The sequence below is a fragment of the Buteo buteo genome, chromosome 3, assembly GCF_964188355.1.
Source record: "Buteo buteo chromosome 3, bButBut1.hap1.1, whole genome shotgun sequence".
NCBI classification, from domain to species: Eukaryota; Metazoa; Chordata; class Aves; order Accipitriformes; family Accipitridae; genus Buteo; species Buteo buteo.
The window spans coordinates 67641444-67785622 of record NC_134173.1 but is presented as its reverse complement, the minus strand read 5'-3'; the positions used below and the strand labels follow the sequence as shown (position 1 = coordinate 67785622).

General features: G+C 48.7%; 1 long non-coding RNA gene across 1 annotated transcript; it reads right to left on the bottom strand.

Annotated features, from left to right (window-relative positions):
- Positions 1 to 32599: 32599 nt before the first annotated feature.
- On the bottom strand, positions 32600 to 138909 carry LOC142029544 (uncharacterized). Its single transcript, XR_012649952.1, has 4 exons — positions 138782 to 138909; positions 97392 to 97759; positions 72677 to 72757; positions 32600 to 33065 (listed from the first exon to the last, which is right to left on the bottom strand). It is a non-coding gene; the product is annotated as an uncharacterized LOC142029544 (long non-coding RNA).
- Between the last annotated feature and the right edge of the window lie 5270 nt (positions 138910 to 144179).

Genomic DNA, 144179 nt, shown 5'->3' with positions numbered 1-144179 from the left:
TGACAGCCAAGCCGTACTGGGGGTAAAGTTGCCCTCCTCACACTGCACATAACTACATTTCTTTTTGGAGATCAAAGCCTAAGGGATGCCAGCTCCCCACCAGAAGTCAGCCCTGACCAAATAACATCTTTTAAAAATGCAAACCTGCATCCCCATTAAGAAACCTGTCCAGCTTTGAAGATAGGCTCACCAACATGTTTTGAGATGTGGTCTATTCTCACAGAGCCTTAGAGGGCTCTAAGGGTTTATCCGCATGTGGTTTTTTTTGTACTTGGAAGTGAGACCAGTAAGCATTTTTATATCTACCTATTCATAGGGTTTTATTTTCAGTACAGAAGAGGGTATCAGATCACTCAGTTTCAACTTCTGCTGAAACTCCTGTGTGACCCAGGATGGCTAATTTCAAGCAGTTTCTGAGCCCCCATAGTGACTTGTGCTGGCCTAAATTTCTGTAACTGCACCCTTACCAAGGTCTGTACAAATCAGCAAGAGAAACCACAGCTTCAGTCAAAATTAGTACCTTGGTACAGAAATAAAGATTAAAAACCCATCCCCTCCTCCTCGTTGATAGGTGAGGTCTGGAAGCCAGATATGCCTTCAGAAACAGCCTCCCCCTCCTCTTTCTACCCTCCCATTCCTCCATCCTTTGAGCAAAGTCTCAGGGCAATACTTTGCAGCCTTGTTCGCTGGAGGAGAAGGATGCTTTCTGTCTGGGAAGCCGGGAAGACTGTGTCGGAGCAGAGCAGACCCTGGGCATGCAATTACCCAGGCAGCAGCAACAATATGTTAATTCACTGGATCCCTCTGAAACGAAGCACAGTGCAAGTCCCTGGAAAAAGTGAAAAGGAGCCTGTTAAGGAAACTGTGTGAAGGCCTTGTGCGCAGCAGCCCCTTGGAGTCCAGACAAGGACGGACTTTGCACAGACATCGTTTTTAGAGCCGAACTGGCAGCCAGCATGCCTCCTCTCCCCGCCGTGGTGCATCCAACAGGAGCGAGGGCAACCACCCTCAACGCCGACAGGTCGCTCCTGTCCGTGGGACAACATCCTTATTTTAAAGAGCTGCAGACACACGGAAAAGCCCCTGCAAGGGATGCCTCACCTGTGGAGAGTTCACCCTGGACAGATCACGGTCATAGGGCCATGATGCCGTGGACCCTCTCTCAGTGTCCAGAGCTTTCTCACACTCTCAGGAGCACAGGCTCCTCCTTGGTGTCCTCAGCTGCCAAGTTCATGTCCCGAGCTCTGCCCCTCTGTTCAGTTGCCCAGGGCTCCTTAGGTAACTCCGGTCCTCCAAGAACAAACAAAGGCAACATAGCAAGGAGAGGAGAAGAAAACTGAAACGGTCCTTTAGTGAGTTTATTGTGAGAAGTCAAGGCCCTCAGAAGGTCTGCACTAACCGACTATCTCCTGGTGCATCACCCTTCTGACTACTACTGACTAATTTCTCTAACGCCCAACTAGAAACTACGGCCCCATGCCAGCTTCATGACGGAGGTAGTCTTGCACTCCTAAACCAGAAGGGGTGCCTTGCTGAAGGTGGGAAAACCTGCCTCCCTCCTTGGGAAAAGGGGCAGAGGAAGGGTCAAGATGATCTCTGCTACCTCCATCTGTTGGACAGACTGCCCACCCGCATGCTTTTAGTGCAGCTTTCACATGACTACAAACCTTCCTGCGGAGCAAGCAATGATTTCCATCGAAGGCAAGCATGGCTTTAAGCCTGTGTAGCCTCTTGTAGGGAGCTTTCTGTTGTAATCCATACAAAGATTTAAGCTCTGCCAAGTGGAAGAGCTGCACACCAAAGCTCTTTCTGCATAAGGCTGTTGACCACTGAGCTGATATATTGAGGTCAGAGGCTCATCTGTGCCGACACACTTCTTCAGGGACCTAACCGTGGCTTTCATGCATACATACAACTGTTACCCTGAGGAGCAGGGGTCAACCAGTTTAACTACAAGAAGTTTAAATTCAGCCCTTAGGTTGCACCAAAACTCCTGGGTTCCTGCAGCAACAGGATCAACAGCAGTGAACATCTAGAGAAAATGTTTACCAGCTCCTGCCACGTGCTGGCTTTTTTGGACAGATTGTTTTTTGAGTGAAAGACTAGGAGAAATCACACTGTTGGCTCTTGTTTAAAAATGCATCTGTTTTTAAGAGACCAACTTTTGCTCTCCAAGGAGAAGATGGGGAAAGCAAAGCACAGCACTGAGCTGCAAAGACACCAGTGCCTAGCCATGAGCCCTGGCCTTCGCAGAGCTCCTGGTAGCTGTCCCTAATTTGGAGCACTTCATCGCCAGATGACGTGTCTCAGACAAGATGAGTTTCCTGAAAAGCACTGACAACACACGGTTAAAAGCTCGGTTCAGACAAGCAGCGACACAAGTCTGCTTCTGGTTTTTGAGCTGAATACTCAACGCTTTCCATGTTTGCTCACTCACAGGTTATCTGGGCTGCACAATCAGCAAAACTCCTGCAAAAACACTCGCCAGGGCTCGGCTACCAGGCAGTCTGTAATGGAGCTGTTCTAGAGAAAAACAGAAGTGTTATCACACATGCGGCTGTCCCAATACAATTAGTCATACCTGATGGAGAGATACGCGTCCTCGCAGGGCTCTTACCACCTTGTCAACAGATGAAGTCAAAATGAAAACATCCTAACTATCAACAACCAACTTGAAAGCTGAATCATGAATCCTGGTAGCAGCCTCAATGCTACAAAGAGACGTCTTCTCTGCAGAAGCAGACAGCTGGGTTCCTTCCATCTGTCCTCTGTTTCTTCTTCCCATGTAATTTCCTGAAGATGCTCAGTGAAATAACATCTCTTCTTTCATCTCCCCGCTCAAGCGACCCTTCTCTGCTCCGGCTGAGGGGTGCTGTGGGGTCAGAAGAAGAAACGACACTCAAGGCGGGAAAAGGAAAAAGCCAGAGCTTTGGTGGTGGGAAACAATGTCCCGGTCGTCTCCTCTGCGTGACCTCGGACAAGTTCCCCAATGTGCTTTGCCTCATTTCCCCACTGAAATAGAAAGTTCCCTACCACGCTGGGTGACTACCACTATCTGTGTGGTAGATTTGGTGCTGCCAACCGGGGGTTAACATAGATAATAATCAGGGGAGATTGATGGTGTGTCTAAGCTTCCCTCCCATGTCAGCATCTCGTTTAGTCACACCGCGATCTTCAACACAACCTAGACCATGGTTTCATGCAGCACTTCTACACTTGATCCTGTGGTCACTGTCTGCAGGGAGGACCCTGGCGCTCGGCAGGACCTACGCACGCGTGCACGATGGTGGGGCTGGGAGCAGACACCCAGCGGTTACTCCTGATAACCGTTATTAAATTCATTTGGAAACGAATTTCTTATTCAGAGGCCTCCTCCCTGGTGCTGACAATTCTTTCGAGATGCAATCTGTACTGCCAGGGCTCACAGCAAGGTGCAAGGGGAAGCATGCCCTGCTCCGAGGGGTGGCCGGCAAGGCCAGGAGCTGCTGGCTCCACATCCATGGCAGAGCTCATAATGAAAGCCAAATCTTCCAGATTTGGGTGATTCCCAGGCAAGTCTCAGCCCAAACCACACATCTGCGCTCACACCAAAGAGCAGAGACACATCAAGAGCGAAGAGCAATTGCTGTAGGTTGCCATGGCAGTGTGCATGGGTGATTTTATCACCCTTATCAGCTGCTACAGCATTTAGGTCCATTATCAGAGAATACTGGAGTATTTTTTAAGGGCGCGATAGGTGGGAGAAGCAGAAAATCAGTGTCAGCCAGAAGCCAGCAGTCAGCACACAAAGCAAGAGCCCTTGCTCCAAGCGAGCTGCCTCCCATGGGCACATGGCCATTTACCCAGCCCTGGGCTTGTGCTGGAGTCCACGGGTGATGCAGGACTCCCTGGCAGCCCCCCCAGCCCAGGAGGAGAGCTCTCCCCTGCACGGAGGGACACACAGCCCTCCAGGGAGCATGGAGACAGCAAGCGGAGGGCATTTGCCTGTGCTCCCCGCAGAGCCGATGGAAGTAGGTCAATCCTTCTGCTCTGCTGAACCTTTTGGCAGGTCAGTGCTGCGCTGCCGTCGCCGCTCGCAGCTTGTCATTTGTGCCGCGCGGCAGCCACGTCGTTCAGAAGTTAACGAATTCAATACATCTAATTAAATCAACCTTGGCATCCGTTCAAAACCCATCTCGCTGCCTTTTTTTTTTTTTTAATTTCCCTTTTTATTCCCTACTGTTGGTGGTGAAGAGACACATGAGAGGAGAGATGCAAGAGAGGGTTGCTAAGGGGTGAGCTTGTTTTCATCTCTCGGCTATTTCCCTGCTGCTCTCCTGTCATCGCAGAGATGCTTTGTTTTCCTCCAGGGAACGTGACGAACCCACGTGGCATCACTCCTTATGCCCCTTTCCTCCTCCCGCCCCTGAGACGAAATGACCTTTCCCGTCTTCTTGCAGGCTTTGCAAACAGAGTCCCACTCACACCGGCAATCCTTTGGCTCCGCTGCTGACACTTGCCACACTGAACGTGGGTTTGGCAAGGAAGCCAACCTGGCATGGCTGGCAAAGGTAAGGCACATCAAAGCGTGGCCTGCAGCACCTGGGTTGGGCTGGACACACTGCAAGGTGTGAGCACCACCTTCCACCATCAGACTGAGCAAAGCCAGAAAGCAACAGGGAGGCCACCAGACATGGCTCACCCCAAGCCAGGGGCTCCTCTGGCTGCTCTCCCATGCAGCTCCCAAGCTCCTCCATATGCCAGTGCTGCTTGATGGATGTGGTCGTGGACATGGGCTCATCTAAGATGAGAAGCCATCCAAGACGTGCTAGCGGATGCCCGTGGAGCTCTTGTAAAGCACCACAGGATGCAGAGCTGCCATTCGGACGACCTACTCGAAGAGACGGAGACACACCGGCGAGCTGCCCACGGCTGCCCTTTTCTGCAGCCCAACATGGACACTGGGACCACCCTGTCCAACCTCTCATGTCTCTTCACTGTGGCAGATCCTCCCTCTTCCACCAGCTCTTTCACTTCTGCCACATCCTCCCCTCCCTGAGATCACTGCCTGGAAGGCAGGACCATGGCACAGCCTGACGCCTTTCTGTGCCGTGACTCGCAGATGCCAGCAAAACTGCCATTCGTGGCTGGGGGAGTTTAATTGAAGACACTTGGATCATCCCAGAAGAACATACCTCTGATCCTTGGAGCAAATCTGTTGTCTTTTCCATATCCTTCAGGTCTTCCATAGCCTTGCTGGGCTGGGGAACCAGGACTAGGGAATATGCCAGGTGCCACCAGACCAAGGCTATGTTGTTTCTTCCAACCAAGTGTTGTTTCCTCCTTAGTGTGATATGAAAGATCTCTCTGGCAAAGAGAGAAGAGTGTTATATCTGGATGATGGCACTTTGCACTGCAAATTCATCTGCAGTTTGTTCCCTGCTATCACCTCAAAGCCATCCTTGGCCTCCCTGCTCAAAAACCACTTGTTTACCTTCCCATATCTGTAGTATTTCCTCTCATTTAAGCCACCCTCCCTCAAAATAATTCCTAAAATACTCAAAACAATCCTGGGCAGCTCTTCCTCCAGACTCCTAAAAGGACGCCATGCTGTGGCGTTGCTTTGCTCGCCAGCAGAAGTGGGTGCATTTGAAGAGCTCCAGCTCCCAGCGCCACAGCTGCAGCGGTAGGTGCCGCTCTCCTGGCAGGGAAGGACGTTTCACGCAAAACCTATTGCTCATCCCTTTCGCAGCACTATAAAAGTAGTCTAAGAAGCACTTTGAACTCCTGTGGGATGAAAGGCGTCAGGAGTGTAAAATATCCCTCTCCCCCATGGCAGTGGATATCACTTGAGTCTCTTTGTGAGCACGGAAAGTCATTTCTCTGCAAGCAAGCTCCCCCTCCTCGCACAGTAATGACAAAGTGTGATGCTCTGCCAGGCTTGGGGCCAACTGTCCCCTCTGCCCCCTTCCTTGCCTTTCACATGTGGGCCATGCATGCCCCAGGCTGCACACTGGTAGAGAAATACTCCTGCATCAGAGGAAAGAAATGGGAGTAGAGGATACCAGTTCAGGGCTATTACCTTGGCTGCTGTGAATCAGCACACCTTCCCTGACACCAGCACTGCCAGAGCCTCTCGCATGTGCGTAAAATGCATTTACATTTTTATTTACATTTCCTTAATACCGATCCGATATGAGCAGGGCATTCGCATGCCCTCCATCCTATAGAAGCCTGTCCCAGCCTTGCCAGTGGCGCTGGGTGCTGCACAAATGCAGAGGAAAAGGCAGTCTTGGAGGAGATGCTGGTGACCCCAAGAGCTGAGAGAGGCCAAAAAGATCAAATGCCACATGGCACTGAGTTTCAAGCAGTGGTCCCTCACACTGCCGAATTAAGCGGCAACTGTCCTTTGCACAGCAAAGGGTAGTGAGAGAATCTGGTGGGTTTAGCACCAGGGTTGACGGGACCTGCTGTGACTTTCAAACTCAGAAAGAAATAGGTGCTGGTTTGTTGAGGGGTACAAAAGTTCACACAAGCATTGTCACAAGAGATGGATGTCTTTCCTGCACCCCCTCAGGCAGGCCAGATCTGGAGGGGGACCGCAATTATGGAGGTGGGCTTGCAGATTTTGGCTTGCCTGCCTCTCCTCACCCTGCCAAAGGGCTGCAATAACCAGCTTCTGGTGTGTGCAGCAGCTTCTTGTGAGATGACCCAGCAGGGGACATGGCCAGGGTCCTCCTTGCTGGGCCACGTGCCTATGGTGGGACGGTAGCAAAAACCCCAGTTTCTCACTGTGAGCCCCTGCCACACCAGGTCAAGTGCTGCCTCTGCCAAGCCACATGGCTACAACCATGACGGGGAGGCATGGAGAGGGGAAGGAGCTACAGCTCCTACTGCAAAAATGGAGAAGGAGCCAATTCCAGGTGCTCTGCACCCAGACAACAACCTTCTCTCCGTTCTCATCCTTCCCTCTACTTGCCACCACCTCTGGCAGCAAGGGGCTTTTTCAGTTGCTCTTTTGCTGAGACATCAGATGGGTAACCACTAAGCACAGACCAAATGTCATGGCTGATGGAGTTCTGGCCTCTTTGTAGTGGGTTTTGCAATTGGCTTTCTCCAGAGGATGAGGTGATACAGGAAAGTCCCATCTCCGCGTTGCACATCATTGCTCCATTAGATATCAGAAAGGACACAGTTTACAATGATGTGATCTGCATGCGGCAACACATCAGGTTCAAACCTCTACAGCATGGACCTAGGAGCTGCTGGAGCACACACAGGAGAGCAGCGATTTGTACTTCCAGGGTGAGAAAGAAACCAGAAGCTGCCTTTGGCACTAACAAACACACACTGCATGTTAGTGAGTGTATGTGAAATAGGGTCCTCAGAGGAACAGCCATCAGCTCAACATCTCCTTTGCATTCAGCTGGTTTCTGCTTGCACAAACTTCTGGTGCAAGCAAGCCAAAAAAGACAAACTAATTCTAATGTATTTGCTTTTTTATGACATCTAGGTACACGAGGGGCCAAACAATAGGACAGGTGAACAACCCCGTGTACCCTTGGAACAAAACAGCACCAGCTAGGGAGCGTCACCGTCCCTTCAGCAGCAACTTCTCTCCCTTGCGTTTTCCTCTTGTCCAGTCCTAGACAGTGGGTCTAAAGCAATTTATTGGAAGAGATGGGAGAAAAAATCTGGAGGACCAATGTTCCCAGTGTCCCCAGATCCTGTGCACTCTTTCAGCTCTTGTAGATACTACAAAGCAACAAACACCAGCCTGCCCTGGGGCTGGCCTGGGTCTCACCACGTCTGCTTCCAACCCCAACTCAGCCAGGACCACCCTGCACGGGCTCCCTACCCTTCTCTCTTCCTAAAACAGGATCCTCATCTCCCAGGACCCAGCCTAGCATGCTCACCAACATCTACGAAGTACTCAGATAACTAAGCAGCACGGGACAGCCTGCGAGTGATTCAGCCAGCCCGAGGCCAATGGCTGGGACGTTTCACACCGCCGCTGTCAATGCCACCAACGTCTCCATCACTGGCGGGAGCCCTGCGGGGCCGCGACAGGAAATAGGGTCTTAATCACCGTCTCACTTTTCATTCCCCACTTCAGTTTTGCTATTTTAGCAGCTGCTGCGAGCTGGCTCCACACTTTCAGGTGAGCAACCGTTAGGGCACAGGGTTTAGCTCGAGTGTTTTCAGGCTGCAACTCCAAATGCAAAGAAAAATGTGAAGCTGGGGGAGGCTGGGGGGTAGAAATCAGGCAGCGATCAAGGCTTTAAGACACAACCAAGCAAGCACCAGCCTCGTGCCCAGGCTGACATTGCCTGCACTGCCTGGGACAGGCAGCCAGGCTGGCGAGTCCGCACAGGCAGGACACTGGCACCGTGCGGACCTACTGGCTGGGGTTGCTGCCCACTTGGGACAGTCGTGAGACATGGTCCGATGCAAATGTGTCTCCAGGTGCTTCCCCTTCTCCTTGTTCATGATACATCTATAGGTCTGTTGCAATACCAGGGCTGGGCTTTATCAGCTAACTGCTCAGCCTCTGCGGCAGCCAGGGAAAATTCCCCTTGCAGGGGGGAAGTCTGCTGCCACCATAACCCATGCAGATGGCAGTGCCAGCCCCTGTACACCTGCACCAGAGACCATCTAAAAAGGAGAGAGGGTGCTGGGACCCAGAAAGAGATGTGGCCAGAGCTCACTGGCACAACCATCCCCATGCACCGGCACAAGACTGCTTGACAAGTGCCCATCAGCCCATGCTCCCCATGCTCACAGGGCCCATGGACCTCCAGAGGCAGCAGCCGGCCCGGGAAAACCAGAGGTTGGATTTTGCACCTAACTTTAATTGCCTTCTCCTTTTGCAGCTCCTCAACCTAGGCACAACAGGAGGTAATGAGAAAGCAACCCCAAATCTCTCCAGTCCCGAGCATCCAGACTGGTGCAGGTGACTCCTGGAGGTAACAAGTGACCTGTGCAATTTCACAGGTGCTTACACATGTGCTAGAAGGACAGGTCCCCACCATATCCCGGGGAACGAGGGGCCACTTGTAGCCCACATGCCTAACAGCCTGCCTTATCCCTCTTGTGTCTCCCCCTGCCAAACACTGCCCACAGTTTGGTGTTCAGCCTGGCAGGTCCCGCTGCCCATCCTCATCAGTGTTCTTGGCACGAATCAGGCTCAACGGCACATTATGGGAGAGGCAAAAATAGCCCCTGCCCAACTCCCGAGGCGTCCTCACCCAAATAACACCATGCCACATGCTGTGACAGGCTACTGTGCGTGGGAGACAGAGATAACGCTGGCAAAAATGGGAGGAAAGAGGTGGCTTTTACAGCAGGACAGGGGTCCTAGCTGAGTGAGGTGCAGAATGAAACCTTCCCCACTTCTTCCATGACCGTGAACCTAAGGCAATGCTTTTGCTGCAGCGGGAGGACTTCATTTGCTTATTTTTCCCCCTTCTGACCCACCGATCCCAGTGGCTGCCTTACCCCGTGCCATCAGTCCTTCCAGTATGAAGAACTGGATATGGGCGAGCAGAGCCCAAGCAAAGGAGGCCTCTCCCTCTCATTTCAAGCTGGCACTGTTAAGTGGCATCCTGTGGGATCCCCCCAGTTTTGTCATGCCACAACCATTAGATACATAGAATTACCATCAGAATAAAATGACAGCGTTGGCCAAGCACTTCAAGGGTCCTGGCTTCGTAGGAAGGGATGACCGAAGTGGCAGGGCTTGCAGGGATGCTAACACAAAAGCGAGTCCTGCAGCCAGCACCGCTGCCTTCCCTCTCCCTCCTCCCTCCATCGTGAAACCACCCCACGGCAAAACGAAAATCATACAATCACAGAACGGTTTGGGTTGGAAGGGGCCTTCAAAGATCGCCCAGTCCAATCTACCTGCCATGGACAGGGACATCTTTCACTAGACCAGGTTGCTCAAACTCCCATCCAGCCTCACCTTGAACACTTCCAGTGATGGGGCATCCACAACTTCTCTGGGCAACCTGTTCCACTGTCTCACCATCCCCATCATAAAAAACTTCCTCCTCATGTCCAATCTAAACCTCTCCTCTTTCAGTTTAAAACTGCTGCACCCTAATCCTGTCACTAGAGGCCCTGGTAAAAAGTCTGTCCCCATCTTTCTTAAAAGCCCTCTTTTATATATTGAAAGGCCGCAATAAGCTCTCCCTGGAGCCTTCTCTTCTCCAGGCTGAACAACCCCAACTCTCTCAGCCTTTCTTCATAGCATCACAGCCCAGAAGGACCCAGAAACCTTTACAAACCTCCAGGCAAACAAAGCCACCAAACGTCCCTCTCCAGCACAGTGCCCGCAATCCTAACGGCCGACAAAACTCTTCCTTGTTCATTGTCGCTACCAAGATGGAGGTACTGCAGAGACTGATGTTTCTCCCATTCACACGTGGATGTTTCCAGCAGAGCCTGATGTTGCGATGTCTCGTTTGTCAAACCCAGCTCCTCCGGGAGGGAACGGGAAATGTGAGCAGAGGAGCTGGTGACCTTGCCCGTGGTGAAAATACACGGAATCGATCAGCCAAGATGAAACCTTGCAACACCCTCTCAACGTGCTCCTTCATTGCGGTGAGTGACCTGAAGTTCACAAGGCCCCTTCCATGGTTATTGATGGTAGGTAACAAGCATTTCTATGCCACGTTGCTAGCAGCACAGCAACACCCTGGAAAGACCATAAGGAGAGGGAGCAGAAATGACAACAGGGTTCTCGTGACTGGCCTAGTACCTAGAGGATGACCTGTGCTGGGGTGAGATGTCAGGGCAGACTTTGAGCCTGTCACTTTCCTTTGATTTAAGTGTCAAATATTCCCCTGTTGCCTTCCCATCAGTTGCAATGTTCTCCCGTAAAGCCATCACACAACGCTGATGCTGTTTAAAATACACTCCAGATGTCTGCTTCTTAGATGGCCACCGATTAGCCTATTCATGATAGACCGCTACGGTTTCATCAAAGCATCTTCTGACACTTGCCCAGCACAATTTGCCCAGACATGGTGAAACACCTGAGGACCTCTTCTATGTAACTTAGGTACCAGCATCAAAATGGCAAGTCTTAAAATTATGGAACATTTCAGCCAAGACCCAAAGCAACCTTTGCCACAAAACTAATTAAATCTTTGGGAAAGAGGATGGTATTTACCTCCTGCCTTACCCATACTGCCTCAAGCAACATTATTCTTGAAAAGTTCCCAAACGGTCCTTGTGCCATGCCCTGAAGTCCTGCCCTTGCCTGCCCATCACCTCCATGTGTCACAGCTGCAGCGGGTGTGGAGCCTGCGGGTGACGCAGTCACTGCCAAATTGCCGATGACCTATAGGAGTTTTCTCTTCTCCAAGCTGGCCTTGATCTGACCACCTTCTTCATCAGAAATGAATGGAAATTAAGTCTTGCTCCAAGAGGGGCTCACAAAACTTGCTTTAAAAATCCCCCCGAACAGCCCACTATAGCCTGGGGCACAAGAATTGCTACAGCAGGTGTAGGATTCATCTCACCTACCCTATAGCCATCTAAAATATATGTATCTAGTCTAAGCGAGATGGCTAGGGGCATGCCATATCTGATCAAAGAAAAGTGTTTGCAGCGTTGGCATCTGCATCTGAACAAGTCAGCATAGGCTGCTTTTGCAACTGGTGGAGAGTCTGCCACACAGACAGGGAAGATGAAAGTGCAATTCACCTCACTCCTCAGATCCATCACACCTTAAACCCCATGGACAGCGCTGACTAGATCTCCACCAACTACAGCAGAAACCAAACACGGCACTGCCAGCCTACCCGGGGGCGGGGGGGAGGTGGTGGTGGTGTGTGCCGTGCAATGACTCCCATCTCACCAACTAGTCAAATGGAAAGAAGCAGAGGGCAAAACTGCTCTCAAAGCCTAACTTCAGCATCTGAGACGTCACTGCCTCCACCCTGGTGTGCTTCCAGTGGTAAATCCCGCATTCCTCTAGCAAGGGGAGGCAGAACAGATATGCCACGGTTTGGCTTCCCCACCTTGTGCTCCAGGTCTCCCAGTAAGCGAAGCTGTTTTGTGCTCATACGAAACAATGGATAAGGTGCAGATGCACGCCTAGGCCGACCCATAGCCCTGTCTCCGCGGGTAGCAGCTTTTGGCACCAGGGCAGATAGGAACTGGGAGCAGCAACATCTCAAACAGCTCCATGGGATTCATTTCACCTGAGGATGGTTATCAGACCGTGCAGATTTGAGTGATACATTCAGCATAGCTGTATTAAGACAACTCAGTAAAACACCCTGAGACTCCGAGACAGAAAACACCACATGGGCAGCTAATATCCTCCTAATACACATTTACCTCTGGCAGAAGTTACGAGACTGAAAGTGCTTCATGAGCCATTTGCAGGAACATTGGTAGGCATTACTGAGTCACTCAGGAACTTAATTATCTCTTTTAAAATGACCTGTGTGATTTAAAAACCTATTTGGATTTTGGGTGCCCTGGGACCTGTAATCCCTGATCTAGTCGCTCAGCTGGCACAAAGTTACCATGCAGGTCACTCGCGTTGCTCTAAATCGTTCTACCTACCCGCCAAACCCACAAGCATGCCCCCAAATCCTCTCACCACCCAAAAAGAGAGAGAGAAGCAAAGCTGCAGCAATCACCTCCTTATTCTTATCTGCTACCTGCTCAAGCTTCCCAAATCAGAGCCAGAGTACACATCCCCTACTGGGCTCAGCAAACTTTCAGCACAAATGTATGCCTGAGCATCTTCAGACGTAAAATATACATATTTAGGGAAGTTATTACGCTTCTCGGAAACTTTTTGCAGTATTATTTACAAGGCTCAGAAGCAGCAGTTTAATTTAGAGTCCGCTGGCAGTTCACAGCTTGAACCAAAAGACACACCATGCGCGAACCCTCTTACTAATAATGGCCCGTGGGGCTGGAAAGCCCCCGTGCATCTCACAGCCCCATGCCGCAGCAGGGCGACATGCCTGGGTGCTCGATTTGAATACGTATGGCTGAGGCCGCCCATGGGGAAGCACCAGATCCTGCCTCTGAGCTGCAATCCTGACCCCAGAGATGCAAGGTGAGCAGGGCAGGGGCTGATGTTTTCATTTCTCCACCCCAAAAGTATTTCCACCAAGCAATGGTTAAGAGCATTCATCGGAGTTTGGGGGTTTTTAAGGCATGTCATTGTAGGAGGACATGCCCAAAGTGGAATAATATGCCAGTAAAATTCCTGATGCCCCTACCCTTGCGTTCACTGGCTGATGCTACATGATCCCCAAGAGCCAAACCCCCATCCCTTCCTCAAAGAGCAACGCTGGATTATCACTCAGAACAATTTAGTCCTGAGATCAGTTCATGGCACGCGAATATGTGATACAGAGTCTAAAGGGAGAAGGCCTTAAAGGCATTTTCTACTTTACTAGGCAGGGACCTAATTGAGCCTACATTATAAGCCATCACGCAGGGGCTTCTGCTACAATGGTTCCTGGAGCCAGCTGCAATGCAATTTATTTTTATAGCACGAGCAGGACACAGCTCTTTACTCCAGAGTGGCACAACATCCTGAAGAACAGAAGCTCCCATATAGACCTCAGCACAAAACACCTTGCAAAGTGGATCCCACATCAGTTCTTCCAATGAGCATAGCAAAGCATCAAAATAATAGAAGCACAGAATGGTTTGGGTTGGAAGGGGCCTTCAAAGATCACCTAGTCCAACCTCCCTGCCATGGACAGGGACACCTTTCACTAGATCAGGTTGCTCAAACTCCCATCCAGCCTCACCTTGAACACTTCCAATGATGGGGCATCCACAACTTCTCCGGGCCACTGTCTCACCACCCTCATAGTAAACGCAGAGACCCAAATCACGCGACTGGGACACAAGCACAGATCCTTAAGCCAGATTTCTCTTCTGTATTAATGCACTGGGGCTCTGGTTCATGTTTGCTGAGAAATTGAGCGCAGCACCTAACATACCTTCACTGCCCCGCTGGAAGCTCCTGCCTCAGGCTGGCACTGGCGAAAGGGACGTGCAGCTCATGCCGCAGCTATTCAGCATCACGGTCCAGCACCTTAGTGGAAACCAAACTTCTTCAGTAGTTTATGCCATGGCATGAAGCCCAAGTGTGTGGTCCAGGTGGGGCATCAGCTGTCCCCTGTGACCCCACATACAGGAACATCAGGCAGACCTATGCACACTGCCATCGCTGGCACATCCCTCACTGCAGTGCTCCCTCTCAAAATGTCTCCTTTTGACTCCATTTTCCCTCATTCCTGTATGGCCCTTTGCACCCTTCCAAGCTATCTACTCACCTCCAGCTAAAGCCACCCCAGCCCGCTGCCAACTCACTTGGGTTAACACCTCCCCAGCAGCTCCTGCCATCCTGTACGTATCCCCCACCTTCACAGCTCAGCTCCTTCTGCATCTCCCCCAAGGACAGGTTCCTCCCCCTTGCTCATCACTTCTTAAATCTCATCACTTACTGCTCGCACAACCTTAATGTCAGTGATTTTGGAAGCAGAGGGAAGTTTGTGTGCACGCTTTTGGGTAGCCTGCAAATTCATCCCCGAATGTAGTTATTCCAGTCAGTTTTATGGAGCCGAGCGCATTGGGTACAACTCTCACTGCCGTTGAGTCACCAGGGTGGTTTTTACTTTACTGCAGCCAGCATTTCGCCCTTAATGACTCAAAATTAACATGCTGCAACAGCAGTTGCCTTACCTGTTTCTGCACCTTCTGGTTTGTCATGCTGGAGAAGGGGGTAATGGCTCTGGAAAGAAAACAAAAACAAAAACCACAAAGAATCGAGGAAAGCCACTAACGGCATCTATTAAAAAGACAAAAACTGCATGTTGCTCTGGAGAATAGCTACAAAGCTGCAACCTTTCAACACTAGCTTTCATTTCAAGGTGAAACCTTGAAGTGTGGCTTGAAATCACAAGAGCTGCCCCATACCCTGTACCCCATTGAGGGAAGCAAAACCTCTCCGTGAACCATTTAGATGGACAAACCAAGGGGAAAAGGTGCCAGAGAACCAAAGCACTCACGGAAAAGCACGGATGGTGGAATTAAGGTTGCTGGCTCTTGGCATCATGCTACAGCTGTTACAAAACAACATACTCATCTCAGCCACACAGCTATCAATATGCTAGCATGAGTCATCTGTAATACTTATCTAATGGTGAGTAAGCTGCTCCCGACGGTCATACTTTCCAGATAAATCTGTAAACAAAACAAGAGGGGAAAAAAACCTATCAGAACATGTTGTCAAAGAAGTAAAAGGAAGGGGACGGTACCTGGGCAGCAAGACAGCACCCAAAGTGGCAGAGGGAACGTTGGCTTGGGGGTCATCGGATGAAACACGCACACCAGGAGAAGCAAGACAACTATAAGGGTCCATAGGGAGTATGAGTGATGTACCACTAAACAAACCATAACGTGACCCTTCCCGCTGGCAGATGCTGCAGCAAACACCTATGGCAGAGGCGGTACATGACACAGCTTTTGGGATTGGGACTCAAATTTACAGAAGATACGGCAGTTTGGGGGTTTGTGCTCACTATTTACTTGCCACAAGCAGTACCTGGCAGTGAGTGTGGGTCCAACTAAGGAGCCAGCCCCTGGGAAAGAGCTGCTTGGGGTCAGTGTCTATAAAATCCCAAACAGCAGGGAAGCCCCAACCCACCCACGCACCGGGTGAGAAACAATCCTGAACACGGGGGATGCTTCCTCATCTAACCCTGTTTTTACTAAAGCTCAGCAACTAAATTGCAAATAATTTAATGGTGCAATTAATGAAAGAAAAAGACAAAGCCAGCTTTTTTGAAATCTGTTTGATGAAGGCAACCCTGAATGACCACGTTTGCTCTTTCGCACCCAGCTGTACGTGACCTTTGCGTTCGCTGCCTGCCTGCGCCTCGGCGGGTTATGGTGAGCCACAAGAGCCGAGGCCAAGCCTTAAAGGACTTTCTCACCAGAGAAATCGCTGCTGGGGAGGTGGGGGAAATACCCCAAGGGTCTCCCAAGGGGGCTGAGTCATCACATGGGTGTCTCAGAGATTTCGGAGGGGTAGCTAGGGAGCGGGGGCGGAGAGGGGAGAAAACTCCAAACACCTCCCCAGCTTCACACGGCAGAAAGGAAGAGAAAACCCCGGGTGTGAATCACCCTGCCCCAACATCTCAAGAGTCACCAAAGCATTTCACGCAGGCTGCCACGAAGGCTCCCACCAGCAGAGAGGAGCCCATCCGCTGTCCTTGCAGTCCGGCTGCAAGGCTTTGTGGGCAAGGAGCTTCAAGGGTGGGCGCAACACTTTTGTAGGCTTGCCTGCAAGTCAAGGTGCGAGGGTACAGTCATGGGGACCAACCCAAATGCCCCAAGCCCTGACACCTCCACACCCAAGCGTGAAGTCTGACATGGCCACCTCCATCTTCTCCTACCTCCGAGGGACTGGAAAACAAAAGCTCTGTCACGGCTAGGACAGCATTTTGTAGAATCACAAAATGGTTGGGGTTGGAAGGGGCTTTTGAAGAACACCTCGCCCAAACCCACTGCCATGGGCAGGGACAACTTTTACTAGACCAGGTTGCTCAAAGCCCCATCCAACCTGGCCTTGAACACTTCCACGGATGGGGCACCCACAGCTCCTCTGGGCAACCTGTTCCAATGTTTCACCACTCTCATCATAAAAAACTTCCTCCTCACATCCAAATTAAACCTATCTTTCTTATAAGCTTCCTTTATATACTGAAAGGCCAGAAGGAGGTCTCCTCAGAGCCTTCTCTTCTCCAAGCTGAACAATCCAACTCTCTCAGCCTTTCCTCATAGGAGAGATGATCCGGCCCTCTCTGCATTTTCATGGCCCTTCTCTGGACCAGCTACAACAGGTCCATGTCCTTCATAAACTGGGGATCCCACTCTTGGGGCAGTTTCTTCTGGGTTAAATTTTGTTCAAGTCAGTGTTTTGACCTAGGTCGCTGCAGGGTCGTGTGAACCCTAGCACCAACACCAGGGATGGGCTGAAAACCAGTTTCAGAGAGGAAAGTCAGGAGGACCAGCCCATTTGGCATCGGCACACTCACGCCGGATGAAAAGGGCCATGTAACCACAGCCTCGGACAGTCACTCTCGGCACTAACCATCAACCTCGGAATAAAACTGATTCCTTCATTTGAGCACAGGCTTTGTATGGGGACAGCCATTTAGAAATAAAACCAGGCCAACTTATTCTCTCCTGAATCCTCAAACTCATTTTCATTATATACATTTTCTTCTCTCTTTTTTTTTTTTTTACATAGGATTGAGAAAGACCTCCCTGGAGCATGAATTCCATCTCAATCTACCTCAGGCAAACGCATAATCCTGCCCAGAAACCTACCAAACACCTCACTCCTACCACTCTTATGAAAAAGCTTCTCCAAAACCTCTCTTCTTATAAGATTAGAAACTTTCTCCTCGTTTCCAGCTTAAGCACAGTCATGCCAAGTGAGATCCATTTGCTCCTGAATGAACAGTGTCCTTCAGCTCCAACAGATCATCACCTCCCTGATAGACCCAGACTGGGCTGAGCAAGCTGTGCTGCTCCAGGCTCTCCCCTCCCAGCCCTTCCCATCCACCTCCCTCCATCTGAATTTATCTGGAGGACACAAGAACTGGACCCAGGTGGGGTCACCCTCCTGAAACAAACAGGCTCTTGACAGGGTCCAGTTCTTGTCTCCTTTGCTTTTCTAGGTGCACATCTGCTGCTCTGAGACCTTTCTAGTAGAGCGTTTCACTCTGGGTTTTGGGCGTGATTTGTTTTTTTTTTCCTTTCTTGAGCTGTACAATCAAAACTACATATGCCTTTTAAGTGTCTAAATATACATTTCATAGGAAATCAGTGTACAGGGGAAGAGGGGGAAAAAACACCACGTTACTGTCAAGATGCAAATAAAGCACTGGGTAGGAATTGAACCAGCCATACCTGTAATCTAGCCCTAGCAGTGCTTTTGCAGCACGTGTGATACAAAATTAGACACAGATTAGGAGATCCCTGCAAACGAAAATACCATTTTGCCAGCTATAAATAATTTTTGGTGAAAAAATTTTGGTGGAAAAAAAGAAGAGAATTGAAAACTTGGTCTAACACAGCATTTAGCCTAGCCAGTTTTGCGGGGGGGGGGGGGGGGGGGGGAAGAAATCAATAATTATCTATGTAACAACTTATCACAGCTCTACACATTTCTATCGGTAAATAAATGTAGCCATATTACAAGGATTGCCCATCTGTATTACGATACAAAGGCAAACAAATGCACACCGCCAGCTTTGGATGGAGGCTCTGGAATTTACAGAAGCAAGGAAAAATCAACAGGGGCTTTGGCTGAATAAAGACCACTGGTTTAAGCATACATGGCTTGCACCCATGTTCAGTGAACCAGCTTGGCTTGCATGTGTGTGTGCACCCTTAAAGATAACTATCTCAATATATTTATATCAAAGAGGGAGAGAAAAAAAAATCTCTCATGCAAAATGTGGTGACGTTCGCACAGATCTTGCAGATCTGGAGGAAGCTGAGCAGTGCTCTCACAACAAGTCACAGCTCTGGAGTTGATAACTCCTCTGACGTGGTCATTTTCTGAAGGGTGAGCTCATCTGGCTGCCCCTACGACTTCTGCTCTACACACCATTGGTGCAAAAGTCACATAGCGAGCACGCAATGAGGTGACACAGCACTGCGGTCGTCCAGCTCCTCGTTTTCTACAAGCTGGAGAACATTTTTTGGTGCCTTATTTTAGGTTTCAAAGTTTGGAGACTGGATTCTTAAGAAAAATGTGTGACAATAGTCTGTTCCTCTTAACCACTGATGTGTCCATTTGCCTAGATGGTACCTTTACCCTGGAATTGGTGAAGTGTTGTGGTTTTTATGGAGCAAAGTCGCAGCCACTGGTGGCATGTAAGAGAACTGCAGCTCAGCGTCACCTCCTCTACAGTCAATCTACTTCTGGGATTTGGTTCGGTCACTCAGTTTCATCCAGCTGCTCCAAGCACACCTCCCCATTCCTACAGTAACTACTAATTCTCGTTGTACACCGGAGTGTAAGTATAGCCGTCATCTAAGGTGTTTGCAGCCATTAATTAAATTTCCAGCTCTAGGTAATGAGCTATCTCTCTTCGAAAGCAGCAGCTTTGACTCAGCATACGGTGGAAAGGGAGAGACCGCGCTTCTTCACTTTCTTCAAAGGTCAGCAAGGTAACGCCCCGGAAACCCCGAGTAGTAACACCTCGTCCTTAACCAAGGTACAGGAGCTGTATTTAGGCAGCTGCCTGATCACAAGAGCTGCAAGGACACGTGTCTGCTCAACAACAACCAACTTGAAATACGGATACCTTTAGCCGCCCTGGTATTTAGCTTTGCTCGGAAGAGTGTGCTGCTCCGCTGGTGGGACCCGCAGCTTATGGAAGAGTAGTTATTAGCAAAGCTAATTGCAAACAACATGGCTACTTAAGAGGGCTAAAAATAGCATCTGTGTATTAATAGATAGAGTGCAAAACTGGGACACAGAAGATGAAGATTCTCATCTCGAGTGCCGCAACATCCTACACGATCTTGGGCAAATCTCTTCATCTGTGTGTTTCGTTTTCACGGTTTACAAAGCAGGCAGAAAAATCACTTCTCAGAAAAGCTGTGAGGCTGAATTCCTCAACGCCCGGGAGCACCGAGAGGTCCTCTTCTGTATCTCCATGCAAGTGGAAAACATTCCTGTGTCAGCTGGACTGGCTCCCTGACAATAATTTTACACTGTTTATGCGGCAACTCAGGTGACAGTTCCCAGAAAGCTGTAACATTTACCGTAAATAGCTGAGTTCACTAATCGGTGATCAAAGGAACGCAGGCTTTGGAAACGGTTTCCAGTTGACCTGGAGCTGCTGGAGCAGAGCAGCAAGCGAAGCCCTGAGCACACCAGCTCGCACCCAGCACTGATCTGCAGGCAGGAAGACCATGGCAAAGGGGGAAACGTCTGACTCATTTACTCCACGCAAACTTTAGCCAATTTCAAAATCTTACTATTTGCATCTAGCTAATGACCGGAGACACAAAGACTTGTAAAAAGACATTATACAACCCTCTGCCTCCCCACCAGACAAGCCCAGCGCCTGAAAGCAGACATGAGAAATCAAGCCCTTCCTTCCCCCCAATCTGCAACCTCTTAGTCAAACTAATTACGAAAGCAAACAAGCCCCTGACTACCCTTTCAGGCTGGACAAATGCCACCACTGCGCTGGAGGACATCTCCTGTACACTGGCCTGGCAGCAGGAGACCACAGCAGCCACCAGAAGAAGGAAAGGACATGAGGACTCACAGCTCCTTTCCCAAATCCCTCATGTCCCAGAGAAGCTCCAGTGCCCAAATCCTGACCAGCCTTGCAGGGGTACCAAGGTACCCTTGCACCGCTCAGGCTGCCACCTCCCCAGCTTCCAGGCTAGTTTTGAAACTTCACAGTGCTGATGGCTACGTGCAGGGTAGCCAGATGTGTGAAACCTCTGGTCCACCTGTGCAAGCTGCAGTTGTGTGGATGCAATCCTGGCATTGCCCCAGGATGCTGAATAAACCCTCTACATCTATCCCTCTGATGCAGCTGTTTGTACAGAAGAATTTAAAAAATTGTCTTTAATGACAATGCAACTTCTGCGCTATAGGAGACCTGCCTCCTAATAACTATAATGCAACATACCTTAACAAGTAAGAAAAGGGAATGGAAAATTAATGAGCTTCAGCTTTTGCAGAGGGCTTCATCTATTTATTTAGAAAAGAGAGCCTGAGTCTGAAAATGAGATGATGCAGTCCCATGGTAAATGACAGTAGTTATCCTATCTTTGCACTGATGTAGAAGAGATAAGACTCTGCCCTTCAGTGTTTTGTTACCTTCTGCTCAAGAGTTCAAGATGATAAAAAAAACAAACAGCAAAAAAACATAAAAGCCACAAACTGTACCGGTTTCAATACAAACAAACAAGATGTTTTCTTTAGCCATTTCTACCGTGGCAGAAGTGATATAAGCAGACCTTTCATATGTGTATTGTGAAAAAAGCTGCAGGAACATAACAAAAATTGAAATATGTCAGATGTAACTGTCAGCTACCGTCATCTCAGGCTGTAGCTGTTCCCACGCTTAATCTTTAAGATGAGCAAACCAAAACACCTAGCAGGGCTTCAAAAAGTCAGCATCCATCGGCTGCACAACTGGCTTCCTAAACCAGGAGGAGTGGTGGGACCCCCCGAAGTGGAGGCTGAGTCCTGGGGGCAGAGCGCTGAGCGGGAAGAGGAAGGATGGAGGGATGGAGGGGGACAGGAGGAGACACGGGAAGGAGGAGCAGTCTCCTTCCTCCTCCATGTCCCTCCCTGCCTGCTCTCATGGTACCAAATTACTTAAGGCTTCTGCCACCCGCCATGTCTTCTAGTGAACATAAAGTCCTTTACTACCTTCAGGAGCAGGCGCTCAGAGAAACCCAAAGTTGCTGGTGCAAGGCAGTCCAAGTTCCTCACTGAGCTCCAGTAGTCCCAGGAGTAGACCCAGCTCAAGACTGAGGTGCTGGGACATCCTCAGTCGGCGGTGCTTAAACCCTAGCTTTCCTGTGCAGTAATCCTCCCTGAGTTTGGCTGAGATGTTTCATGTCTCCTAAGACTCTGCAGTGGAAAGGGGGATGACCCCTCTCTTCTGTACTTTGCTCATCACAGTAACTCAGCTGTACGACCACTGCAGCCCAGGACCTTGGCAAATGCATGGGGACTGAGCAGCACAGCAGGTCTTTGCTGCTGAAGGGGACTCATGGGTGGTACTCTGCAAACCACCACCAAGAACGCAAAAAGAAAGCAGCACCAAGTTACGACCCTGGGAGGAAAGAATGGACATGCCTGGTGCACGCTTCTTTCTTCTTTTTCAAGCAGATGGAATATTTTCAAACCTATGACCTGCATTTTTCTAAAATACCTCTTTATTTTGGGATAAAGCAATTCGTTGAGATGGAGGTGCTCTCCAAAGCCGATACCCACTGCACTCCTGATGGACCAAAGGATTTTTATCTACTTAAAGGTAGAACAAGATGCTTTAAAGTGAAAAAAATGCATAAACTGTCAAGAAAAAGTGTGGTTTTTTTCTTTTTTTAAATAATCACCTAACTCATAAGCAAAGTGAAATTAAATTAAGAAAAGGGAAACTTTAGCAAAACACTGGGAGGCATTTAACAACTTCATGCATCTTCCTGTCGGGAAAAGCTTCCCATGGGAAGGTCGTCAGTGGGGGAGTGCAGTCACCACCGGCTTCCCAGCCCAGGGCTGCGCTGCCTAATCCGGCGCTGGCAGCATCGTGAGCAGCAGATGCGGCCGGTCCTTCCCAGCTCGCCCGCTGCAGGACAGAGTTCAGCTGACTTCATCGGAAGTGAAATCCCCCCCTTTCTCTCCTCCCCCTGCGTCCCCCCATTCATGTTGGGAAAGAGCCTGGCAAACCCTGGGGAGATTACAAGGCAGGGGAAGCAGGAGGTTGAAACGCTCTGAGGCCCCTTACAGTCTAAAAGACAAAGTAATCGTGAAGCTAAAACAGATGCTTTGCTGAAAATAAAGAGCGGTTTACACAAGTCTCAAAGAGAAGCCAAAAAACAAAAATACCGTAGCGTCCCAGGAAACCATGAGCATCCTGCTCTTACAAATTACTGTAATACTTGAGTCTACAATAATATTATTGCAATATTTTGAAATGGTGCTGAAAGATTACATGTGTTGTTTGAAGGGTAAATTTGAGATGGCACAAAAAGGAGACCATGCCGCCGCGTCTTATCTAATGAAAGCCCTGAGTTTAAAAAGATACGTATTTAAAATTTACTCCCATGAGTGACACCAGGAAGACTGACAAGACCAGCCACTTGGGCACAGGGACGAGCAATCACCCATTTAAATGATCTTTCAACAACCAGAGCAAGAAATGCCAAGAGAAAGCCCATGGAGAGAGAAGCCAGCAAATGCCACTTTTAAATGTAATTATGCTCAACTCCCATCCAATTTGGTGGGAAACCCTGTTTCCCCGGAGACCCAGAGAGGAGCGATATTCCAAAAGAATATTTCTGTAGGTTCACAGACATTTGCCCATGGTCTTTTATGGTGCTTTGACCCAGCTCACCTGTGCAGGTGAAAGGATGCTCAGGTTCTGGGCTCATCCACTCCTCCTCCTTTCTGCTGAACCTGCCACTTCCAAGTCACAGCAGCTGCCAGTGGTTTCTTGGCATGAGCATGTCTCTGCTGCTGAAGAGACAAACTGCCATGTTTCTTCCCTCTCAGTTAATGCAAACGGATCAATTGCAATAGGGCATCACAACTTGCAGGATTTGAAGGATCATAGTCACAGAATGGTTTGGGTTGGAAGGGACCTTAAAGATCATCTAGTCCAACCCCCCTGCCATGGGCAGGGACACCTTCCACTAGACCAGGTTGCTCAAAGCCCCATCCAACCTGGCCTTGAACACTTCCACAGATGGGGCATGCACAACCTCTCAGGGCAACCTGTTCCAGTGTCTCACCATCCTCATCATAAAAAGTTTCTTCCTCATGGCCAAACTAAACCTACCCCCTTTCAGTTTAAAACCATTGCCCCTTGCCCTGTCACTACAGGCCTCGGTAAAAAGTCTCTCTCAGTCTTTCTTATAAGCTTCCTTTATATGTTGAGAGGCTGCAAGAAGGTGTCCCCAAAGCCTTCTCTCCTCCAGGCTGAACAACCCCAACTCTCTCAGCCTTACCTCATAGGAGAGGTGTTCCAACGAGACACTGGGGTAGATAAAGGCATCTCTCCTGGAGGTGAGCCCACCCCTGGAGTTTGGGCTCTATTTCTATTATCTACGTGATGAACACCTCTGGTTGCTATGCTTCCTAACCCACCCTTTCGAATGGCAAAAGGACTCTGCATTGTCTTTCCCCAGTCTCTGGAGCTCCAAGTGAGGAGCAAGTCTGCCAAGCAAGGGAGCAGCACAACTAGCAAGATTTGGCTCTACTTTGCGCTGCTTTCCAGAAAGCTTGAAGCACCCGTGCAACTGTCCTGGGACCTGGCAGTTAAACTCTGCTGCAGCTGCATCACAGGTATTCAAGACCATGCCTCATGGGTTTTACATTCACTGGCTACTTATATACACTGAATTCAAAGATGGAGAAAAATCCTTCTACCTACTGCCACCTCAAGCCATCTCTCACCCCGCTGCCAGCGCAGCTTTCCGCAGACTTCCCTTCTGCACCGACAGGTGATTTTTGATCCCCAAGTTGAAGCCAGACCTGTACAGAAATGACAGCCCCTTTGTTTAGTTCTTATGTGGCCAAAATACCCACAGCCCAATTACAGGTGAAAACTCCTACTGCCCGGCAAAAAGAGCTGCCATTTTTTCACATGCAGAACCTAGTGGCAAAGAGTGGAGAAAAGGAAAAACAGAAGGAAAAAAAAAAGTGATAAAAAAAAGGAGAAGAAGGAAAATAAGGGGGAAAAGGATGGAAAGGACAAAAAGACCGGGTGGGGTGACTTTAGTAAGGCTCAGGCACTAATCCAGCACTTGTTCACCTGGCATACTGCCCATGAAGAACAGGCTCTGCATTAGGTACCAGGTCCCCTACATGCTGCCCAGCCCCAGGCTTTAGCCTTTCTCCTGCACAGACGGCCCCATGATCACGTTTCGATCCTTATAAATTATTTATATCAGATATGAGGAAGTGGAGACATTAGAGATGGAAAAGATGCACCAGCCCATCCCCTGGGGAAGAGAGCCGGATCCTTCCCTGTGTCACACGACCAGAGCAGTGATGCTCTGTCTCTCTTTGGGAAGGTGTTTTGCTGCTCAATGCCCTCACCAGGCTGAATTTCTTCATGATATCTTGGCATAAATTGTATTTGTTTTGACCTGTAATGCCTTCCTCCTGGCATTACCACCTGCCTGCATCCCATGCAGTCCTCTGGACTTGCACAGCATCACTGGGACACTTCCCTCTTTAAAATGTTCGAAAGAAATGAATCATTCTGCAAACTCCAGCAAAAGATACCTTAAAAAATAATCTGGAGAAAAAGTATTTAAAAAAAAAAATTTAAATCTGACTAATTTTGAAAACCGAGGACCTTCAGCTAGAACTTCGCTCTTCCTGCCTTCGCCTCCCAGAGGGGGAGGGCAATCGCTAGCTAGGGATGCGGTCAGCAGAAAAATATTTCCTGAGCTACGGACTGCCTGCTTTGTAAAGTTATTCCTGCAGCACCAAAGGAAACGAGTGACTCCAGCGCAGCTTCATCCTGCATCCTGTGATGCTCAGCCAGCTGGAGTTTGTGGGATGGGGCAGCACGCACCCACCTGAACACTTGGCAAAGTTCAGAAAGCACGTAACAAACCCATCCCTATCCCAAGCATCACGTTTTAAGAGCTAACTCCTTCCTGACAACTGAGATAGAGTACATAAAGGAGCATGTCAGACTTTGAACTCCACGGTAATTCACCTCCTTGCCAGGATTTGCACATTCTTTCTCTTGCCTCCAAGAGCTGCCAGTGTTTCCTTCACTTACACAGAGCTTCGTGCAGATGAGACTCCTGCCACGAGTTGTCAAGATTTACTGTAACTTTGGTTCAGATCAGGAAAGCACGCCCCTGTGTGCTTAAATCACTGCCGAGGTCAAGGGCACCCGGTTGCATGCTCCCATACTCTGAAGGAATCAAGATTAAACCCTTTTTTTTTTTCCATTGGATAAAAAGACATCGAGAATCTTAATTAAAGCTAGATGGCAATTACCTAAATGAGCTGTTTGTCACTGTAACAAATCAGGTGGGAAGATGATCAAGCACAGTTTGGATGTGAGGACAGAAATTGGATGGGGAAAAGCCGGCTCTGAGAGTTTGGCCAGGCAAGCACAGGGTGCAGGACACAGCATTTGTACACAGCACCTTTGAAAACAGGATTTGTGTTTGCAAGATGCCAAAGCTATAGAGGAGAGGTTCCCACCTAACTTTTACTGAAGATTCCCCTTCTAACAGACATTTTCTGACCTGCTCAAAATGAGAGGGACCGAGCTTGTCCGCTTCTTCCCCATAATGCATTTCTGCTGGCTTGTCCTGCTTCGCATGCATGAACCTATGCTGGCACTGGGAAGCCCTGAGCATGGAGCAGATGTTTTGGAAGCTCTTCTAGACTCAGGACTTCTACTTGGCTGGCAGCAGCTGTGCTGAACAGATTTGGGGATTCAAGTATTTGGGAATATTTGGTAGTTCAGCCCTTCCAGTCCCCATTCCCGTGCTCCCAGAGATACACATAGGATGGCTACCAGCCACAGTCAACCACAGCCCCAACAGGTTGCTCCACAAGTCTCTGCTGCAACATCACCCGAGGCTGTGCCACAGCAAGACCAGAATTGGGCACTGACAACGTCCTGGCCACATGCTGGAATCACTTCAACCTTCCTCCTATAAGCGTGCAAGCCTAACCCAGAAAATGGTTTCTAGCAAGAGCACTGCAGGTTCCAGGTTGACTGTGCTCCAGTGGCTTCTAGAGAAGAATTACCTCAGCTGACAAACAAAATTACAGGTTTGGGGTTTTTTTTCCAACTGCAAACTCAATCTGGGAACTGAAAGCAAAGATGTGAGCTCTCATCATCATCTTAAGCACCGCTACCTGGCACGTAATCTTGACACGCTTGAGATGCACATGCTATAGGTACACTGGGTGCATGCTGTGGGTATGTGGGTACATGCCATGATGCCGTGGGTGTGTGGGTTGCATGCCGTGGATATGCAAGATGCTTGCTATGGGTATGCAGGGTGCATGCTGTTAGCATATAGTATATGCACACCGTGGGTTTAGGGGGTGCATGCTGCGGGTATGCGGGGTGCACACTGTGGGTACGCTGCCTGAAACCAAGGTTTCAGCCAAGGTTACCTGCAACAATTCAGAAGCCACAGCAAGACTCAATGCCTGAGATGACGGACAGACAGAACACATGGTCAGCAGTTAGAGGGAAACTCCTCTCCTCTTTCTTTTAACAAATCCAACATGATCCTGCAATAGGATGAAGAGCAGGTGCCTGGCAGGACAAGTCAGGCTGTCTCCGCTGGGAGTGACCTGACTACACCGGCTGGTTGCCCAAACTGGCCACCAGCCCCGAGCACAGGGCTTCCCCATGACTGCCTGCAATCCCCCCCTGAGACAACCACCCATTTCCACAGGATGGGACAGCGCTGCACCCAAAGGTAAACCGGCGATAAACAGATGCCTCAGCAGGAGCTAGGTAACGGGGAAAAACCTGACTGTGGTGGTGCGATGCCCTGTGGACCTGGCCAGGGAAGGAAGCCCAAGGGCCAACTGGTCACCCACCGCCCCAGAGACCTCCAACCCAGCGTGACCTCAGGGGACCGGCGTTTGGGGACCAGCGGTGGTGGTGCAGGGGCAGGGGCTGACGGGATGGCCTGAGGTCAGTGCAGTGAGGACGGGCCGACTCAGTGTGATTCGGAGAGGAATGTGGTGAAGAGAGAAAGGCCGAAGGAAGGGGGACCCAGCTCGCACGTGATGGCACCCGGAGGCGCCTGGGACACCCATGCTGTGAGCTGTGATGGGTGCTGGGCTGCGTGACAGAAAGCAGGAGGCAGGACACAGAAAAAACTCAAAATCAGGCTGCAGATGTTGTTTCAGGAGAAGGAGGAAGGCTGTATGTCCCCAGGGACGGTGCCACCCATGAGGAGGGTGGCACCATCCCACTCTGACCCCCACCGCCCTGCCCTGGGGACGGGGCTCCCTGGGGATGCTGCACCCATCAGTCTCAGCATTTCTTGCAGGCTAATGAAGAGGATGGCTGCTGCAAATGGCTGAAGAGCCTCCCCGAGGAGTCACTCACGGCACAGTCTTGGCACACCACCACACCATGGAGGGCTGTTTTCTCCAGGCATCTCACAGGATGCTGCAGAAAGCGGTACCAGCGGTTTGGCTATCTGAAATGAAGCAGTCGTCTCCAGGCAGCGTCACTCCAAGACCTGTCCCACACTCCCAAAAGCATGCCAGGGCTGAGCCGGCAAGGGTGCTCATGGTGGGATCCTCAGCGACAACGTCCTCGCTGTAACTGGCATGGCTGTCAACCTTACACCAACATAAAGAATGTGTTTTGCTGCACACCTGGGACTTGACCTCCTGCTGTGCATTAGGTGGCTGCCACAGGACAGCTTGATACTTGTAAGATACTTGTAATTAAAAGGTGAGTGAAGTAACTTGCTATTGTCACAGAAAAACTGAAAAACTCACCTGAGACCATCTAGCAGAAGAAACCCACAGTGCACTTTCAGACAGTCTCTCTCCATGGAGGAGAGCTTTCTACCAGATTTATTCTGAGCTGAGAAGATGACCCTGCCCTGTCCTTAGTACAACCCTGTAAGAGAGTATTGACATGGTGAAGATACTCTCCTGCGAGGAGAAAACAAAGAAGCTAATTCAGAGCTGCCTTTTCCAGGAACCTCTTACGGAGAGTTTGACCACGCTTGGGTGGCTGGATGGGTGGCTGGCCTTGCTTTCTGCCCAGGTGGGCTCCTAGGGACAAACCTGCCTTTGTGGACAGAGCCTAGCTAGAGGAAAGGACAATCCACCAACAGGTCCCTCTGCTCTCCATCAAGGGCTTTGCCCAGATCCAATGTAGAAGCCGAATGCCCCGTGCTGTCAGTTCTGCACCGCAAAGAGGCAAAGAGAAGGCAAAGGGAAGATGCTGTGCAGGAAGAAGCTCTAAGGAAGAGCAGTTTTTCTCCCTGGCTCTCTCCTACCTACTAAACACCCAGAGAACACCTTGAATCATTGGCAGCTACCAGAAAAACTCTAAAGCACACAAGAGAGAAAGGGAAAGAGAGGAAGGCAAACAACCCATCCATTAAAGAAGTGGGAGGATGGACAGACAAAGTTTTATGCAAGCTGTGAGTAAGTCTGGAGAAAAGCTATGGTTGCTGGTAGGAGGGGATGGTTATTTACACCACCTAATTTGAAGCAAAGCCTTCGTGCGCAGCAGGAGAAGAGGGTCCCTGGCTCCTACTGGCTGTGAAGCCTGAAGTTATCAGCTATGCATACAAGGACCTTCCAAGCAAAGATGTGTTTGCACAGCTGTAGGCCCCTCCATTTTAGTTAAACGAACAGCCTCGCTTCCCCTCCTCAATCCCACGTCCTCCCAGGCATGTGGACAATCCGCGGATCTGCAACAAAACCTTGACGCAAGCGCCTCTGACCTACAGACACAAATCCATTTATTGCTGGGCCGGGAGGCTGGACAATGAGGAGCGGTGTCTCAGAGCTGGTGTGCCAGGGCCCTCTCTGATTCAGCAAAGCCCTTGATAAGAAATGTCATCCTCCATTGAGTAATTTTAGCCTGTGAGATAAGAATCTCTATCAGGCTCAAACATATGGCTGGCTGCAGAGCACGCAGCAAAATGAGATGGGTAATTTATTTGCTTGTGCTAAGAGCACTCCCAGACTCAGAAAAGCTGATGCAATGAAATAAATAGTAAGTGCCAAATTACACTCCATTCTTCTTTGGAGACCTGGAAGAGGCTCCTGCGAGATACAAGGGGATGTATCTCTCTCCTCCGACCATCAAGCACCGAGGAGACAACAGTACTACACAACTAAGGAAGATGGGGCTGCGTGGGATTTTCTAAGGTCTGTTCCACTCATTAAACGCTACTCATTACGCAGGAACTTACACCCACAGATATGACCGGTGCTCTGTATGAAGTGCCAGCAGATGCTTTCCAGGGAAGGAAGTGATTAAGTGACAGAATCACACAGGACCGAGGGCTGAACTCCAGTCTCCTGAGATAAGCCCAGTCGTTAGAGCAGGACCATTGGTCCGCCCAGCGCTGCAGCGTTCCCCTGCCAAGTCCAACTTAGCGCCTCTGATTCAGGTCACCTGGGCTAATCCGTATAAACATGATATTGGGCCAGACATTGCATGGCTTGGGTTGCTCAGAGTAATGAACTCCCTAACCTGTGACGGGAGCATCTGATCCACGGGGACAACTCAAGGACGCTCCCAAGAATCACTCAGCACATCTAACCACTGGTTGCGGGGAGCATCTGGTGGGGAAGACTCACGCCTAGACAGCTCTTTCTTAGACTCTTTCCTCTCCTGGTTATCATCAAGGGAGATATCAAACTAGGTGGTCTCACTGTGTACAGCCACTTCTACTCCCTCTCATCTTCAACAGCATGGCTGCTGTTCAACATGTATTACACACTTTCTATGGGTTTGTGTGGCGCAGTTTTTTTGGTAGCGGAGAAGGGGGCCGCAGGGCCGGCTCCTGTGAGAAGCTGCTGGAAGCTTCCCCGGCTCCGAGTCGGACCCGCCGCTGGCCCAGGCCGAGCCCGTCAGCAACAGCGGTAGCGCCTCTGGGAGAACGGATTTAAGAAGGGGAACCTGCAGCGGGGGAGGAGATTGGAATGTGAGAGGAACCCCTCTGCGGACAGCAAGGTCAGTGAAGGAGGAGGGGAGGAGGAGATGCCCCTGCAGCCCGTGGTGAGACAAGACGGCAGGCTGTCCCCCCCAGCCCAGGGAGGGGAGCAGGAGAGCGGAGGCCCGCCAAGATGGCCGCGACTCTGTGGGAAAGCCCACGCTGGAGCAGGCTGTGACTGAAGATCGGCCCGCGGAAAGGACCCACGCCAGGGAAGTTCGGGAAGAACTGAAGCCCACAGAAAGGACCCACGTTGGAGAAGCTCATGAAGGACTGTCTCCTGTGGGAGGAACCCCACGGTGGAGCAGGGGACGAGTGCGGAGTCCTCCCCCTGAGGAGGAAGGAGCGGCAGAGACAAGGTGTGATGAACTGACCCCAACCCCCATTCCCCATCCCCCTGCACTGCTGTGGGGGGTAGGTAGAGAATCCAGGAGTGAAGCTGTGCCCAGGAAGCAGGGATGGGTGGGGGGAAGGTGTTCTATGGTTTGGTTTTACTTCCTAATATCCTTGTTTTGATTTGATTGGTAGTAAATTGATTTTGTTTCTTCCCCCGAGTTGAGCCTGTCTTTTGCCCGTGACCATAAGTGGGGAGTGATCCCTCCCTGGCCTTGTCTCAACCCATGAGCCTTTCTTCGTATTTTTCTCCTTGTCCCACCGTGGGGGGGGGCAGGGGAGTGAGTGAGCAGCTGCGTGGTGCTTTGTGACCGGCTGGGCTTAAACCACGACAACATTCCCACACCACCACCTTTAAATGGGGGAATTTTACTCTTAAACTGAAGATTAACATCCAAACGTCCACTCTGAAACAGAAACTCACACTTAACCTGCAAATATTTCAACGTGGTGCTTCCAAGGAACTCGGCCAGACACAGACTTTGAAAATGTCCTTCCTCGTTCTGATTCAAACCCGCTGTAGAAACGTGGTAGCTACACACTTGGCCGTAGATAGTCTCTTCACTGATGTGAAATCAATGTTGCTTCCTGGCCAGTGGTATCTTTCCATCACCAGATCTACCCATGTCATTGGCATTCTCACTGGAAATATCAGCAGTTAAACCAATGACTGAATGAGTCACAGAGATTAAATCCTTCTTGCTAATACTAAAAGATGGTCCTTACAGCTCAATGCTGAGACATGGGGGTGAGGGGGAGCACTGAAACCTCTGATCTGCAAAAAACAAGGGGATTTTAATCTCAATGGAGTTCAATTCAGCATTTTTCATCATTGCCAAATTTATTAGGGAATGTTAACATGATGATACAGGTCTATACGCACATGCTGGCATGGCCTTCATGGCAATATCACACATAGCAACCTCAGAGGGAGAGTCTGATGAACCCTTTCCACCCTCACCACCACACAGCCTTCACACAAACCAGCTGGACTGCACAAAGTGCAGCAGATGAAAGCCACGTATCCCTAATGCCCGTTGAGTTGTATCACTAGAACAGACCAAGCTTAAGACACCTCTCTGCCATCCTGGCCAGACCTCTCCTCCAAGGAATGCTTCCAGCACTCCAGAGCCCAGGGCACAAGCGAGGAGCCACACGTGTTTATGAGGAAAAATGTTTGCAGCAGGAGAGAAGCTAAAAAATAAATCAAGCTTCAACTTTCTTTTCTGCAACCAACATTTTTCAATTCTCCAAAGGTGGTAAATTGAAACCAGGTAATTTTGCTCTATTTTTTCCAGCTCCTGCCCTTCTCCTCATGTGGCTCTGTACGAGGCAATGCGGTAAGCCCATTTATTTCAGCTCTCATACTCTTCTCAGTATCTCATCAGTTTGGAAAATACATCACTGCTGTACTCTGGAGCTGGAGCTGCAAGCAGTGCAGATGAGTGTGAGGGACTTGACCTCCTCACTTCCAAAAATAAAGCAGCAAGTTCCTCTGGCATGAAGTAAAGGCACAAAGCTTCCTCCAGAAGCAATATATTTAATGTGTGTGTGTGAGCAGAGATGCTTGGAAAATTAAGTCTTAGATATGTGGACAAGTAAGACTGTAGAAATTCGCTAATCATTTTTACATGAAGCCTGCTCAAGTGTCTGCTGGCCTCTGCAATGGGCTCTGAACAGGTGACACAGGACACTGGAAGTGGGCAAGGGAACAGGAGGGAGGTTGGGGGCAGTAGGAGAAACTACTCAATCAAAAGTCAATGCCTGGACTCACCCACTTCTTGTCTGATGCATATTTGAGTGAGGTGGGAAGGAGGGAAAATATTTGGCTGGTTTGGTTTTTTTTTTACCTTGTTATGAAGCTTCAGTCCCACTCTGGAGGTCAAGAAGCCAGCTTGTAGCATCACCTCTCCTCATGCCTCCTGTATCTTCTTCCCTTGTGCACTCTCCTCCCAGGCAAAATCCATCTCTAAAACAAGAGCTATACTCCAGGCTTTTCTCCTTTTAAGAGCTCTGAACAGCAATAAAGCACTGATTTTAGTTACTTGTGCAAAGCAGTCAACTCTGTTCTTTCTCCTGTGTGTAACATTGGAGATATAAACTTAAGCTCCCCTGTCCCCAAAGTCTAGGGGGAGGGTTGCCTGGCGAGTTCAGAAAGTCTTTTGAAATATCGTAATCCAAGCCAAATTGCAGCTTGTCAAGCTTCATCATCCAAACAGTGGTTGCACCTATAAAGAAAACACAATTTTAATTTCTGGATCAGGACAGACTGACAAACTTTCAGGTTTTATGTCTGGTTCACCCTTCAAGGGATACCTTGACCTTGCAGTACTGACAGAAGAACACCTTGTTCTTGCCTGCAATTTCAGCCAACAGAAGATACTACTCAAGCAGAGATGAACAAGGGATGTCAAAGAAAGCTGAAAAAAAACAATTCTATCATCCTTGGAGGGTTTCAAGATGTTGAATTTTTTTTTCCCCACTCTAAATGAGTGGGTGAAAAAAAAAAAAAGATAAAAACCTTGAAATTTTGAAGGTTGCTAAATTCAAACTCATTTTGATTTGAAGCACTTTGTTTCAACAGTTGGCAAATTTCCCTTCAGTGTCATGAACTTTTTACACTTTCCATTGTAACTTGCATCAGAAACAGAGTCATTTCAAATACAAACCAAAATACAAACACAGTTGGAAAGTTCAGATGTACTGTCAGTAGCCAACCCTCTCCAAAATTTTACGATACTTTTCCCAAAAAGGAGGATTTATTGAAGCCAACTCTCTCCTGAGGGTGCATTCAAGACAGTGGCATATTAGTGAAAAATTCCCAGTCAGCTCAAATGCCAACAAAGGAAACACCAAGCTACTTTAATCAAATTAAATGGATTTTAATACACAATGCAATACCGTTAGTTTTCCATGTAAATTCTATCCTAAAACAATTTCAGTGCTCAACTACAGATTCACATAGACTAGCAAAATGACTACATTGCGTGCTGATTAATACTAATGCAGACAATGCTCCACTGGGTATAAAATACTGGACCAATGAGGAGGCAGAAAAAACTCCAAAAATCAGATCTAGATTAGATTCTAAGTTTTGTCAAAAATAGCCGATTTTTGTGTACAGAGAGAAAAAGAAGCACAGTATCTAGGTACTTAATCAAAGATTTTTGGAATGGCCAGGAGTTCCTCCTGTGGACACTGGCGAGATGCAAGCAGTCCAACATAATGGTCCTGAGAAAGAAATAACATGCCTTCATCTGCTTTCAGGGGACATTTGAAAGAGATGGAGAGTCAACACAATGGAGATGTCTGCAAGGCTTCTTTGGATGGCAAAAGCTGCAGAAGACGGAACTGGCAGCCCCATCTCATTAGGAACAAACTGCAAACAAACTCCAACCCAGCAACCAAGGAGGACTGCCAGGGTAGGTGACACAGAAACTAGTTCATATTTAGGAGGTAGCTGGGAATAACTTGTAATTTAGCCTCATAAAAGAAGAGATCTCTTTTATCAACGGATGATTGGTCTTAGCCAGATTTAATGTCCTTGGTTACAGAGACCCAAAGTGAAGTGACAGGCTGGCAGGAGAAGCAGGAGAGCTGGTCTGTACTGCTGAAAAAAATCCTCCCTTGGGCACAGTATGTGGCACAGGAGGTACAAAGCCACCAAAGCTCAAACATATTTTTGCTAGGGAAGCTGAGAGCGGTGGATCACCTCATTGCCAGAGGAAACAAGATCATAACTAGTGTGGTGGAACCAAATGGCTCTGGCATTCCCTGGGAGCATGGGAAGGACAGCTAGGAAGATGGGAATTGGAAAAAGGGCGCAAGACATGAGGCTGGCAATACCATCCACAACTCCAGAGATGGGTCTCTCTTGACCATCTCTTGCTGCCTTCTGTATTTACGTGTCAAGCATTTACATGCTGCAGCGTCTCCCCTGCTCCAAGACCTGCTGTGCCGTTTTGGGGCCCTGGCTCTCTAAAGGCCCCCCCACACACATACCAAGCCGCTGCAGGCTCCTCTTGGGTTGTTCAACGCTATTCATCGCGTCCATCTCCATCCCGTGAATCACTAGGCCAGGCCTGCTCCCTGCCATGTAACCAAACGCCCCTGATGGCCCATCCTTGGCCAGGTCATGCATGATGCTGTGTCATGCATTAGAGAGGAAGAAACACAAATAGGATGAGATCTACGCCTTTGGGCCATCCATCTCACGCACACCTACCACATCAATGTCTCCTCCCCACTGAAGTGCCTTGCCACACCCCAACCACACGCTTCCACCTTCTTCCCCCATTTTAACCTGCACAACCTCCAACGTCACCTCACCACCCCTGGAAGGAGGTGACGCACTAGCCCTAATTTTGGGTGACGAGATTCTTTTTTTATTCAAAGACTTTGTGGCTGCTGAGCACCTTTCAAGACCAGGTGTCCACGTCAGTGCTTTCCAATGAGCACCACAAACTGGTCTTCTCTGAAGACATGCTCTCTGTGACGTTGAAAATTAGCCACCAGCAGAAGTTGCTAAGGAAGAGGCAGAAAGAGCAGCGCAGTGTGAGAAGCTCCAGCGCACACTAGGGCAGGGCACGTATCGGAAGGGCTGTGACCATAAATCGAGCGTTTCCAATGTGCAGCCTAGAAAGAGACTGCATGGCTCAGGGCATCTGGAATTACGGTGCGTTATCCTCAGGCTGCCAGCGATATTCCCCTGGGCAGGGCACGACGCTGACACAGTAACATTAAAAGCACAGCTTCCAGTAGCATCCCAGCTGCCTGAAGCCCTGGCATGAGGCAGCCGAGCTGTCCCAAAACTGACCCTCCCTGGGAGGGACACCGCATGCTGACAATCCTGGCACAGGGATTAGCAAGGCAGTGTTGAAGTGCTAAACGCAGATACAATCAGGGAGCAAAACAGCTTCCCATGAATAAGGGGACAGGCAGGAATATCTTTTCACGCATCGGTCACTGCACAAGAGGAGCTTGCCCTGTTCTCGGCTGGAGTCAACGTTCAGACGGACAAATGTCTTGCCCATGTGGCTGAGCTGCAACAGCACAGGTACACAGTGACCTGTAACCAGGCAAACCTGGGGCACAGTACATACAACAATTACACGCAAGGCTACCTCCAAACACCCTACCCAAATGGTAAAAGCAAGAATAATTTGGGTTACGGTCTGGATTGCCTTCCTCTCCCACGCTTCCTTGGCAGCTGGTTGTCCCTGCTTCTGCTGCTGTCTAAATTTCCCCCTCCTCCATTCCTGCATTACTAATAAATTAGTATCACACATAGCAGCAGGCAGTAAAATGCACCAGCAGGGCTGCTGAAGGCACCGACTTCAACAGTGGCTTAAGCAGATGTGCTAAGGAAACATCTGGATGTTATTACCAAAAGGCTTTCTAGGTTCTCCATCAGATCAACACCTCTGTTTCCTCTGAGTCATTATACATAAGAAACAACATAAATCTGATAATAAAAGCACCCCACTTGGAAATACAGTCAGCCCTCTGTGTCTAACATCTAGAAATATGCTAGCACTGACCCAAACCCCCAGTGGGGGCAGCCGACCCATGACTTCCCAGCAAGAAGCGCGGGTGCAACCCTCTGTAGCCAGCACCAGCAGGTTTGGCTGGTACAGGGCTTGCAGGTTAACCATCTCCACGGTTAATCTCCATGGCAGAAAGTGATCCATCAAGAGCTGAAGAGGTCGAAAAAAATTGCAGGACTCTGGAGCCCAGTGGCATGCAGTCTGTCCTGCCCCACCATGCATTGGAGATACATCTCAGTGTTATTTCCCTCTTGTGAGCCACTTTCCTTCCCCCAGCTCTATAAAATACATTCCTAGCAGCTTTCAGCTATATAAAGGTTTTTGACATGTGGCTGGTACAGTGGAAACGTTGGACTAAAACTCCTTTCAGAATACAAACCAAGAAAAAAATACATCAAAAAGACTAATGAGACGCTTGGCATATTAAAGAAATGGCAACATGGAAACTTTTCAAACATATGAGACCTACAGGACTGGCTGAGGTAAGAAGCATAATTAGCCCAACGTGAGCTCACAAGGCAGGTCCACAACGCTTGGATGCAGAAATGAGGGATGTCACGTACCAGCAGAGAGGCCCTGTTATCTTTGGGCCTTGGGCTGGCACAGTTGATGGGAGTGCGAGGTTTAATACTTGTACCCACACTTCAAGGATAATGCTGGAAAAACTGGAGAGAGTTCAGAGGACAGCCTCAAGAACAAAACCAGGCTTGTACCAAGGAGCTCAAGGAAGTCAATCAAAGAGAAAGTTAAAAGGTACCTCGCAGCCTGTAAGTACCTGTCAGGAAGAGTGCTCTTCAGTCTACCAGACAAAGGCATAACAAGACCAAAGGTTGAAAGTTGAAGCTCGACAGAAAACAAACCAGGAACAACAATACCGTTTTTCAACACTGCAGGTAATTAACAAGGGGAGAAGTCCTCCAACTGGCAAGGCCAACGATCCAGCACTGGCAAATTTTAAAATAAGATGGGATTCCACGTTGCCTCTCTTGCTCCCCCAAAAATGCACGTCTGGGTCCATCCACAACTGTTGAACCCAGAGTGGAAACTAATTCAAGGAATCTCTGTTATACAGCAGGTTGGACTAAACAAGCACCATGACCTTAAAACCTAGAAATGAATGAGGTACAAAGAACAAGAGGCCCAATTATCAGTGGTTGGGCCCCTCCAGTCCCAGATCCCTGCCCCATCCACAGGTCCTCTGCACCCCATCACTACCAAGCCTTGGATTTTGCCAAAGAACAGTGAAAGCAAGAAAACCAAACCAATTTTTTTTTCCAGCCAAGGAACTGGAAAAAATCACAACCAGACAAAAGCAAGTCAAAAAATCACACCAACAGGAAAGAAACAAAGCACAATATAAGAAGTTTTTTACAGTGAGAACAATCATTCACTGTAACAACCTCCCCAGGGACGTGGTGGAGTCCCTATCACTGGAGGTTTTCAAGATGCAACTGGACAAGGTGCTAGATAATCTCATCTAGGCTCCCCTTCCCAGGAAAGGTTGGACCAGATGATCTTTCAAGGTCCCTTCCAACCTGGGCTGGTCTGTGACTCTACGAAAGGCACACAAAACTTTCCTGTGTGGTTTTTTTCAACTCTGAGAGAAGGGGATTTAAGTTCTCTTTCACAGTCAGAAAGATTTCTTCTCAGCACACGTATTCCTTTCCCCTTTCCAGGAGCTGAGGAGATGGGACAATTGTGCCTCTCCAGCGCTAGCCATCATTTGGAGGGATGTCCCTTCAATTAGCTTGCTGGCAGAGTTGGCCGCAGACATTTGGCAGCCAGATTTACCAGTGGATGCAGAAATGGAAATAAAATTGAGAAAGGAATCACTTTCCCCAGATGCTTATGCCAGAAATCCCTGTCACGGAGCATGGTCCTCCCATCCCTGGCAGTGGGAACAAGCCAGGGACGTCTCTGCAGGTGTCACACAGGCAAGAGGACAGCCATTTATCAGAGCAGGGTGACTTTCTGAGCTTGTTAAAACAGTAGTTAAAACCAGTGGAGACCAGCTGTGTTTTGACACTGTTCCTTAATTCCTGCTTTTGAGATTTCACTGGTTATTGGTAGTTTTTCCGGACAAGTTACCTGCGGGCTGCTGGGCTTCTCCACTTGGATATAGCTAATGTGTTTTCCCAGACACAGTTGTGATTTAGCCCAGAGCTGCAACACCTGCAGACTGGCACTGCAACCTAATGTACGACACACTGGACCAGGAGCCTTTTTCTCTTCTTCCCTGTGATCCGTCTTGTGGCAGCAGCAATTCAATTAGCCAGTGCCTCAGTGCCCCATCTACTAATGGTTTGCTCTCTTACACAGAAGCCACGAGGATAAATATCAAATCATGCCTCCGGGCTAGAGACGATGTTCAGAAGGATCATAAAGAAGAGCACGGGCAATACGGCAGACTGCCCATCGCTCAAAAAACTGGTTAGCAGAACCACATCTTCTCAGCAAATCCGTGGCTCCCTAGAACTCAGAGATGGCAAGGGGATAGTTTGGGGATCCCAAATCAGCATTTCTGGTGCCCCTGAATCAGGAGTCAGCAGAGCAAGTCGGAGGAGCAGTGCCAGCGATGACTGAGATATGAATCAGAGCTGGGTGCATTTGTAAAAGCAGCTGTTAAAGAAAACCCATTAATTTCTGCTGATCCATGTTCCTCCAAGCTAGTTTTACATTACATTAATACAGGTGTTTTGAAGTCACTCAGCTCAAATGCTGTGAAGCCCACAGGATTACAGAACTGTTTCTCCAGCATCTGGCATTAGAAAGGCTCTAAATATTTTAATAAGGAGATTTACTTCTGACCACGCTTGGTCTTAATGGCTTAGGAAGAGGGTGGGGAAGGTGGAAGTGGAAGGGCTAATTAACCTATACTGAGAATGGAGGCCTGCCAAAACTGTCTCCGGCAGCAGCAATAATGACACATCATCATCATCATCATCATCATCATCATCATCATCATCAAAAGGCAAACCACGACAATCCCCCGTCAACGTTATGATAAGGCTGGTGGGAGGCCAGTTTGGGATCTGAACGATGCAGATGATTGCATTGACCTTATTCCCCCACAACTGTTTTGGAGGAGGAAAAGAATCTACTCTCCTCCGAAGAGAGGACACAGCTCCACTTAAAACGCTGTTCGCATGATGCATAGCACATAGAGCTTCACCAACTCTGCTGGTGGAGAAGGCTGTGTTGTCTTGGGTTTCTTTTTTTCTTTCTTTCTTTCAACATGAACCTCACCAAATAACACCATGCAACTTCATCCAGACCCACAATGGCTCTCAAGACACCCAGACTCTCAAGATTTAGCACACTTCTCAAAAGCTCTAGCTTCTGGAGTCATGTGAAAATATAAACATCAAAATTTTGCCTTTTTTTCCAAACGGGGGAGAGACCCCCTAAATTTTATAGATTGGGAAGTGTTTGTAACTAAGAAAAAATATTTAAGTCACAGACACGTAAAAGTAGTCTTAAATATCTCGCTTTGTGTACACATGAATATGCATATTATGCACACACACACTTTTTAAATATGTTGACTTTTTATACCTTGCTATTATTTTATTTTGCTTCTATTATTGTTAACACCTTAATTTCTCTGTTCATACAGGCTGAATGAGCATAAGGAGGTCCATGCCCACAGACTAAAGGCACTTGAGCTAAAGGAATGAAGCTCCCAACTCTGACGCCTCAAAACGCCCATCGATGTTTATCATATTTAGGCTTCCAGGTTCCCTTTGTGCTTCTCGACTCCAGGATTTTCACGTCTGCTGGGTTCCTCTAAGCCTCAAAACCATGTCCCAGGACGTGGTCCCTCACTGCATCCTCTCTTAAGAGAGCTGAAAACCCCTAAGGATGTAAATGCCCTGGTCCAGCCCTTCCCGCGAACAGAAAGCAAATCCCAGCTCCTGGCTGGTTTGTATGAAGTTTTCATCATCGTGGTGGTGGTTCATGGTTGTGCATTTGCAATACCTTCCCTCACCCTTGTCTCTTCCTTCAGAGCTTATAATGTGCAGCCCTACTGTGACAGCGATAGGATTAAGAGAATGAATTAACCTGTGGCACAAAAATCAAGGAGCTGCTATCATTCCCTAAGAAACCTGGAGGCTGCAGTCAAAATCCAGCCTCCTCCAGCCCCGGACCTGCACATGGTGGCTGGAAAATATGTGCAGGGAGGAGCTAGGGATGCGGATGAACTTTTGGGGCTGCAAAGCATGGGAATCACTTCCTAAGCCTTTAAGGACCATTGGGTCACCCAGGCTGAATCTTGAGTAAGGGAGGTCACAAGTTTCACTCATTTACCTTTGATTTGAGCTGTATTGCTAGTGTTTGCCTAAGCCCCACCTTCCAGGGAGGCATGCAGGCTCCTTGCAAAGATCTCAAGATATGGAGATGGTAACTCACCTTTTTGATGGCTGGCTCGAATACTTAAAAGCCTTTGGTATTTAAAAAAGGCACATTAACTCTGATTTATCTGCATTGCATCTGCAGCTAGGGGTGCCTGTGATATAGCTGCTGGCTGTGGGAGGTGCTTTGCCTGGTGATTTCCTCAGCTATTCACAAAATCCATCTCCAGGAGAAACCCTGGGGCCCCTCAGGTCTCTTCCCCTGTAGACAGCCTGTCTTCTGCCCTCACCCTTTTTTATTTATTTCTAATCGCTAAAGGAGAGGAGCTTTCAAAGGGTGTAGCACAAGTGCCTGGCAGGGAATCCCTGCTGTGGGTGGCTGGGGGTGACACCACCATAAAAAGGAGAGGGGAGGAATGGAAAGGAAGGGCAGAGCAAACACTTTCATCCCCATTGTTTCCATTCCAAGATGAATCCACGCGTTTCTCCACACCCACTTTTCTCCCTGGTTTCCAAACACCTTTTGCTCTCTACCACTTCTTCCATATACTCACACACATAAGGATGCCCTTCCCCAAACATCCTCCTCAGATGCCTCACAACCACAAACTCCTGTGACCCCGTGCCATTCTCCCACAGCCTCTCATTAATAATATTACCCAAGTTACTAAACTGTCTCCTCCGTGCTCACATCTCAAAGGGCAATTCTAACCTGGATGGCTAAGCTGTGCTCGCCACTGAGCAGCGAAACCTGGACTAAAGGAGATGCTCATGGTCACACCAAATACTTCCAATAGAAACAGGGATCTCATTCCAGTATCCAGAGCCACATCCACACAGTGAGCATCTCCTGCCAAGCCCGGCTGCTGTCTGCAGCATCTTCATCCCGCTTGCAAGGGCACAAGTTTTGAGAGCCTTGTACTGATGCTTCAGCACTTCCACAGAAAACACTCTTTGGTATTCAAAAGATTTATTTTAAAAATGTGTTTGTTTATCTCTAAGCACAGATTCATTTCCAATTTATGTCAGCAAATGAAAACCAAAATGCAAAACAAAGAAAAAAGAGCCCGCCTGACTTGGAAGCCTAAAAATAGATCTGTGTATTGCAAATAGTGAACTGTCAGGTAAAGGCTGTGGATTGAAGGTTCAGATGAATAATGTGTTTGTTTTTCCTGCTTCAATACTTTCCTGCTGTTATCGCTGTACAAATAAGTCAGCACACGCTAATTACTCTGATGGCAATTTCCTGGGAGCTGGTACTTAAGTATCAGGCCAAATTTATTCCCGAGCATCACGGACTAGTCCTCCCCATGCACTCCCAAACAAATAAACAGTCCAGCTGCCAAATCCCCCCGTCCTTTCCTTCCTCGTGGCAGACCCAGTGCTGCCAGCGCGGTCCCACTCCTGACTCCGACACTGGCTGCAGGATCTGCCCTGAGTGACATGTTGTTCCCGATGAGCCCGGCGAAGGTCAAGATGCTAATGTTGAAGATGGGTCCGGCAGCACCTGAACCTGGACTTATCTCCTTCGAAGTGCTAAATATATGTACAAACTGTGGATCCCAAGCAGTATTCAAGCAGTAAAAGGGGTTTAATCTTGAGAGCCAAGAGTACAAGAGCCTTTTCTGCAAGGCACATGCATTAAGAGAGAAAGGATGGGAAGGGAAACGTCTGTGAAGTGTTTTTATAAGGCACCCAACAAACCAGTCTCAAGCCCCTTTTAGCCCAAAACCATCCCACAAGGCTCACAGAGTTTATATTCATGGGTGAACTACATCAAAGAACTGCCTAAACAATGCTTGTGGTTTCTGCTGGGGTTTTTTTTTCCCCTGCTTGGTATTTATACAGCCACGGATTTGCACTGTAATTCGGTCAAACACATTAGAGCAAAGATGAAGGCAAGAGAGAGAAGAGGAAAAAAGCGCTGTTACCTGCATTACATCCCACATGGCACTGAATTTCTATATAAACCTTTGGTGCAATCCCAACCCAGATGCAGGCTGTTTGCTGAACAGGCAATACAAACCCAGCATCCTCCTTTGTGGGTTATTTCAGCTTTTCGGGATCTTTTTCGGGGGGATGGTTGGCTTGCTCTGGATTTATTGTATTATCATTCCTTTCTGCTTTCACTTTGTGGCAAAGGGTTAAGCGACCTTTCAGATCCTCCCTGGATGCAACTCCATGCATAACAAGAAAGCTTCCAGCCCAGTGAAAACAACTTGAAAGAAGGGCAGTGACCCAGCCACAGGCTTAAGTTTCGGGTCACAACACCCCACCTCAAAACCATCCGTTCTCCTCTGGCCACAAGTCTGCAGCAAGTCACCTTCCATTAGAGTGATTTGACTCCAGGATTTACAGGAAAACACCTTTTTGGGACCTAGGTGTCAGCATCCTCTCTTGCACCTGGGACGAGAGCGATGAGCTAGCAAGGGACATGGCAGGTACGCTCTGATGCAGCATCCCCTTGCATCCAGTAATAAGTGCCAAAAACACATGGGCCATTAAGAAAAATTAAAAAAAAACCCAGAACACAAACTGCAATAGTGAGCTTTGGTTTAATTTACTCTCAACTTCCGCAAGGGAAACTTTGCTAGGAAATGGGTGTTTATAACCCCTGTCAACCTGGACACATGCACGCCACATTGCACGGCAGAATCAAAGCCATTTGGCTAGTGCAGGAGCATCACGCTGCTGTGTTAAAAGCCCTGAATCAAAGAAAAGAGAGGGTTTGGCGTTACTGCATACTGCACCGGGGAAATGGTGCATCTCAGAAGTGCCACGTGCTGGAATAAGGCTGCGGAGGGGAAGGATGTGCCCCCTCTCCCATTTTCCGAAAGGGGCTCCCTCAAGCTGGTTAGAAATAATCACCTGCTGGACCACAGTATTGGGAATCAGAATGGTTCGGCTTGGAAGGGACCTTTAAATGTCATCTAGTTCAACCCCCCCTGCAATGAGCAGGGACATCCGTGGCTCCATCTCTGCGCTGCAGTGAGGATGCTGGCAAGCAACCCACTGCTGAGAAAACAGCCAGCAAAAGGTTCAAAACCCAGCTCCACACAAGCCGTACAGAAACACGGCTCATGGGAGGGGGATCTTGGCTCATCTGGGGCAAGAAGGACAAAAACGGCAAGTGTGGGCATCCAGCCTTGAGCCTGGCACTCAGTGCAGCTCTTCCCAACCTCACACCTACCAGGGGTGGTCTTGCTCTGGACCAATGTTTACAGAGTATCGGGATGGGATGCAAATACAGAAAAAGATGAGGATGTGAAAAGAAGTATCGAAAACTCTCCCAACCTCCACCACTTTGCACTGTTAACTCTAAAAACGAGAGTGCAAAGGAACAAACTACATGTGTAGGTACTTGGGTGCAGAGACTTTCCCATTTATCATCATCAACCAAACCACCCTGGAAAGCGGCACAGAGTGGAGAGGCAGAAAGCCCAAGAAAGTTCCCAGTTCAGCTGCAACTCCCAAGGTTTCGATGTGATTACGCCTGTGACTCTCCCCCACAAGCTTTTTGGCACCGGGACCAACCCATGATATTGTTTCCATTAGTTCCTCCCTCTCAGCTGTGACAGGACATGCCAGTTTGCCATGCAAGACCAAGAACTGGATTGGGGAACCGAATCTGCAGAATAACAACCCAGAGGACTGAAAAAAGAGAGAGTCACATCAGCTGGATGGGTTCCCCGTTGCGAGTGGGTTCAGCAACATCCTTCGCTGTCGGCAGCCTGAAATGGTTTTGAGTGCAGCAGTGCAGAACGATGCCTGGATTTCATGGTAACGCTGCTTGGCTGCCAAAGGGATGAGCCACCGAATGTGGCCATGGGCTTTTATTTTTAGTGACTAGCTATATTTATGTGTGCTATCCAAAAACTGGACTGAATTCGGTTAAGTGATCCCATTTCTCAACTGACGGGCTTATGGTACGATCCTGCAGCACCAGAGGAACCAGCTAGAAATATCGGCTGCAAACTGAAGGCAAGCTATTTCTGACTAGGTGCTAAAAAGTGAAACCCATGGCTGAAGCTTGGTATATACCAGGGACAATGCAGGCACAAGCTAAAACACCATCAAAGGACACAACAGCTTCACCAGTTTCCCCGACCAACAAGCAGTACAGTAGTAACGAGATGCTGATCCCTTCAAGTGCAGTTATCTTGCACAGCCTTGTATATACTCATGTGGGAGAGATATGCGTATTTATTTTATTATTTGCTGAAACTGCAAAAAATGCAAAGATGTCCTTCGGTGCCCAGAAAGGCCCATCCTGTGGGAAGATGCAAAAAAAAAAACTCCGTGCTTTGCCTCTGCGGCCGGCCTTGAGACTGATGCATCCTGCTATGGAAGAGCAGACACAGGTAGGGTCTGCAGTAATTAGCCTTTAAAAAGGCCCTGAGCCATCCATATTGGGAGGAATTTGTAACTGAGCAAGGAGAGTGCTCAGACCTCCCCTCCGTGCACACAACCCTTTGCTGCCCATGCCACCGCGTGCTAGGTCAGCCTCTGTCCTCCACTCCCGCAGCTCCTGCCGCTCCGTGCCGAGGCCGGGGGATGCCCTGCACCCCACTTGCTCCTCCGGGTTAGCCAGGCGGGGGGTTGCCCTCATAGAATCAGAATGGTTTGGGCTGGAAGGGACCTTTAAAGGTCATCTAGTCCAACCCCCCTGCAATGAGCAGGGACATCTTCGACTAGATGAGGTTGCTCCGTCCAACTTGACCTTGAATGCTTCCAGGGATGGGGCACCTACCACCTCTCTGGGCAACCTGTTCCTCCTCCTCCTCAAAGGAGACAAGTGAGCAACACACACACACTACCTCCTAAAAGCACCCCATTTGCGCCAGTTGCTGCACTCTGATGGACCTGAAGCATGAGTGATGATGACGCAGGTCAGTGGGAAGACGTGGGCACAGGACCGTGGCGTTTCACCCAGTAACCCCAGTAACACTGGGCATTGCCAAGCTGGGAACCAGCCCCAGGGAGCTTCTGAAGCCTGGCTCTCTCCACTTGGTTTGGAGAGGTCAGAACAACTGAATCCTTGGCTCTGGCACTCATCGCCACCCCTCTTTTTCTACAAAGTACCCAGTTTGGGTTTTTGAGCTACCCTGGGGCCACCAGCTCTGGGAGGACCCTGGAGGACAGCAGCACCAGAACTGGGGGCCGTGACTTCTGCCCCGGAGCTGTGTCTCACCACCACAGAGTGCACGGGGGAACTCGGGGCAAGGGGTAAGACCCCCACCCCAAACCGCAGAGCGGCTCCAACGGGGCACCCACCCAGGGGTCCAGCAGAACAGCCCAGCGCACGCAGGAAAGGGCTCGGCCATCCACGGCATTGCTGCCGTGCCGGCATTAATCACTGCTCCGCGCCACCCAGGGCTGCCAGCCAGGGCGAGCGCCGGTGAGAACAAGCCCTGGGGAAGAAACCCAGCTCTGCGTCCTGGCTTTTGCAGCCCGGCTGCTACGCGGCAAAACAAAACGAGAGGCGCAGCTCACCCTCTCCGAAGCATACGCCCTTCCTAATGAGAGTCGACCCAGGAGCTATGCGGGAGTCGCGCCCATTCCCAGGCAGGCTTCAACGCCACCGAGAGCCAACACCGGAGCCAGGCAGCCTCCGAGAAAAGAGACACGAGTTGGAAATTTTCCTTTGATGCTGGCTGGCCAGCCAGCCCCAGCACCAGGGAGGAGGACAAAGGATTGCCGGCGCTCGCCCCGCTCCCCTGCATGTGCGTACACGTGGGGCTGAGCTCAGCCGGAGATCCCGGGAGAGGGATGCAACAACCGCTGAGCAAGTGCGGAGTCACCCGCTGTGCCTGCCTGACTTGGGCAACGCGCGGCTGGCGCCACCCGAGCCCCGAAATGGCAACCGAACACCCACCGCCGGACAAGAAAGCCCATGGAAGAGGGCCGGAGCGGCAAAGACGCTATGAAAGGGCCGTGCCGTACGACCGTGCATTGTCCCAAGATGTCGGTAGGAAAAACTCCATTATCTGCAGCTAAATCTGGGCAGAGCGCAGTGCCAGGACCTCTTCTCATCCCGAAGAGGCTACGTTCCAGGAGACATGAATATTTTTTATCGGCCTTGCTGCTGCTGTTAGCACAGTAATGATGTCACGCATCATTCAGCAGAAAAAGCAAGGTTCAGGGCCTTGCATTAACCACAGTCTTGATCTAGCTCTAGAAAGCCAACAGTAACAACGGGAACAGAAAAAATACAAAAAAATGATGAAAAATCTTTCCCAATTAAATTCCTGACACTTGCATCCCTCCCCTTCCCCCACCCCCTCTCTCGTATCTCTTTTAATTCGCTTCCATAGATCTCAAAGCATTTAAAAGACTACTTAAGCACTGTTAGCATCGTCATCCCGATGAAGAAACTGCAATTCGGAAAGGTTGTGCAACCCATCCAACATTGCCCAACAACCTGCTGGGAGAGGAGAAGGCAGGACTGGTTTAGCGCAAGTCTACCCATCCCACCAGGCTGCCTTGCCGCAGGGTACGAGTTACCAGCAGGCGAGCTGGGGCAGTTACACGGCACCACCGTATTTCCCAGGGTGGGTCGTGCCCCACTGCCAAATGGGGTGGAAAGCAGTGGCCACTGTCCCTGCTAAGAGGATAGTGTGAAATATATCACTTGTTTCTTTTCTTCTCCCCCCCCCGACCCCTTGCAACAAATATGAGCTGTTTTTAAAGCTTAGGAATGCTGAATTTCTTAAGAGAGCAAGGGCTGTCAGAGGAGGTGGCAGGCGTGCCTCAGTTTCCCCATCCATGAAATAAGATTGATGCCTGCAGGCGTTTGCAAGCAAAAAAAACCCAAAAAGCGCTGAGGATTTCTGTTCTGTTACTACGGCCTAGTCCCAAACCCTCTGTGTTCAAGGTCCGGGTAAAACAACTATGACCAGGAGAGAGCACTTCAGAGAAACAGAGATACGTGGTGCGGAGTGGACCTCACCGTACAGAGTCCCTATCAGAGCAAACAGGACCTTAGAGTTGCCCAAAGGTTGCAAAGCTGGATCCTTCCAGAAGCAGCAGACACAAAGCCAGGGGCTGCGGCTGTGATGGAGCTTGATTGTTTGAGGCACTGGTACAGGTGACCATGGAGAACACCCCATGGTCAGCAGGTCCAGCCTGACTGGAGAAGCACCAAGATAGAAGATGAAGCAAAGTATTTCTATGTGCCATATGTATTCTCCAGTGTGCTGTCAAGCAACTGCTTCTTCTCAGTCCAGGGCAGTGAATGGGCCAGGTGGAGAGAGCAGCCGGAAAAGTCTCTCACCTTGCCCCAGAGTTATTTGCTCTTCTTTAATTCCTTCACTTACTCTAGTGACCCCATCTTGTCCATCCCATCCCCTCACCTTCCTCATATTAATTCATTTGGCCTTCTCGTAACCTCTTAAACTACCATACAAATGAACAATTAAAGGACTATCATCACAGCGACTGAGGATGATGTGTCCAAAGGTCACACCTCCAGAGAAGTCCACCAACTTGACCAAGAGGAAACTGGACAGGAACTATCTACCAGTGATACCCATGACCAAAAATGAGCCTGATACAGAGCATGGAAGACCACCTCTGCCCTAGTCTGGCTGTACAGCTATGGACCACGGGCACAGAACAGCTTAGGGGCTTGGCCTAAAATCCAGAAGTCGGGTATGGAAGCACTGTACCTGAGCATCCTAAACATAGGGCTGCTACGCAAATGTCTTTACTGCTCAACTCTCCATCACGCAGTTCTGCCAGGAAAGAGGGTTTAACTAAAATTTCACAGTAAAACAAGTGCAATTGATAGACTGCCCAAGTGCATCCCAGCTGTTGAAGCATGACTAATTTTATCTCGTCTTTTAGGCACAAGCTGACTCCGTTTCGGTGCTGTGTAGCATGAGAAGCCTTGGGGTCCCCAGCTAATGGCTGGTCCCCAGCTAATTGACTGAATTAGGCTGCTTCCACTCTCATTATAGACCCTTCAAAACAGTGTCCTTTAAACACAGACCTTAACGCTACCTCCAGTAAAACCTTCCGTGTGTCTCTGTGGCTCAAATTCAACTGTACCAGCTTCTATTAGGTCGACAGTGCTATCGTACCCGTGCCACTCACTTCTGCCAGCAAACTCTCCAGCCACTCGTCCAGTGCATCCCCAGCTAACAAATACCAGGCTTTGCATTACGGATTCAGCGTTACCAGTCCTCTCAACTTCCCAGGCCCTTTATATGAAACTCCAGCACCGGAGCTGAGAACGGCGATGGCAGCAGCTGCCGCAAGCAGGCGGGTCGTGCAGAGCACTGCATTCCTCCTCTGGGAACAGGCAGTGCGAATAAACCTAAAATCCGATTTTATTGCATCTTTCAAATTCTTAACAAGCCAACAAAAATTACTGTTGCCTTTTTTTTTTTTTATTTCCCATTTTTAAAGCGACAAGGCTTTTAAAATCAGTAGTTAATTTTTAAATGCCAGGGTATTGTTAGATGCATCTGGGGATGGTTAATCAGAGGCACTAAAGAAATAATAATAAAAAAGACAAAATAAATTCCCCAGCAGGATACACAAGAGTTAGGAGTGACTGTCCTCCTCCTCCCTGCCCGGACTCAAGAGCAAGAGAGCATCCACGCGTCTCGCTGCCCGTGCTGGCACTGCGACAGTGCTATACAGGCAGGGTGGCCCAGGACTTGCAGGACAGGCTCTTTGGGAAGGAGGTAGGAGCCATTCAAACCTCAGCTGGGGCCATTTGCAGGGCTGAGGGCTTGCCGGGGGAGGTGGCACCAGCAGGTTTTCCCTCCCTGACAGAACTAGTCCCGGGAGGAGCACAAAAGCCGTTTTGGAAGCAGGCATCTGCCCACGGCAGAGGAGCCTGGGAAGAGGTAGGAGTAGGGCGGATGCGGGGCGGGATGCGGGGCGGGATGCGGGGCGCAGCCGGGCGGGAAGGACAGCCCTGCTCCAAAGCACCAACCTAAGCTCTTTCCCGGCTCCGGCCTTCCTTCCCAGCGCTGTGCCACACACATCTGCACGGGGAGGGCCGGCATGGCGGCAAGCCAACTCAACAACTCAAGAGGTGCAATTATCATTAAAGCCAAGCAGGCTGGAGCAGGGGAGAGGAGATGCCTCCCCGCCAAATGAATAGGTTTAACGCTGCTCGCATTCCTGCATTCCTCTGCCACAGTGTAATGAATAAACCCTCACAAACTGCTAAAAATGAGGTGGTTTTGGTTAAGCCGTGTGAGCGTGCGAGTGTGTGTTTTGTAACCTTACACCTTTGCAGACAGAGCCCTGCTATGTTTGTAATCTAGGAGCTGAGGTTTTCCAGAGTCGGCTTGTGTAACCAGGCGGAGACGTCAGCACATGCCTGTTTTATGGGAACAGCATCCCCACCACGAGTGTGCGGAGATGGGATAGAAAGCACGCGGAGCCAGGCAGGCACCTTACTGGGAAGGGGTGCAGCACGGGTCCCTGACCAAAGCACACACACAAAGCCACTTCTGATAGAATAGAATAGAATAGAATAGAATAGAATAGAATAGAATAGAATAGAATATTTCAGTTGGAAGGGACCTACAAAGATCATCTAGTCCAACTGCCTGACCACTTCAGGGCTGACCAAAAGCTAAAGCATGTTATTAAGGGCACTGTCCAAATGCCTCTTAAACACTGACAGGCTTGGGGCATCGATCACCTCTCTAGGAAGCCTGTTCCAGTGTTTGACCACCCTCTCGGTAAAGAAATGCTTCCTAATGTCCAGTCTAAACCTCCCCTGATACAGCTTTGAACCATTCCCACGCATCCTATCACTGGATACCAGGGAGAAGAGGTCAGCACGTCCCTCTCCCCTTCCCCTCCTCAGGAAGCTGTAGAGAGCAATGAGGTCACCCCTCAGCCTCCTTTTCTCCAAACCAGACAAACCCAGAGTCCTTAGCTGCTCCTCACAGGACATGCCTTCCAGCCCTTTCACCAGCTTTGTTGCCCTCCTCTGGACACATTCAAGGACTTTAACATCCTTCTTAAATTGTGGGGCCCAGAACTGCACACAGTTTTCAAGGTGAGGCCATACCAATGCTGAATACAGTGGGATAATCACCTCTTTTGACCAGCTGGTTATACTGTGTTTGATGCATCCCAGGATGATGTTACACCCAAAGCTTTCCACTATCTGCACCGTTTTATCTGCAGAGGATCCTGTCTGGGTCTGGAAGCAATAATATTATTTATTTATGATTTTACTGAAAAATTTAGTGGCTCCTTAGCCAAAGGTCAGAATCCACATATCCCTCTGCTTGGCCTTGGCTTCTCAAACCTGCCTCTGACAGTAGCATCTTTCATCTGTCCCTTCCTACCTCTTCATCATCCTCCAATTCAACTTCAGGCTTCCCTCCCTACGGGACCTGGGGCTCCCGCCACGGTCCCATCCTTCTCTACTTCCCCTTCATCTCCACCAGAAACACATATCCAGCCTTCCCCCACACAGACTCTGGTCTCTACTCCAGACTGGTCTCTTTATGTTCAAATTAAGTGTCAGGACATCTCTTGGACACTCTTTCATCCAGCATCCAAATCTGCCGTTGTCATCAAAGCTCTTACTTTCCCACATCACAGACAACACAACTACCTCTCCCTGAGAAACCTAACTTCTCCTGACCAAAGAGTATGCCACCACATAGGTCATATTTTCTATTCCACTTCACGTTCCCAAGGCTGCCCCCTTTCCCTATCTCATCACACAAGAGCTCTCTAACTTTCAAGGCTTATCCTATGCCCTACAGTACCCACTATCTGCTGTTGACTCTTACAATGTTGACTTCTAGTTGGGAAGCTGGCCTCCTGGACCAGTCAGTGGAAAACATCTTTGATATTGAATGGTATTTTCTGCCTTCCTGCCCCTTTCTTGTCTAGTAGGAATTCCTTTCTAATGTCTGCCGACCAACCTCATCGACTTCATCAAAACTCTTCTTTGCTGTGACATTTACAACAAAACTCAGTAACTTCTGAGGCTGCTGGCATTCTGAGACGCGTCTGTCAAGATGATCAGTAGTGTCCTGGCATTTTTATTTTACTCCCACATCTACACGTATCCAACCACAACCTTCTGTCATTGACCAGACTGTAAGCTCCTTGGGGGATGGACAGCCTTTGATTCAACATTTGTACAAAGAACGATAGGCTTTGGGGCACGGTTAGTGCTTCTAGTGTCACAGTGGTGTAAATAACACGTTTAAACACTCATCAAGTCTGCTTGCAAGTCTGGTTGCACTACGTATGATCCCCAGGTTTACAGTAGGGAACGTGGCAAGTAAGTCCACTCACATAATGTTGCCAGGAGCCACAAGGTACCCAAGGACATTTCACAGTGCACTGAGATCCAGGTGCCCTGTTGTTGCATCTAGTTACGACAACATCCTATTTGTTCCCAAACAAATCACGGCACAAAGTGTTCTCTCTAGTTACTACTACCATCTCTCGACACACCACTCCTGGTAGCACAGAAGGCATCCCATGACGATTTTTTGTAGGTGTCAAAGAACACAGCGTTACCCTTGCTTGCAAGCACAAGCTCCATGCTGACTACTCAACCATGACTGCTTGACCATGACGGCACTTCAGTGACATTCTCTCGACTAGACTGGAAATCATAGAATCATAGAATAGGCTGGGTTGGAAGGGACCGTTAAAGGTCATCATAGTCCAGCCCCCCTGCAATAAGCAGGGACATCAACTTCAACTAGATCAGGTTACTCAGAGCCCCATCCAACCTGACCTTGAATGTTCCAGGAATGGGGCATCTACCACCTCTCTGGGTAACCTCTTCCAGTGTTTCACCACCATCATCGTAAAAAATTTCTTTCTTATATCTAGTCTGAATCTGCCCTCTTTTAGTTTAAAACCATTACCCCATGTCCTGTAGCAACAGGCCCTACTAAAAAGTCTGTCTCCATCTTTCTTATAAGCCCCCTTTAAGTACCGAAAGGCTGTAATAAGGTCTCCTTGGAGCCTCTTCTTCTCCAGGCTGAACATCCCTAACTCTCTCAGCTTGTCCTCACCAGTGTCACTGTGCTCCTGGGGACCAGACGAACTGGTCTGGATCTGTGCATCCTTACCATCCCTCCACTTTTGTCATCCAAAGGTGACCACCACCAAGCAGCCCCTGCTTCTGTTCAGCCCCAGGAGCAGGCGCAGCCCTGAGCAAGACCACAGAGCTCTCTGGTCCAAACTCTGCCCATAGCTCTGGCCCCCACATGTGCACTGGCATCTCTGCTATTAAATCAAGGCGATACCCAACCAGCCAGGAACACAACCTGTGAGTATCACAGCTCACGCCCCGGGCAGCTCTGGCACAGAGTCACAGCTTTGCACGGCTCTGTGGATGCTACTAGCAGATTGAAAGACACTGAAAAAAAAAAAAAAAAAGCAACCCCACGCAGAGGTGACTTTCCCTCTGCTGTCCAGAAGAGGCTTGCAAGACAAGTTCTTCCACCAGGCTCCAGGGCTGGCCATGCCGCGGGCAGGGCTGAGCCTGCCCCGCTCCACCACCGGTGCCAGCAGCCCCGTGCGGCACGGCGCCGCCGGCTCGCTGACTGATGAAAATCTAATAGCCACATGAGACCTGTGCATTGCAGCACAAAAAGGAGATGCACACACAGCAGGGTTGGGTTTTTTTCCTCCCTTTCTCACTCATCCTTTAGTTGAACTTGGCCTGAACTGACACTGTAATGAGAGAAGTCAGGCATAAACCACTGGCCTTAGAGACCTTAGACATAACGTGAGAGCTCTCCTGTCTCTTTTAGTGCTTCTCGCTGGGGCTGAGCCACATCTCTGCAGATTCAGGATCGATTTGCGCCATGCGGAGGGACTCTGCGGCATCTGCACTGCAGGAGGCACGCTCTGCCTTGCCCGGTGGGAAGCATTTCCTATGGCTCACACGAGACATTTTGCACATATGCACACAAAAATGCTTCTTGGGCAAGAGTTTTCGCCTATCACCTTGCAATCACCTGTCCTGTAGGTCAGCTACCAGCTCTTTCGATCAGGGTTTCTCCAACGAGTGCAAGGCTGAAAACACCGTTCACTGCGAAACAGCAAGATTCTGCTTGGTTGAACACAACTCCCTTTGTTTTTATTAACGTAACAATTTCACATTACAGGCATTTTCAGGCTCACTTTGTTTATTTTGTACATCCATTGCTACACAGTTCACAGGTACAGCCAAAGGTGAGAAGGTCCCTCTAAGGCTCCGATGAGCAGGGATTTCACATGATTCAAGTGGGATGTGTCTACCTAAACGTGTGCAGACAGACCTGGGCTTGCTCCGCTCGTGCCCAAGGCCTATTGGGACTCAATCCAGCTTAAGACAAAAGCCACGGAGCCACATTAGTACAGCACTCTGCCCAACCTCCTATGCCCAAAGTGGGTGCCCTGGGCAATCACCAACCAGACCTTTGGTTTTGTCCTCCACAACAGTTACATGAGAATGGAAGGGTTATAAATCATGAACGAGCCAGAAAATCCCTAATAACCATAACTATTAACTATTAGAGAGAACAGATTTAAGTGTACTACCCTGCCCTGTTCGAAGGGTGGCTTTCAAGTCATTTGATCCTTGGGAAACCATGTACCACATTGTATGGGTCTGTGGAAAATAATACAAGCAACACAACTCTATTGTCAGAAGACTTAATTTTCCTTGAAATGATCCCATACCTCCATCAAAAAAAAAAAAAATTTAGGAACCCAGAAGGTGAGAAAGGGTCGGAGAGCCAGTTAGAAGGTGCATAACGAAGGGAAATCCACCCTTGGGTGTTAACGGCTGCTAAACTCCCCCCAGAACAGCCGTGACCTCATTGCTATGGTTTGTGAGGAACAGCTTATTCAACAAAGAGGAAGCTGTTCACAGGGAAGAAAGTGAGTTGAAATTTAGCCAATACAAAGATAAATGTGAATGTACAAAGAATGGCTTTAAGATCCTGAGTGATCATCAAAAAATACCTGCAACAACATGTGTCCCTTAAAGGTGGGAAAAGAGCCATATGCTGCATCGCCAACATCCTTGTGTACAGATAGCACCTGGAAGTGCCCAATGAACCATCCAAGCAGCCACCAGGCTTAATCACGTTTAGCTTGAATGCCTCAGTAAACACATGAGAAGAAAGCGTATTTCTAGATGTACGTGGGTGACAAGACAACCATATACTGAAATAAAAGGAGCTTATGGCAAACTAGACTTTTCCCTTCTGTTGAAATAAAATTATACCCTATGCTGTGTTTATCTGCGGAGGGCTTCAATTAGTTTCAAGAGAGTTTGGAGGGAAAAAGTCAATGACCTTCTACACCTAGGCACTTTCAGGACTCTTGAGGCAGTTCACCTTTACAGAGAGAAAAAAAAGAAAACACAAAGCTTTTTCATCTTACAAATCATGTGGACGTAACCTCAAAGAGTGAGGGGGACTGGTCTGAAACTCACCGTTCAGAGTCTAACACCTCATCACTGCCAAAAACCAGGCACCCTTTCCCCTCTTCCCCAGAGCCCCGGCTGGCCCTGGTGCTCACCAAACCCCTCCAGAAGCTGATGCAGCTCACCGACCAGCACGGACACAAGCTCACTTTCTAACAGCCTAGCGAGCTGTGGATGGATCAGTGCCAGAGCCAGCACAAGGGCTGAGGAGGGCTGGAGAAGCCAGCGGTACCATCCTCTGCGGTGGCAGGAACGGTGACAGCCAGCGAGCAGCAAAAGGGAGAGGTGGACAAGGAGGAAGAGGAAGGGAAGACAATAATACATAAAAGGCTCATTTTGTTTTTGGGAAGCTGCCTATAATTAAAACCCCAAATCAGATGCAGATCTGGCAGCTGAAGAGAACAGTGCTGGGTTCTGTTTTGGTTTTGCTTGGGGTTTCTCAGCCTGGTTGGCAGGACACTTGCAAGTAGCTCATCCTAAGGGAGATACCTCTGATTTTCCTTAAGAATTCCAAGCTGCTTCAAACAAACAGCAAAAACTATTCTCAGGTATCATCCATCCCCAGATTCCCTGACCAAACACATTTATTTTATCTCTGAAAAAATACTTTGCCACTCCCTCCCTCTGCTGAAGAAACCAGCTAAGAAAAAGGAGAAGACAACTGCTTAGTCCAGAGAAAAGAAAAAAAATAGGCACACGATGCTTTGAAAATTGCACATAACACTCAAGTGGGAAAGAAAAGCAAGTGAGCAGACAGAAAAGGTGCTGTCGCTCCTGGTGCCCTTCACGTCATGGTACTGGGTATGGGAGCAGGGAGCTCTGAACACTCCTACAGATGCCTGCAGCTGGTTACTCCTGCCTTGCAACCTGTGCGTGCCCCACGCTGGGCTTTCTCTTCTGTTCATTAAACCACACTGAAACACCCTTTTTGAAGTGGTTTGCCAGAAAGGGCTCCGACAGATTTGAGGTGTGGCTCTGCCGCCGCTCCGTCGATCCAAATTAGGGATGCTGCCCTCTGGGCCATGCTTTGCCTCCCAGCACCAGTGCTCCTGCCCGTGAGCAGCACGGCCACGACCCAGCTCCATGAGCCATCTTCTCCAACTGATGCTCTTATTTGATTTTTTTAAATGTATATAATTTCATTAAGGTCACTTCAACCTGAACAAAATTCATCACAACTAGTCTATCAGCAGTAACGCACATTTGCACCAAAAAGACAACTCTGTACGATCAGGCTTTATTCCACATCAGCTGTCGCCTGTAAAGCTGGCATGAGGATGCCGTGCATCCCACCACCAGTCAAGCTGGACCATGTGTCCCTTGCATGGCTAGGCTCAAAGGGACAACGCGGTGGCTGCAGCTGGAGGGCACAGACAGTACCAGCGATGGTGCGGGCAGACCACGCTCCGTGTCAGGTTGTGGGGTGTGGGGATGCAAGTACCAAGTCAGAAGTGATGAGTTCAGTGGAAAGACTTCACCGGGCATCAGAAATGGCCCTGAACAAGCACCCAGAAACTCACAGCCCCGGGCGAGGGAGCAGGGATGTTTCAGCAGGGCTGAGTCAGGGCAGGGGCTGGCACACAGCTCTGTGCCATGGCAGTGCAGGTGAGGAGCCCAAATTAAGGGGAAGGACAGAGGGGCTGGAAGCAAACGGCAAGGTGCCTGGCAGGTGCCTGACAGGAGGAGAGGTGGCAGGGGCTGTGCCGGCTTCTCCTGCCCACGGGACGCCGGTGGCCCTGGGTGGCGGAGGGAGGACCAGTCACTGGTGGGAGAGCACCAGCACTGCGCAGGAAGCAAAGCTGGATACACCAACCTGCAGCACACAGGACCTCGAGGTCCAGCATGTCCCCGCTGTGTCCCATGTGCAGCTCCTGCTCCCTGAAGACCTTTGTCCCATGAACCACGTGAATTCAGACATTGCACACTCTGGAAGATTTCTGGTGGAAAAGATCACCAGATCTCTATTTCCTTTAGGCAAGTTTTGGTGGTCCTCTTTATTTTGGCTTCACTCCCAAAATATTATGATTACGCAGAGGATGCTTCAAACACAGAAGGAAGCATTGCAGAACAAGAAGCTTGCAGAAAACCAAGCAGTTAAAAAAAAAAAAGCAATTAAGTTTCCAAACCATCAGAAAATAGAGCGAGGATGGTAGAATCCTATAAGAGGTGTAAGAGCCGCAAGAATTAAAACACAGGGATATATGGGAAGGGTATGAGGGAGCCTCATTGAAGCATGGGGGTGTTACAGAGACAGGGGAAGGCAGATAAAGTGAGTACCACAAGGGCAAATCAGGCAGCATGCAGCCAAGATTCATTGGATTAACGATCTAAGCTAGGATGAAAATACCTCAGCAAACAACACAGTAAAATCCACTCAGTCACTTAAAAAAAAAAAAAGAAATACCGTGTAATTTGTGTATAATAACGTCATCTGTTGCTGACACAAGACCTGAGGCTGCAGTTCAGCAGGATGCTGGCATGGGCTCTGCAGCCCCTGCTGCCGCCGCAGGACCTCTGCGAGGTGGCACGATGCGGCGATGCTCGGCCCGTCCAGGTCTGCTCAAAAATGGTGCCAGGTAAAGCCACGTCAGGCATCACCCCTGTGCCCCACTGATTTTGCACATGATCTGGTATCATCTGTCCTCCCACGGCCGGTGTGAAGCCAGCCCAAACACGGCAAGCCAACATAACCTTCACGTGGCGAGTTCAGCCCGATCTCACGGAGAGGCAATTGAATGCCCAGGGCTGATCTGGATCAAAGCCACGCTGCTGGCTCACCCTGCGGTGCCAGCAACGGGTTGTAACCGTTGTGAAACCAGCGCCTGAGAAGGGCAGGGGAACAGAAAACAGCACAGCGCCCAGTTTTGCTGCCCAAGAGCAGTTTCACACGGAAGAGGAACGAGACAAGATGGTAGCTGATGCTGTTGGTTTACAATCCGAAGCACTGAGGAACAGCAGGTGTAAAAGAAATTAGGTTACAGTTTTGTTGCTTTTTATTGTTTTCGGCATAAACCAAGTTTGAGTATTAAGAAAGAACAGAGAAAAAAGGAAAAAAGCCAGCAAAAATGATAAATGCTTTGCGTTTCAAACAGTGCTCCCAAAATAAGCCATGTACAGTCTCGCTCCTAACTCAACTTTGAGGAGAAATATATTCAGCAACCAAAAAATGAAATAAATGCTGTATTCCCCACACATCCTTTGCTGTTTGCTGTTCAACAGACGCTGACTCCAAAGACCAGCTGGAGCCATTTGGATGCTAATAGTACAAAGCATCTGCAATCTAAGAAACAAACCATTTTGTGAAACAACGTGCCCACCTAATCCACTCCCTCCTCTTGCTCTTTCACCAAATGGCTTTACACCCACCTTTCCCAAGGAAAGCTCTTCTGTCTCAGTGACCTTCTCTGGATTTGAACCCATCCGAACTCCTCCTCTTCCCAGCTCCCTTTCCTGTAGGCGCTACAAACTGACGGAGGCTCATCCCCAGGCAGGAGCAGCTGCAAGATCTCAAAAACACTTCAACGTTTGATTTTTCTTTTTCTTTTCTTTTTTTTTAATAATTATTTCAGTGAGGTCACAGTTGGCCTGTTTACTGCTTCACCCACCTGAAAAAGCACCACTCCTCTCTGAACCCAACGATGCACGTGGGGCATCTCTGGAGACCCTCTCACCAGCATGGCCCTGAGCATTTCACACGGCAGCACACGAAGAGCCACCAAGACCCCACGTGTAAAGGAGAAGGTGCTGCAGGTCACTCGCCCCAGCCACTGTTGGGATGACACCTTGGTCGGGAAGCCTCCGCCAGCGGCATTTGGCAGCCCACCACACCACCCGCTCAATACTTGTTGACCTTGCCCACAGCAGCAGCCGTCAAGCTGTGACTCCCTGCAGCTTCCACAAAGCAGGAATGCTTTCCAAACAGGACAATTTGGGAAAACTTTGGACCTATCCTCAACCAACCTTCATGTGCAAATTCATGTCCAAAAGAGGTTCCACCTGGACGAGGTGATGCTCGGACTTCGAAGGACTCTGCTGGACATCTCCACGCAGGGTGGGCAACACACCCAGTGAAGAAGGGTTGGGCTGAGAGGGGGTATTGCTAGCTGAGAGGGGGTATCTATCGCTATTGCTATCCCTTGGGGTATCACCGAGGGAAGTCAGCATGGTAGCACAAGGCCAACGTGTTGCACAGAAGCCCGTGATGCTTCTACCCAGACCAGGTCAGCTGCAGGGCTGGGAAATAGAAAGCAATCCGAGAGGAGAAGAGAGAAGAGATCAAAAAAGGTGCAGCGAGTGCGAAATTTGGACCTATTCCCAGTTTCCAAAGAAGAGGGCTCAGCCAGACGAAGCACATGTTTCCCCTGCAGAGCTTCCCCAAACCCCCCAGCCACTGCTGCTGATCTCCCCGAGGGGCCAGCACTTCGACGTTCGCCGCTGCGGCACTCACGACAGGCAGTGAAAAGTGCCTGCAACCATCACCAACCAGTCTGCTGGACATCCAGCTGCAAAAGTAGCGTGCGTACAAAGTCACATATGTGCAATAAAAATAGCTGAAATTGGGATTCCTGCTCCTTTAATCAGCTTTTAACTGCTAACGTATAACAGGACAGACGCTCAACAGGAGTCATGCTTGAAAGCGTCGAAGGCGCGATGGGCGTTTTTGTGGAAATCTTCCTTTTTTCAACAAATACATCTTTGAAATCAAAAGCAGCCTGCTGGAAGACACGGGGAAACCTGAGATAACAGCAATGATCCAACCGGCATGCACCGCTCAACACACCAAAGGCAAATGCATTTAAACTCAATAAAGTTAACAGCACACCTTGGAAGTTTTTAAGTTAACAAAAAGTTAAAGAAACACGAAGCAGAAAGACTCAAAATTACCAACAGAGGTGGTCAGGAAACAGAAAGAGAAATGGAGAGAGGGGACAGTAAGTCTTCACCGATCGCACTGGCTGTTTGCAAGGGGCTACGGGGAATATTTCAGCACCTTCCTTCAAACGACAACTCTATTTATTTTATGAACACGACCAAGAAAACTGGCACGGCCCTGCCATCGCTAAACCTTTTTTTAAACCCTTATTTTACCATACTAAATACTGGCAGTTTATGGGCAAACTGCCAGGCAGGCTCCTGCCCAGGGAGCAGCAGGCTCGGTGCTTCGTCCAGGGAGCTCTGGCAGATGCTCCAGCCATGGGTCTCTATCCCAACTCCAGGCTCCTGGAAAGACACCAACCCGTAGAAGCAGAATGCTGTAAAAAAAGCTGAGCTTGGAGTGTTGTAAAAAAAGCTGAGCTCATCCAGGGAAGGTGAAGCCCGTTTCGGCCTGGGAAGGCTCCCATAACGTTTTTTTAAATCACAGTCATGCACAGGGAGGCACCCGGGCACAGGGTTGGAGCATCGGCTCCTGCGTGTGTCCTCTGTGGCCGAGCATCGTGGGGATGAGCAACAGCTCTGGCAGCCTGTTACACAACACCAGGTTGTTTATGTTTTTAACTAAAATGCTGAAAACAGAGGGGGGGGGGGGGGGAATTCACCGCAAGCTAGCATATTAACCAGCCAGAAAGGATGCAGATGACGGCTGCCCCTTCCACACCGTATAGTACCCTAATATCCTGTCAAACCCACACAGTTTGGATTACCAACGCACCCTCTGGAGAAACAGCCCTGGTTTGGGATGCAGGGGGGGCACGGTGCGCCCCTTGAGCACGGCAGAGAAGGGGAAGTGCATCCCAGCTCCCAGCCCTGGCCTGCCATCAGATGGGCATGGATTTGGAGAAAGCACAGTCCATCTCCCAGACCTCAAATGCTGGATAATGCAGGTTTGATGGGATACCCTGGGAAGCCCTTCACCGGGGCACCCAAGCACTTCTGTGCCAGCGGGGTCGCTTCATTTACCCACTGTGCAGCACTGGCAGCAACCATGCAGCATCCAAGCAAGCTGGGATGGATGAGCCCTCTCTAGGCTCTATCATGCTTAGAAAACAGCTCTGATCTAGCAAAACCATCGGCCAAAAATTTGGTCTAGGACTCTACTTTTTGCCCACAGGCTTCTTTCCTCCTCTCTCAGACTGAAGCAAAAAGGCATGGGGTTAAGTTCAGCCTGGGATGCTCAGCCCTTGCAGATGGGCAGAGGGAGAGATGAGGAGGACAAGCATTTCTTTGGTCCACCTGAACACAGAGAGCATCTCCTGCACTCCTAGATTCCCGCTACTCCTCTGAATAACTTTAATCACCAACTGCAAGCAAAGTTCCGGAGTGATTTTCAGCACTGATTCAGAGGCCTGTGAGATATTTCCAGATGATTATTCTTTTTTTTTTTTTTTTTAAACTGGCTGCGTATTTCTGGCTAAGTCAACCGATCCAGTCATTGCTGTTACACATTGTCCTCAGTCTGAGAGCTATTTTTGCTCATGGTAAAAGAAACTGCAGTTCTTTCTGATTAACTCCACAGAAATGTCCATTACTCAGACAGGAGTCTGTAAAGCTGGCTTGAACTAATCATCAAATGAGTTTAAAACAATTATGTTTTGAGGATGAGCATCCTCTGGCATCCAAAATATCATTCTGAGGTTTTTTATTCACTTTTAATGTTATTTTTCATTTTACTGTCACCATCAGGTTAATCACAGACAGAACAGAAACATCATCAAAACCAGCCAGCCCCTCGTGGTATAATATAGCCCAAAATAACATAATTAGTTTCCGTAACCGGCTTCTCTGCAGCAGCAACGTATCCTATTCCAGTCTTGGCTCTCTACATGCCTCATGATTCAGTTTTGAAGGGAAGAAGTCCACAAAGAAGCTGCACGGGTTAGTGCAAAACCCAAAAATGCATCATGCAAAAGGTGGTAAAGAGCTGACCCCAAAGGCGACTCGGCAAGTGCGGTGCTTTGGCTTGCAGCAAGCTTGCCTGGCTGGCCAGGCTCAGCCACTCGCTGGTGGTCCAGTACAGGATAACTCATATTTATGACGGGAGGAATGGGTTTCACGAAGTAAGCAGCCACTACCTGATAGGCGGACACAAAAAGACCCTAAGTGGGACTTACAGCGTACAGAAAAAGCCAAGGCTGTCAAGGCAGAATTGCGCAGTGCCCCTTCACGCACCGTTCCCCAAAATCTGACAACATAAGAAAATGAGGCTGCAGGTACTTCCACCATCAGCTGGGCTTTCACAGGAGCACAGTGCCCGTGCCAATGGTTCCAAGTTGACCCAGGGTCAGCGCAGCTCCCCAGTGGGGAAACAGCCCTGCGGGACTCCACACGCGGCACGGTGACTCTCTTCTCTTCTCCTTTCCCTTTTGTTGAAGCATCACTTGAAGCAGAAGCCTGGAAATGCATTATCCAGGAAAGAAAAGCAACCACATTACGAAGCGAGTGCACAAAGCACACCATGACATTTACAAGTGAGGTTGGTCTTACTCATTTGTATTTCAAAGGCCAGGTTGACACAAGACATTTTTCTTCTTCTAGCTTCGTCTGTGAAGGGAATAATACGTAATTTTGAGTGTTGTTGCCACAGTGTCAGCCAGAGCCTTCCTGCAGAGTCAGCTACAATGACATTCAACCTGCCTCGCTTGGAGAATGTAAGGACCAACCTGGGAAAATCCCCCCTTGCTGATACGACCCCCACCGATTTCAGGAGGCTTGCTCATGCTCATACGCTCACCGACCCATCCTAAACTGCCTATGGGTTGAGTGAATAATAAGCTAATCGTGTTGAGTGTCTTCCCTCCTTCAGTAACTTCACGCTGCCGAAACCTTTCCATCTTCAGAGCTCTCGCTGATTGACGGTGACAGTTAGTGACAAGACTCAGGCTCAACGTTTTAACACATTTGTGGCCTCTTATCACACTGTAAGGTCTCCTCCTTTGCAGGAAAATGGTATTTTTGATCCCACCACCAGCAACAACCCCAGCAGAGAGGATGGAGGACCACCAGTGCTGATCAGCCACAGCCCTTTGGGTGGCAAGCTGAGTGCTCCTTAGACCAAGAGCTGCCTCTTACTTCATCCCAGCAACCTGATGTAAAATCGAACTGAAATCCAGTTTACAGTCTACCCTGTCATACCAGACCCACCAAGACCCTTGTTGGAGGTGGAAATATCCCACTCTGGCGTAACGCCTGCCTTAGCTGACGACCTCAAAACCGGCACTCAAAGTACATGGAGCACTTCCCTGTAATAATTTCAGCCTCACATGCTCCTCCTAGTAAAAACCTAACTATCTCAAAGGGAAAAGCCATCCTCCACACGCTACACCTCACACATTTTATGTGCCTGTTTTCAGGTCATCGATCTAGAAACTCTAGAACTTCTTGGAAACTTTTACTAGCCTACAACAAAGCCCATCACAAATCAGCTGGACTGTGATTTATATTAGGCAAATACGTAAAACTGACCAAGTCACAACAGACCAGGTCTCCATCTCTTTGGTAGATAACATCATGACCGCCTTCTTGGTAGGTAGATGCGGAAGCCTTAAAGAGATGCCACCATAAAAAAGGCCATGAATGTCCGTGCAATGAGAATGTCCTCTTCCAAGTGGGACGAAAAGATGGGCGCATTAAGTGGGCATTTCGCTCCACAGGTTCCTTCAGGCTGGAGTTGACCACAAGGCTCTGCTTTTCCTCCGTGACTTGACCCTATGGTTAACTTTGGCTCCTTTTCTGCCCAAAAAGCACGTTGGCACTGTCAGAGTCCTTCTACCCAGTTATTAAGACCATGCACATGACCCTAGCAGGCACACTATGAAAGCAAGTAAGCAAAGTAGCAAAGTAAGGTAAGATGCAACGGGTGAACCAGCTTGCCCCAATTAATGATCTTCCAAATCAGAATTTTCCTTTCAAGTTTGCCATCCAGTGCAGAGTCCCACCGATCTCCTCCACCCACCATCACACACTCCACCTCTGCACCAGCTGCTGCCTCCAGTCTTCACCCATGCCAGTGGCACCCTAGCCACGGTCCAGCGCATCTCCCCTCCTCTTTCAGGACAGTTTTATCCCCGTTTTAAAAGGCATTTTCCCCATATATGCTTTGACCACATTTGTGGACACATGTCCATTTGCACACACGCAGCCAACAAGCATCTGTAACTCAGAGATTTGGGGGCTTCCACCTAGCAGCTACAAAGACCACGCACCCCTCACATACAGGCAACTGAAATGGTGCTGGATGGTTCCTGCCTTCTCTTGCCCAGGTAGAGAAATGGTCTTATTTGGGGATGAAGGGGAGTGGAGAGGGACAGGTCACAGAGAGTTCTGGCAATTGACTGGTTGGACCCAGCACATCCAACCCGAGATCCCACCACGAAAGTGAGAATGATTTCCCTGTGACAGTGCAGGCAAGACAGGCTGTATATAAATCACAAACAGTAACGCGTACAAGCACAGAGCTATATATAAGCTATATATAAAGTACACACCAAAATAACACCAAGGGGTACGGATGCCAAAGCAGGGGTAAAATTAGCTTATTAGAGAAGTGGCAAAATCTTACAAGATCATGGAAAAAAAGCCTATTTTGAACAGTAATGATCACATTTCAAAAATAGTGGATACTCTTGGCTTGGAGCCCTACATACCACAACAGACGATGATCAACTCGGATCTCACGAGAGAAAAATCAGCCAGAAGGTCCATGGGAGATATCCCAGGAAAAACAAGGATTTCATGCGTTAGGGCACTGCAGCAAATTATTTCCCTGGCATCACAGAGTGCACCAGTGTGCTCTCTAAGCCAGACTGCTGCTGAAATGTGACTGTCTTAAAATCACACAGCCCTGACATGGCAAAAATCAGCAGAACCTCAGAAATAACTTTTCAAAATCCATTCCTTGAAGGCTAGTCCAACATTAACTAGACAGAAAATAATGTTGGCAGGGAATACCAGGATGCCACCCTCGAGATTTAACCCAAATAAGGCAAAAATGTCAATAATGTCAAATGCATATAAATTAGAATAGACTAATACTGTTGTTAGCTCAGTGACTTCGTAACCATCAAGTTACAATGCTAAACAAGACTGAAAATGAATGAAAATGGGCTGGAGAGTTTTTATCACAATTGGATAATGTGTCCAAAGGCATCAAAGGGGGCACGCGAGCATCCCAAAGCTAGGAAGTATTTAACAACTCCTCTAGAAAGGTAAGAGTAATAAATACAAGGTAGTAGAAATCTGTAATAAAGCCTACTATAATATTAAACAATCATTAATCAAATTCAAATAAAGGCAACACTTATATTGAGCAATAATAAGTGCAAAACATAATCAGAATCACTGCACCCAGAAATTAAGACCTACCACCAAGGCAGGGGCAAGCACGGTGCATCTGAAGAGGCACACTCCACTCCACGCTTTAAGGACCTCAGGACTTTTATTGTAAAACCTTGGGTAAAATCCCTCCCCAGAGCTTTCTGAAGAGAAATCTGCCCGAGACACCAACGCGGCTCTGAGCATCATTTGTCCAGCTCAGCTTACAGCAAAAAGTTTTCCTAACTTTCCCATCCTTTTCACCACCGTTTTGCTGGATTATTTGGTTGTGGGCACGAGGGATGAATTACAGGCGCAGGGTAACTCAATCCCTCTCTCCCCTGGAGAAGCTCCACTGGCAGCTTGAAGTGAGGTGCTGACCTTGGTTATCTTACCCTCTTTTTTTCCTCCTGCAAGCGACCACAACAGAAACCTCAAGTGAAATTGTCCTAATCTCTCCTGGAGATTTTGATTTCAGTCCGACGTGGGTGCTATTTGAAGCTTCATGAAAGGAACATCTGAAATAAAAAGGTTTGTGGTGGCGTGCAGCAGTAAAATTGCTTTCAAAGCCTTAACGCATCAGTTCATCTGGAAAAACCCAAGAGTGTTCATTAACTCCTGGTATGCTGGCAGTTTCAAAGATGCTGCCCATGGCCAAGATCAGCCCGTTATCCCAAACGCAATCACCCATCTGCTGCTGTAGCCAGGCAGCAGCTCCAAATTTTATATTTATCCTCTGTTTCAGGGAAACAAGGACTTAATATTAAACTCATTTTACACACAAGCAACAGAGACATCAAGAAATTAAAGGGTGGGAGTGCTCTCTCCCTAACCTCAGCTGTCTAGAAGTTAGGCATCTAATGTAAGCCAACTGTCTGGAAACTTTCCATGGTCCATGGAGGAACAGGCTGCTCCAAAGCATCATTTGTTCCCCCTCTTCCCACTGAATATAAGTGGAGCTTACATTGGGGGCAAAAAAAAGCCAACAGGTTTTTTAAGATTTCACACATAACCTCACCTGACTCCTAGCCACAGCCATTCAAGAGCAGTGAAGTCCACTAAATACTAGCTCCAACTGGCACAGTCATGCTGCTATATCTCCAAGCAGGCCAGCATTTTGGCTGCCAAGTCACACTTCTGGACACCTTTGGTCCAGCTGTGTGACCTGTCTGCGGTCACATAGGAACTATGTGCCAACACCACGACCGGGGTGCTCCATGCTCAAGCTTGAGCTCTTCCCCCTTTTGGAAAATCAAACTGCTTTAAAAGCCTTCATTTGTGCTCTCAGAAAACACACAAAAATGAATCCCAAGAAGCATCAAGATTATTTTTTTTTTAGCACAACTGTTACAGAAATATGAAAATTCAATTTGGCAAGACAATCCATATTCCCCCATTGCCAAGACATCTCTTCCCCGATAACCTATGTGGTATGCAACTTCCCAGCAGTCGGACACGAGGAATGCCCATTCTGCCCCATTCCCACCTGGTTCTCCTCAACTGTCCCGCAGCCCTGCCTGCACCAGCGGCACCATCACAGGCAAGAGCATGGGGAAAGGGTTGCAGCTTCAGCTGTTTATCCAAAATACCAAGGCATTTGAGAGTAATATAAAATAGCCAGAACCATCAACTTTATGCTCTTTGGGACTATGCCCGGATAGGAAATCTTCCCAAGAAAAGATCATTTGTAAAGCATTATCTATACGGTAAGGTCTAATGAGTTAATCCCCATCACAACGTACATCTGATGCCTTCCCACGGAAAGATGCAACCCAGTAAGGAGGTATTCCTGGCATGTCATTACGCATGGCCACTTTGCAGCTCTCCCTGTCATGACCAACAAGATGGAAAACCACCACCCATCTCATTCCCAACAGCTCCCAGCATGCCCGCTTGGAGCAATAAACCCCCCTCTCACAAGGGCAACCCCTTCCTCCACAGCTGAGCTCCATCTATAGCTGTTAAAGACCTCTCAGATCCTCTTGTTTTGGGAATCCAGTTGACAAATTCAGGCAAACGCACCTGAACAAAAGAAAAAAAAAAATGCAAACCCAACACATGCAGCTGTTGGGCAGTTTGGTTTGTGTGTTTTCCATTCTGAGTTTTAATCCCCCCTTCCATAAAGGTTCATTGGCACCAAGCACCCGCCAGCCCCGTCAGCGTGGACCCCTCGAGCCTCTTGGCTCCAGCCTGCGTGTCACCTTCTCCGAGGTGATACTGGTCTGGTTGCAAGTTGCAATAGAGTGGGTAGTTATGACTCAGGATTATGGTTAAGAAACATTACCGCCAGAGCACTTGGACGTTAGCAGAATACGCCCCAGTTTTAATAATTAATCCTTCTTGACCTCAGCCCCCTCTGCTTCATATTGGTTTTCAATATGCAACTTCATAATTCAGAAAATTAACACGGTTTTCTTCAAAAGGGTCAAATTTATTAAGGAAAAAGATCTGCACAAGGATGACATCTCCCCAAAGGAGACATGTCTGCAGGCCATGCTGCAGATGCATTTGCTGCCCACCAGTGCCGTCAGTCGCTGCCCACAAGTGGCCCAGAGAAGACCTCTCCCTGCTTCCTCCCAAACCCCTCAACACCCACCCCACGGCAGCCGAGACAGTCTATATAACGAAGGGCAACATCCACAAGTTGTGGCCACGCAGGACACATGGGAAGCTTTCCTATGAGCAAAGTGGTGCAGTGTTGAAAGGGGTCACCTGGAGAGGTGGGGATGTTTCCACCCCTGGAGGTGCTGGCTGCCCTCCTCCAGTGCTGGTGGCACTACAGACCTCCCGCGGTCCCTCCCGGTCAGCATTTTGGGGGCCCTCCCTTGGGTCCTACTGTGTTGTAGGAGACACCAATGTCCTGGTTGCTCCCCCAGGACCTCCCCCAGGTCCCCACCATGGACCACATCTGGTTGATGTCCCTCAAATCCCTTTGTCACGTCCTCCAGCCTCCCAGGAAACACAGTGCACAACCTGGGCAGACACCAAGGTCAGGGCAGCTCTGTATGTGGTAAGGCAGGCAAAGGCATGGGGACGTTGAGAAGACACTCAAGAAAAACGTACAGACCATACAAACCACCTCTGAGAGCAGCTCTTTATATGCGTGTGATTTAACCATCCATAGACACCGTTAACTTTAATAGGAAGCAGCAGAACTGAACGACCCACTGATGCAAAACCTAAAGAAAAAAAGACCAGAAAACACCTGTTTCAACTAAATAGACGCAGTCTGCTACTGGATCCCCCCCATGAACACATGAGACCCACATGGCCGTACACACCATGCGATTTGTAAAGGAGATTGTACAAATCTGTTCCGATGCCATGTTCTCTCTAGGCACGGACACGTGTAACCACCGAAGGTGGCAAGTCGCCGGCTGGCCCAGTCGATGCTGGGAGCTGCTGATGAGGAGCAGCTGAATCCTGAAGAGCAAAGTGCAAGCTGAGGGAAGACCAGACTGAACAACGCCACCATTTATTTTTTCCAGATTTATAGCAACGGCTCTGAGAGGATGTAATGCTTCTAAAGCTTTGATCAAAAGTCTGGGTGCCCACACGGGCAAGGATGGAGCCTGCAGAGAGCAAAGGGCTGCCCAGCCTGCTGCTTCCCACCTCCCCATCTAGGCATCCACACACTCATCACCCTACGAAGCTACTGTAAAGAAGTAAAAATGCCTGAAATAGGAGACAGCTCAAACGGATTTTTATCATCACATCCTGCACATATCAGAAAGGGGGAGGAGCAGCCCACAAAATAAATAAGCACTTAACCCTCATGGTGAAAGAGTCAGAGTCTTGGCTTTGGCGGGGGGTGGGGGTGGCCTGACAAAGTGCTCATTAACATCGGGAAAATTAGTGAAACCACCAATAAAACGAAGCAGGACACGTCACGCCGCAGGAGAGCACAGCAAGAGATGTGGGGAGAAGGGCCGTCTGTGGCCAGGGCTGAGCTGACGGCGCCTGACAGGACGTGTGTGCAGGTCCAAATCACAGCAAAAAAATTCACCGCGTTTAAAGCCCTGGTTCGGCGTAAGCCCAGGTTGGGTGTGAAATCCGTCAGCAGCAGAATCGGGGCAGAAGAGGAAGAGCGACAGCTCAGCGCCGCTCCCCACCGCACTCCACATCACCACGCTGCCCAAGCAGGGTCCTAAATCCACAGTGGTTTCGAGCTAAGGGATGTCACCGCTTAACCAGTTACCTTTTGAGCTGCAGCAACTGGTTGGATTCATGTACTGCTCCTGCATCAAACGTGAGGCAAAGCACAGCCCAAAAGCCCTTCCAGGTAGGTTTAAACTAACCGATCTCGTGTTTTGCACTTGAAACAGTCTCAACGGGCAGCAGCTCAGCAAGCTCTGCTCACCCACCACTCCTCAGGTTGCATTCATCAAAGAAGGTTTTAAACTGCTATGCACACTCCTATACTGAGGACTGGCGGTGGGTTTAGCTGAACTACTGCAAGACCTGGAGGAAGCTCCGTTGCAGGGACCTCACAAGTGCCAACTAGCCGCTGTTAGCAATTAATTGCTGATGAAAATGCTGCCCACACCTGAGCACCCCACTCGCTCCAGGACGCAGCTCCCCACAGGGGCAGCATCGCCACAGCCCACCCTGTCGTGTTTTGTGTCTCCTGGGCTGGCCTCTGGGCTTTGCCCCATTTGTCTCTTTACAAGACCCTTAGGCTTGACAGAGTTGTCTTGTCATGTTGGACCCGACTGCCTTTTCTCAGGGCTGATCAACTTGCATCATGCAAATTACCCAGGGTGGAGGTAAACTTCGTTAGTGGCAGAAAGGGGCATTCAGATGGTTCCTTTTATGTTTCACAGGTCATTTGCATCTTATTCTCTGCCTTTAGGGCAACTCCCAGTTGACTGAACACCTGCTTTTAGTTGCCGGGAAGCAGATAACAAACCTCCTTCTCCACCCACCCCCAATTCACACCCCTTCCAAATATTTAGCTGAATATTTAGCTGTGTCACTGAGACTTGGAAAACCCTCCTCACTTCATGCAGGCTGCTCATTTTATCTTGGTCAAGATGGAGATGAACACATTCTCCTGCTTACCCTGTCCCAGAATCCCAAAGCATCCCAGCAAGCCAAACCCAAGGAAAGCAGAGAGCCTCACACCAGGTCACAGGCTTGGCAGCTCCACAACTCTGAGCCCTGAACGCTCTCACTGATGTCCAAGGTGTCAGCTCAGCACAAAGATGCTTCCAAAAAAGGAGGGATGGAGAAAGGAAGCCAGCTGGAGTGAACTTTATCATGGAACAGCCAGCCAGGCGGCCAGCAGCCAAGTAAAAATGAGGCTCTTTGCTGGGATTCTGCACTGATACTGCAGAAAGCATCACCCCTGCTTAGACACAGCACTAGGATCTCCTATTGCATCGCCCGTCCCTAAAGAATTATTCTCACCGCAACTCCAAAGACTCAGTTTATCCTTATTCTCTGGACAGAGAATCCAAGCATGACCTGAGACCAAAGAGACCAGCAGCAGAAGCAAGCATCAAACCCAAGGGCACAAGTCCCTGCAACATCTTCTGGTCTCCAAGGTAGACAGATGGAAGGCAGAGGATGTACGTGTCCCCCACTTGGACATGGCCAGGGCTCAGAAAAAGGGCGGTGACCACACAACTTCACCATGACAGCGTTTCTCTCGCTATAAAAGGGAGCGTTTCCTCTCTCCAGGGCTGCAGTGAAAACACTCCAATGACTAGTAACACAGAAAAGCTAACAGTAAATTGCAGAAGAAACTCCATATGTAAGAAAAACATACACACACATTCTCTTCACCCACTTAAAACTAAACAAGAGTGATGTACTACAGCAGATTATATTGGTTCCTTGCTTTAAGGTGACAGTCTTGACAATGGACCATCAACATCAATCCCTCTTTCTCAACGGGCTGCACCTCTGAGAACATACTGAGGGCATCAGCAGAAGCAAAAGCATACCAAAAATCTTCCGGAGTTGCATCTGCTTAGGTACAACAGTTTGTACATCTAAATTTTAACCTTTTTAACTCAATATTTCTCCACGCTACAATACGGACTAGCCAGCACAGGCTGAGCACTCAGCAAACACACACAGAAAACAACATTCCTGTCCCTCAAAAAAAAAGGAAGTGAAGTGGAGGAGGAATTTCCCCTGCACGGGAGATGCAGTGAAGTGCACAAAAGCTCTCGGGGGAGACGCTGTTCCACAGAGCCCTGACAAGCAGGTCTCAGCTCTCCACGTTACCGCACCGAGTTAGCGGGATGCGGATGCTCCCACTACAGGTGTCAGGCTGCCGTGGGGACAGAGTAAGCATCACTCCAAACCTTCCCGCGGCTGAAAAGCCACAAGCCACAATAGTAAAAAAGCCAGAGGCCAGAGCAGCTCCGGGACTGGTTCCCAGGAGGCTCACGGGCAGCCCCAGCAGCCTCACCAGGTCTCAGTGCAGCAGCTCCTGGGGCTGGAGTCATCTTGCTGGTCCCTACTGGGACTGCAACAGCCAGCATGAGATGACCCAGTTGGACTGAAACCTCCTCAGCGATCATACCTTATCCTTCAGGAACATCCTTATGCTGCCAGTCAGGGTGTATAAACGCTGAGAGCAGGCTCAGACAAGTGGCTCACAGATTTAAGCTGTGTCCAAACCTTGAGGAAAATTTAAGGGAAGCCTAGGAGAGGCCCAAGCGTTCATGCAGTGGGTCTGGACAACCCAAAACACTATCAAGCACGCTGAACTCCATTCCTGCTCAGGGTGCAGACATTACACACACCTTGCAGACCCTACATCCAAACAAGCCACCTCGGCTGCGCTGACAGTGCGGAGAAGCAGGTCTTGTAGGGAACGACTTATCCCATGCAGATGCCTCCAGCAGGTCCCAGGGTGAGGCACTTCCTAGAAATAACCATTTCCCTCCAGCAACTGTAAAAGGAGGCTGGGCAGGGGAATGGTTCAGTAGCAGGTAATCACAGCAGAGGTCTCTGAATCTAGGGGAGCAAAGTCCCCTGCTGTAAAACCCAAATACAGCCAGAGACAAGGTCTGTGTGATACACAGACCTCAACATATTCAAGATAGTCTCCAGCCCTTCTGAGACCCCCAAGCAAATCAGCAGTCTAAAATCCTCCCATCAGCCCTGAAGAGGCAAAATACAGGGAAATCCATAACAAAAATGAAGTCTGGAGGTTCAACAGAAGAGGTCTCACCCAAAGGATGCAGAGAAGCCCGGGAGGGCTTTTATCTCCAGGCTTACAAGTGCTGAAAGCTGTCACCACTCACCTCATTTCCCAGGAAACCCTGGCAGGATCAGACCTCCCTTCCACACGCTCCTCCTCTCTCGTTTCCACAATCAACGGAGACCTACATGACATTACAACAAAAGAAAAGTCAGCGAGCCCAACCTTGACCTCTCCCTCAAGCCGAAAACCTTCATTTCCTCAGTTCTTCAAAACAAGGCTGCACTGGAAAGCAATTATATATAAATGGCAGCTTACATATCTATTTAAATATATTTTATATTTATTTAATATTTATTATCTATTTAAACATATATATATATAAACTGGGGAGGGGACAGGAGGCCCCCGCGAGTGGCCAAGGCAGCAGCACGTTCCTCTGTGGTAGCGAATGGACCGGCACCAGGGATGGACCCTACAGCCTGTCCCGTGACGAACACCCACGGTGACCCAGCAATGGGGCACCGAGGCGAGCCTGACGAGGTCCTCTTGAGATGTTCAGTCAGCTCTAAAGCAATCCTTCGAACACTCCTAAAGAGTAATGGGAGAAAACACAGCCAGGAGTGCCAGGGAGCCTGGGACGATGAAGAAATGCCTTTCTTGCGGTGCTCGCCCAGGGCTGGCCAAGAGCTGCGGGGACAAGGCGTGCTCCATGACCCAGAGCATCCCGGCAGCATCACGGAGAGGATGCGGGCTGTTCCCCGCGGTGACCTCCAGGCTTTGCTGGCACCCCACGTTGCAGCCCGAGGGTTGCCCAGGACAGCCAGCCAGCCGCCGGGCTGTTGCTCAGGTCCCCAGCGCTGTGCTGGGCGGTGGTGCTGGTGTTTCTGCTTTCTCACACCATCTAGGTCCTCATCCTCTCCTTCTTCTCAGGCCACGGGACCCCATATATCACAGCCACGGATCACCCAGCCACTGTGGCGGAGCAGGGTAAGGGGACCTTTCTTACCATCAGAACAGCCTCGTCGCTCAGCCTACTTAACCCAGCCACATTTGCACTGCTAAATTTGGGAGAGTATGAGAAGCATTCCCTCGGAGCGGGAGGTGGGGGAGGGACAGGCAGGCTTTTGGCCTCCTTTAACTCCCTGCCAAGTGCTCTGTAATTCAAAGTCCGTGTCAGGGACGCCACCCCGAGCTGCACAGCAATGGCCCAGACCCAGCAAACCTGGAGATCCAGTGCCTTAACCCCTTCGGAGGCAGCACCTCAGCTTGGCTATTTTAAGAAAATGATTGAGGCAGGCTTTCTGAAACAGCTCCCACTGAAATAAAAGGTTTCCAGGAGGTATGCGGGGGCAACTGGGGACATCTCCATGCAGGGGGGGAGGCACTCAACTTCAGATAGCCAAGTTTGAAGACCCTGCCCTGAAAGGATGCAGTGCTCAGCTTGGTAACAGCTAGCAGCAATCCTTACATTCAAACTGATTTAAGAAGCTGTGAATGACTATTTTTGGGTGCAAAATAGATGAACGACTCAGGAAAGACAGCACTAATAACTGCAGCAAGAAAGGGTCACCATCCCCGGCAGCACCTAGGAACATTGCCCTGACCTGCAGCACAGGCACCTAAAAACATCTCATCACCAGGCTTTGCTTTTGAGATCGTAGAAGCAAATTAAACCTCTCTCTCGTTCTTGTTGCTGGCGGGTACAGGAAGGAAACGCAGGTTATGTTAACCTTTCTGGGCCCGTTTTCCATAAACACCATCAGCACCTGCACCCTCCTGCAGATGCCCAGAGAAATCTGCTCCTGGAAATCCAACCCATGAAACATGTTGGGGAGGGGGGGTGTGTTGCTGCCCACACCCAACAAAAAAACACATTAATTAATCCCAGAGGGTACCAAGTCCGAAGGCGTACAAGGTGAGCCGGATTATCTTCCCCAGCACCCACACCGAGATGTTCGAGGGAGCTTTTGAGGAATCCAGGCATGAGCCTGGGCAACCAGCCGTGGAGCTCTGGCTGCTCTCCTGGGACCTTTCCCAACCAATTCACACGCACACAAAAAAAAAAAAAAACTGGGCTTGTTTTCCGTAGAAGTGGGCATCAAACGCTCTGACATCAAGAAGGATGATTAAAGACAGTTGAGTTACAAGGAAAGATTAAAAGAACTAAATATGCCCAACTTGGCTAAGCAATGAGTAAGAGGAGACGCGATAAAAGACTCCAGGCATCTGAATGAAGGGAGTGGCATGGCTTTAAAGGACTGAATAAAATACCTTTCTGAGAAACGGATCCATCAATGATCTCCCAAGAGATAAGGTACAAGCCTCATTTTTTAGGCATTTATAAAACCGGTCCCTAGAACTGAGGGTTTTGAGGAGAAATCCACATTGCCCCGAAGGGAGCACGCACCAAAGCTTTTCATCTCCGGCACAGGGTGCTGCGAACAAAGCACATGATGCCACAAGGGAGCACAGGAAACTTGGGGAGTGGCAAGTATTTCATTCTGTCTCACCCAAGAAAGAGAGATATGCTTTTTCACTGTAAAATTAAAAAAAAAAAAATTGATTTTCACTTCTTGTTTTTAATTCAGCAGCCCTAGTCCCTGATGTTTCGGGTTTAAAAAAAAAAAAAAAAAGAAAAGAACCACCAGCTCATTCAAAACGCACAGGTCTGGGAGTCTTACAAGTACTAGACTTTTTCCCCAATAATTAAAGATACATGGGAGACCGCAGAGGCAAGAGCCCGGCTTGAGCTGACCGGTGGCATTCCCAGGGACTGTGAGCCCGGCAGCTCTCCAGACCCAGCCAGCCCCAGCACACAACACAGGCAAGGTGACAAAATCCTGGAAAGTATTTCAATACCTGGCTCTGCTGAGACTGTACCCCTCAGAGAAAGTACCCTCTGAAACCCAGGGACCTGATACACTTTATAAAGATCAGAAGTAAGCCCTAAACCCTGAGAAAACCGCCCAGGAGGAGAGCTAAACCTGTTATGCTGGCTTTGCCCCAAAAAGCCATGTATAATGCATGTAACGTACATACCTACCTAAATATCAACTCTGTGAAGCCAAAGCAGTGGATTTTGTGTAATTTCACATGATGTCCAGCCATATGAGGGTCTCCTGAACATCTCCCCGCAGCGTGGACAGAGGGGTGTACCCAAGGCAAACAGCATGACCTGGCCAACAGTATTTACTGAGTACAGACACATGCACAGGGAGGTTTCCACCAACACCAGCTTATCAGTTCATTTGATGTACCTGCAGGTTGCAATTAACCCCCGAATGTTCTTTCCAGTGCTTCTGCCTGGATATTCTTGATGCAACTAGGCCACTGGGTATGATTTACAAAGCTCGGCGGCATCCCAGATTTGAGTACCTGACAGACTCCTTTCATCCTCAACAGGGAAAAGCCAGAAGACATTTGTTGATGGTGCAATTTTAAACCACAGTTAAATTCACACAATGGCTATATATCATCAAGGAGGTAGTCCCGTCCCAGCTCCCCCTGGCTCCCCTGACCTGGTGAGTCAATGCAGGGCGATCGGACCTAAGAGAAAACTAGCTAGGAAGAAAAAAGGTGAATAATTTTCTTCTAATTAATTCCCTAAACCAGTTCAGTGGGCTTCGGGCAAGTACTAGAAATCTTTCCCCTTTTGGCATGAGTGAGATCAGCTGAACTGCAACATGTGACCACAATCCAAGGCAACCTTTGTTTGCAAGACCAAGAGTGGATCTTTTTGATTTTTTTTTTCCCCCTTTCCCACAGCAACCTCTTAAGTCTGCAACTGCCTTTCTCCATGGGAACAGGAGATCCACCGTTTACTGACCAGTGAGTTTTATTGCAGAGTTGAAACAGGATGTTCACAGAGGATTTTTTTTTTTTTTTAAATAAGTGGAGCATTTTAGTATGCAGTAAATCTTCTTGCTTTATGCTTGCTTGTCTTTTTGGGAAGCTGAAGTACAAAACCAGACTGCCAGACTAATTTTATATATTGAAGAAACATGATTCTACCCAATCTGAAGGGCAGGCCAACATAAAAAGACCCGTTCAAAGTGGAGGAAACTCTGCACTTACAGTTTGGGATGAAAAGGTGAAAATTAAAACATCTAAGAGAGATTATTATACCTTCTATCAAACCTTCCTCTTCCCATACAGACTCAGCTGCTTCCATCACTGCAGCGACACTGATGCTCAAGATAACCAGGCTCAGGGTATCACTGCCACAAAGAATTAAAGGCTTGCAGGTTGTATTCAGACAACTCCCTCCTTTCCTTTTGATGTTAATTTTGGGTATCTCCGCTCAGGCCACAACTGCAGTTTTACTCTGCTCTCATCACGCATTCAGACAGACAGCCCTTGCAGCCCTCGCAGCTAGCGTAGCAGGAGGGCAAAGCCCCTCTCTGACCCACAACTCATCCTTACATGAACGGCTTTGGGGATCTGAAGAAGGAAATGTAAAATTTTGACACCTGCAATTCCCACTATAGGGAGAAAAGGTTACTTTTTCCCCATTCAGCTAGTTAATAAGAAACAACTGACTCCCAAAACACACACAAGATTATACTATTCAGAACAGCGGACTGGGATAATCCACGTGTAAAAAAAAAAAATGTAGAGGAGCCTGGAAGAGCAGCAGGTCCCGGTGTAGCAGTGCATCTCCTCCATCACTCGCCCAAACGCGTGGTGCTGCAGCGAGGAGCGATGGAGGAAGGTGAGCCCAGGTGAGGTCCACGCACCCCCACCGTGGGTGAGGGAGGGCAGGGGGGAAGGTGTCACCCAGAAAAAACAAAAAGCTGGATCGCTGTGTCTCTGCACAGGCGGTGCGGATGCCCTGGTACCCGGCAGGACCACAGCTCGCTCCCGCACTACGGAGCCCTGGCACCTCCACGGAGCCGGCACAGAAACTACTCCTCCTCAGGAACAGTCCCTCTGAAAGCCAGGGGAGAGCTGACTGTGCAATTAACGACCTGTAAAGAAACCCACTTGCTGTTACTCTTTTTTTTTGACTTGCCAAGAGCAGCAGAACCCCATCCTGGGTGCACAGCTCGGCGGGGTGCGGGTGCTTCGCCGCTCCCACGCCTGCCCAGCCTTCCCCGGCACAGAGCCCCGCTGCTGGCAGCAGCCACCGCTGCCCCAGCTGCGACAGCAATTTCTGCGTCCCTCCTTTGCCAAACCAATGTAGCACGGTGACGTTTGGTGCTTAAGAGAGGCGATTGCCGGCGCAATCTCGGAGAGCGTCTTGCTTTCCAGCAGACGGAGCCTCGGGATACCTTTGGAGCTGCCTGGGAAAGACAGGCTAATGTATTCTGCACGTGGGCAGCAGGGAGACATGCACCGAACCTGGCTGGATAGGCAGGCGGGCAGGGAAGCATCTTCTGAGAGATGACAGAAAGAATAAAAAGCAGGAACTGGCAAGGACAGCCCGTTCAGTGCTAAGGCACAGAAGACAACCAGCCCCAGTGCCACCGCTCCGGGCTCTCGCAGGATGAGCCCCAGGAGGGAGGTGTGCGCTGGGAAGCGGCCAGTTCCCTGTGTCCTTCCCGAGAAATGCATTTCTCACCCTCACACACGCATTTTGGTACCCAAGTCAATCCCCACTCCCCCTCAGCAGAGCCTTTGCCAGCAGCCATTTTCCCTGGGTATTTTCCAAACGCTTATCCAGAGCTTCCCACCCTCACTCTCTCGTGACAATAACTGCCGATCTATTTTTGCTCGAGATCTGAAACATTGCAAGAGAGAAACCAGTGGTTTTTTCAGGTTTCAGGAAGATGGGCACCTCTGCCTGCGTGGGCAGCTGCTCCTTTGCTGGGGGAGAGGGGATGCACTTGCCCTGTGCACAAAGCTCTGGGAAAGGGAATGGGGCAGGGTGTCAGTGCCGGGACCGCTGCTGGCAGCCTGGTGAGAGTTATCGCTGGGCTCGGAGAATTTCTGCCTTCCCAACAAGGCGGCCGGCGTGAAGAATGCAAGTGACGCAGCAGCATCCTGCCAGGAGAGAGGGGAAAAAAGTAAAAAAAAAAAAAAAAAAAAAAGTTTTAAAAAAACCACCACTAAAGTTCTTTGGATGAGGTTCAGGATGACTACACTTTTACTGTAAGCATTTAGTAACTCGGAGTCGCATAACCCTTCTCTGCCCACTTGGGGCCACGACACACAGATTACAAACTACAAGAAACACTTCACGCACACACGCCCAACCGAATCCCCTGTCCGAGGGAGGACAAAAAAACCTTTAACAAATTAAGCTGCGCTTCCCATTTAAGCAGAGCCCAATCGCTATTTATTTAACAATTTTAAAGTGTTATTTTAGCCTTCCTGGTTTGTGTGCGTTGAGAGGCTGTTCCTGGGAGAGAAGCCAAAGTTGATTAGAGCAACCCAGCAGCCAGAGAGGGAGTGAAAAGCAGGGTGGAAGAGCGGAGGAAGGTGCCAGGGCAAGGCTTCACTGTGGGGACACTCACCAGCAGCCCCCAGCCATGGAGCTGGAGGGAGGCAAGTGGAAAATTGGGGACGGCAATGGTGAGAGAGAGCTGGGTTGGAAAACAGTGGCTGGTCCACCACCGTTCCGTGGTTGCCAGCAGAGGCCCCCTGCTTTCGGCACACCGATGCCTTGCCCCGAGCAAGCACGCCAGGAGATGAGCAGGTGAAAGCAAAGCCACGGCAGACCTGCATGCACAAGCATCCGTCCCGGGAGGACGACACAGAGCTCTCTGCAGCGGGGATGCCCAGGCAAGGTGCTGAACCCCCCTGACAGACGGTTTCACGGGAGAACCGAGCAGAGGATGGATAATCCACTTGGGTACGAACGGTGTTTGGTATCAACCTGCTCAGCACACCCTGCGGCACCAACAGCCCTGGGACAAATGCGTGGAGGGAAGAACAACAACATTAAACATCTCCCCACAGGTACCAGACAACTCCCACTCTGGGATCCTGCATCCTACTCCTCCTGCCATTGCTGTGCTTCCAGGTCAGCCTCCGGGAACGATTTCTGGAGCAGGCAGGCAGAGGTGAGATGTATGGCAGTGAAGCAGGATGGATGCTGCCCCTAGATGAGCAGCTTTCCTGCCTGGATCAGGGGAAACCCACCCAGTACCCACTGATGATGGGGGCTGTGAAACACACAGCTTAGACCAGATCCAGCCTCTTCCACCTCCACACTCCCGAAGTGAACCTTTTATCGGTTAACACGAGACCCCCTCTTTCACCTGTATCGAAGCACAAAATGCTGCTTTAACCACCAGTTTCCCCTGAAGCTCTTCAACCTTAACGGCTCTTCTTCCTCCCCAGCGCAGGCGGAGGGCGACGTGAGAGGGAAACCCAGGGACTCACTTGCACCCAGCTCCTCTCCTCCGACACATCCCTCTGCCCATTAGACATGGGTGGGTAGAAGGACAGATGCAGACATAGGGTCTCCCCTGGACCAGGGATGAGCAGGCTCTTCCACGTGGCTTTTCAAGCCCAAGCAGAGAAGAAGAGCACACGTGCCAGCGGGAACCCTGCTAAAATATGCTGCGAATAATGATTTAGGGGTGCAAATCCACAGAAGGAGGGAGCCAAAACACAGGGAGCACCAGAGAGGAGCCAAAACGCACCAAAAGGTTAGAGGACCCAAGGACAACCCCTAACACTTGCAAGAGCCGGGCAAAAGGGCTGTGTGCGGCCAGAGACTTCAGCAGACACAGCCACCAGGACTACCCCCATGGACTCATTAATACAAGCACGGTGGTGTGCCAGGGCGTCACGACCCTGTCCTCCAGAGACGTTCCCAAGCGAGGTTCCCACGTGAGCGCCGGGAGCAGGACTCACGGCCGTGACGGTGCATTAGGCAGAGCAAGGTTCAGCACAGAGCCCCAAGGCGCCCTGGCCGACCCCACGCAAGCAGAGCTGTTTGCCAGAAGTCTCGGTCGCTGCAGCTCTGCAGGGGGATTTTCTCCTTCCCATGCTGGCCAGGCATAGCCTGTGACCCAACCCAACCCAGAAGCCTCAGAGCTCCTGCTAGTGCCATTTTATTTATTTTATTTTTTATTTTTTTTTTAATATGACATATATTATTGCACAGAGAAACACCCAGAAAATGCAGGGCAAGGGTGATGCTAGCAAATAGCCCACCCATGCATGAAAAGTGACCAGCGGGATCCAGGCTCCCCGCAGCAGCTCTGCAAGCAATGAGCCTGCCCCACATCTCAAGGCCAGTGCACTCCCCTCCAGCACCCCATCACCACCTCGGAGCCGGGCTCAGCACCCGCCGGGTGCTTATTCCCCGTTCGCTCTCATTTTGGGGAAGTAACAGAGCGCTGAGGTAGGTAACAGGTGGGAAAAGGAGCAGAAGGCAATCCTGGTTCAAAATCCATCACATCGCTGGGGAAGTGAGCAGCCAAAGGAAAGCGAGGAGCAAGCCAAGAAGAAGCAAACTGAGAAGAGACACAGCAGGCCCACAGACATTATTCTGCATGCTCCAGAAGTGCACACTTGGAAGGAGCCATGGAAAAAAAAAAAGCTCACCTCCAATGCTCGAGGCTCACCCTGCTCCTTCTGAGCATTCAAGAAAATAAAGACCTTCAGCATCACCCAAACCACCCACTGCACTTTGCAGAAGACGGGTTTTCCGTGTGCCCAAAGGCTTGTCCCTGAGATGCTCCTACAACTTGACTGAAGAGCTCTGAAGCTCCACGATCAGCAGTCCTGCCACACCAGCCCTGCCACAAGCTTACCATCCAGCAAACTTCATTTGGTGGTCACTCCTTTTGATATTATGTGGTGTGTAGGAACTGCCTGGGGATTTGACTTCTTCCCAGTGTAAGCCCCAGCCTGTGAGCCTTGAAAAGGCACTGAACAGCAAATTGCTCGTTCTCTTCTTCACTTTCCTTGTATCCTTTTTGAGACAAATTACCATGCTGCTTTTATTTTTTAAGCAACCTAGATCAACACAAGTCAGATTCAGTGCCAGCATGTCACAAGCAAGCATAGCAAGCATTTACACGTTTTTTTCAGGGGAATTTTAGCATCAACTAAGCTAGAACTGAAGCCTGGATCTTCCTAGCAAGGCTCACATCTACATCCTCCAAGACAGCAGGCACAGACGCGGTGCTCTGCGCTGTGCAGGGATGTAGCAAGGCAAGGGAACCCTGCAAACCACTGTGGAAAGCTCTGCAGCCTACAAAAAAAAAGACCAGGCGTATCCAGTAGGTCTGCCTATCTATGAACTTCCTCTTCAAGGCACTTTTATATCCTCCTGTGATTTTAAAACCCAGCACACGCTGTTTCAGCTTTGATGCTATGCATTCTCATTATCAACCAACCGATACCAGAATATCCTTTCTTCTTGCAGTAAAACCCCTCTTTTCCCTAGGGGGTACAGCTGGTAGGACAGAACAGACCAGGCATTTAGCATTTAATCATAAGCGTAAGTATCAGCTTGAATCATCTAGGCTTGCATGGCTCCAGAACATTCCCACCGGCTGCAAACACCAGCCGAGTAACATCACCGTCAGACAGCAGTTGCAGGGGTATTTGGTTTAGCATCTGCAGGGGAGGAAATCATCAGCTTGCATCACTGCACAGAGTGACCAATTTGTGGTCAACCAAACTACTCCCAGGGGCCGAAAAACCAAGTGCAACGCAGTAACGTCGGAAATTTGGATTCAGAACATCAGTAGGTGTTGGGACACTCGGCCTCAGCAGGACCGACTGGGGCAGAAGCCATGCCAAAATCTGGATGCAAGGACCGCAGAGACGCTGGGCCAGAAGGGACATCAAACAGCCGCCCAGCCCTGAACCCTCTCTTGGCTTGTTTGTCTTCGTGCCGCTCTCCAAGGCAACACCGGCGCAGCTCTGCCAAGAAGGAAGCAGGACTCGACTGCAGTTCCCAGCGACGAGCACCGTTCGCCCCACCATCCGGGAAGGGCTGCTGTGCTGCTAACAAAGCGGTTTCTAATGCTTCTTGGGCCAGCTCCAGCATCACTCATTTTCCTTCACCACCACCACCACCAGGAGCTGGAACCTACGCTTTGAGAAATGCCGGCTTACCCCGCTGCTACCAGGCACGATGGAGATGATGCTCTGGAAGACAACGTCCAGAGAAGCACTTCCCTGTACGCAATTTTCTTCTGGTCCTGCCCTCAGACCTGGAGAGACACTGGGTGCTGCACTCCTCACACCACCGTCCTGGATGTCTCAAACCTGCTGTGTTCCCTTCACGTCTCAACTCTACCAGGTGCTCAACCACCTCTCTTCCCCCTGCCCTCCTTCCTTCCTCCTGCGTGCCACCTGTTGTCCAGGCAAAACTGTGCAGCCATACTTCAAAATAATTCTGGGGAGACTTTTCAGCTTTTTCTATACTAACAACAGCTCCTTGTCCCAGCTTACGGTGTGGACATATAGGTTGTGGCTACACAACTGACCACACGATGAGCCGCAGTAGAGCCAGCACCAGGAGAGCAGAGATACCTGGCTCCAAAATTACTGCCGAAGGCAGCATCCTATCAAACCATGGCCTGACACCCGTGGGTTGTTTGGGGTTTTTTTTTCCCTAGGTTTAACATACGCAAATCTTCCAGCTATTCCTCCTAAGTAAAGTTTCCCAAACAGAAGCTTCACCTTCTGAAGCCGCCTGCTTTCATATTAAAAATAGAAGGGCTAAGTAAGACTGGACGCTGTTATTTCAAACAAGGTTTTATATGACAACTGAGATTGAACTATTACCTTTGCCGTTCTTCTGTGGGTTATTCAAGATCTGCCTTTCTTGTAACACCATCTGACTGTGGATTCACAACCAGCTTGTGATTCACTGCAGCTCCTGGATCCCTTTCTGCAGTGAACCTGTTACTGCTCATTTTGGGTACGTACATCCAATTTCCAAGGAAAGTGTTTTGCACTTGTCTTTATTGAATTTCTTGTCTTCAAACCACTCCTGCAGCTCATTAAGACAACTGTAAGAGAAGATGCTATCACCTAAAGTACCTGCAGCGTCTCTGGGTGCATTTTACCTTCTGTATCCTCTGCAGTCTACCATCTAATCTGCTACTGACCCTCAAAATGCCTTCCTGATCCAACAGTGAAAAATTTCTTTTAGTGCCTGAAGTACCCACTTATGATGATTTCATCTTCAGCACATTTCCCGAGTTTGTTTATCGAGCTGTCGGGATTTCCTCAAGAACTACTCGACTGCTTTCAGCACTTTTTTTGGTAAAGTCACTAAAATACCAGACTTGGTATGAGTTTGCCTAGTAGTTCTACAAGCCCTCCATCCTTCAGGAGAACTTGCTACACCAGGAGGTATCGCAGTTAAGAGCTGGCAACTCAGACGTTACAAGTTCTGCAGTTGCTTGAAACTTTCTTTAAAGTCAGATCAAGCAGATCATCCATTCCACATTCAGGATCAGCATCACCGTTTTTCTTCAAGTCTCACCTACCCAGCTGTCTCTCTGTTGCTGTTTCCCTTGGCTGAGCTTGGACTTCAGGGCTTCAGGAGTTTACAAAGAAAAGCTCACACCCAAAGGGTTAAGACTTGTTTTTTCATGATCTTTAAATCATAAATATGATTTCCACTTGAAAAGGGAACACTTCATTTAACAGACGCAGTGGCTCTGAAGGGTAATGCAGGGCTTTGAAGGAAATTAAAAAAAAAGGAAGCAAGAGGAGAAAGCAAAAAAACACTTCCAGAAAGTTTTCCGAAGGAAATGAGTAACCACTTGTTATTAAATGATAAATCACAGTCCTCAGGAAGTGGCATTGTCTGTGGTCTATTTTTAATGAGAAAACACCCCTGTCACTGGCACGAGGGCTGAACATACTGATGGGATGCGTCTGTGGACAGCGGGAGCGTTCACTGGGAGCCATCATCTCATTGCTGCCATTCCCATCACTTATCAGCAACCGAAACGGCACAAAAAGAACGTGGCTTCGAGAAAAAAAAAATGCACCCAGGACAACAAACAAGGGCTACTGTTTTCCATAGAGGGAGGAGAGGGGGAAACACTAGAGACCAAGCAGAAGAACCAGACCCCGAGCGTAGTCCTAGGATTTGCCTTTGTTTTCCACGTGTGAGGGATGCACGTGAAGGCATCAGGAAGCAAATCTGTGCTGACCCCCCTGTCCCCACAGGAGTTTAGGTGGCCTCCCACGTGCACTAGCATCCTCTGTGTCCCCAAGACGGGGACACATTGGGCACAGTAAACCCCTCAGCCTCCTTTCCCTGGGGTCTGCCACCAAGACGGGGCTTTCTGGAGAAGCACCTGATGCTGCAGCTCTGCTGATGACGAGCACTTCAAAGGTGTAATTAGCCTCATTTTGTGCTGATAAATGAGTCCCAGATTGCTGTGGCAAAGTGTCTCGCTGACTGCGAATAAGCACACAGTGTCAACAGAAGGGAAGCAAAAGCCAGCAGAGCTAGCTGGAGGCACAGCTACAGACAGAGCCTCAAAACCAAACCAGAGGGACCACAAGCTCTCAGAGACCCCACCATCATGCAGCAAGCCTCCTGGCACACGGGCGAGGGGACCATTTTTGGCACCTCACACCAAGCCCAACCGGCTCCAAAGCCTCAACCAAGCATTGCCGAGCCTGAGCCACAGGGTTCAGCTGTAGACCCACGTCCTCCCCATGCTCAAGCCAACTCCAACGCAAAACCACACACCCACCCGCCCCAAACTTTCCAAACTGCAACCAGGAACGAGCAGGAACCTACAACCGACTTGCTGAAAAACAACGCAATATGTCTAATTTTACTGTGAGGGTGACCAAGCGCTGGCACAGCTTGCCCAGGGAGGTTGTGGAGTCCCCATCCATGGACATATTCCAAAGCCATCTGGACGTGGTCCTGGGCAACCAGCTGTAGGTAGCCCTGCTTGGGCTGGGAGGTTGGCCCAGATGAGCTCCAGAGGTTGACCCTTCCAGCTTCAACCATCCTGTGATTCTGTAACTGTAAAGACATACTGCATTGCAATCCTGCACATTAAATTAGCTTTCACTGACCTGGTGCAAAAGAGACTGTAATTATTCAACTTCTCAACTATTTCTGACATTCTTTCCATAGATGAGGTTTAAGCCTTTTTTTTTTCCCCCTTCCTTTTAATAGGAACGCAACCCCACAGTTTGCAGGAGATTATATAACACACACACACACATCACTCTTCCAAAACAGCGTCTGAAAGCGCTTGTTTGACGATTTTTTTTTTTCCTCTCACCCATAAACCACCACCCTGCTGGTCTCATTCATTGTGCGGCATTTTGCAACGAAGCGTAAAAACGGTATTAATCATAGCTCTGAAAAAACACAAACTTCTTCTCTGAGGTTTGAAGTAAGCATTTGGAAGGAAAACTTCCAGGAGCCAGAGGGACTGACAGGGCTGGAGACTAAAGTCCTTCTTTTCAAAGGCCAAGTGTATCCCAATATATCCCTTGGACAGCTGCCCCAAGCCAAAGTTATAATACTTTATTCTTCAGTTCAAGTAGCAAGAAGGAGATTTGGTACAAAATCAGGACAAATACCCAAAGTGAATGGGGACGTTTAGTGGGCAAACATGTCATAAATCTAACGGGAGGCTTGAGCTCTAACTACAGCTTTGGTGAGGATCAATATCTGAAGCCTCAGCTGCCTCTCACCTCCAGGATACTGCAGGGATTAGGGCCAAAATGACCAGGTAAGGGCACCCATCCCTCACAGGCAGCACCCAAGCATCCCAAACCGAGCGCTGGCATGCACCCATGGTAGAGTGTTGCTTCAGCAACCAGCAAAAACACAGAGATCTCCAAAGGCTATGCCAAAAAATAAAAATAATTATCTTCTTTATGTTTTCTGGCCAAACACCATGGGAGAAAATTACCTTCTACATAAATCAAGCTCTTTGTCCACCTCCACAGATTTAGTGCTTCTCGTGGACACAAGGAGGGGCTTCTGTCAAAGACAGAGTTGGGAGAAAGCATGAGGCTCTTTTCTACATTAGATGCTTTAGCAGGGATTTGCCAAAGGCTTTGGAATCCCTCTGCTTCAGAGGTAAAACATTAATAATTTAAACCCCTCCTTTTAAATTAGGAAGGGCACTAAAAGAAACTATTGAAAGAGAAAAACCATCAAGCTTGCCACCACCTCCAACTCAAACTGACATTTTCTCTCAAACCCCAAAAGTGGTTTCAATGAGCTAGCAAACAAGGAATTTATCTTTTTCTTACCCATCCTTCCCCCGCATTTGCTCCTCTGCCATTAATCTTCCAGGCAAAGCAGTCGACCACAGGGAGAGGGTACGCCGAGCACCCAGGTACAGAAAGCCCCACGACGCTGCAACCAGGGGCAAGGGTGGCGCGAGCAGTTGCAAAGCATCTCACAGGGCATGCTAAATATTTTGGGTTTATTGTTAGAAAAGAGGAGAGGAGAGGAGAGGAGAGGAGAGGAGAAAATAGTTCAGTTGGAAGGGACCTACAACCATGATCTAGTCCAACTGCAAGCAGTTTGTATTAGAAGAGCAAGGGGAGGGAGAAAGAAAATAATCAATGATTTATCTTTTTTCTTCTTTTTAATCAATAAACCCAGACTCTCGTGAATGGTGAAGTTCCCTGCTTATTCAAAGCACGTGTGCCTCTGCCCGTCTCAGCTACTGATACCATTTCTTATCAGCACATTTCATTCTTTCCCATTCTTGCAAGAGCCCTGCAAAGTAAAAAAAAGGATATTATCTTCATATTTGAGAGGCAAAAAAAGGCTGACAGGGATAGGTCTTCCTCGCTATCGAGGCTTTTGCAAGAGCAGGAACAATGTGACAGCCCAAGATTCAGAGCTGTCTACACAAGCCCCGCCAGGGACCGCAGCTCCTTGGTCAGCAGCCAGCCCAGCCAGCCCGGGCACGAGCCGCTGTCCTGGTATCGAGGTGGCCAGGTAAAAGCACACACTCAGAGACATGTCCCCCTCTTCCATACAGATGTACGTACTTCAGATGACCAGTCCAAATTTGCAAAGAAAGATGCACAGGGCCAGGGAACATCATCCATTTACTCCAGACCATGGCTCCTCTTGGGCAGCCAGCTCAACCAGCCAAACTGAAGAAGACCTTCGCATTGACTTGAATCCCCAAGGCAGCCGTGTAAACACTGGAAGAGTGCAACCTCGTGTCTCTGCAAAGGATGCTTAAACACATCCTTTTCTTCAGGAAAAAAGAAAGAGGAGGAATAGCTATTCAAAACCTATGTGCCAGCCAATCTGGTGACCGAGTGCCATCTTCCAATAGCTTTTTTAGACAGTCATGAACTTTAAATTTATTTTGCCTCCTGCTCCCAACAGCTCCTAAACAGTGCGAGCTAAATATTTATAGAAGAGTCACTGTTTGTTTAAGTTTCAATCCATACTCGCTGAGGTCCAATTTGCCCAGATCCTGAAATGACAACTGATTACAGAAGAGTCTGAAAACACGGTGGAGGGGACCCTGATGCTTACCAGACCTTTCATCTGGACACTTTCTCCGGCGGTTGTTTTGCGGCACCTTTCCCAGCTTCTTTCAAAAGAAGAGGAACCCCAGCTCCTGCCAGCCAAGGTCCACCTCTCATCAGATGCTTTGGCACAGCTCTGCTCAATGCCACAGAGCCCCAGGTTTTGGGCAGCCCCTGGCATGCTCCAAAGCCCGCTCCTCCCCAACTCGCAGCGAGGCGGCTAGATTGCTTCTGGAAATGCAACCGAAGCACTTGAGCTGCTCCGCAGCACGCACCAAGGCAGGGTGCAAACAGCTCCGAGTGTCCAAGTCCGTACAACCAACCTGCCGCAGGTGGGGCACAGCGCGGCGCTGCTCCGGCTCAGCAAGTCCTACCCTGACCTGTCCCTTCTGTCTCTCCTGGAGTCAGCAACAGCTTTTCCAATTTACCATAGTGCCCACTCCAAAGTCCTCCCATACCTTACAGAACAACTGAGGACACCCAAATTTTTTGGCTAACGGGACAACCTGTCAGAAGTTGAAAGGACACCTGTATGTGCCAACACGCTTCTGCTATAAGCTAGCCAAGTCCAACAAGTCAGGCGGCAGAGGATGACAGCACCTTCTTGCACGTGGTGTTACACGGTGTCACGGGTGGGCCAAGAAAAAAAATCAGACTGTGCTTCAGACATGGTGATTTCAATTTATTCATCCCATAAAGTCACATGTGGGCCCAGTTAAACACTCCTGGAGTCCTTCACTTGGGGTATAACTGGGGACTCACCACCATGAAGATACACACAAGGCAAGGCTATCAAGCAGGCATAGTGCTATGCCAACACATCCCAAAGGAGCATCTCACCCTGTAGATGTTCAGCGTCCAGCTTTGCAAGCTGCCAGAGGAACATCAGAGGCGGGGAAACACCATCCAACCAAACACACTTCTCAGCATCTTTCAATCACCACCCAAGGCTGGTAATTCCCTTTGTTTTTATGGTTTCACACAAAAGTTCCTGCGTGAGGAACTGAACAGAAGGTGCTTATTCACCTCAGATAGGTGAGAGGTTGGGATGTCTTTGCCCAAGTTCAGCTACTTCAAACCCAGCACATGATTTGAACGGCCTCTTGGATGAGTGCATGTTGCTGAAGAACTCAGAACCCTCATGGACAGCTATCGTTGTGCTCATCCCATCGAGATAAACTCTTTATCAGCACTGAAGCAAGGTAGGACTCAGCAGCATTGCTCTGTCTTGGTGTTCTCCGGGAGATAACAGGACCCGTTCACCTCTGCACAGAGTGTTTCAAAGGCATTTCGCCCCAATAAAATGGAAAATGCGGGGTCGAGCAAGAGGATGGATCTCAAGGTCAGGTTTGCACGCCGCCGTCATCGGGAATCTCAATATCCAGCATGAAGGCCCTTGCATGGATGAAGAACCCACCCGTGCAAATGGCTGTGCCAACGCCATGCGTGCACACACTACCCACATGCCTCCTCACACACATTTTCTATCCCTATGCACACACACAGGAAAGCACCTGATGAAGTTTTATGGATGTGCTCATATGTACATGCACATGAATATGCATGAGTACACAGGTCCACCACAAGCAAGCCATGCTTGCAGATGAGATTGAAGGGGAGACTGCAACATGGAAGCTGGAAATAATGACGAGCACTTTCATCAGTAAAACCCCAATTACCCAGCCTGCACACGGCCTCTAATCTCTGTGGAGCAAGTAAAGCTACTTATTACAGAGATGCCTTTACTGTGATCTGACTTTTAGAGAAAGGAGAGGAGCTGCCCTGGCTTTCCCGTGTTTTATGTCTCCAGGTCTCGGAGGTGGGACCCGTTATTCGAAGCGCACGTCTCACCACGCACATCAAAGCAGCTGTGTGTCCACTGGAGCCAGCCATGACCGGGAGATTGAAGACACAAGCCTACGACCAAGGAGCCTTCGAAACCACAGCTGGTCTCCTCCAGCATCATCCACACCGTTGAGCACCATGGGGTTGGCTTTACTGATGCTTCATGGGAGACATAGATGCTCCATGGAAGAAAGCAAAATTTTACTGGGGCACAGAAGAGAGACACTTTTCTATTTTATTTCACCTGGTCCTAAAAAGGAAAAATAAAGAAGAAAAAAAAAGAAGAAATACAGCCCCCCCTCTTTCCCCTTTTACATAAATATTGGATCTGAGTGCTTTCTGCTCTTAAGAAGTTAAAAATAGGAAATAATATCAAGTCTACATGCTGCATCTTTTATCAAAGCCTTTTATGAACATCAAAACCAGCTCCTCTGTGCTCTTTTATATTTTCCTCCTGTCACTCACAATTCATAAAAGGGGACTACAGAGATACAAAGGGTGAAGCACTTCCCAGCACTGTCACAGGGAGCCAGGGACAAAAAACAGCTTTTCCTCAAAGCTCTGAAATCTAAGAGCAATTTTATGATATAATGTCACTTTTAGCACAAGAGATGAATAATAGATATTGAAAATATAATAATACTTTCACAAGTAAACAATGCTTTGCAGTGTCAAAGCTTTTCAGCAGCACTGTCAAGCATTTGCAGAAGGATCGACAGTGCAATCACCGTAACACCACTGGGAAGCAAACACTCCGAGAATAAACACGTGTTTAACCGAAAGGCAGGGTCTCTCTGGCCAAACTCCATCTGTGTTCTCTAGAGACACAAATCCAGATCCCTTCTATAAAAAAAGGGAGGTATGGAGATTAACAAGATGAACCAGAAACTCTTTTACACATAAACTTGACTTTGACCCTGCCATCTCTCAGACCTGTGATAAATCCAAACCTCCTCCCCATCTGTACAATGTGCGGGCTTACACTCACCTATATTCAAGAGATATGAGCATTAATTAACTCCAACAGCAAAAAAAACCCCACATTTGAAAGACGGTAGCTGCTAGAATATTCATGACTCTTCCCCAGCCTGTTTATATGGAGCAAATCCCCCATGCAAACCATGGCTAACCCGAGAGCACTGTTTAGCTGTTCAGCATCTTTTCCACAGAAGGCAAATTCCATAACTTGTGGTCACTATTATTTTTTTCCTGCCTTGCACAGTAAGAGTTAGGAATTCGAAGGGAGGAAGTGATAAAGCCATGATAAAAAAAATTCCAGTGAACTTTCAGCATTATCCTAACCAAAAAAGAATTTCCTCCTTAGTCATCCACAGGCAGGACAAGCCCAGCTCCTCCGTGAATTACAGAAGAGCAGTGAAAAAATGCTTATCTGGAGATTACTTCTCTTCCTAATACCTTGGTATTTAATTTTTAAGCGGGGCAAAGGTCAAATGAAAACCACCTGATGCTGATGTAAATGCAGCCCTGGATAAAACTGCACAGGGACCCCAGCAGAAAGAGCTGCTCCTTGCAAAAAGCTTAATAAAAACCAAGTGATGATGCCAGCGGGGAGGGCGATGGCACTTCAGCATCCATTTGCCACAAGGATGCTGCCAGCTGGCGGGAGGGCACATCCACGCTGTGGAGGTGGCCAAGCCAAAAGGCGACAAAAGCCCCCGTAGCCCGCAGGGAGCCAGGGCAGCACGGGGGTCCCAGCATCGCTCAGCACCCTCGTGAATGCCCCCAGTGCTCCCCTTTGGCCAGGCAAACTGGAGTGTTGAGCCCGGGCTAAAGCCAGAGCTCCCAGCTGGACGGTGGGCAGGGGTCCACCTTCCAGAAGTACCAGGGCTGGGATGCATCTGTGCCTCTTCCCCAAACTTATCTACGATAACCTACATAAAAATATATACATCTTTTATTGCACAGCAGCAGAGCACATGCTCAGGTCCCCTTTTTGCTGCTGGAGCCTCAGGTTTCTAATTTGACCTCCTGACTTTGACACTGCAAAGGTAAAAAGGAGGCGGCGCAATGATGGATGGTTTCCTGCAAAAGCAGAGCTGGCAAAACCACAGGATCCCCAAAACATTGCCAGGGAAAAAACAGGATGGGTGCGAGATTTGCTTCCAGCTCGAGAAACACCCTCAGAATAAAAAACTGCCCAAACCAGTATTTTGTATATCTGAACTGGGCTCTATGCCGCAGGACCAGAAGACTGGGCAGATGCCCTCCCTTGGTGGCAGGCTGGCCCCGTGGCAGCCATTCCTGCCTGGCAGTTTTTCTGCTGGCTGAAATCAGCAACCAGACCAGCTTGGAGATGATTAAAACTTAATTACGAACTCTTCAGATCATGTCCCGTTCACGGCTTTGGGACGGTGCAAATCCTGCCACCTTCACCAACGGCCCCTCCAAGGGCCTCTCGCAGACTTGGGATGCCAGCCAGCTTTGGAGGCTTTACATTTTCGTGGCATGAGACAAAATTCACCACGAGTTCCTCAATATTAATCCACATAATGCTGCTCAGCAGATGGGAGCCCAAGAAAACAGCCTGTCAACACCTTCAGCTCTGCAGAGCCTCTCAAAGCAATGCAAAGGATTCGGGAGCCGAGCAGATACTCTTGCTTTGCTGGCTTTAGCAGTGATACGTCTTGTGATAGTTCACTGCTTCTTTGCAACCTGAAGCAACACAGTAAGTCAGCAGACAGCTAAGTATTTACTGCACATAGTAAGTCAGCACCTCCAGATGCAGGCGCTCATGGAAACAGCAAAGATCACACTTTAAGATCTTTATTCTGAAAGTAAGTGCCGAGCAACATCTTGAAGCGATAAATAGAGGACCATTCAACACATACTAGCAAGATTATTCCAGACCTTTAAAATATTATTCCAGACCTTTAAAAATATATAAGTATTTATTTACTTATAGAAATATATAGAAATATGGCCTTGTGTATCCCCAGTTAGATGCCCTGCAATGAGGGCACGAAGTTCGGGCACAAACGGCACGTGCTGAGATGCTGTTAGCGAGCGCCCCAAGAGAGGGACAGACCCTAAGGAGCAAAAATGCATGCTGCAAAAGGGGTTGAAGGTTTTAGCACAACCTAAGAACTGGGATCCACAATTAATTTGCTTTGCTCGGATTGGCTCTCGCCACTGCCTGGCGACCAAAAGCCAGCATCCTCCAAACCACGGTCCTGGGTCAACAGCAGCAGGATGAGCACAGGTCTATCAGCATCCCTCGCCCTGGGCACACTCCTCCAACCCCCCCCAGGCAGGACAGGGAAAGAAAGATCGAAGCAAAATTTCAGCATCAGTGGCTTCGGCATTTTCGCCAAGCAGAGGAAGAAGCAAATCCAAAGATTCAGCTGTAAATATTTTAAAAGCGGCAAATGGACTTTTGGCAGCCAAGATACGAATCTTTAAAAGCACTTACTTGCATTTGCTGCCCCCAGCCCTTGCAAATCCGGCCTGCTGAAGTGGTAAGGTAGGTTGCCCACAAACCGAAAGCTGAAACTAGTTTCAGCCCAATTCCAGAGAATTGGGAGTAATTTTAGAAGCAGGAAACCATCAAGCAAGAGACAGCCTCTGTAGATTAAATCCTCTTCCTTTGCCAGGCTTCGATACATTTGACTCACAAAACCATAAAGAAAGTAAAGACTCCCTAAAAAAAGCTTCATTGTCAAATTTATTTTATAGCTTTGAGGTTATTTTTTTCCCCCTTAAACCAATAAATACTTGTAATTCCTTTATTTGCTTCCAGCTGGGGAGAGATTTGAAAACTTCTGCAAACCTGCAATTTCAGTGCTTGTCTGTGCTGGGCACTAAAAAATTCCTCTCGGGTGAGAGTGAGAGGGGTTAGTCATGACAAGAACATCCCTGCAATGTGCCAGGGCTGCTTTTCACTGTCATCCAACCATCATTAATACTGACTTAGCCCATCCATGATTTTTATAACCAGTTGTGTGCTTTTGAAACACACATCCAAATGCATTACCCTCACAAGCAGCCAAACTGAAGCTTTTTGGGTTTTTCTTTTGTTTTGTTTTTTTTTAATTAATAACATGCATCTCTTCATAGACCTACCCCCCAAAGGACATTTTGACCCAACGCTCTGCACCCTGACTGAAAAGCCTGAAAGGCTTTGCTATTTTACCAGCATACATTTTAAATGCTGATAGAGTTCATCTTTTAACTGGGTTAACTTTTAACCCAGGGATGCACCTGGCAGCCCCCCAGCCCAGATGCTCGTGCTGGCCGAGGGGAAAGCCCTTAAATTTCACTCCCTTTGAAGCTGCCCCACGTCTGTGCAGGATGAGACTCGGGCTCTGAACAAAACCCGAGATGACTTTCCTTCCCCGTAAAAGACAACTGTAAATTTGCAACTGAAACATAGTTCTTCGCCAAGCTCTAATTCTTGGGCCACCCCCAGGTACCGACAGGCTCTCAGGTGCCTGCAAGGTTTTATGTGACTCCCTTTGCAAAGGGCAATGCAGAACGCAAGATTCGGGGTACACCTACCACGGCTCTTCTCCTTGCTCGGTGTCGGCGCAGAGCCACGCAACGCAGAGAGCAAGCACCCTTGGGGCTGCTCTAGGTTACCCAGGTAATGGGCAGGTTTTGTTCGGTCTCCAAACAGGCATCTCCAGAAGCACCAAAGCGACTGCATGACTGGAGCAGAGCAAATGACACCCCATTTTCTGGGGTGACCTTGAGCACTACTTGTACTCCACAACTGTAGCCAACGCCTCTTCTCATACTCATGATCCATGAAGAAATCTGTGTACAAGCGGTGATTATACCTCTTCTGGCTCTCTAAACAAGGAGAAACCCACGGAACTCCCTTGCATCAAATTATAGAGATGCTCTTCCTAAAAGGTTGAGCAACAAGGGCTAGGAGGAGACCAATAAACACATTTTGCACCTATGCTCCAAGTCTTCTAGAGGTGTTCAGGGTTCTAATTAGGTTTTTCTTTGACTGCAAGGAGGAAAGCCCAAGCTCCTAGTTACATTCAGAAGATAAAGCTCATTCCACTGCAATGCACTGCTGACAAAGGACATTTTCACATCTTACAGGAACAAGCCGAGATCTACTTTGCAATGACTTTATCAAACAGCTGGGTGCAAAAAAAAAAAGGATTTTAGCTATCAATGGTGTTTGCTTTAATTGTAGACAAAAAGCTCATGCGGCCAGTGATCCTTCTTTCTTAGGTGCCTTAGAAGTTGTTAGGAGCTGGTTACAAAACACCAGGAATTTCGGTGATGGGAAAGCTGTGTTCTGTATTCCTGAGACAGAAAAATGGGCTGAACAACTTTCCTGATCAACCCAAACAGTGGGGCTTGCCCACACGTGAAAGTTAATTCAGGTTAAGGAAGCAAAACCCTTATCTCCGAATGAAAGGCTGAGACCCCAGCCAAAGACACAGCCAAACGCTGGATTTTTAGTCATTTCTTAATTTGGTGCACTGGATCAGAAGGCTCTGAGCAAAGCTCTCGCTGGGGCTGTTCTACGGCAGTACCCGCCGGTCTGCTCACCCAGGGCCAGATCCTGCACAGACTGGCAGCGTGCTTCCCTCTGGCTCCACCAGCAGAAGGCCCAGCAGGGCTGGGAAGACAGTGAGATCCCGGGATGCCCAAGCTGTATAGGAAAGCCCAGCCGGGGGCATCTCAGTGGACAATTCCAGCTCTGCTGCCCAACACACAGCGACGTACCAAACCTGAGCTGCAAACCAGCAAACAAGAGTGGAGTTTGGCTTGGTGAGCCCAGGTGAATCTCAGCAACGTTTATTTGGGTTTGGTAAATTGTTCCTGTGTGCTGAAGGACAGAAAGCAAGGGGAAAAGAGAAAACTTAAATACCACTATACATAACATTATCACCTTTCACATGCGGACCCAAGCGAACAAATAAAATTATTTGCTGACTTCACCTGAGGTACAGATGGAGTCACTGGAGGAGTCAGCTGCAGAATACTGATTTCCTAACTGCCCTTCTTCTCCCTCCTGGCTATCAGAGAAGGCCTTCAGATGTACAGAAGAGGCATCACGCAGAAGAAATACAATCATTTTTCAGCGCTTTTTCTACGACATTTGAGCCGGACTACAACATGCCAAGCGAGCAAAGCAGGAGCACAGTTCAGCAGGGGGAAGTGGAACGCTGAACATCCCAGTCCCAGGGGATGCTTCTGCAGCAGTGCAGGGCACACAGCCCCCGCAAGCGATGCCGGAGGTCTCCATCCTCCCCGAGAGGTGGGATCTTGCGGATGCTGCTGGGCTGAGCCTCCAGGCAGTCCTCCTGGAGAAGGTCCTCTCCTGGCACATACCTACGTTGCCCGGGGGTTGACCACTGACCATCCCCACCAACCTGGCACACCGCTGCTTTTCACCCACCGTGTCCAAATCCCCGTGGTTAATTCTAGCCTCTCTTACAGGCACAGCAAGCACTTGACTTTCCTGCTAATTAAAGAACTTTTTTATCCTCAATCTCTGTCTACCATCTCCATTTGGCCTACGGGTCACAAATTCAAGAGCGAGGCAACCGATTTTGTTTCCCCCCCCCCCCCCCGCACACGCTCTACCCCCCCCATTTCCTTCCTTTAATCTGATGCGAAATCGCGCTTACGAAGCAAGAAGATGAAACTTTTAATGCCTCACAAATGCTGATGGGAATGCAGAATAAATGTACAGCAAAGCATTTTCAGCCCCTTCCCTTCAGCACCTCCTCTTTGTATAGTAAAAATAAATAAGCTAAATTCAAAGAGCTAACTTTTCTCTGCCCCATAGAAGGAGCGATCTGTTCGCCAGCACACATGAGCGGATTCAACCCAAACCAGCACAACTGCCAAAAAGGATGATTTTTGCAGCAAGTTGATACCCACAGAGACTAACACAATGATCCGGTTCTGGTATTACAGAAAATGGAAAAAAATCTTGCCACCTTCACAAAAACATCTAATTCATTGTAAATGACTATAAAAATGCAAATTTGGTTGTTATCACTACAGCTATTGAGTTATCCATGTCTATATTGAATGGGAACGGTTTTAGTTTTAAAATGCAAAGCCATCTCCTTTTTTACAGGATAAGTCATCCTCAAAATGACATTCTTCAGCAGAAATACTGTTAAATTAAGAAGAGGAAAAATGGATTAAACACTCGTGTCATGTCCTTTGAAACCAGACAACGAAGCCCGATAAGCTGATCCACAGGCAGCTGGTGCCGGCTGTGGGTTACAAACACAGCGGGCAGCTGCCCAAGAGTCCGGGGCTATCCAGGAGGAGGAATAAGGAGCAGCAGATACGAGCACCTCCATCCCCCTCCTCAGATGCAAGGCTCAGGTTGGGCATCAAAACCTTCAGGAGAAGCTGAGCCCACCGCTCCACACAAACCAGCCTCTCAAATTGGGTCTGTGTCCTAATGAGGAAAAGCCACCTTCAGAGCATGGCACCAAGGAGTTCGGAAGATCTTACCTCTAGCAGAAGCTAGTAAGGAAAAAAAAAAATGGTTGAACTCCTAAAGATCATGAAACCAAATTGGCTAGTGAATAAGAAAACCATCTACATACCTGCTGGACATGAGCGCTGCTGCACTAGAAAAGCTCTGGGAGAAGAAAAAATATCCTTCTGCTGTGTAAAGCAACGGCTCCATCTTGAGAAAATGCAAGGGGAGGTATTCCAGTAAGTGACCAGTTTGTTATAATCCTCAGGACAGAGAGGCTTCCTTCCCAAATGACACAAGGTGACTCAGGAAAAAACAGGGTAAAAAGATGGTAAGAACTTCCAGATGCTTTTATCCGCAGCCAACGTTCTCCAGAGGGTTTTCGGGGTCCATACATCCCATGATCCTAAAAATCCTTGGGAGCTAGTGAAAGGACCATGCTGCCGGGCTCCTCCAAACGTTACTCCGGACCGGTAGGCAGCGTGGGGCTGGGACCTTCAGAGAGAGGAAAGGGACAGGCCGTTACACGACAGCTCTCACTACGTTGGATGAGGCTTCTTCCCATGCAAACTCATGTCTTTTGATTTATTTTTGCACAGTATGAAGTTTTTAGGGGTTTTTTTTCCTTTTTTCTTTTTTTTTTTCCAATTTGCGTGGTTTATTTAAATGAATGTCACACTGAGCATAGGCACACCATGCGGCCACCACCTTCAGATGCCTCAGAGGTGCCAGGTGATGTGAGAGGAGGAGGACAACAAGCCAGTGATTGAAATAAAGTTCTCATCTAACCAACAGATCCTTCCAAAACCCTCTTTCTATTTTTTTTTTTTTTTGTCAGAGGAAAGGAGACAGTTTTCCTCCCCTCTCCCTTTTTCTCACCCATTCTAAACCCAATGAGGTGTTTTCTCCACCAGGGAAGAGAAGGATGGAAAGGGTTGTAAGGCGGCAGGTCAGCAGGACCACCTGCCCTCCTGATTTCAGAGGAGAATGTCCATCCACCGTCGGGAGTCCGTGCCAAGGTCTAACCCACTCCAATCCATCAGCAGGTTCCTACCCCCGACATCTCAGAAACACACAACTCCTGAGTACAACAACCCTCTTTGACCTCCTGTCAGGCAGAGCCATGCTTTCCACCTCTATATTCAAAGAAAATAAACACATCCCAGCAAAGTGGCTCAAAATACTCAGGGAATTAGTCATAAAGATTCTAGTATTTGATGTGTATAAAACCATCATAATCTGGGGGGGGTTTGGTTGGTTTGTTTGTTTGGGGTTTTTTTGTTTTCTGATTTTACTAATTGTGCTGGGAATAGAGTTGCTGGGATTTTTGTTTGTTATTTTAAGATATGAAAACTGTTGCACAAACACAGGCAATTGCCAGGCCCGGAAATAATGCCTAGCAAGCACTGAAAGGAAACTCAAATAGCTCTTCGCCCAACACTGCTTTCTAGTTCATCTGTAATAAAAACAGCAGAGAGCAGCTGAGAGCCAAAAGGGGATTTTTTTTTCGCTTTGTTTTAGCTGCAGCAGCACAGGAAGGTGATATCATTGTATAATGTAACCAAGCAAAGGAGTAATGAAAGTGCAAGCAAATAGATCAAATAGCACAGGGTTAAATAAAAGGTGTGATAATCATTTGTTTCATTAATTGTGTCAATAAAGTCCTATCTATCCTCAAACAACAGAAACACCATCAGATATTAAAAAAAATTAAGTGAATAATTAGATGTACAAAACACCATCATTTTTTGCCCAGATGCTCTCTTTAAAGGGTTGATTAGGAGAATCACGTGTTTATTTTAAATAAAATTCCACTGACTTTGATCATGTTTAAATCACCTCGAGTACAAAACCTGCTTTGAATCAAAACTTCTTCCTCCCTAGGGAAAACAACAAAAATTGCCTTCTCTGCAGTAAAGATGCAGCCTTACTACAACCTAAGATAACCTGGACCACAATGCCACCAGTGGGAATGGACGATACCGTAACCCATGAAAATACTGTGTCTTTGCAATGTTTTGGGGTTGTTAACTACAAAACCCAGGCCAAGTCAGTACGAGGCAACTGGAATTCTGTAGATAGGCTGGCAAACGGAGTTGCAGTTGAAGTCTGTTAATTCATGGAAAAAGAACTCTGAATCACCTTGCCCTTGCTTCTAGTTTTTTTCCAGTGATGGAGAGAGTTAGGAAATGAAATATTTATTCCTAACCTCCCCCCCATTAAATGAACTGAAGCCGGAGAATGTCTGACCCAAACCCCCGAGCTGATGAAAACATTTTGGAAAAGGACTCGAATCCCCCAAAATAACTCACATCCCACAAATTACACAGCAAGCCTCAGCCACTTTGATGACTAAATGACACTCAAAACGCCTGTAAAACCTGTTTCTCTACTGCAAGAACACCGGCCTAAAATCCTTGAGCTAACGGTTTTCTCTATAAACCAATTGCCTGTAAAATACGAGCATGCAAACAGAGATAAATCTCTGCCACCAGAGAAATGAGACTTGCCCCATAGACCCAGCCCCTTGCCATGCTGTGCCTGGAGCACCAGCAGGGCTTTTTGTCCCAGCTCTACCACGGATGTGTCAACATGTACTTTGCTCACTTCTCCTGGGAGACGAGCCCAGCGGTCCTCACCGTCCAATGAGCAAAACCATAATTTTCTTGTTTTCTTCCTTTTATTTCTCCCCCCACCTCACATACACCACACCGCTCCCATCAGTCCCATCATCTGCCTTCAAGCCCAGCAGGATGGCAGTAGGACCCAAGGGCTATGGGAGAGCTCAGTCACCACCGTCTTGCACACATTATGTTTTTACATAAACATATGGGCTTTTCTAGTCAGGTTATAAGGGCTGGGACAACTGATAAATGATTACTGCTAAATGACAACTGACAGGTGATTAATGCTCATTTTAAGCATCTTCCTTCATGGTATGGAGGATCCTCAGCACCTTCCACCTCTGGATGTAAGGAGAAGATACTATCTCAGGGCTTCCCAGTTTGGGGTGCAGATGAAGTTCAAACTCTTGCGCACAGGAGACATGCCTGAAAAGTCAATTTTACAGTTCCTTGGCCTCTACCCTTAAAATGTACCAGGTCGTTAAGGCTAAGCACTCTGCCTGCTATGAACATCATACCTCCAGCTCCAGCTCACTGCACTCCAGGCTCTCAGCAGCCTTCTGCTTCCCCCTCAAATCAGAGGGTCTTCCTTGCAGACTGCCTATGAGTACTGCCTGACACCAACCGTTTAGGTTTTGCCCTAAAGAACTCACTGAAGGTCATGCAGTAGGTTGGCAACAAAGCCCTGAAGAACATCCAGATTTTGCAAGTCACGGGCCAGCACTTGAAAAACACAAGTATCCTCCCCACCCCTTGAAAAACACATTCATCCTCCCTATCCGTTGATGAGGAATAACTCTGTTACTCGTACACAACAAGGGTTCAATCACCCACATGAAAAAAAAAAAACTATGCGCTGAGCACGTGTCCAGCTCTGAGCAAACAAGGCATCAGCCTCGAGGCGGAGAGCAGCCCCCTGAGCCGACGGCTCCTCTCCAAGGGCAGCAAGAACAAGTCAATGTGAACTGATGGAAACCAGCAGTGAGCAAAGCATGCCCCGCTACGGAGAGCCCCCGAATGATTAATAGTCACATGAAAAAAGTTGAGAGACTCACTGCTAATTAGTTACAAAATAAGAGAGGGGCAGGGGGGAAGAAAGAAGGAGTTCCACCTGTTAGATTTTTACCATTAGAGTCCCAAGTGCAAATGGACTCATTTTAAAAAACAAAGGGTGTTTTCTGTGCCTGTGTTTTTTGTTTTAAGGAAAGGGCTGTTTTGCCACTTCAGCATGTTCATTACAACCCAGTCATGTGAGTTAAGTGCAGTAAGGGACCTGTTAAGCCTCATGATCCACTGTAGTAAGCTCCAGCAATGACTTTATTATGGGCAAGAACGCAACCAGGGGCATTCACCTCCACTGCTACATCCACCAGGCACCACGGGCAGCATGCGCTCAGTTCACTGACACCGAAACCCCCTCCTAAACACAAGGTGAACGTCCCAAAATGGTTTCATTACATCCCCATGCAGAAGAACATTTCCAGGTGCAGAGAACGCTTATCGAAGTCAATGCTACCCAGCAGAGGAAGTAAAAAAAAAAAGAATAAAAAAACCCCAACTTTTCTATTTTTCAGTAAATTCTCGAGCTCATTGTAAGTGAACAGTTGCAGGTGTATTTGCTGAAAGGCAGCAGTTCACTATAGTGGGTATCCCAGCTACCTCAGGGGAATGGTTGTCTCCCAGTTTAGTGAGCCAAAAAGCAGGCTCAGCACCAACGCCAGTGGAAAGAAGAGGGCAGGATCAAGCCCGGACTGTCCCCTGCAATAACATCCAGCTGGTGAATCAGCTCAAGCCATCTCCAAAACCCCTCCTTGGCTGTTACCTCCCTCTTCTTAGGCATGTAATTTTAAAAGAGCTATAGACTGAACCTGGCATAGCTGTGAGAGTGGCAAAATCAGAGGTTTTCAGGTCAACAGGACTTGTGTTTTGTATCAGTGAAGAAACATGAACTTGTTTACTGTATGGAGTCATGGAAGGACACTGGTAACAGTCTCTTCTACCATGTGCCTACAGTATTTACATTCTTGTAACAGAGAAAGAAACAAAACCCTATAAACAAATTTCAACCCCCCCCAAATTGTAAAGGCTGCTGCTCCTTTTCCTCCTCGCTCAGAAACACCAAGTTCTTGGAGTAAAGTGACTGCTTCTGAGGACTTCACAAGCCTGGCCAACAGCCACATCCCAGGCAGTCTCTAGAGCTAGGGCTTTTGCTCCTAGATCAGAAAAAGCAGCTATGGCTGGGACATGATTAATGAGGAGAGGGCACTTCCCAGATGCTCCACCAGCCTGTGACCAGGTGAAGCCACATGCACACCCAGTTAGCAGTGCAAATCAGGAGGAGACCGTTACAGTTTGCTCATTAACCCCCAAGAGCTGGTAAACTTGCAGCAGTCTGAGACACCTTCTGTAATACAACTCACTGTTTGTATTACAGAGTATTTTAGGAAAACGAGATGGAGGGAAGAACCATTTATCATGTCCCACCCTTCCATTTTTCATCCTAAAAGTCAATTCCTTCCTGCAAACTCCAACCAAAAGGTGTTTGAAGGAGAAGGACAAGCAGGGAAGGATTGCCCGGTAGATTGGGCACTCCAACCTATGCTCTGCCCAAAGACGAGTCGCTTGGTACTGCAACATAAAAATGCTTCCAAGAACTACTGACTCTTGTAATAGTTCCACAAGAAAGTGTACATTTTAAAATGTAAGCCTAGATATTCCATTGAAGGTATCATCACACAAATTCTTCTCCCTCGCATCCATCCGGGACTCTTCACCCACACTCGGTATGGATCTGCCAACTAACCTGAACCAACACCCAAGGGACCAAGGGGCTGTATTTTTACAACTCAAGTTCTCACACAAAATGCAGGTCATGACTACGCTATTTTGTCTTCACAAAATGATTCCAAATGAAGATCACAAGCAGGGATGCTATTATGTAAAACAGTGCTGAGATGCCTTACAATGAACCTGTTCTTCTAACCCTTTTTGTTTTGAAGACAAAAAGCAAAATTTTAAGCAAATGTCCCACAATCTGACACTTTAAGCACCTAATGTCACCTTGGACCATTTTCAAAGTAAGATTTAATAACCTTATGCTCCATCTGCACCAGCTGACATAGTTATACTAAGAGAAAAAAAAACTTTTAAATGTTCCCTAATGGGGAGTGGGAGGAGATACTCTCCTAATAAATGGAAGACTGTTGCACAGAGAAGACCAAAGGAAGAAACTGTAAGGTAAATATCAACTAGCATTTTTATAGTATTCAGGACAGGAATGTTCCCCAATGTAGTATGTGGTAGTACCAAGAAAAATGATTTTATTTCATGCTATCAAAATCACCTCTAATATGGAAAAGAGCATTCTATACATCCTCCTCTTCGCAAAAGATGCCTTACAATAAATTAAAGAGTGTCATTCTCAAGAGATACTGAGTTGCCTCACTTGGAAAAATTGAAAGGTCACAGAAAAACCAAGTCTATCAAGAATGACCGTTTCAGCCCTGAACCACTTCCAACTCAGACAACGGCTACGCTCCCTCTGAGATGCAATCAGGTTCCTTGGGTAAGAGGAACATCCACCTGATCCCTCAGTGATGTTCCAAGAGTGTGGGTCACTCAATAACGAGCTGACTCATTAAAAAAAGCCTAGCTTTTTTTTTTTCTTCTTCTTTTATTTCAGAACATCTGTGCAAGACCCCAGCACAAACTGCCCCTATCTGGCAATTATGACTTTAGCTGGGTGCAGGTGAGACCAGAGGAGCCGTAACCCCTGTGCTCTCCCTCCAGCTGCCCGATCCCACCACACAGCAGCACAGGGCACCGCAGCGTGGGGTACCCATTGCTGATCTGAGCTCCCAAACATTGCCGTCATGGGATGTGCATGAGGGGAAAATCAGACTTGCAGGTCCGATGCAGAGGGATATAAAGCAAGGGACAGTACTTCATGCCTCCTGCTCTCCCATGACTGTGGATTCTGGCTTCAAAGCTGTTTTACAGAATTGCTGGCCCCCAGGCTAAACTTGCAAAGATAACCTGTGCCCCTTCAAGTGCAGGAGGAAATGGATTTTTGTTTTGCTTGTTGGCTTGCTTTCTTTAAATAAGACTCTCATTTAAATCAATAATCTCTACTCATCAACTACAACTACCAAAAGAAAAGTCAAGATCTGTGCATCAAAATGAAAGGCAGGTTCCCACACCTGGGGGGAGGAAGGGTCCTTCCTGATAGTTTTGTTAAGTGAAGCACATCAATCAGCCCAGGGAGGACCAACGTCCCAACATGGTACCCGGCCATGCTGCAAGAGCAATTGCAGAGCCTTCAGCTCTCTCTCTTCAGCAGGTGAGAAATTTCACACTTACTGGGGGCTCTCCTGCCCCTCTGCACTGGCCGGGAAGGAGGTACAGATGGATCACCACCCTGCCAGAAGCAGAGCCACACTGGTCCAAACTACATCTGTCTGATCTTCTCTGCTTCTCGTGGGTCTTGAGAGATGCAGGAAGGCACATAATTCGTTGCAGGTTGTGCGGTGCTGTGGAATGAAGGCAGTGGAAAGAAAAGGCTGTGAGAGGGTGCCTCGCACAACTCATCACATCTAGTTTTAGGAGGAGTGAGAGTCAGCACATGCTTTTTGCAACACCCCTCTAAAAACCCACCAGGGAGAGCAGTGCCCACCAGGGGTAGAGCGGGGACAAGGACTGTGATGCTTTGTGGTACGTTAGTCCTTATCCTCCAGGACTCCAGCATGTACAGCCTCACGCGTCACCCCTACCTTTTGTTCTACTCTTGCAATTCATTTTGGTCTTACATGCACACAAGGGAAACCATGTCTTAGGACAGCCATGCTTGAGGGCTGGGTCTGTATCTCGACCCAGGTCCAACCAGTTACCAACACGGCTGGACCTCTCGCAGCCTTTCACCAGTCAAAAGTGTGAAGGAGTGTCTCATCCCACCAAGAGCACCAGAGACCTGATGGACAGACTTGTCACAGAGAGGATGCTTCACCCAGTTCAACGAGCAGAACACACAGCAGCGGCAAAAGCACCTCCCTGACAGCAACCCTGGGAATATGCTTGGGCTTTTGATGGCCCACCCTTCCTTTCGGGACATTTTTTCAAGCATAATTGGGCAAAAGCACTATTTTCCTCTCTGCAAGACAAACCTCCAGAAGCCTTTGCTGGTACAGATCTGTCAGCAAAGTCCTGCTGGCAACACCGCGGGCTGAAGGAGGTACCAGGAGCCATGAGCTCTGTGCTGCTAACCTTGCTGCTGGGGGGTTTCAGCTCTGCCTTATGGGGGTAAAGTCTCCCATGACATACACTGATACAAAACAGAGTTACATGATGGGTGTAAAATCACTAAGTTTGTGTTTTTCTTGGTAATCCCTCAACAACTGAACGAGGAGACGCCCACAGCAGATACAGATCTTTGTTACCTGGTCGCCAACATACGGGAGTAATGCAGCAGTGGTTCTCCTCCCCATCTAAAGAAATCAGAGCGGTTCATGTTTGTTACCAGTACTTCTTCCATTTCTGAGATCAAATTTAATTAAAAAAAAAAAAAAAGTCCACTTATAATAGTTCAAGCTACTGAACCACTTAAATATCTACCTCCACACCTGCAGCAGCAATCTCCTCAGGACAAGGGGACAAGGCTGCCTGGGTCTGCACATTCAATAGCTGGACTGAAATGTCACATCACCTCTTACAAACGCAGAAGAAAGGCGGCTGGGAACACACGAGAATCCTCCACGACTTCTGAAAAGCCCTTGGTGACTCTGCAGTTGCTACAAGCGTGCAGGAGGCAACCACTAGTCATGACAAAGACCCGACATGGGAGATTAGAGATGATTCTGTTCAACTGCACAGAAAAAGCCATTTTTGCATGAACACTGCTAGGGGACAGCCCTCCCAACTAGCTGACTTGTCCTCTTCCAAGAGAAACAAAAGGCACTTGTTATACCTGGTGGGGATGCAACCGCTTTGGAGTTCCGCGTATATCCAGCGAAGCGTGTAACGGGGGCACATGAACTATGCGGTGATTACCGTCCTGTCCACTGGAGAGGAGAAGCTCCAGATACGCCTGATTGGGAGACTAATTAGTACACTTTTTTTTTTTTTAATTCTTTAATTCTCTTAATTCCTTACAAAACAGACATTTGGTATTTGCCCGTCCACTGGAAACTGGCGCTCACCCAGGTTTCCATCCCACTGTTCACACCCAAGTAGGCACCAATTCACCTCCCGTGCCGCTGGCAGGCTCAAACAAGAGCCTCTTTCTTTCCTCGGGTCCCATGTGCAGGCACGTGGCAGCAAGGAAACCATTAGCTCTCCCACCAGCCCAGGTCTAGCCCCAAAGACCTGCAAAAGCTCTCACAGGTACGAGATGGAGCTGCTGCTCCATCTCCAGAGCTGCTCAGCTGCATCCTGATGCACAGCCCTGTGCCAGGCTCCCTCACTGGGCACCGCTCCGGGATTCCCAGGAAAATTTGCTGCAAACTCAATTCTTGCCTTGGCCAAAATGAACTGCAGCTTCCCACGCCCAGCGTGGTCACTGTGAACCATCCTGGCTTCCCAGAGCGGGGCTCAGTCTGAAGCTTGCGGTCGCTTCTCACTGCTTTTTATTTATGATTTTTAGTCTACAGCGTTAGTTAGTAGCTTACAATAAAAAGAAAAAAAAAATCACTAAGCCAGCTACAAAAATAATCCTCCTGCTCATTACATTTTCAGTTCTTTATCTTAGACCTATTCTTTAAGCCTTCAGGATCTAGGCTGTCACCACGAAGGCTAAAAACAGGCTTTATAGTCATACAAATGCTGAAATTCTCACAAGACTACACCACTCCAGGAGCAAAGGAGCTGTGCTAAAATTATAAAAGTGGCTAACAGAGAGCTAATTAGATGCTATTAAAAAAAAAAACAGAAGAGAAGACACCAGCCCCTTACTTTTCAAAGATAAAATCAAGCAACTTGAGGCATCTACTTATCAGCTGACGTTTGCTTTCGTCAACCCCCTGCGACCGCAGCCTCCTGAAATCCCTCTATTAAGCTGGATTTGCAGTTCTCCCTGTTAAACCAGCCATACCGCCACTGCTTCAACCCCAGGAAGGTAGAGATGTGCCAGCCACGGGAGTTGGGATGGTGGGGTTGGTCCTCTGAAGGCACCTGTGGGACAAAGACTCAGCAGAAGACCTCAGCGCTGGTGAAGTTTGATCGCTGCAGCATTGGGCCAACGCAGCTCCAGCCCCACAAACACCAAATTGATTTGCTGGTCCAATGAGGCCAAAAGGGGACATTTCTGAGCCTGTTCCTCCTCTCCATGCTCCCCTGGACCAGCTCAACTCATCAACCCAAAGGAAACAACACACTGCTCTTGCTGGGAGTGTTTTTTGTGGGTAAAACAAACCAGCCCAAAGCCAGTTGAGAAGCAGTAAGGGGGTAAAGGCCAAGAAGGAAAAAGTCATTTTTTTTTAATGAGCGTAAATCACCCTTTGCACAGCTGACATGTTTCAAGATTAGTATTTGGCTCCTTTTAAAGCTGAATTCTCGGTGGCTGCCTCCTCCTCCGAGAACCGGACGAGAGCCCAGCAGTAATGACTTTCCCTGTGCACTGTCACACTTGGCTTGAGGTCCGAGCATCCCCGCGGAGCCCAGGAGAAGCCCCACGTGCTCCAGGACTGGCACACGGCTCCGCAAAGGCAACTGAGGTGAAGATTTCAAAACATCTCTGGGAACAGCAGCGCAGAGATATTTTGGCAGATTAGGCTCTGTCTTCCTGTTACTTTTTTTAAAGCTCCCACTTATTAAGGGCACATGTTCCATATTCCGTAAATAATAACAGAAAGTGTTTGCCATTAAACCAAAGCCCATGGAATAATTTGACTCATTTCGGCTGGCAAATCCAAATAATGCCTGCCCCGCTGTTACAGGCAGCTTTAATGTACAGCTCAGTGAAGTCAACGGGCACAAGCTCAGGACCTTCTTGAGGTGAAAGAAAATATTATTATTAGGAAAGATTTCATAACAGCGTAGGATTAGGCTTCATCCAAACATAGATGTTGCATTGATTTAACTAAATCCAGCATGGAAAAGTTTTATTGCATCACACAGTTACATTATGAAATTACAGCCCAGGACTCATTTTTTCTGCTGATATCCAAGAGTGAATCCCTTTTCTGCTGATGCAAAGATTCCCATCAAGGACTGGGCTCCATCTCTGCCTACCCCATCCCATGCATTTGTGAAAGGATGTTTTGCTGTCTCGTACTTGCAGAGCACTCCCTACTGTTCACCACAGTTTTAATCCTCCTCACCAAAACCAAGTCAGTCCTACCAAATGTCCATTCCCATCACTCTGCTTTCGCCTCCATCGCCTCCACCCTTTGTGAAGATTATTGCAGCCACATCAAGAGGAAAAAAAACAGAAACACAAAAAACAAGACCCCTGAAAACACATCTGGCTCCTGTATAACCCTCTCTGTGTTTGCAAAATAAATACAAGGCTTAACAGTGGCAAGGAGCTGCAGGGAACCAGCTGTTTGCTCCTCAGCCTGGAGCTGCCTCCCACCAACCCTGCACCATGCACGAACAGGCTCCAGCTCAGCCGGGTGGACGGATGACCTCCCAGGTTGGCATCCCCATCATTTTGATGCCTGAATGTGCACACAAAACCAACTAACCTTCCTGCAACCCAAAGAGAGGAGATTTTTTAATTTTTATTCCAAGACTGACAGTGTACTGCACCTCTCAACACTCATTTATTGCTACTAATATTTTTATTTTAGGCATGTCCAGGCTCTTAAATGCTTAATGACCAGGTTTTCTGAAGAGAAAAAGAAGGAAAAACAGGATTATTTTATCACTACATTAGCATTTAAAGGCATCAAAGGCATTCCTAGCCACATACCGCTTGTATATGAATGCAGTCAAATACTGTATTTACATACGAGGACTGCTCCAGGAGTCTCAGAAGAACTTAGTCATAGAATCACAGCATGGTTGGGGTTGGAAGGGACATTGAAAGGTCATCTAGTCCAACCCCCTGCAATGAGCAGGGACATCTTCGACTACATCAGGTTGCTCAGAGCCCCATCCAACCTGACCTTGAACGTTTCCAGTCCAAAAGGTCCCTTTTCTTTTGCAGGGATGGTGCTGCCCTGGAAGGTGCAGGGTTCGCTCTGCCAACACATCTCCTGGTTAGGCATTTCTGCCCACTTTGCTCTGTGCCGCGGCCCCGTTACTGGAAGCTCTGCCTCTGCCACCACGCCAAGACAGCGATGGAGGTGAGTGCCCTTTGATTTGCTCCAGAAGGAGGAAAAAAAAGGAAAGAAAAAAAAAAAGAGTAGGGTCAGAGGAAGCTGTTTAAACATCAATCTGAGCTCAGTGGATGGGGAGGGAAAATGCCTGGAGCCTGTACAACTAACTGCTCCCACAGCGCTGACCATCCGCCGCTTCCACAGCTCCTCTGGCCCAGGCTCAGCTAAAACCTCCACAGGGGCTTCCCGGCGGGAGAAAAGCCCGCCAGCACGTCTACCAAACCCACAGGTAAAGCCAGGGATGTCTCTCACCTTCTGGGGAAATACACTAACACCAAAAGCAGATCCATCTGTCACCACCGGCCTGAAGCACCTGAGCGTGCCTTGACCCAAAGCTGCTGCCTGTGCTCCGAGCTCTCCTTCCCCAGAGCTGCTGAAGAAGACGATAAGCCTTCCCTAAGCATCTGACTTTGCCAGGAGCAAACAGTCCCACTTCAGCCTCTCCCTGAATTTCAGTGGAGTCCGGATCTCTCTCTCCTGGTCGTAATCTGCTCCAGGAACAGGGTAGGGGAACAGAAGATCTGTTTTCATGTAGATTCCCACCCCTTATCACAAAGAAAGGAGGGAGATTATTGCAGCTGATACTATCTTCCCTTAAGTGAAGCAATGTAGCCCCAATCCGCAGCCCCAATCCGTAAATCCTCAAGGCTATTTGGCTGAAATATCTGAAGTGACTTCCTTCTGAAGACAGACACTCTTTCTGCCAATCTCCTTCCTAGGCTGAACTCATTTCTCTTGGGGATGATGCTGGAGCAGAAGCCAGCGGCCTTTCCAGATCGCTTTTACCATTTACTTAAGATAGCAAATGCAAAGCTGATACAGTATGTAATCAGACTGCAGGATATGTTTGGTGAAGGAAGCTCCCAAGGTTAAAGAAAAAGAAAAGAGGGAAGGAGGGGACCCTTAAGCTCATCAAGAATATCATAGTAAGTGGCATACTAACAACTGGACTTCATGATTCAGGGCTAATAAACAGCAAAAAGAATATTAAAACCAGAATTTATTATAGGAGATTAAGCTTAATCAGTTTTTTCTCAAGAAGATGACACCTCCTGGCCTCCTCTGACCCATCCGACGCTGCTTATTTGGGAGTCGGGCTATCGGATTAGACACGTTTGTGGCTGATGCAACCCAGCAAACCCAAGGCTGCGGCACCCTCGGCCGCCGCCTCGAGCTCCTGCAGCCGACACAGCACACGCGGTCCCGGCGCTGCCCCGTGATCCCGGAGCCGACGGGAGGTGGGTGGCAGCTGCGGCGTGATGCAGCAAGGCTATAAAAAGCTGAGGACGCAGCCGGGAAAGCGGCGGTCGACCTGTGCCGGCAGCGTGCTGGCATCACCTTTCACCTACATCTGCCAAGCCGCTTTCCCAATAAAAGATTATCTTGGCAAAACAAGCTCCGTCACGGCTGCTTGTTCCAACAGGTCCCGGGATCAGAGTTATGTCCTTGTAGGACACGGCAAGCTAAGGGCGAGGAGGAGGGCGCCCCGTGCCCAAAGCCATCCCCCAAGTCAGGGGGATCCGAAAAGTCTGTCGCAGGAAAAGGGAGCCCATTCCCAAGCCCATTCCCGTCCCCGGTGCCTCCTGCCAGGGCTCGGCCCCCCTCCGTCCCTCCGCAGAGCCGTCCCCACGCTGCAGGATGAGCAAAAGCCCCAGCAGCTTCAAGCAGAAGACTGATGCCCCCTTCCCAAAAACGGCCACCAGAGAAAGCGCGGCAAGAACATCGCTGGAGATGCACGTGGAAAAGCCCTGATGGCTATTCCAGCCCCATCCCCCTGGCTCTCTGGCCCGGCAGCAAAACACAATAGACTCGAGACCCGAGAGCCAGCAATAGATATGGGAGATCCAACTTAGGAGACTCACAGAGGAAAAACATACCAGAAGTCCACCAGTCCCACAGAAACGTGCCAGAAACTACCATCAAGAGGATGTTTAGTTCCTCACATTTTTGATCTACCTATCTGGGTTCACACAGATGGCAAATTTTTATTTATTCATTTATTTTGGTATCTATCTTTTAAAAGTCGTTCTATACCACTTGCAAGTCATCCACATGCTGTCACTATACACACATCACCATACCCCCCCCAAAAAAATTTACCAGAGTCTTGATTATACAAAAAACACAAAACCAAGTCTCTTCTTGATGGGTAAAATGATGTATCAAAGGAAAAGAGCCTCACACAATACAGCAACAGGGCTGCAAACAGAAGACTGGCAGAAGAGTCAGGACTCCTCAGGAACATACTTTCAGGAAGAGTGTGGAAAGATCCTGGTAGATATTATCATATTTTCCTGCCTCAAAAGCAGCATGGATTAACAAAGCCGATAAAAATGACCTGGAAACCTATACTGGAGTGCCTTGGCCTTGATTTTGATCTTGAAACAACCTGGCCCAAGCTCAAGAATCATTTTTAATATTTTTTTTTTTAGAATGCATTACTTTCAAACCTCCAGATCTGTCCTTTATTTTGTTCAACACGTTAGACACCTTTTCCATTTTTTTCCACGAGGCTGAAAACACAATCTGTGAAGTCACACTTATCAAGAAAGACTTGTCCATCATCGCTATCTCAGTAAGTACTTTTCCAAGGAAAGCGGTGTTCGTTTCACAGCAGATGTGGGCTTTCCCACCACCTACCACCAGGAAATGCATCATGTTGATATCCAGACATGCCAAAGCCAGCCTGCTCTTTCCACAGCTACACCAAAGTTCTGGCCTTGAGTTGACAAAGCCCAGTTTAGCTGGCAACTGTTATTCTCACCAACACGAGCCAAATCTGTACAAGAACTCACTTTCTTCGGGCAGTATTTTCTCACAGCTGCCAACCTTGGTCCACCTGGCTACGGTTGGATGCAAAGGGCTTGTTGCAAGCAAGACTAAGTATGTGCAGCAACTTTAAGCACGTTTTTACTTTATTTGAGGAGGTCTGTGCACTCTCAGCCAGGTCTGGGAACACACACAGCTGCCCGATGGTTTCCTATGCAGTTCGTGTACCTGCACCACCACTAATCAGGACACAAAAATGAGGGAAATTGCTGGTTTTTGTGGAATCACAACAGTCACATTGGCAGAGGTCTGCATGAATGCACCCAAGCCAGTACGAGGACATCCTATCCTCCTGTCTTCTCCTGAACGTTCACAACAGCATAAAGGCACTGAAGACTGCACATGGGACTGGGCGGGATGGTGGGAGTCCATTCTCCGACCCTAACGCAGTGTAACGGAGCAGTGTAAATAGCCCCACTTGTGGGACACCCGAGGATGAGAGACCTTGTGATCCTCAACTGCCTTACCATCACTGGTTCCTGCCACCCTCCTCCTCCTCCCCCAGAAAGAGACCTCTGCAAAACCGTCTTCTCAATCCGAACCCTCAAGCATCCCCATTGACATGCACAACCCAGAAGCCTGCAGTAGTTTACTGTGTATTATTTTAAGTGGTTCAGTTGCATCAATGAAGTCCTGTTCATTAGGATGCCCTGAAGCACATTAGGCCGTAATACCCAAGGATCACAGCCCTGCATATCTAAAGGGACCAGGAATAACTCTGAAGAATGTGAACCCTCCGGAAACCACGTGATGAGCCTTCCAGTGAAAGGGATGGCTTTCAAACATAGTGACACAGGAATCACCAGATGGGATCAAAACCAACCACCGCTCTTGCTCAGCATCCGGCCCCCAACCTCAGACGCCGTGGAGAGCAGAGCCATGCAGCTGGCAGGACTGAGAGGACGCTCCCGCCAGCACCCACCGACAACCTGCTGCACTCTCCAGCTTAATTAAATCGACAGTTTAAACTAATTCCTCAGCTGCTACCAGTTCCCCTTCTGCCACCCATGGCGAGCGTAGCAGCCTGCAGGAAGCAGAGCAGACAGCTGACAGAGATGACAACATCCACCACGGTGGCTGCATCTGCATCGCTGGGAGACCACCTGCCGCAACCCCTGGGGGTACATTTAACCACAGGGTCACTGCTTCAACAACCATGTACTTTCACGTGTATGTTTTTTTATATCAGGTATCTTTCTTCCCGTGTTTTTGCCCCATCAGACCTTATTCTGAATCTCACCGAGGTGTAACTTCATGTCTGGCAGTCAAGGAGGGTGCCGGCTCCCTCGCCCAGGTGACCGAAGCGAGGACAGCTCAGGCATTTGCCACCCACCACTGTCCACTTCGCTCCTTCTCCTACAGGAGAGCACCGAGCACCACCAGCAACCCATTTCGTCAACCCCGCGCCAGACTACAAGGCACGACGATGCTCGAGCTGCTTCATATGGTGGTCTCCGTTCCCACGTGTCCCCAGACAAACTCCGGGAGAAGTGGCGTGTGAGCCTGCAAGTGCTTCAGCCACCCCAGCCGAACCTCCTCCAAGTCAAAACTTTGCGTATTACAATGGTTATGTGGCATCCTCACCTCAACTCCCCAGTTTGGTGGCTCAGGTACTGGCTCTACAGCCATGAGTTCCCCTGACCATCTTGTACTGATAACCCTGAGCCACCCAGCGTGCTGGGAAGCGGCAAGCGCAAGCAGGTTCTACGTTCTAGTAAATGGGGGCACGTCTGGTTTCAGGGAGTCACCGAGACAAGGCACCAGGTCTTGAGAATGGTCCTTCCCACTGCCAAGACTGAGAAGTAATAAAAGCTGGATGAGGAAATGAGGGGAAAAATAAAACAAACACCCACAACATCACATCGTGGTTCATTTATTGTTTCAAACAGCTGCAGCAGAAATTCTGCTTTTGTTTTTGTTGGCTTTTCTCTTTTTTTTCCCTTCCCTTCCCTTCCAAACAAATGAAACAAAGCATGGAAAGCAAGGGCTCTGTCAGCATCTGTTCTTCACCGACTGTTCGTTCCTAAGGGCCAGTCAGGGAGATGGACCTCGAATTACAACCACCACAAGTACAACTGGACAGATAAAACCCTCCCAGAGATAAAACCCTTATTTACAGCAGAGTACACACCTAATTCAAACTGCACTGCTGCAAAAACCATCTTTGTCCATCTACAGCAGGGGCTTGTTCTGACTTCATCGTGCGAGTAGCTGAAGTTGCAATAAACCCTCAGCGCAGAGGAGGACCTCTTGAAAGCCAGGTGAACCGTGGCACTGCCTAAAAGCTCTGGTCTTTCACTTCAGCTCCTGTGACCCCCATTTAAAAAGATGCAAATAGTTTAAACAAAGAAATGAAGCACCAGAAGCCTGTAGAAAATTGGAACTGGAAATTTCGTCTTAGCAGCAGAAAGTCTATTATGAACAAAACCACCACAGAATTACAACTGTATCTTCTTAGTCATTACTGCCACAATTATAACCAAAACTAAATATGCCATCATATTATGTGTACTTTTTATACCCCATATTGCCAAACAATCCTGGTAAATAAGACCCAATCATGAAAAATAAAGTTTTTGTTGTTGCTCCTTCTAAGTACTGCACTTTTCCGCAACAACTCCAAGCTTGGGGCTTGGTGCCAGAGTTGGACCAAGGTCGGTTTTAGTTCAGGCTGGTCCCACTAGAAATTTCACCTCTCTCTGCAGGTGAGTGCAGGTGAGCTGGGGACATCAGCGCGGCAGGGCTTAAAGGGCAATGTGACTCTGGAGAATGCCGGAGAGCAAAGTATTTCTGGTAGATCTAAAGAAGATGTAACAGCAGGATACCCTGCCTCTGGGATGCTACATCCCACCTGGGAGCTTACATTCAAGAAGGATGCATTTGAACAGAACTCGATAGAGGATCAAGCTGCCAGGAACAGGAGGGGAATGATGAGCCCTTCTTAGAGGACAGGACAGGGAGAGCTGCCTGTGTTGGACCCACACGGCTCAGAGGGTATGAGACTGCCGTCTGCATCACGGAAAGAGTGATATAAGCTAAAGGACAACACTGGCACAAGAACAAATGAGTATCAGCCGGCTATGAATGACTTCAGGCTGCAGCAAGAAGGTCCCTTGCCATGCCCAGCTCTGGATGCCTTCCAGCAGTCACAGGGCAGGCAGCCCAATCAGTCTTAAGATGCAGCTTGATAAATTTATTAATGAGATTATACCCCTTGGCTGCTCGTGAGGGTAAGGAAGTGACCTTTGTGATCCCAGCAGCATAACGCACTCTTGTATTCCTCCTCTCATTAGCAGCATTTCTTAATTGGTTGCTGCTTATCCTCTACCACCTAGACACCACATCTCTTACAACTGTCCCCTCTGATCGGAACTCATTCTGAACATGTAACAAGATGCTCTGGAAACCCAGAGGTTTAATTAAGAGCCTACTGCAGAGAAAAGAAGTATTATTTACCCCATTTCACAGGTGCAGCAATGAGGACAGGAGGAATCTGCTTCCACACCACAGGGAACCACCTCTCAGCACTGGGCCATGTATCACCAACATGAATTACACATCAAGCCCAAACGACCAGCAAGGACAGAACCACACCATGACAGAGTGCCATATATCATAGGGATTACCCCACTCCTCCAAGGACAAGAACTCCCAAACCTTTCAACTGAGTTTGCTCTGCCTGATTTTTGTTACCCTTGGCCAGCACTTAAACGGACAGGCAAGGCTTCACCACCCTTGCCTACCACTGAAAGCTCTTCACATACATGCTACAATAAATCCCACATAATCTCCTCTATCTGACTACCTTTTAAGAGACGGGTTGTCCCTTCTGCCTCCCAGTGTGTCTCCATCCCACTGCCCAGCAGCCCCCCTGCTACAGCAGACACTCTGGTTTCTTATCCCCCAAATACTTCCATCACGGTTTTTGGGATATCTTTGGAGATTACTGCTCAGTGTTCTTCTAAGCCATTTGTTTTCAAAGGCACTCAGATATTTGCCTGTACCTTTGATAGGTTTCCAGCTTTGAGATCCATATGTTTAGATAAAAATTACTTTCAAGTCCGAGATTCATAGTTTAGCCTTTCAGCAGCAGATTTTCAATGACCAAATCTCAGTTAAGCCAGTAAAGGCGGCTGCTGCCTTGCCAACGCGTGACACCATTTCCTTCTGGACATCCCCAGTGGCTGCGATACAACTACCAGAATACGCGCATGGATTCATTTCTTGTATTCCACTGCCTTCTAACGTAAGGTCTGACTCGGGAGCTGCGAGAGTTTTCATGAGACCGGTGGGTTTGTACCAAGCAGGACACCCCCACCTCCCTGCGAGGCTGGGAGGTCTCTCCTCGCCCATCTGCGGAGCGGTCCCGTAGGCTCCACAGCGCACACGCAGCTTGGGAAACCCTTCAAACTCTCAGCCAAGCGATCGGGAAAGCCCGGCTGTATACAGGCACGGCTGCAGCATGGGCTTTACCTAAGCTGAAACACATCTCATTGCCACTGAGGACACGGGGAACAACCTGAGCACAGGTTCTCCAGCCTCCATAAAGCTCGGGGGCAACCAGCTGGGGAGAAACCTGAAGGCACCTGCACACAATAAATCAGAGGGTACATCCCCTAAAATGCTCCAGCCGCAGCTGCTCAGGAATAACCAGGAGTTTTGCCTTTAATCCCGATCAAGGCAGCACCCGGGTTTACTCTGGAATAGAACAAGCCTGCCTGGGTTTAGACAGGTCTTGCTGTGCACGGCCGGGCTGTCCCGGGCGCTGGCGGCCAGGTGTCAGTCTCTTGGAGGAGATCCACCTTCAGCAAAAACTCGTCTCGCACGAAGCCTCCCCACCCTTCAAGACAAGAAACTACAGCCACCGACGGCCCCAAGCTGCTGAGGATTACTTAACGTTTGGACAACCATTTGCGAGCGAGGAGCCCTGTGAAAGCATGGGGAATTATGCAAATACAAAGCAAAGAGGAAACGTCAGCGTCTTATACAAGTTTGCCCTCATTCTATCAAAGCCTCACGGCGGTAATGCGTTCCCCCCCGCCCCCCCGGTTAAGCTGCTGGGATCATGTCACCTGCTTTAATGCACTTGTCTTTAGGCTCTTCTGCATGCCAGGACTGCATGAATTCAATTGGTATCTCCATTTTATTTAGATTTCGTATACGGGGAGGGGATGTTTGCAAAGGGAATCCACTTCTCATTTCAGACCCTTCGCCAGGCTCAGCTGGACGGATATTTATTTAAAACACTACCACCCTCCCCGGCTGCTCATATGCCAGGGGTTGGTATCATCACAGCACCACAGGTCACATCGCTTCAGCAGGCAAGGCTGGCCTAAGCAGGCTGGCTGAGGCAGGGACTGAAGGCAGCAATCGGGCAGGTTGGGGGAGTGATCCTGTGTTAAGGTGCTGGATTTGATTGGGAAAAGGTCTGTCTGCATTCCAGGTCAGCAAAGCAGAGTAAGAGCACTTACTCCAACATCTGCATCACTATGGGTAATGTGGCTAAAAAAAATAAAGTATTAAATATCAAATCAGTGAAGATTTTGCATACAGGCAAATGCTTTAGTATTTAAAAAATATAAATTTCACTTTAGTATCCAAAGACTTCCTTTCCCCCTTAAATCTCACACACAGGGAAAGAAAGAAAATAATCCATATCCAGAGACTTGCAAATTCCCCATCCTCACACCCAAAGGCATATTAGCTCCTTTCTGCAGACAAGAAACCCAGGCATCTCACATTTGCCTTGGCTTGATCCGTACTTAAGATGTGCCAGGAACCGGTAAAATGATGAAAAGAAAATTAAAAGAAAATTCAGGATACACCCACAGCCCCAACCAGTGTAGTTATGCTGACAAAATGCAATCGATTTAGAAATAGCTCTGTGAAGGCAGTGGGGAAGAAAAACCAGAAAAAAGCCTTTTTTTCTTTGCTGAAGAAGCTTTTTTTTCTGGGAACTGGTTTCGGCTGCCCAGCAGAAGAGCTGTAAGCAGCGGCAGGGGAGTGGATAACATCAGCTGCTGTAGGTGACATCTGCATCACCCAAACATGTGTTGTCCCCCCAAAACGCTGCATTCTCCTTTCCTACAGGGAGGAAGCAAATGTTATCAGGGAACTGAAAAATAACCTTACACAAAAGGGAAAAAAACCCAAACCAACCTATAAACTTCATAGTGTGGATCACCACTCCACTCGAGCTGGTTTAGGTGTAGGAAACCCAAGGGGCAGTGAAACTCAGATCCAGCACCAGGAACTCTGAGCTGCCACTTCTGGACTGGGATGCTACCAGCTTTTCTCTGGGGAGAAACATTTATCCTATCACCAATACCTGTAATAACGAAAAATTAATTAAGGACATTGCAAGGCAAAAAGAACAGTCTCATATCCCAACAAAACACTTTGGTCACTGAAATTTAAATCACCCACACCTCTTTTCAGGATGTGTGCAAGTGGAGCTGTGCACGCGTGCATTAAATTTTCAATTCTGCATGCTTCAAGCAAAGGAAATACTCAAAAACATTTTTAAACACATACAGAGCCTACAACAGTAGCTCATATTGATCATATAACATAATTAATGTCACTTAGTTGCTTCATCCAGGAAATTAATCTAATCAGAATAACAAGACAGCCAAAACTTGGCTCCCAAGGCAGAAGCTGCCCCTTCTGGGGGGACCAGCTCTGCCACCCACAACCCTGCAACCACCACGGGCTCTCGGCCACATCTTTGGGGATGTCCACTGCCTCTTAACACTGCTGAACAGGACCGGTCCTGGGGCTTGGTTTGATACTCCATCCCTGACCCTACTTCTGTGCAAGAAAAGAGCTAGGGGCAGGTATACTTTATTAAATGAGTGTTGATATCGCATATGTCTTTTGGGGAGGGAGACCTAATCAAAAGGAATTTAACAGAGCAGGAATCATCATGCGGTCTGAACCTAAAAGCGCGATGAGAGCTGACTGACAGAACAAAAAGCCAAAAATCAGATGCCCTGTAAAAATATACAGATTTCAAGTTCCTTGGGGTCTTAGGCTCAGTTAGCTGTAGGAACATCTCCGGGGAGATAACAGCTAGTTCACTTCAGTGTATTTATATTGCCAAGCTGTGGCTGCTGGGTGGCCGTCAGCATATTAAACCCCCCTCGTAAATAATTTTGAGATGCTCGAAGTGCAGGTGCCAGTTGCAAAACAGGGATATTTTAAGGATTTCCACCCCCCCTCCACTGCCCAGTGGTGGCAGAGCCATAGGGGCACAAACAGCTGCTGGCACGGGGTTTCCCCCACCGGCAGTGCCAGCACCCACCTAAATCCACTGGGATTTGGGGGGAGTTGAGGAGGGGGAGCAGTGCCCGGCCGGCCGGTGGCAGGGGGGTTTGCAAGGGCTCAGATTTGGCTGGGAGGTGGGGGGGATGCCACACTCGGGTGAGCCGTGGAGACGAGGAGGGGGGAGACAGGGCTGCATTCTTCATGGATGAAACAGCAGAGAAAGGGCTCTCGCTTGCTTCTCTGCGCGTTAGTCAGCACGCAGGAACACACAAAAAAAAAAAAAAACCCAAAGCAAATCCGCTTTGTAGTATTAGGGATTATGACTCAGAGACATTTTTTTTTTCCTCCCCCAGCCGTGATTCATCCTGTGCAGCCTCACAGCACAGATTCAGAGCAGCCTCACCGTTTTGGGATCCCTCTGCCCAAAATCCCACTAAATAATTGCCCTTTGCAGTCAGCGGTGAAGAATTCAGGTTTGGTTTTTTCCCTGTCGAAGCAGGGGCCGGAGGGGGCAAGCGCTGCACGCCAGGACCACACGCCGGCGCGGATGCTCAGCACCGGCAAAGCCAGCAGAGCCCCGTGGGAGCCGCGTGACCGACCACGAGTGCAGGCACAGCCCAAAACGGGTGATAAATGGGATGTTATCCATGGCACAGGGGACAGCTGGCTGCGAAGTGCTTCCTGGGAGACGTGGAGAAAAACACCAGGAGGGGGGGACAACTTCAGAGAGGTGGCAGTCATTCGCCGATGACAAGAAGCATCCCACAGAGCAGCGGCAACTGTCTGGAAAGGACGCGGTTCAGCTCCTGGGATGTGTTAGAGTTTGCTGGGAAGGAATCCAGAAGCAGGACGGTGGGGCTACATGGGGTTTCTAGCTAGGGAGACCATCCTCTGCCTCCTCTGCACCTTCTGCACCACTGGTAACGAAGGATGCCTCGCTGCAGGGAATGAGACCTCCAGAAGCATCCCGTGCAGCCTGCCACCCCACTCGCAATTTTTAGAGGAAAAGGAGCTGTAGCTGCAGGACAGACTGCTGTAGAATAAGGGGGAAAACATTTATTTTGCAGAGGACGTGGCCTGGACAGCCCCTTCCTGCAGCCCGGACCCCCAGCACAAAGAGATCCGAGCTGGGGTGAACCAAACAAAAAGTCTCACGGCCCCTTTGCATTGGGATAATAATAGCAACAGATAAATTCCACATTTCAAACAAGGGGAAGACATTAAACAGAGCCTCTGTAGAGAGATTAGGTGGAATAAGAAAAACAATAAATCCTTATGTCCTTGGACTTGAATCGATTGGGGGGAAAGCCAGGGAGCGGGGCCTCCTTTCCCCCAGTACCACCACGGTGCCCTGCAAAACCAAGTGCATTGGGGTTCAACAGCTTGCCCAAAGGATGAGGGCTGCAAAACATGGAGTACAGAAGTATCTGAAAGACCTTCCTCCGGGTCCACTCCCAAAATCACTATGTTCCCAGGCTGCCACGCATCTGTGAGGTCCCTGCTTGCACTACCCCACTCTTCTCAGAAAGACCAAGTAAGGGCACCCAAGCAAGCTTGAGATGCCAGGTGAGAACCACTTCACCTTCTCCAGCACGAGAGGCTGGACAAGCAGGGTATCAATAAAACAGGGTGAAGAAGTGGCAGAGAAATTGCTTTCCCTTATAGAGCTGTACAGGGAGAAGCTACAAAAGCATTAACCCTTTTCCAGGCTCCTGCAGGTGGGATTTTTGAGCCTGAAAGCCAGAAACAAACATCAGTAAAGGCAGGAAGAAGAATGAAGGGGGGGGGAATCTCTTATCTAGATGAATTTTTTTACTTAAGGCTATTTCTGTTCTGTGTGCTCTAGAGGAAACCACTGACTCAAAGTGCAGTCTTCATCCTTTCCACACACTCTTTTGAAGCTGAAGTTCATATCTCCTGACCCAGCGTGGAGGTACCTCATTCTCCTCCTGCTCTCCGCACCTCCCAGGACCAGACTCTGCACGAGCCAGATATATAGTTTCAGCCAAAAGAATGAAGATCAACAATTAAGATTCCACCTAAATACCCTCTTCTTTAAAAAACAGCTTTTAGATTAATGATTTAAGACAACCAGCTTCAAGACTGAATTTACTGTATGGAGGTCAACCCAAGTTCCACCAATGGATGTTGATGTCCTACAGGGCACCAGGTAAGCTGACATATTTTCATGTTTAAAACCACACCCTGGAAACAGCGTTTCTGCTGCATGGAAAAAAAAACAGAAGTGCTTTAATGGCTTAAGGATCCAGTAAAACTAACTGGTTCAGAGGGTCTCACATCTTCTGCAGAGAGAAGCCTACACTGTCACAACCAAATTATCGGTTAACGTTGCCTTGTTTTGCAATAAAACCCAGCTGCAATATTGCTTTATATCGTGGGGAGACAAGCACACCTAACGCCAGGGTTGCTTATGCTTCCAGTTAGCCTTGACAGTAAAATAAAGAACATTAATCCAAATAACATTTGCTGGAAAGAGCTCTCAAATGTACTTAAGGGTTTCTAAACCTTATTTCCTTACCCAGATTACCACGTCCCTTATATAAGTGCTGGTGACACTGCAAGTTAAGTTACCTGTCTAGAAGAAAAGACACCTCACCCTTACACAGCCACAGGTCACCTACACCAAGGGGGAAGGCAGCAGGAGGTATTGACAGAAGGACAAACACTGACTCCAAACGGACAGGCAACAGCTGGGAGAAGACAGGCAGCAAAAAACGAAAGGAGGACAGAAGGTATTTATGAGTGTGAATCACACATTTTCCCAGACGTCTTTCCATTAATGATGAATATCATAATTCCCCTAAATAATGCAAGGAAAATTTGTTTAATCATTTAAAGGCATCATCAATAATAAATACTTCAAGCTCCAGATGCTAACCTCACCGTTCCTCCCAGCTCAGGGGACTGTTTTAAGGAAAAGACTAAGGTCGCTGTCACTTCTTAATTTTGGAAAGATGCTTCAGTATCAGTCAGGAGAATGAAGTACCCGAGACCGAGGAATGGAAATCCGAGCATGCGCAGACCCTGCGCGGTGTAAAAGCTCTTTACACCACGGCTGCCACTCCTGAGCGATAAAGCAGCAATAAAAGTGCAGTTCTTGTTTACTCAGGCAAAGTGTGTACAAGCAGAAGCATGCACCGAGACAGCTAGGGCCAGTTAAGAGAAGAGCCCTGTCCGTCTGCCAGGAGAAGGTCCCCCACCAAGGACCCACGAGGATAAGGAACGGGGCTGCACCGGCGGCAGCGCGTCCATCACCTGCAGCACAGCAGGCGCGAGGGCGATGCCACCTCTGAGGGGTACCCAGCTGCTACGCCAGCACCACCACCAGCATCTGGACGAGAAGGAGAAAACGATGCATGCCGCCTTCCAATACTGGATTTGTCAGGAATGAAGAGCAAAAGGAGATTTAAGAGCTTTGAGCTGCGTTGATTCAATGCTGCCTGCAAAACCCACCACGCATCCAGGAGCATCCTCTACAGCGCCAGAAAATCGGGACAGGTTTCCCAGCTCATCTTGACCTGGGCACCCATCTTGACTCTGAGCCACCCGCCACCTCACCTGCACACAAATCACAACCTCCCCGAGGTGCGGACTGTCTCGACATGATGCTCTGTCCTGATGAAATCATAATCCCAAGGGCCGCTGCTGCCACGGCAGTCCCAGCCACTGAAAACAAAGGCAATGGATAAGCTGTGTGGGACTGGTGGGAAGAGCTATGGGCCCGTTTGGGGATGTTCGACTCACAGTATGGAAGAAGGGAGAGGAAAAAGAGGTCAAAACCCAAAATTATGGGGACACCATGTTTCCAGAATGGTGGCACATTTTCCAGAAAAGCCTTTTCCCTGCAAATACAGGAGGGATTCAGGAAGCAGGGGAATAAATCTGCATAAAACTGGCATAGTTTTGACTTCCAAAGTCATATTCTGCCATCCCCAAAATAAAAGTGGGTTGACTACCAGCAGAGAAGATGGAAACCCAACTGCACAGCGCAATCACAAGCATGCAGTGCCTCACAGCGAGGAAACCCGGCCTGCTGCCTCTGCCAAATTTCTATCAGGGGTTGGGGTGGGACAAAACATTTGTGCCACCAAATCATGATTTGCATTGTTTCAGCTTTTCTCTTTTCCCTTCGAGTCACTCTTCCAATTCAGAATCTGTACTATTTTAAGCAACTCTGCTAAAAAAAACAGGATTTAATGCCTGTTTGGGCTGCCCATAAAAATCTTTTCCACTGGAACAAAGATTTCAACCTGTGACTCAAAATGAGTTTACAATGGGGGGCTGATTATCAAGAGGACCAGAATATCCTCTTATTAGAAAAATGTTCACTGGGCTTTCCTGAACTTTACACGGTGGTATTAATTCAACGGCTTATTTAGTTGCATGCAGGCGATACCGGTTGTCTTTGACACAGGGAATAAAATATATGTATTTTATAATACAGAAAAAGAGCAGGTATGTGTGTGTGAATGTGTGGTATGTGTACCCATACATGCACATACATGCATGAACACACACATCCTTCTGATTATTGCCAACAAGAGATATAGGAAAGAAAAACACAAAATCACAAAAAACAAAGGTTGGAAAGGATCAAAGGATGCACTCCACCTGCTTGCCTCAAGTAAAACAAGCCTAATTAAGGCACTTTTTTTTAATTATGATTATTTGTCTATTACGGTAGCAAGCATCGTGGGGGAAAATCAGGGCCCTATTTGTATGAGTCCTATGCAAATACTTAAGGCAGTTTGGAAGAGACGTACAGTCTGCTACGCTTAGTAACTGATGTAAACCCATAAGAGTGCCCTATATTCATCTCAGCTTAAACCTACTTTCGTAAAGACTTATTTCTATTGGTACCATATTTATTTGCAGAAAACTTATTTTCAAAAGGTGGGGAGGCACACAGGCTGGGCAGCAGCCCAGGCAGAGGTCCCTCCACAGCCCAGGTCTGGGGATGCCCATCCCCGCACCATCCTTAGGAAGCATTTCCCAAGCTCTGCTCGTTTTTTGAGGCTGGATCAGCTCCAACAGCCCCTCATCCCAGGCCTGCCTGCGCACGTCCCCGGGACGAGCTCTGCCCCAAAGCCTTGCACCGGGTGCTGCGCAGTGCCACCTCCCTGTGCAGGCAGAAACCCTGCCCTTGCTGAGGAAGCAGGGAGGTGAAAGCATGCGTAAAATGCCCTGCTCCCTCTTACTCAGCAGGGCAGATTAGATTTTAAGGCAACGAGTCATCAGGGATGAGCCTACGAACTTGGCTTTACACATGTCAGAGCAGCATCGTATAATAGAGATGTCTCTCTCAATCCTGCTGACCCGGATCTGAACCAGCACCCATGAAGGAGAAGCTTTGGAAGGTTTCCTAGCCCGTTTTTTAGGTCCTGGAGCCAACAGCTAGTCACAGTTTGATCTCCTGGCAAGCAGAGAGAACATATCCAACAACTACATCCAAGTTTAAAAAAAAAAAAATTACCTTGGGGAACAGAGCGCAGTGTAAAACTCTTATTTACGCATTTTCTGGCTGCATTCATCAGCAGAATTTACTGGAAAAACTGAAAAGCAATCATCATTTTACAAGCATGTTTTGCTTCATGCGGTTCCTGCACCCAGTTTTACATGGAAAACGTCAACAAGGTGACATGAGCCAATTGCCTCCCCAGGCAGCTGCAGCGTGCGTTCCTCTCGCCATGGTAAAAACCCACCTCTCAGTTTATACACGGTGCAATAATTATTTTGCTAATCACAGGCTGCTCTGCGCTTCTCAACCCAAATTATTATTATTAGAGCTGGCTCAGCTGTAAATGCGCCTGCTTTCCAAACACAGGGTACTCGGCTGAAGAAGAGGAGGGGGGAGTTTAATCCATCACTGGTTACAGCGTAAGGCAATGAATGGCATTCTGGCATGTAATTTCTTTCAGCGGGAAAAATAACATCTTTCAGGAGGTTTTCCATTTTGAGTTAGCACAGAATCACCACAAAAAGAAAAAAAAATACTGGGTAAGGCAACATAACACATACTATGGCCTTCTTTCAATTCACCAGCTATATTTATCTCTCAACTGCAGCGTAGAAACATACTTCACTTAGAAAAACTTTTAGCTGCTTAAAAGCGACACTCAAGTAGCAAAGGCCACACACTTAGATACTGGGGGGGGGGAGAAAGAAAAAAGATTTATTTGTTTAGATGCTGTAAGCTAGCTGAAATCTGCCACCTACAACTCATCACCAAGCCCTCCAGAAGGCAGGCATGACTTGGGCACAAGCCAACCTGACCTTGAAATGTTTTGGTAGAAAACTGCTCATATGATCTGGCTACTTTTTAGCCATCTATTTCACTTTCACCCACTTTTTTTTTTCTTTTTTTTCCTGAAACATCTGCCTTTGATCAGGGCCAAGGACAGGATGCTGGCTAAGAAAAACACAAGCATCTGCCCCAGTATAGCAAGTCTACCGTACTTGAGCCCAAAAATGTGGGACCAGCAGCATCGCAAGCCTCACCATCAAACCTGGCACCACCTGCACGGTGACAGCTCTGCCATCAGCAGATGACTTTTAAAAATGATTTTTCCCAGCTGTCTGCCACGCTACCTCAGGCACAACTTGCTCCTTACTGTTTCCAAGGCAAGGTCCTCTGCATCCCCCCCAAGTCAACCAGTGTCATTCGGGGTCCCATCCCGAAGGCTGCAGCCACTACAGAAGTTCAGGTGCTATCGCTGCGTGCGGTGGACTGACAGCACCAAACTTGTGAGCAGACAAACAGCCCACTGCCGAGCCAAACTAAACCAGGGCGAAAAAATCCCATTTGGGCATGCGAGGGAAATAGGATCAGGCCCGAGTGACTTGAAAATAGCAAAACACCCTAACAATTGGCGCTAAGTGATCCCTGAGTGCAAGGGCCATCAGCAAGATCAAGTTATGAGCATGGCCTGAAATAGCCTCTTGTCCAAGGGGGCTGATGGGAGGGGGCGGATGGCACAGGACACCGGCACCACTTGTGAAAGCAGACTGCATTGCAGAGGGGGGGGCAGAAAAAAAGGAAGGAAAAAAAAGTGAAGTCATCCTGAATGAAACATGACACTGAGTGTTCACATTTCATTTAAGAAGCCTCACATATTATCATCAGTGACATGAAGGAGAAGGTCTGGAGTTCGGTTTCTGTTTATTCACCTTGATGATATCCCTTAAAATTTTCTGCTCAGGTTACATCTTCCCAAGAACAACAACAACAAAACAATCTTTCCATCTACCTGAAGGAAAGCCCCCTCCACAGATCTGCTTGCCTAAAGCCGTGCTCAGCAGAGCTCACCCGGCCTGACCTCGGTGGAGCGTGAGCTGGGCACCTTCAGGAATTGCCACCCGTCGAAGAAACCGATGCCGCAAACCCGGGCTGGGAAGCATCGGCTTTCCAGCACGGGAAATGCAGTGCTGAGTCCTGGGATTTTTTTTCGGGAAAAAAAACCAGCTGTGCAAGCAAAGCCACCCAACCAACTCGCTTGCTGCAAGGCTGATGCAGCCAAGAATAAAATGTCTGCTGTCAAGTGATATCGAGCGTGTTCTTTAGATCACCAACACCAAAGCGCTTCCTGATTTCAGATCCCTCCGTTTCTCTAATCGGAAGCAGTCGAAAAGCTCGGCTTTATCATCTACGAGTCAACCAAAGGCACTGCGCTTCGCAGGGCTCACTGCCTGCACAGAAGTGGGAAGCGCTGTGCTGGACGTGCCCCCAACTCCATTTAAAATCCCCCCTGCTCCCAACGCTGCCTGCCCGATCTCCCCAGGGCAGCATTTTCTTACAGGGATGGGGATTGCTCAAGTCGAGCCATCCCCAATGCATGCACAAACCCACCCGCTCAGCTGCCCACGTGCCCAAAATCCCTCTGCCATCCGGACCTGGCAGCCCTCGCGGGACCACCACAAACTGGGGCCACTTCCCTCCGGAGGGCAGAAACAGGGTTGAAACCAGGTGGAAAAGCCCTGGGCTCACAGCAAGCCAGAAGCCTACAAAAATTTAGCAGCAGAAAGGTAACAGCAGGAATGCAGAGCCTGCGCTTCCGAGTGCGGACTGCAGCCGCCGAGGAAGGGCCATCACCAAGCCTGGGGTAGAGGGCAGGAGCACTATGGCCATTAACCCCAATTTTACTCTTAGCCATCAGGTCTGAGAAACACCTACTCGGCCACGCCAGCTGCAATCCAGAGCAGGCAAGGGAAGCCAAAACTGTCAGGTCAAGACTCATTTCGACAGAAGGGAAATGAGAGCAGCTCCGACTCCCTTATTCCTTTTTTTCAAGAAATAAGGGGCACAGCTGCGGCCGCTCCTCAGGCCGTGAACTCCCGGGGTGTGCAGAGACGCTAACAGGGTGCTTGGCCAACCTGCCCCAGCAAGAGAAAGGAGGAGCCACACAGAAGAGAAATTATAAATCAACTTGGAGCAGAAACAGGTGGACAAGAAGGTAAAGAATGAAAAGCCAGAATAGGAAAGAAAGGGGAAAGAAGGTAAGAAAAAAAGGGAAATATGCCTAAGAAAATCACCACAGGCATAAAACTCAAACGTGAAGTGAAACAGAAAAAGAGAAGTGGAGGGCAACTGGGAGGAGGAAGCAAAGTTAGAGCTAAACAGGCAATGATGCCTTCACACATATGTTTGTATATATATAAAATTACATATAAAAGTTACTTGGACATAGATAGATATATACACACACACACAAGTAGAAAAACTGGGCCATGCTTTTATCCACATTGCCCTGAATAAAAGCAAAGACTTCACCCCTGGCCACTGGCTCTGACAGGTCAGCACAGTTTTCACCTGCACAGGGATGCTTCTGTACATTTCTTGTACCGAGCTGGCTCCCACATTTACTGCTGTTCAGAGCTTAAAACCACACAGAAGCCATGTAAGAAAATTCACGCTACAGCAGCACATTTATGGCCATCACGTCTCCATCGTGTGCACAGATAGCCACAGATCCCCAGGAAGAATATCAGTGCTATTAGTTTTTGGCATTACATATAGCACCACCAGGAGCTTGAGATACCAAATATGTCTGTGCCGGACATTACATAAAAACAGGATAGAAAGGCCAGTCTCTGTCCCAGAGACCCAATGACCCAGGGTAAAACCAAGATATAGATAGAAAGTACAAACAAATAAGGCAGGCTGACCAGAGTGGAGCAAAAGACATTCCAAAGGAGATACCATCATCCCACCATCCATGGCAATCCTGGATGGGCACATCTAACAATCCTGCTTTAGACAGGAAGCCGGGAAGGGGTCAACCACAACAGAGCACAAGCGGAGACCCACCCATTCCCTGTTCTCCGAAATCCCACTTAAACCACTAATGGTGGTTTAAGATCCCCCATTACAGAAAAAAACAGTAGTAAGTAGTAACCCACATCAGAACCACCACATCCATCAAACCATGCAGAGAACAACCCCTAACTAACGTGGCCACAATGTCCATCGTGATCTTGACTTCACAGTTCCTCTGCTGACTGCTGGTTTGTTTAAATATCATGTTTTGGGACATACAAAACAGATGCAGACCAAGAGTTTTACATGAATTAATTTGGAATCTATGAGCCCAACCACAGGGTGATAAAGGAGGCAATGTAATTTAAAAAAAAAAAAAACCACAATAATTTCACATTTAACACATCTGCTACATAAAACAGCTTGCTTTAACCTGTTAATATGACAGGGTGTTACAAACCAGTCTAGCGTCTGCAGAAAATTCCTGGTAATTAACCCTAGTTTGAACGGGGTGAAGAGATGAAACAGAGGGCAGAGTTAAGGATGTCTCGGCACATGCCTCAATCCTGCTATTTCCTAACTTTTTCTGTATTCTGAAAAGGCTCAAATCACTGCAGGTAACTGGAATTACAGTCAAATGTATTTTCCTCAACTCTCAGTTTAAACAGTGCAGTCGTCACCAGACTATCTTTTGGGTACTGTATTAAGCGATGAACTAACATCTGATACATGTTGTTTCTCCTCTTTCCTCCAACCCAGCCATGGAGGGTCTTGTTTTCTTTGTGTGTTCCTTAACTGCCTTTAAACATTATACAAAATGTTGCTATATATGTTTAGAAAAAGGACCTTCAGTTGAATGTACCTTGCACGCACTTGGAGCAGAATACGATGAGGTTTGTGGTGGTCCTTATCTCCTGGGGTTGCCCAGTCCATGTGAAACTGGACCCTTATAGAGCAGAGCTTCATTCCCCTGCAGAGAGCTCCTAAGGTCTTTGGCACAAAGCTTTAAGCAGTCTTTCTGCTACCTGAGGCAATACAGGGCGCACCCTAACAAGAGAACAAAAGACCTCAAAACTTTGTATTTCCAACAGAAGCCAGCACAGAAAGACATCGCAAGCTGCCCATGCAGCGGCGGAGACGGGCTGCAGCTCTCTGGACTGGTTGGAGCTTCCTTCACTTGCAGGCTCCCTACACACGTGGGTCATTGCTGTGGTCAAGCCAAGATGCAATGACAGACCAAGACCACGACTCTCTCCAGGAAGATGGGGCTGCACCTCCTGACCAGCCAAAGATGACAGAAACACCAGAAGAGCTAGAAAAGAGCTTATCACCAGAAGAAATCCAACAGAGCTCCTAACCCACCAACTCAACTGACCGGCTGTGGACAGGTACCACCAGCCAGCAGAGCATGGCAGAGGCAGACTCTTCAACCCCTTCCTCACGCTCTTCTGCACTGCTGGAGCTCAGAGAGCTGTTCCTCACCAGGGAGCCCACAACGTCCAAGAACTCGGCTCCCTGGCAGCAGCTGGGTGCAAAAAGCTTAAAGAGAGCTATGGATCATCTTCACGCTGGGGTCACCTGAGCCTGGCCGCGTCACCTACTGCAAGGCCACCTGGGGCTCCAAGCGTGAAGACTGGTGGGAGGAGGCAATCTCATCGCCTCTCCTGTGGTACCAGTCACCCCAAAGGGCTCAGACGTGACTTCAAGCTCCTTCTGCTGGAGCCACCGTGGCCTGCCACCGTGGAAGGAGGTCCGGAGCCTCTCTGGGCAGAGCCGCTCTGCCAGCCAAGCCTCCGGTGAAACCGCAGCTGCACGAGCTCAGCCTTAACGCTTGCCAACTTCTACAGGGCATCGAAATCCCTTAATATCTTCAAATGAAATATTAACGTTATAAGCAGCTATTTCATGGGTCCACAGGCTTTTGTCACGCCTCAGGGAGGCCTTAAACAGATTTAGCCCAGACTTCAAGACTTTCTAGAAAGCGTGGCTCCCAGGATCCCACCACACCAGCCCCAACCCTGACGGTATCTCGTAGCTTCATGAGCTTCAGCTGTCTTTCTGCTGCCACAGTGGAGGTAACAGCATTTCTACCTGCTCAGCATCCAGATTTTCCAAGCAGAACAAGATGCAGGTGTTTGTCACTATGAATATTAGCCCTCCTAATATTATTAGAAGGAGGTGAAATGCATCAGCAAGACCAACTGAAAGCTCTTCCAGTCACGGTGGATCAGCACAAGTGACTGCAGGTTGTTTAATCCCTCCCATACCACCTTGTTCCATGAGGCAGCGTTACCAGTTAATTAACAGATGGATGTACAGAACTGAAATCCTGTTTGTTGTAATTTGTCTCACAAAAGTACCCAAGAAAAATACTCACTAAATTTACTAAAAACATCCTGCAAAATAAGGTCTTTGCTAAAAGTCTCTTAGATGATCAAGATTTACAAGGAAGACAAGGACACCGGGTACCACGAGTGGTGTACGGGGATTACCACCAGGCCATATAATGTTATGCCTGATGCTAATGGACATCTTGAGTTCTGAACAGGCTACAACCTGTCTCAAAGATAGTTATACCCAAGTTACCACCCAGTAACCTGTAAATTGTACTTGACACACTTATCTTTAAAATTAAAATTCTAAAATTACCACAAGCCTCCCTTCCCCTTCTCCTCCTCTGTATGAAGAATGGCCATCGACGGTGCTATGGAAGATGAAAAGCCAGTACTCACTCAGTTAGCTAGGAGCTAAGAAAGTCTTATTTCCAGACCTTCAACACTTGCACTTGCAACAAAGAGCTACTTGGTGCAAAGTTTTCAAAAGCATTTTTCCTGTCTAGTTGTGTTGGTTGCAGCCACTAGACCTCCCCCTCAAAGACAGCAGCCTACGGCAGTCCCCATTGCCATTTCCGACCATGTCAAGCAGAAGTACAGAACCTCAACCATTTCTCTGACGCTCTGAGGGTCCACCTGACATCAGGGCTCTACCGTCCTACACTGTGAGCAACTGCACGAAAGGCAGCATCTTCTCTGACATGTTCACAGATGAAACAGGCAAGCAGAAGAGTGGAAGGGCGAGAAGAAGAAATGGCTTGCCAAGGGCAGAGCCCCCAAATCCTACCCACAGCAGAGCACTGGGAACCCCATCATCTCTCCAAGCCACTTGTAACAAGCAGGACTGGTGGGTCTTAATACTAACTACCCAAGATAAGGAAAATATTTCAAGATTAATTTCTCACTACTTCAGCGTCTTGGACTGCAAAGAGCAGCATCTTCCTTCCCCTCTGAACGTGCTCATCTCAATCGCATTTATTTACTCATCTTGTGCATTCATGAAACCAGGGCCTCCTTCCATTTTGTTCCACAAATGGAGACTTGAAGCTCAGTTTTTGAATTTTTCCTCAGCTACCACAGAAACAGAAGTGCTAGTGGGAAGAACCCTCTGGGGTCTCCAGTCCAACCTCCTAGCTCGTAAACAAGGCTGATTATTTTTCTCCGTAACATCAAACACACATACTTTTTTGTTAGTATCTTCATATAATCTAACAGCAGCCTTTTTAACGTTTAAGAAAAATGTAAAGCTTTGCCCACCCCACCCCCAAAAGCAAACCAAGAAGCACCAAAGCCAGATGTGAGATACCTGTAAATCAAGATCCAGCAATTCACATAGCAAACACAATCATCTAAAACCCGTGAGTAGCATCTCAATTGCCTGTGATGCAGCACGAAGCTTTTGGCCTTTGCTCCCCCCCATGATCATTTCTGGGAAAGTGTATTTCAGACTTTCCTACTCTTATGAAGGAGGAAAAAAAATAAACAACCCATTTTTATTTAAATAGGGCTGGAAACATTACTAAATCTTTCCAAAAGGATGTATGGTGGCTTTTTGCTCCGAGTGCTAAATTACAGGTCATTGCACTGATAGGTGTGACTACCTATTTACAACATCAGCTGAAGCATAAAAGGGTTTTGGTACACAACATCTAGAGACTGCTATAGCATGACTACATTAATGTATAATAAACTTTACATCTGCAACACAGCTAATATAATAATAATGATAGTGATAATGATGAGGAGGACAATAGCAATAATAATAATAATAATAATTAATAATAATGGTGTTATCAAACTTTAATATTAGCAAAGACAGACCCATGCTAGACCTTTTCCCATGCAGAGGAAATGTAACGTAAAGGGTTTAAGCACAGCCTGGGCTTTGGCCATTCCCCCACATCCCACATGCTGAGGCATCATCCCACGGCTGCTGTTTCCACCACGTAAACCAGCACACAGAACACATTGTGTACGTCAGCGCTGCACCACTGCCAGGGACAGCAATACCCGATCCAACACCAAACTACAAGGACACAGCACCTGGCTGAAAGCTGCCCAGGAAAAGCCACCTTTCCTAAACCTACACAGGCAGCAACGCTCTAGCCTCTTGCACCGCTCGTTTCTTGCACAGCCTGCAAGCCCCTTCCACTTGTGCATTCAGGGCTCACTCCCTACCTGGGGCAGGGAACTGCGCAAGGCAATGCAATGCATTTTATTTTAGCTGGGATTTTGCTCAGCTGACATTTTCAAGAATAGATGGTTGCAATATGATCAAATCTAGGCCTCAAAATACAAAGTGTTAACCAAGAGTCACAGGTTGTTGCTTTTAAAAAAAAAAATACTCCTAAGTTGGATTTTTCTTCTCCTTTCTAAGTTACTGGCAATAGCTCCCCAACCCCAGCTGAGATTTATACAGGACCTCACAGGATGCTGCCCCTGCAGCACTGATGGAAAGATCAAAACTTTTAGTTCTCCTGACTCGGAGGAAAAAAGCGAGGCAAGGAATCTCTTAAATCCAGCTGTTGGGATTTCAGGAAAGGCACAAAATGTCCTGAGACCAAAGGCAAGCAGTACATAAGCGTGCAGCAGAGGGGCTGGCCCGTACCTGCTTCTGGATGACTTTGAACCTGTAGCGTTTGCTACCTTGCAAAAATCCCCTGACGCAGAAGAGCTTGCAGCAGTACTAATGCGATGGCTTCTACCAGTGCAAGGAACCAGGATGCTGCATCCACACCAAAGGCGTTACTGGCATGACGTACCCTTAACCAGCTCAACTCCACCAGTAAAGCTAAAGTGCAGACCAGGCGTCCAACCAGCAGTTATCCAGGGAAGCCAGGCAGCAGAGAAAGGGCATTCAGAGAAAGTCAGGGAGAAGCGGACTGGACTGTAGGTACCAGCTAGATGGAGGGAAGATGATGGTGGGTGGTGAGGAGGACTGCACCAGAGTTTTCCACCCTAAAATCCCTGCACTGCCCTGCTTCAGAGCCTGGGGGTTCCCAGCACAACCCGCACTGTGCTGAGGGCCTCCACAAGCTGCTTAATAAACTACGTGACGGGATGTTATTTCCCTCCCACCCACCTCTGCTCTCCACTTGCCCCTAAGGAAGCAGCCTACAGCTCAAGGCACTGCTCTTGCGGTAGGGACCTCCTCTCCCCAAAACAGAGAGAACCTTTTGGGGCTTCCTTTAGGCTTCTCTGCCATTCACTCCTACCCCCAGGAGAGGAGCTGGGTCCCGTGCCTGGACAAGCCCCCAGCCTGTAGGTGAGAACCCGTGTGATTTCATCCTCTCCCCTCGGGAAGCTCTCAAAGTCTTGCAGCTCTTGGCCGCACACACGTTTTGGTATGGGGTATTCCTGACCGAGGCATGGAAAAGAGGTGACAAAGCTGTCTTCCAAAATATCTCATGCAAACACACAGTCCTTATGGGGCTTTGGGCTGCTATTTCTCACCAGGATGCTCCGCACGCCCCAGCTCAGCGCAGCTCAGCCCACTCTCCAGCAGTGCAGGCTGGCTCCCAGCGCCCACAGAACCCAACCTCATGGTGGGGGGGGGTATGGTCAAACCTCCCCCCTCCCATCAAGGGACTTTCTAATGAGCTAATTTGCAGGAACATACCCAGTAATTTTTATACAAAACTTCTACCGATTTTTCCGACTCAGGTTTTAAGGCAGAAATGACAGAGAGAGAATCTGCCCCTTCTCTTGGCAATTTGTTCCAGTGGCTAATCACCCTTGCCATTACAGACCTGTGCCATAATTTCTAATTTGAATTATCTGCCCGGCACTGGTTCTAGCTCTGCCTGTCACTGCTGCATTCGAGAGCCCTTTACTGCCTGATGTACTATACCAGCAGCAATTCACGGATCATTTTCCTTTTGAGGCGATGGGGGATGCAACCATAGTACCTGCGGACAAATATAAGATATCAATAGCAGTGAAGATGTGACAGCACAGGCATCGGAGTGGGTGGGACAAACCTGCCTGGAAACCCTGGGTGATACTCAACCAGCCCCTGATTTGCAGGATACAGCTCCACATCGATATACACATTCGGACCTTGATTTCACATAAAGAATGAAACCACCCCAGGATGCATTAAAAGGCATTTAGATCACACAGATCTGGATGCTTGCAAACCATCCAGACCACTCCACATGCCCGTCCCGTCCCTGTGTTTGTGTCACCCTGCAGACTGCTGTCCTCAGCTGAGCGGAGCTGACGCACCAGGTAACCATCTCGCTACTTCTCGTCTGTCACCCTTGGGGTGACGGGGAAAAAAGCACCACCAGCAAGCCCCGTCCTAAACAACCTCTGGCATTTGCCAGAGAGAGAACTGAGGAAAGACTCAGGAACGCTGCTTTATCACAACACTGATAACTCCAAAAAACGCTGTCCTCCGCTGAGCTGTACCAACAAGGGAAGCAAGCAGCAGGCACTGCATCTCCCGGTATAAATAAACCATGTGCCGACGTACAGCGGTATTGCTTGCCAGGGCACTAAGCACTTTGCTACATAAGAAGACGGACCCGCTCAGGAACAGATCCAGCTGTGATGAGGGAAAACATGCCCCATACCCAGTGCTAATGCGTCCAAGAGACGGATTATGTCTTTATTCCCTCCTCACTCTTCATAAATCTCACCAGGAACTGTGCAGATGTTCAGTACTAAAGATACCAGCCAGCGAGGAGACAGAAAATAACACACGGTGCTTCAAAATAAGATCTGTATCACCTTGCTGCAAACAGGCAAAAGCTTCCTGACCAGGTACGCATCTTCCTCTCCACCAGTTCGGTCTGCAGCTCTGCACCCTTCTTGGCTCACAAAGACGGACCTCAAACCACGCCGCCGTCCCCTCGGCCAGCAGCGGGGGCTCAAGGCAACGTGCCCACCACCTCGGCCTCTCCAGCAGCAATGCAGAGAGAAGATCAGCACAGAAGCTCCGCTGTGGGGCTCTGACAGACCCACTTGCATTGCTTAACCGATGGGTATACAGCTGCAGTGCACTGCTCCAAGCCACAGTGCACTGCACCACAGGTACCTAACATCAGCCTTTTCTAAATTCATGTACTGGGAGCAAAATACAAATCCCCAGCATTCCCACAAGCAGCAGAAAACACCTCCCAGGTCACAAAAAACAGCATTTCCCCTTCCCATGGCCTGCCAGCGCTATTGTCTGCACAGAGCAATGGGGGGGAAAAAAAAATATGTTTTTTATTACGATGTCATACTTGTAAGCCCTACCTTGCAATTCCTAGTAGAGCCGCACCAGCATAATGACAGAAAAAGCCTGAAGAGGCCTGTAGAAAAACAGTGATACTGTAATAACCCACTGAACATCTTCAGCTGTGAAAGGTGACAAACGAACACAAGATGCACCGATATCTTAAAAGTATACAGATATACAATTATTTTTGCCTAGCCTTGCTCCACAACATCGGCACTATGGGTCGCTTCTCCTGCCAGTAATTCCTTGTATGAAAGTTAAGAGAAATATATACAGCCAGGAAGCATAAGATGTCTTTGTAAAGCATTCTGATTAAAAACAGGAAGATACGGTTCAAATCTTGCACAGAAGTAAGCATAAGCTCCAATTTTAGCAGATAAAGTCCTTAATTAAACCAAAACCTATGCTTTGGTTCAGCAGGGGCACAGAGAGATAACACCGCGACTGCAGAGCTGCACAAACACGCTGCGCTGTCAGAAGACACAACTCACCATCATCTCTGAAAGCTGTGTGCTCCTACCAAAGTTATATTCCAAGCATGCACGTTCACCCAGGGAGCCAATATTCCATTTTACCAACTAATTGAAACACACGGTTCGTTTCTGCAACAGATGGGCCTTTCAACGGCGGCAGGCCTAAACCCTTCCTTATTTTCGCTATTGCAGAATTGCTCTGATGTTGCGTGGACATCAGGGTGCAGATGCAAAAGATGTAAAATCCTTCGGGCCCTGCCGAGGCAGAGAGCTGGCACTGCTCTCGCTGTCCCCATGCAGTCAGACCGGCACAGCCTCTCTCCCAGGGATGCTAGACGTATAGATGTACAGTGTATTTTACTCCTAACAGGTACAGAGGCATTCCCATTGGCTGACAAACTGCACCTGTACAACTAATTACCTTAACATAACATCACTTCAGATACACAAAGGCACGGCCAGATCATCAGAACTGTAACGACGCTAAGCTAGCTGTAAGCCAGACTCGTGACTTAATATTATGAGAGATAGGAGAGAGAAAAAAAAAGTTAAGAGGTGCAAAGTATATATAGGATCACTTGAAACTCCCTGGGGTGTGAACTGGCATTTATCAGAGATAGGCAGCACCTAGCACAAAAGAGCATCCGACTGGTCCCCGTGCTTGGAAAATACACATATTTATTAAATAATTTTAAAATCACAGTAGGCAGGAAACGGGATGTTTATGAGACACAACTAAGTATCGGCCTGCATCCTTATTTCTTACAGTGATGTCAACACTTCAGAGCTAGGTTTTTTTAATATCCTCGTATTTTACAACAACATTTATAAGTGGTCTTACGATAGTCCGGACCAGTTGGCACAAACTGACATTAGCGAGATTGTATTTCTGTTCGATGAAGAAATAAATACGCCCATTTCACAGAGCCGTAACGGGTACCTAATACCTCGTGTTCTTTGTATTTAGCAATGGCTAACATGCTCTAATATACCCCCAGAAAAGCCCTTTTGTTCCAAACCAATGACTTGCTCAAAGTGTATTTTTCAACGTGCTAGTAAAAAGGAACTAGCGTGAGGTTCACGACTCACTGTGTCTGACCATATACGTGGACAGGCGAACATGTCTAAACTTGTCAACTCGAATGGGATTAAAAAAGATCTCGCTGAAGGCCTCCAGCATCCCTCAGACACAATTATCGGTTCTGCTGGGATTTCTCCGCACGGCATTTTAAGACGCAGCAACCCAGAGTTTAACAGACGGAGACCCAAGTCCTAAAGCGCCCTGTCAATGAAAACATGTCGATATTATTCACATATAAAAATAAAACGCGGCCTACTGCAGCCGCGCCTGAAAGAAACCCACAGCCTTTTTTTTCAGGGAAAAGCGGCCTAAACCCCCCCCCCCTTGGCAGAAACGGCCCCCGGAGCCTCCGCAGAGTCTCGCTCCCCCCAGCTCACAGCGGGGGCAGCCCAGGCCGACGGCGGCCCGACCCCGACCGCTCGGCTCCGCGGATAAAAAGCCCCGCTCGCCCCGCAAACCCGCGCAACCTCCGCGCAACCGGCGCAAACCCACAGCCCCCGGCCCCCCAAACTCCCCCTCCCGGCCACGCGTTTTCCTCCCCCAGGCCTACCAAAAAAAATAAAGGAGGAGCGGGGTGGGCACCCGTTTCCCCCCTCTCCCGCGTCCCCCCGGGGCCGGAGGAGCCGCCGAGGCGGGCAGGGGGATGGGCAGGGGGGAGCCGTGTCATTTCGGAGCGAAGCCGCCCCCCCCCCCGCGCTGCCGGCCCTCGCCGCGGCCATTTATTGACGCTGGAAGGGCATCCCCAGCCCTTCGCCTCCCCGTCCGCACGGATTTCGGTTCGCCGGTGACTATTTTTAGCCCACCGTCGAGCCGGCCCTCTTAAATAAATAAAAATAAATAAATAAAATGCAACGCAATCCCCACCCCCACCCATCCGCACGAACCCCCGCGCCCAAGCTGCAAACTCCGCCGCGACCCGCAAGATCTCCCACCGGGGAGCCGCAAATTATAAAGCAAAGGGATGAGGAAGGCAAAACAAAAAAAAAAAAAAAAAAAAAATGGGGGGGGGGGGAAAAACCCAAACCGAACCAAAACACCCCAAACCACCTCCCCTCACCCCACCGCCGTTTGCTGCTGCTGCTGCAGCCCCGGTACTCACCGCGCTGCCCCTTCCCGGGAAAGGGTCCGCCGGGGCCGTGGCAGGGGCCGAGGAGCGCGGAGGGGCGCGGAAGGGGCGCGGAGCGGCGCGGGCCCCGCTGCCCATGTGCTCGCCCGAGCACGCGCTCGCCTCAATGGAACGTTGTGCTGGCGAGCGGCTCTGTGACGTCACCGCCCCCCCCCCCCCCCTGCCGCCGCCGCCGCCGCCGGCCGCCGCCGCAGCCCCGGGGGCAGCGCGCGCAAACGGCCGCCCCCGCGCTCCTGCCCCCGCGCAGCCCACGCACGCACCGCGCCGAAACGAAAATTCAAAAATTGAAATAAAAAAAATAAAATGATAAAACGGCGAGGGCGGCGGTGGCGCTCCGCAGGTGCGGGGGCAGCCGGCGCGGAGTGGGGGGGGGGGGTTGGGGGCTCGCTCGGACCGGCACACGCCACGGGAGAACGGGATCGGCTTCAGCATAAAGCGAGTGGGAAGGATCGGGAGCCCTTCCCTGCTGCTCTTCTGCTGGTTGTGACCTCGAGAGGTGCCTTCGGTCCCGTTTCTCCCGGGCTCCGCGAGTTTGCTCGCTCATGGGAATCACGGATCGCGACAAAGATCCCCCCCCCTCCCCTCCCCGAGGAGCAAGTGCTGAAAGGTCACGGGTGTCTCCGAGTCAGCACGGGAGAGAAGGGTACGAGCATCCCGCAGGCAAGTGGGGAAAGTAGCTTTGTGGTCCTCTCTGTACTGGAAGAAACGACATCAAAAATACAGAACAGGCTGCAGACCGGTGAAACAGTAAAACGAAAGCAAATCTCCAGTATATGGGCAAAATGATCTTTATTTTCCTTTTTTTTTTCTCAACAAACTAAGAAAAAAATGAAATGTATCCTCCTCTATTCCAGGCCAGAACTGAAACAAAGCAGGAGCTTCAATGCCACGTGATTTTTTTTTTTCCCCCCATACTGTTTTTGCTCTGTCCAGGAGGGAACCTAAAATCTTGCTGTGCCGGCACCTTTGCAACAACACGGGAGCTGCGGGGTCTTTCCTGCAGCGTGCACAACCCCAGAGTACCTGTTAGCACCAGCGTGGGCTGTGGTGCCCAGTTTGGGAGCTGCCCCTGCCACAGAAGGCTAATCAGCCTCTGCACAGAGCGAGTCCTATATCTAGCACAGGGACATTTTCATGTGGATAGCACATGCTGTTTCATTTAATTAGTAAATATGCTCCCGACTCCCCTACAATGCTTTGAATAGTGCAATAAAAAGCTGATCTGCAAGGACAACCCAGTCATGACAGGAGAAGCAAATGCCAATGCAAAAGGTATAAAATTACGGCATAAAATGTGGCTTTATCCAAACTACAATTCTGGAGTCCTGCAGTTTAAGCAAGATACAGCACTGGCTTGGAAAAAGAGGCTTTGCGTGCTCACAGCAAGAGAGGAGGGAGCCCTCCTGATGAAGCAGATTGAAGGTCTTTGTGCCGTACCTCCAGCAACCTGCTGCAGCAGAGGAGGGGTGGAGGAGATCCCTTTGGGCCGGCCGTACTCTTACAGCTGGCTGGAGACCAAGTCCTAAATAAATGACCTCCCGAGGTCAGTGAACGCAGGAGAAAGACCAAAATCTGCGGTTACTCCTGCGACCAAAAGATCATTTCGTCAGCTGAAAAGAGCCCGAGTGCTGGAGCAGCCTGACACGCTTTTTTCTCCAAGCCCGTTCCCGCTCCAGAGATTGGGAGAAGCGGTGGCATAAAGCTATTACTCTGGCTTCGCATGGGTATTGCCCTTAAATGGGGCCCTGCTGGCTCCTTCACAACTCCTGGCTGCCAGAGCAGGAGAGAAATATGTATCAAATAGCACTGAAAATTGAGTTTTCATTCCTTTCTCCCTAGGACTCCCTTCCTTCCTCGGCAAAACACACACAGAATCTGCTATTAAACATCAGCTCAAATTAATACTGGTTTTCCCGACGCCACAGGCTTGCCTGTGTGTTGCCAGCACCGGCAGCGCGGCCGTGAACACAGCTCTGTGCGCCGGGATGAGACACGGGTCTCTCCACGTACAATTCCTGGCGTGACAAAGCCAGGAAAACATCGTGAAAAAGAGAGTTGAAAGCGTTTGCCTGCCTGTTTATGCACAGACAAGTCACACCGCAATCACGCAAGCTTATCCAGATGCTGCTCCAGGAGGGACCTCTGCAACCTGTGGCAGAAGGACGTGCTGCGCCCATCCACCGCGAGGCAGCCCCAGGGTTTGGAAGTCAGGCTCCAGACCCCATAAAAATGTACAAACCATCCTTTATGCTGTACCCCTTTCTGGGGAGGCTGGCAAGGGGATGGCAGGTGACCACCAAGCTTTTCCCCCAGCGATGGCACGTCTGGAGCCTCAGCAGTCACGGGGGGACCAGCCGTTTCCATCACACCCAGGGTCTCTCATTGCAGGAGGTAATACAAAGATTCTCTTTCCACAGGCATGTAGAATATGTCTTGTGTTTGTATTGCTCAGTCCTGCAGCCTTTCTAGCGGTTGTACTCTAAAAATCAGCTACTATTACGACCTAAATATACTCAGTCCATGTCAATAAAGCGCTTGAGTTTAATCACCTTTACGACAGCTTAGCACACTTACAGAAGGCAATTGCATTGCTCTAAGTTCACCCCTGCAAGTTAAACACGGCAAAGTCGGGGCCAAATGATGCAGCGCGCTCTTTCGAGGCCAGAAGAAGATTCAAGGCAAAGATCAGGGGTCAGGCTGCGGCAAGGCTGTGCCAGCTGAAGGCTTTTGCCCTCCAGGGCTCTGCTATTGCTTCTCTGTCTATGGCCCCACCAGCTTTGCCGGCTGCAGGGATCACATGAGTGCTTCTTAATCCGTGTCAGGCAAAGCTGGCCGAGTTAAGTGAAGCGCCAGCGGAGCCAACGAGAGCTGTGACGTGCTCCTGGCGGTTAGCGCGGCGCGGAGGTGACAGCCTCCAGCTGGTGACCAAAGGCGGCTGGGGAGTGAAGTGTCCTCAGCCAGGGCAGGTAGGCGCAGCGGAGGCTGGAGCAAACCCCCACACATGCCCCCCGAACATGGGTCGTGGAGACACACAGCAGAAAAAACAGCTGACAACGTGTAATCACAGCAGTAATTATACCTTCCCTCATCCAGGGATTAAGCTTTTTCCAGGTTAACTCTGGAACCGTCCAAAAACCTAAGTCATGTCAGACGCTCAGAAGAAAGGGCTGGGCCGTTGCATCTGCTCCTCTCCTAGTAGAAGCCATCATTTCACCTCAGCCTGCTCTTAAAGGCACCAAGTTGAGCATCAGTGTCTTGTCCTCACTTCACCTTCTTGGATATTACCTTGGAATTTTTCTCCTCTGAAGGTTAGACACCACCTAATTTCCATCCTGAATGTATTCAAAGCCTGTGTACACCCATTTGTTCTGCAGCAGGTGTTATGTTTTGACACAACAGGTTCTTCTCCTGATCCTTACACATACCTCCCTGCTCTATTTACCAATATCAAGTTCATTCCATGATAAAATAATGGTACAAGGCAATGGTGTTTATCATAATTTACTTCTACTCCCCACTGTTAAGTATTTGTATTAATCTAAAGAAAATGCATCCTTTTCCCCAAACAGTGACCCATCTCTAGGTGATGGTGACTCACCTGTGATTTTCTTAAGAGCCAGGAGTGGGTGGCAATAATAGAGCAGAAGCAAAGACGGGAAATTTTCTGAAGCTGCTGGAAAGACTTCCACTGCCTTCCATGAGCTCTTGGTGTTGAATGTAAGGTGAAGAATAAAGAGCAGGAAGGTGTTAGAGTAGTACGGTGGCTACTCAGGTGTATAAAAGTATCCTCGTATCACCATTGCCAGTTCCACTCCCCAGAATTTATGTAATTTTTTCCGCCTGTCCATTTCTTCACACGGATTATCCATAAACATAGGCTGGCTCCTGATGGCTATTTTGAGCATGAAGAAAGGTAACAGGTAAAGGAAACAGAGATGATCCAGTTCATAACACAGCCATGTTAATGAAGCTGGGCTCAGTTTTGCTAGGGCCCCAAAACTGCACGATGCATCTTTCTCTGCAAGACTGTAGGGAGGATGTTTGGCAAACCATTGGGAGCATGTTCCAAGGTGAGGGAGGTTTCTTAAGGCTCTGATTCAGGGGAGCTTAGCAGTGACTCCAGAGCAGAGAAAGCGGACATGCAGGGTTGATATGAAGCACAGAAACAACAGACTTGTCACTGATGGCCCAACTACGGAGACATGTAACTCAGATGCTCCATATATTTCCCAAGTCTGTGCAATTAAAAAAAAAAAAAGTGGCATTTTAGAGTGGTGCCTTTCTGACACTGCAACAAGACTGAACTAGTAAGGCAGAGAGGTGCAAAAACTCCATTTGAGATTATGGAGAGCATTTAAGATGACTCGCTTGAACATGATTTAAGAAACAAGAAAGCAATGGGATAAAGTGAACCCAAATGTCTGCATTACTAAATCTGTGTTGGACCCATGGGATGGAAAGTAGATCCAGAGACGAGTATGCTTGAGTTTGGGGGAGAATTAAAAAAACTGTGAACTGGGCGATTAGCATCGGTAGTAAAGAAACAAATGTTATGAGAGAAAGAAGAGAGAATTCAAGAGAGAGAGAGGCAGCACCATTCGGGTCCCAGCCAGATTTCCCAAGGAAGCCCCTGAGAAAGGGACTGACCAAGTCCTTGGGGAGAAGGAGTCCAGTTTGTTTGTTTTATGTGAAGGGTGAAAGATCACAACAGAAGTTGCAAGCCTGGGAGAGGAAGTGGAAAGTGGTGCTGTCAGCAGGGATAGAAAACCCAGGACGTGAAAACATCATCAGATGAGAGGTAAGAGTCATAGATCTAGTCACAGGAGACAGCACAAGCCCACTGAAGCCAATGCTGTGGCATTAGGGAGATGTCCCACACTGAGCATGGTGCACCGAGGGGTCATCCGCCAGAAGATGCTCAGCTTGAGAAGTGACTGGAGATACCCAGCTATGGGCATGCGGAGGTCCCGGGTACACTGATTTGGGTTCCTCAGGCCCTATGAAGAGAGGAGGAGACCAGGAGAGCCCTGTGCACCCGGCAGTGAGGACTGCACGTCTCAACAGCAGCAGAAGACACACAAAGTAGGTAAAACACCAGCAGCCTCTGGAGAAGAGCCTCATGTCTGCTTCCCTGTTTCCGAAGCACTTGGCTCCTGGGAAAAACACCAGGGGCCCTGCTCTCCTTACACAAAGATCCTGTTGCTAAATGGCAAAGAGGAAACTGTTTAACTTGTCGGTTATTCTTTGGCACCTGTGATTGTGTTAGACATTATAAACAGGTTGGACCAGCCAAGCTGGCATAAACCACCACAGTATCCCCAGGGTCCTTCCCTTTCTGTTTACTTTCTTTTTTTAGCCTTTACGCTAATCT